The sequence below is a fragment of the Salvia splendens genome, chromosome 18 (assembly GCF_004379255.2).
Source record: "Salvia splendens isolate huo1 chromosome 18, SspV2, whole genome shotgun sequence".
Lineage (NCBI taxonomy): Eukaryota > Viridiplantae > Streptophyta > Magnoliopsida > Lamiales > Lamiaceae > Salvia > Salvia splendens.
In genome coordinates this window covers 5478940-5621283 of record NC_056049.1, presented here as the reverse complement: position 1 = coordinate 5621283, position 142344 = coordinate 5478940, and the positions used below count along the sequence as shown (strand labels likewise).

General features: G+C 37.4%; 15 protein-coding genes, 2 non-coding genes and 2 pseudogenes across 22 annotated transcripts; 10 read left to right on the top strand and 9 right to left on the bottom strand.

Moving 5' to 3' along the window:
- The first annotated feature begins 23673 nt into the window (after positions 1 to 23673).
- On the top strand, positions 23674 to 24387 carry LOC121776115 (phytosulfokines 3-like). Its single transcript, XM_042173258.1, has 2 exons — positions 23674 to 23961; positions 24043 to 24387. Exons 1-2 carry the CDS (start codon positions 23854 to 23856, stop codon positions 24163 to 24165), a joined length of 231 nt encoding a protein of 76 aa, XP_042029192.1. The 5' UTR covers positions 23674 to 23853; the 3' UTR covers positions 24166 to 24387.
- Positions 24388 to 29323: 4936 nt separating this feature from the next.
- LOC121776634 (protein PHLOEM PROTEIN 2-LIKE A10-like) lies at positions 29324 to 30481 on the bottom strand. The gene has a single exon (XM_042173824.1). The coding sequence runs from the start codon at positions 30479 to 30481 to the stop codon at positions 29324 to 29326; it is 1158 nt and encodes a 385-aa protein (XP_042029758.1).
- Positions 30482 to 33676: 3195 nt separating this feature from the next.
- LOC121776161 (ACT domain-containing protein ACR1-like) lies at positions 33677 to 36857 on the top strand. Of its 2 annotated transcripts, none has more exons than XM_042173304.1 (9): positions 33677 to 33791; positions 33996 to 34076; positions 34310 to 34389; positions 34488 to 34533; positions 35023 to 35137; positions 35263 to 35330; positions 35415 to 36047; positions 36146 to 36247; positions 36390 to 36857. In XM_042173304.1, the coding sequence occupies exons 3-9, from the start codon at positions 34316 to 34318 to the stop codon at positions 36747 to 36749; spliced, it is 1398 nt and encodes a 465-aa protein (XP_042029238.1). In that variant the 5' UTR covers positions 33677 to 33791; positions 33996 to 34076; positions 34310 to 34315; the 3' UTR covers positions 36750 to 36857. The 2 variants fall into 2 exon arrangements, with proteins under 2 accessions (XP_042029238.1, XP_042029237.1); XM_042173303.1 differs by having other exon boundaries at positions 34296 to 34389.
- Positions 36858 to 40383: 3526 nt separating this feature from the next.
- Positions 40384 to 44566, top strand: LOC121777645. Its single transcript, XM_042174963.1, has 3 exons — positions 40384 to 41079; positions 42234 to 42421; positions 43782 to 44566. Exons 1-3 carry the CDS (start codon positions 40509 to 40511, stop codon positions 44403 to 44405), a joined length of 1383 nt encoding a protein of 460 aa, XP_042030897.1. The 5' UTR covers positions 40384 to 40508; the 3' UTR covers positions 44406 to 44566.
- Positions 44567 to 46021: 1455 nt separating this feature from the next.
- Positions 46022 to 47051, bottom strand: LOC121776633 (VQ motif-containing protein 29-like). The gene is made up of 2 exons (XM_042173823.1): positions 46727 to 47051; positions 46022 to 46035 (listed from the first exon to the last, which is right to left on the bottom strand). Exons 1-2 carry the CDS (start codon positions 47049 to 47051, stop codon positions 46022 to 46024), a joined length of 339 nt encoding a protein of 112 aa, XP_042029757.1.
- Positions 47052 to 66761: 19710 nt separating this feature from the next.
- LOC121777765 (glycosyltransferase 6-like) lies at positions 66762 to 68442 on the bottom strand. Its single transcript, XM_042175119.1, has one exon. The coding sequence runs from the start codon at positions 68315 to 68317 to the stop codon at positions 66932 to 66934; it is 1386 nt and encodes a 461-aa protein (XP_042031053.1). The 5' UTR covers positions 68318 to 68442; the 3' UTR covers positions 66762 to 66931.
- Positions 68443 to 69061: 619 nt separating this feature from the next.
- On the top strand, positions 69062 to 69135 carry TRNAT-AGU. The gene has a single exon. It is a non-coding gene; the product is annotated as a tRNA-Thr (tRNA).
- Positions 69136 to 72044: 2909 nt separating this feature from the next.
- Positions 72045 to 75933, bottom strand: LOC121776632 (heptahelical transmembrane protein 4-like). Its single transcript, XM_042173822.1, has 3 exons — positions 75680 to 75933; positions 74303 to 74615; positions 72045 to 72698 (listed from the first exon to the last, which is right to left on the bottom strand). Exons 1-3 carry the CDS (start codon positions 75931 to 75933, stop codon positions 72045 to 72047), a joined length of 1221 nt encoding a protein of 406 aa, XP_042029756.1.
- Positions 75934 to 79213: 3280 nt separating this feature from the next.
- On the top strand, positions 79214 to 84166 carry LOC121777608. 2 transcript variants are annotated; one of them, XM_042174916.1, is made up of 10 exons: positions 79214 to 79588; positions 80149 to 80365; positions 80916 to 81073; positions 81611 to 81756; positions 81915 to 81977; positions 82057 to 82149; positions 82950 to 83111; positions 83210 to 83313; positions 83403 to 83509; positions 83592 to 84166. In XM_042174916.1, exons 1-10 carry the CDS (start codon positions 79498 to 79500, stop codon positions 83840 to 83842), a joined length of 1392 nt encoding a protein of 463 aa, XP_042030850.1. In that variant the 5' UTR covers positions 79214 to 79497; the 3' UTR covers positions 83843 to 84166. The 2 variants fall into 2 exon arrangements, with proteins under 2 accessions (XP_042030850.1, XP_042030848.1); XM_042174914.1 differs by having other exon boundaries at positions 79226 to 79588; positions 83391 to 83509.
- Positions 84167 to 89333: 5167 nt separating this feature from the next.
- On the bottom strand, positions 89334 to 92302 carry LOC121777539 (NADH dehydrogenase [ubiquinone] iron-sulfur protein 4, mitochondrial-like). Of its 3 annotated transcripts, none has more exons than XR_006045517.1 (5): positions 91886 to 92148; positions 91674 to 91762; positions 90948 to 91075; positions 90311 to 90340; positions 89334 to 89620 (listed from the first exon to the last, which is right to left on the bottom strand). XR_006045517.1 is itself a non-coding variant. In XM_042174828.1 (5 exons), the coding sequence occupies exons 1-5, from the start codon at positions 92153 to 92155 to the stop codon at positions 89561 to 89563; spliced, it is 456 nt and encodes a 151-aa protein (XP_042030762.1). In that variant the 5' UTR covers positions 92156 to 92302; the 3' UTR covers positions 89334 to 89560. The 3 variants fall into 3 exon arrangements, 1 of the variants encoding a protein (XP_042030762.1); XM_042174828.1 differs by having other exon boundaries at positions 90948 to 91072; positions 91672 to 91762; positions 92006 to 92302; XR_006045516.1 differs by lacking the exons at positions 91674 to 91762; positions 91886 to 92148 and adding an exon at positions 91222 to 91655 and having other exon boundaries at positions 90311 to 91075.
- A 2881-nt stretch (positions 92303 to 95183) lies between these two features.
- TRNAF-GAA lies at positions 95184 to 95255 on the bottom strand. The gene has a single exon. It is a non-coding gene; the product is annotated as a tRNA-Phe (tRNA).
- Positions 95256 to 97827: 2572 nt separating this feature from the next.
- LOC121777622 (telomere repeat-binding factor 2-like) lies at positions 97828 to 102742 on the top strand. Of its 2 annotated transcripts, none has more exons than XM_042174936.1 (7): positions 97828 to 97980; positions 99091 to 99276; positions 99354 to 99568; positions 100322 to 100406; positions 100747 to 100830; positions 102039 to 102389; positions 102494 to 102742. In XM_042174936.1, the coding sequence occupies exons 2-7, from the start codon at positions 99127 to 99129 to the stop codon at positions 102500 to 102502; spliced, it is 894 nt and encodes a 297-aa protein (XP_042030870.1). In that variant the 5' UTR covers positions 97828 to 97980; positions 99091 to 99126; the 3' UTR covers positions 102503 to 102742. The 2 variants fall into 2 exon arrangements, with proteins under 2 accessions (XP_042030870.1, XP_042030871.1); XM_042174937.1 differs by lacking the exon at positions 97828 to 97980 and adding an exon at positions 98013 to 98165.
- Positions 102743 to 103574: 832 nt separating this feature from the next.
- LOC121777623 (50S ribosomal protein L7/L12-like) lies at positions 103575 to 104422 on the bottom strand. The gene has a single exon (XM_042174938.1). It carries the CDS (start codon positions 104355 to 104357, stop codon positions 103872 to 103874), a length of 486 nt encoding a protein of 161 aa, XP_042030872.1. The 5' UTR covers positions 104358 to 104422; the 3' UTR covers positions 103575 to 103871.
- Positions 104423 to 107214: 2792 nt separating this feature from the next.
- Positions 107215 to 111544, top strand: LOC121776084 (annotated as a pseudogene).
- A 505-nt stretch (positions 111545 to 112049) lies between these two features.
- LOC121777545 (ADP-ribosylation factor-like protein 8a) lies at positions 112050 to 114550 on the bottom strand. Its single transcript, XM_042174834.1, has 7 exons — positions 114434 to 114550; positions 114256 to 114380; positions 113363 to 113444; positions 113224 to 113256; positions 113018 to 113139; positions 112444 to 112605; positions 112050 to 112372 (listed from the first exon to the last, which is right to left on the bottom strand). The coding sequence occupies exons 2-7, from the start codon at positions 114291 to 114293 to the stop codon at positions 112255 to 112257; spliced, it is 555 nt and encodes a 184-aa protein (XP_042030768.1). The 5' UTR covers positions 114294 to 114380; positions 114434 to 114550; the 3' UTR covers positions 112050 to 112254.
- Positions 114551 to 126281: 11731 nt separating this feature from the next.
- Positions 126282 to 126926, top strand: LOC121775903 (60S ribosomal protein L26-1-like). Its single transcript, XM_042172989.1, has one exon. The coding sequence runs from the start codon at positions 126348 to 126350 to the stop codon at positions 126786 to 126788; it is 441 nt and encodes a 146-aa protein (XP_042028923.1). The 5' UTR covers positions 126282 to 126347; the 3' UTR covers positions 126789 to 126926.
- A 1373-nt stretch (positions 126927 to 128299) lies between these two features.
- Positions 128300 to 130977, bottom strand: LOC121777692 (mitochondrial outer membrane protein porin 2-like). The gene is made up of 6 exons (XM_042175032.1): positions 130813 to 130977; positions 130643 to 130710; positions 129481 to 129591; positions 129301 to 129387; positions 129007 to 129215; positions 128300 to 128899 (listed from the first exon to the last, which is right to left on the bottom strand). Exons 1-6 carry the CDS (start codon positions 130859 to 130861, stop codon positions 128593 to 128595), a joined length of 831 nt encoding a protein of 276 aa, XP_042030966.1. The 5' UTR covers positions 130862 to 130977; the 3' UTR covers positions 128300 to 128592.
- Positions 130978 to 133290: 2313 nt separating this feature from the next.
- LOC121776327 (calcium-transporting ATPase 2, plasma membrane-type-like) lies at positions 133291 to 136899 on the top strand. The gene is made up of 6 exons (XM_042173503.1): positions 133291 to 133464; positions 133583 to 133637; positions 133725 to 135841; positions 135908 to 136079; positions 136155 to 136456; positions 136527 to 136899. The coding sequence occupies exons 1-6, from the start codon at positions 133291 to 133293 to the stop codon at positions 136773 to 136775; spliced, it is 3069 nt and encodes a 1022-aa protein (XP_042029437.1). The 3' UTR covers positions 136776 to 136899.
- Positions 136779 to 142344, top strand: part of LOC121776631 — a 6436-nt pseudogene continuing 870 nt past the window's right edge.

Here is a 142344-nt window from a genome sequence, read left to right as displayed (position 1 = left end):
TATACATCCGGGTACGTGGCACCCGAGTTTGTTGTTCGTTCCAAGCTTGAATAGCGGTTTGGTAGCGTTCAACTTCGTTGTTGATTTCTTCTTGGATTGCTGGTAGCGCCTCTGCTAACACCTGGGACATTTGATCTTCGAATATTCTTTGACGATGAGGCATTTTTTCAAATTATAGGAAGAGATTTGAAGTTGAATGTGAAGTTGAACGTGTATGAAAATGGAGTAGTATTTATAAAAAAAATCGAATTTAAAAAATAAAAAATAAAAATCGGTTGCGGCCCGGCCCGAACACAAATAACCTTGGGTCGTGCCGCGTTGCGTCACGTCCCGAGCCACGTAACCCCGTCCCAGGCTGGGCCGCGGGACGGTCACCAGGCCGGGAACGCGGCCCCGCGACCGCCCAGGCCGTGCCGCTCGTCCGTCTAACGCGTGGGACGGGCCGGGACTCGCGATGTGCGGCCCGGCCCGTAGCGTTATTCATGCTCTGAGCATTCACACACTTGACCAATACGGTTTTCAGAACTTACTGTTTTCCTGCTTTTAAGTACTGTCCATTGATTATTACAGTATTTCCCCTATCTCATTCCAAATAAAATGGTTCTTTTTCATATAAATTAAATTTTAAATATTTACTAAATTACGTAAAATGAAAATTATATAGGAGGGAGGGAGAATATGACAAATAACTGAAAAAATAACGTAAATAAAATAAATAATTATGAAGGGGTTATTAGTGTTTAATTAGAAGCTAGTTATTTCCATTAAGCAATTATTGAATTGTTTATTATAATGTAGACATAATACGCAATTAAATTTGGGGAGAAAAACTTAAGAAATTGAGATAACATATGATTTTGGAAGAGTGGAGAAGAATAGTCTAAGATAAAAATAAGAAGAATGTGAAGAATATATAAGAAAATACTATTCCCTAAAAAATTATTATTTTAAGGTATGAATGAAATAAGGATAATTTTGGTGTATTTATAGAAGTGAGATTAATGTTAAGTTGATAAAAAATAAATTCAATTTTTTACATTTAAAACAAGAACAATATATAAATAAGTAATACTGTAAAATATAAACATTCAAACGACCCCAAACAATTTAAATGAGTTAAATAAGCTTTCAGACTCAGTTTTGCAAAATTTTTTGCCTTTTTCTTATTGTAACACTACTCTTCACAATTTGCATCTTTAGCAAGCCATATTCGTTCTATTTAATTTTTTTTGTTGAACATAAACCGAACTATTTTTTTTTGTAGAACATAAACCTAACATTATGAGTGCAATAAACTTCCGTTTTTTTTTTTGAGATTTCCGAAGAGCTGAAATTTTTAGTTAGCCACTATTTTACTTATTTTTTTCACACTTCGAAATTTTTAGTTAACCATGTTCGTTTGTATTTAATACTCATATTTTTCAAGATGAAAGTGTTGCTAGGCGACGCCAACACTGTCATCAAAAAACAACCTACAACTATTAACAATGGCTTAATTAAACCCTCTAGTATCGAAATCGTTGCTCTATATCACTGACCAAATATACACGCCCTTTCATGGATTTGCGTTGCTCAAATATATGGGCACATTAAGAATAAGTGGGAATATAAAATTATAAATACAATCACTGTTTTGTATAAATATAATTATATTCTTGTTTTGTATAAATATTTTTAGTTGCGCACGGACTGTATTATATGTGTAATACAATAGTATTACATGGATAGTGAGCTTAAAAATAGAGCTTAATATATCATTAACCCATCTAATTAAATAGATGCCACTCATTTCATTAGTTTGACTTTAATTATCAGATATTTTATGCATCCCAACATGAAAAAGAATTGACTATACCGTTGGCTTTAATTAATTGTTTAACATACTAAATGTGAGTTATGCTCCTACAAACTCAATCAAGCTCAAACTGAAAGAGCCGTTGGAGCTCGGGTGAAAGATCAAGAAATGAAGAGTTGGAAGTAGCCGTTGGGAGGCAACGGTTGTAACTGATTTTTGCTTTTGTGAAATTAGTTGGGTTTCCCATTCTTGTAATCACACAGCACATATAAAAGGCTTGTGAGCTTGAATATGTAGAGCAGAGGGAACACACACATACACACACATTTGATAGTAGAAGTCTTGCTTGAGATTAGTCATTGGCTTTTCAATTGTAGAGTGTGTGAGTCTTGTATTTGTGAGCTACATCAATAAACTCCGATCATCTTCTCCGTGGATGTAGGCAACCTTTGCCGAACCGCGTAAACCCTTCGTATGCTTTATTTTCTTATTCATCGATGGTGTGCGAGATCGGCGGTGCAACCACAACACTAAATAATACTACTATTGTTTTAATTATTAAAGTATTTTATAAAGAAACAATTTTACCAAATAGTAATTGAAACTAATAATGCGCCTATACTTCTACAGTTCTATGCTACCCATATGGCCATATTTATCCTTCACAACTCCTTACTTTTTTCTTCACATAAGCATCTTTTCACTTGGACCAGTACATATACACATGTGCATATATTTCCAAATTAAACCTCTTTACTTAGATAATAATTGAAACGTAAAACACTTACTCCAACTAATAAGTTAGGATTCGATTTAGCAAATAAGTAGATTGAAAAATATTATTACTTCATCTTTTAAATCAGTATAAAAAATATAGCTAACAGTTGTGAATAAATAGAACTAGAAAATAAAAATTGAAGTTTAGTAAAATTTAGATATGGAGTAACAAATATCAAAATATAAAGTAAACAAATAAAATAGAGGAGCATTATAGAGCATGAGAATAAATAAAGATTATGTGGGACACATAATATATTTGATGAAAAGGAAGGTGAAATAGACTTTGGATAGCCGCCCAACTTATTCCAACCATCGCTTCTTACAATCACATGGTCCACTCCGACGACTCCTCTCTATATTCCTCTAACGAATAAACAGAAAACGTCTATATTCACAAAATAACTACTGTCCTAAACTTTTTACGTATCATTTTCGAACATATCATATTTTATACTTTGTTGAAGATGTAGCTGTAACATTTTGCAAGACGTATGTGAAGATTGCAAAACCATCACTACTCTGTCGGGCTCGAATGTGGATTAATTAAAAAGGTGGGGCTAGAGGAAGCTTTCCCTAGTTAATGTTTTAAACATCATTTTCTAAAATCCCGTATTCAAAATAAATGTCTCATTTATAGTGAGATAGAGGAAATATTAATATTTAATGTGAAAAACAATTCCACAGTTGTGTTGATCGAAAAGAACAAACAAATAGCAACAAGCCAAGAAGAGGAACGCAAGCAATTACGTGGTTCGGCGTAAGCCTACATCCACGGGCAGAATCTGGTGTGTTTCTTTATTGATCACTCAAGAACTTACAATTACAAGAACACTCAATGCTCTCAAGAATTACAAGATGAGAAACTCTCAACTCGCCCGAAAACTTCTTGCTTCGAGAGCGAACAACGCACAGCTGAGATATATCACTCTCTCTCTCTCGAATTCTCTTTTAATCGCTCTTGATTTCTGATGGTGATTTGTCGTGAAGTCATCGCAGCTCTATTTGTACCGTCGAGCTCAATCAATTGAGCTCGAAGAACCGCCAACAAGCTTCTTCCAAAATCAGTTATAACTGTCCCCAACGGCTAGTTCCGGTTTTAGCTTCCAACGGCTATTTTCAAATTTGTACTTTCATGATCTTAATCTGGTCTTGATGAGCTCAAACACTAACAAATCCTCCACCTTGAGCGATTCAAGATCGACCACATCCAGTTCCACTTTTCTCCCGTACTCACAAATTTCGAACAACCCCAACCAAATCCAAGCAATGTCGAAACTTGGATCTTGGTAAGGCTTTAGTAAGTGCATCAGCTGCATTGTGCTCAGTGCTCACCTTTTCAATTCTGACTGCCCCCTTTTCAACTTCATCTCGAATAAAATGCAACCTCACGTCGATATGTTTGCTGCGTTCGTGATAAGTTTGATGCTTCGAGAGACAAATTGCGCTATTACTGTCACACTTAATCACAACACTTTCTTGCTTTACTCCAAAATCACCAACCATACCCTTAAGCCAGAAGCTTTCCTTCACCGCTTCAGCGAGTGCTATATACTCTGCTTCCGTCGTCGACAGAGCCACCACGGATTGGAGATTGGATTTCCAGCTCACCGCAGAGCCGAACAAGGTAAATATGTATCCAGATTGTGAGCGTCTATTATCAAGATTAGCTGCATAATCTGAATCACAAAACCCAACAATGCTATCCTTATTTCCTTCGTTTTCTGACTTGAACATTATTCCCAGATCACTACTTCCCTTGAGATACTTGAGAATCCCTTTCAAAGCCAACCAATGCTCTCTTCCTGGACAAGACATGTACCTGCTGACTACACTCACCGCATGAGAGATATCAGGCCTTGTGCATATCATCATATACATCACACTGCCAACTATGTTGGAGTAAGGTATCTGGCTCATCTCTTTCTCTTCTTGCTGATTTCTGGGACATTGTGATTTGGATAGCTTTGTCTGCTGTGATAATGGAGTTGATGTTGTTCTGCTTTTATCAATCTGATATTTTTGTAATACTTTCTGAATATACCCTCCTTGTGACAGCCATAACACCCTCTTATCATCATTTCTGCATATATCCATTCCCAAAATTCTGCTAGCACTTCCCAGATCTTTGATCTCAAATCCTTCTTTCAATAAGCTCTTTACTCTGTCCAACTCTTGTCTATCTGGCCCAGCAAGTAGTATGTCATCTACATACAATAGTAAATACACAGCTGGTCCCTCAGAGTTTGATTTAAAGTAGACACAACTGTCATACCTGGAACTTATGAATCCCATATTCTGCACATGCTCATCAAACTTAATGTGCCATTGTCTACTTGCTTGCTTCAAACCGTATAGGCTCCTTTTTAGTAAACAAACCTTATCCTCACTTCCATGCATCACAAATCCCTCTGGTTGATTCATGTATATGGTCTCCTCAAGATCTCCATGAAGAAAGGCAGTCTTCACATCAAGTTGGTCCAAAAACCAATTTCTTTGAGCAACTATAGCTAGCAAAATTCTGATTGAGGCATGCTTTACCACTGGAGAAAACACTTCATTATAGTCTATTCCCTCCTCTTGTGTGAAGCCCCGAGCCACCAGCCTAGCCTTGAACCTAATCTTGTTCCCAACCTCCACCTTTTTCTTGTATATCCATTTACAGCTCACTGGTTTCTGTGTGGTAGGTCTTTTCACAAGCACCCAGGTTTTGTTCTTGAGTAGAGATTGTATCTCCTCTATCATAGCTTCCATCCATTGTTTGCTTTCCTTAGATCTCATGGCTTCCTTGAAGGTTGCAGGCTCTGCATATTCTATGTTTTCTGCAACACATAATGCATATAACAAGTACTCTTCTTCACTGTATCTAGTTGATGGCTTAGGGGCTCTTCTGACTCTGTCTCTAGCCAGCATATACTCACTTAAGTCCTGCTGATCTCCCTCAGTATCCAAACCACCACCATCTGCTCCTTCTGGTTCATCAAGATTTTCTACCTGCTGATCTGATTCAGTCGCTCTACTGGCCCCAGAAACCTCCACCCGAACTGATCCCTCAGTCTCTTCAGGCTCTGAAATTTCTACTTCCATGAATCTCTCAGATTCTGGCTCCTTTCCAGACTGAGATGACCTATCTTGAGCCTTCTCCAGAAATGGCATTCTACTTTCTTCAAATTGCACATCTCTAGAAATCATGACCTTTTGATTGCCTGGCTCTATGCACCACAGCCGGTAGCCCTTCACTCCCTTTTGGTACCCAATCATCACACATCTCAAGGCTCTTGGCTCTAATTTACTTTGCCTGATGTGTGCATATGACATGCAGCCAAATATCCTCATATTCGAATAATCCATTACTCTCCCATGCCATCTCTGATCAGGAGTATCAAAACCTATAGCTGAAGAAGGACTTCTATTGATGAGAACTGCTGCCATACTCACAGCCTCACCCCAGAATCTTTTAGGCATTCCAGAGCTGAAAAGCATGCATCTAACACGCTCTAGGATGGTCCTATTCATACGTTCAACAACCCCATTTTGTTGGGGATTACATGGAGCTGTTCTATGCCTCTTCACACCTCTCTGCTTGCAAAAAGAATCAAACTCACCACTCAAGAATTCCAGCCCGTTATCTGTTCTTAAACATTTCAAAGAACACCCTTTCTCCACTTCCACTTCTCTACACCACTCCTTGAATTTCATGAACGTCTCAGATTTTTCTTTCAAGATAAACACCCACAACTTCCTAGAAAAATCATCAATAATGGATAGGAAATACCTTCCCCCACCCAATGTAGTTGGTGTAGCTGGCCCCCACAAGTCACTGTGGGCATAGTCTAGTGGTGAAGTTGAGCTGTGGATTCCTCTTCCATAGGGGAGCTTCTTACTCTTGCCGAGCACACACTGTTCACACAACCCCAACTGCTCATTGGGATTTTCCAGTTTAATCAGCCTCTCTTGGCCAATTCTTTGACTCCCACCTCTCCTAGGTGTCCAAGCCTGAGATGCCATGTTCTCAGATTCAGCACTTGTACCAAGTTTATTGATCCAGCAACCACACTAGCCTTTAGGTAATATAGGCTTCTTCTTCTCTCAGCTATCATGACAACATCACCATTCTTGACAATATTCATCACTCCACCAGATAATATGCAGCTGTATCCAGCAGCATCCAAGACTCCAATAGAGATTAGATTCCTCTTGATCTCTGGAATGAACCTCACACCAGTGAGTAGTCTGACAGATCCATCATGAAGCTTGAGTCTTATGGTCCCTATCCCTCTGATTCTACATATCTGATCATTTCCTAACAAAACTGATCCAGTAGCCTCTCTGATCTCATCAAAATGGCCTTTGGTTGGGCACATGTGGAAGCTGCACCCTGAATCCATGATCCATGGAAGCTCCTCCACATTCTCAGCCACACACAAAGCCTCTGGGACTGCCAACTCTTCTGCAATATCAGCATTATTCTTGACATTCTCTTCCTCGGTCTGCTTCTTCTTCCAGGACCAACAATTTTTCTTTATGTGCCCCGGTTTCTTGCAGTAGTGGCATGACCTGCTCTCCTTCCATTCACCTGTCTTGTTCTTCCACGGCTTCTTTTGTGATCTCTTCTTTACATTCTTCTTATGATCAGTGACATTCAGACTCTCAGACACCATTTCAGTGGATTTAAGATTGGTTTTCTGGATCTCCTTGAGTCTCAAAGCAGAATATACCTCTTCATATCCAATCTTGGACTCCCTACCAAGAAGTATAGCATCCTTGAAGTGTTCATAGCTGGGAGGCAGAGAATTTAGCAACATCAGCGCCTTATCTTCATCTTTAATTTCTTCATCAATGTTCTCAAGATCATCGATGCACTTCCCAAATTCTTCAAGTTGTTCCAACACACCCTTTCCATCACCAATCTTGAATGTGAGAAGTTTCTGTTTCAGATGCAGCCGATTTGTCAAGGACTTGGCCATGTACAATGACTCCAACTTGGACCAAACTCCAGCCGCTGTCTCTTCCTTCGAAACTTCTCTGAGGACTCTGTCATTGAGGTTGAGTATCAAGGTGCTATATGCCTTGTACTCTCTGTCTTGAGCCTTCGCCTTTTCTTTCTCATCAGGTTCAGGCTTCTTCTCCTCAGTACTACCTCCACCATTTAGGATTTCCCACAAACCCTGTTGCATCAAGATTGCTTTCATCTTTAGCCTCCATAGGCCAAAATCATTTCGGCCTGTGAACTTCTCCACATCGAACCTTGCTGCAGCCATCATTCAAACTGATTGAACTCTTTCTTGAATCGCGAAGCACCAAGAAAAGAATTTTCCCAAACCTCACGCTTTCTCGATCAATTTCCAGAAGTAGTTCCCACAGACGGCGCCACGTTGTGAAAAACAATTCCACAGTTGTGTTGATCGAAAAGAACAAACAAATAGCAACAAGCCAAGAAGAGGAACACAAGCAATTACGTGGTTCGGCGTAAGCCTACATCCACGGGCAGAATCTGGTGTGTTTCTTTATTGATCACTCAAGAACTTACAATTACAAGAACACTCAATGCTCTCAAGAATTACAAGATGAGAAACTCTCAACTCGCCCGAAAACTTCTTGCTTCGAGAGCGAACAACGCACAGCTGAGATATATCACTCTCTCTCTCTCGAATTCTCTTTTAATCGCTCTTGATTTCTGATGGTGATTTGTCGTGAAGTCATCGCAGCTCTATTTGTACCGTCGAGCTCAATCAATTGAGCTCGAAGAACCGCCAACAAGCTTCTTCCAAAATCAGTTATAACTGTCCCCAACGGCTAGTTCCGGTTTTAGCTTCCAACGGCTATTTTCAAATTTGTACTTTCATGATCTTAATCTGGTCTTGATGAGCTCAAACACTAACATTTAATATAATGAGATCTTTCAAAAGTAGAAATTGATTAATTTTGTTAGACGAACCAAAAAGATAAAAAGAAATTATTTTTTTAGAACATACAAGAGTATTTAATATAGAGTTAATTGCTTTTAAAGTCACAAAATTTAATCGAATTCCAATTTATTTCATATCTTTCAAAATTTGATGACAAATCATGAGATTTTAAAAATTATCAACTATACCATTTAATCAAATTTCTTCTAATAGTTTTAGTTTCTTAAGCTTAAGATCACAGTCGTTTTTAGTCATTTATATTGTCACATTAATATACATTCACGTCACTATTCCTTGACAGCGCCAAAATTGCACACCTGTACATAAAATTTAGCATCGAATTTGTAAGTTTTTTTCTTTCTACTTTTTTTCTCTCTCCAAGACGAAAGAAAATAAGTTGTAGGATCTCTTTCTGCATAATTGATTTATCGAGAATCCATAATTAGGTGGAACAAATTTAATTAGCATGTCACAGGTCTTAATTAAAAGAGAAAGTAACCCTAAACTTTATAATTGTCGAATATGAAATGGTTAGCATGAGGCCGACAATCCAAACATATCTTAACATAATAACACATGCCTCTTCTTCGTGCTATCTTTTTTTCCTCTTGCCTTTACCTTTTTTATTTCTCTAATTAGCTAAAAGAAATAATAAGCAATTAAAAAAATAGTCCTCCTCTTCCCAGATGTCGGGATTCGATTTATACCAATTTTTTCGTTGAGATGTGATAATATCATGAATTATTAACACGTATAGTGATTAGATTCCAAAAACAGAGCATCTAAATTGATTGAGTGATAGATGATGATGATTTGTCTGCCCGAAAATCAACACTGGAATATTCGGTCATACTAAACCTAACTCTCACCTTTTCAAACCTTTGATAATTAACTCAGCCGATAAATATCCTGGCAACTTTGATGAGAAATCACATTCAAATACTTGGGTTTTTCTTTTAAGCTAAGGTGAACTTTAATCACTATTCATAAGATGTTGTGAAATTTACTTTTACTTTTCTAAGATTATCAGCTCAGCCAACTAAATCAAGTAAGAACACTAGTCATTCCTAAAAAAATTACTTTAGGAGTTGATAAAATAGTGTTATCGAGCACTTGCTGAACACCGCAAGTGCTAGGTATCAGAGTCAGTTGCTAACTTACCAGACACTTATCGAGCAATAACTAAAATAGTTAACGAGCAGTCAATGAATGCTCGAAAATAAACGATCACATCCCGACAACAAAAAAAAGACATGTTACCAAGCACAACTACACACGAGTTCTGTAAATATGTGAAATTAATAATTAAATACGATAAAAAATTCTTTAAATAAAATATTATTCTCTTGTTCTATTCAATACGTTTTTTCCTTTTATGTTTGTTTCAACTAATATATATCTTCATTATTTTTTAGAATAAAACATATCTCTTCTTTTTCATTATTAAAATATTTAGTTATATTTTTCTTCCTACTTCAATATAGTTAACGACTTTAACTAAAATGATGTGTCTTTAGAATATGCTCATCGTCTATCCTGCTCCAGGAATCTATCGTCTTTTCAATAGTTTCTCAACAACCTCTACCCCTAATTACTTGGGTTTGACGATAAAGTACAGTTCAATTGATATTAAAACGTTTCTCCTTCCTTCAATAAGTCAGGATTTGAGTCATCACAACAAATAGAGAACCAACCATTATTAATCCTTTTTAATAATGTATCTTATGGCCTCTTATCAACAATTATAAGTAAAAAATGAATGGATCGAATGGGGGCACAGTCAAGAAAGTTTGCTAGACATATTGTAGTGTACTCATATTTGATTTGAAAATTAACGTAACCAAAACGTGGAATTGACTGTATCCATATAAATTTATATATGGCTGGTCACGAATATTAAAGGCATTTTGAGTCATTCATGTACACTAACTTCAAGCCCGAATTAAGGTCTTCGTGAGATCAATTAATTTGATTACTCAAACTCATAGATATTTCAAGAGTAGGAACTATATTAGGCCTTCATCACATGCTATTCTATATTTAAATTAGAAAGAAAATAAGTTAAACCAGGTGGATATAGCGTGGCATGGATATATAGTTTGCATGGTTAATAAGTAAAACATTAGTAGAATTTTATAATGATATCAAGCACACAAAATTCTCTACTTCCGATATTCTTGTATACAAAATCTCCAAGTATAAACAAGTTCTCAGAAAAAGAAAAGTAACTAAACAATATATTCGCAGTAGTAGAACCAAACTGAAAGATAATGACTGCGCAAGCGACAAAATCATCAACCTTTATTATTGAGGATATCAATTTTTATTTTTTTTTTATAAGTAGATGATGCTGTCAATTGATTGGTACAACGAATAATCAGGTAAAAGTAAAACTATGTTATCATCTACATAGAGGATCTTGTTTCAGAAAAGAATAGAATCTATTAATCCTCTTTAACAAAAGATTTTGAAACCAAATTTTATTGCTTTGATTTGTTTTAAATGAAAATAAAACCCCAATTAAGAAAAATACAAAGAAAAACAATTGCAGGTTATATGGTTCCCCCATTCTGTTTTTTTGCCGTGGAGCTTTGTTTTGTCTTGCTTTCGTTTGCATTTTCTGTTTGCCATTTGTCTTCTTGTCTCCATATTCTTACTATATGGGGTGCATTTTGCAGCACTAATTAGAGTAGTTTTCCGAGTTTTGCTGTATGATTGGAGTTGCTCTTAATTGTAACTCTTGCTCACTTTTGTTTATGGTTTGCATATTTTTATGACACAAAAAGTGGCACTCCTATGCGTGCCTCGCACAACGTATTTGGGTCAAATTGGCCCGGACTCGAGTTTGACCAGACCAAATTAGGTCTAATTTATTATTTTATTATTATTATTATTATTGCTGCTGCTATTACTAATTTTATTATTATTGTAGGAGTAACTTTTATATATTAACAATTTTTACTTTTATCTATAAAAATAATAATTTTTTTTGTAATAAGAATACAAACATATTTATCATAAAAATCATCATATAGATTTTTTATTTACAACAACAATCACTTGAAGTTCCTGATTCGAGAAACTTCAGTCATTTGATGAACCAGATGAAAGAAGACTATTAATATAAAGACTTTTACTAGCATCAAATAGTACTTCATGCCGTCATGTTTGAACATAAAAAAATTATGGATCGATTTTTCCAAAAAGTAGTTATATTAATCGTTGAACAACAAAATACTAGTAGTACCAAATTAGGAACATGGGCGGCACAAACAAATCAGTATGTTCGGACCACATTTCTCACATGGAAAAGAACACTTCACCTTTTCTCCCTTTTTCTCGCCTTACTTTAAAAAAAGCTCCCAATTGAAAAAAAAATTCAGAATTAAGAAATAACTTTACAAAATTTCTCAAGTTGCAGATTGATCATGTTAGATTTTTCCTACTTCATTTATAGAATATATATTAACCTATGAAGTTATCGAATAATTGACTAAATTAAATAAACAACATGATATTTATAATTATATCAAGAGGCATAGTTGTTAATCATAATTTATTGTTACCAAATTTAGAAAGGGTTGAACTTTCACTTGACGTCTATGCCGGAGAAGTGACGTCATCGGCGGCGATCAATGGCGGAGAGTCGTCGAAATCATCTTTGGTGGCAATATTGATGCAAGAGCACCGCTCCAAGGAGGCAAAGAATGCAGCCGTGAAGCCGCCCAAAAACCACGCCGCCACCCCGTCGAATTTCTTGTGCACCGCCGCGCGAGTGGTGGTTGGCGATGGTTTCGCGGCGGAGTCCGCCTCGATCCAACGGTCCCTGCAGTAGCAAGATTTCATGTTGCAAGTTGTAGCGATTGTGGTTTCTGCCATATATTGATAATTGATGTTCAAGGAAAGAAACAATAAAAATTTCGATTATCCTAGGAAAGAACGTTGGGGTTTTGTTCTTTTTCTTGTTTCTAACTAAGCTGATTTATTCTTGTATTTGTATTCTTGAATCCTCATTATAGTTGGCATGCCATGATAATTATAATTAATGAATAATAATTTCTTGCGGAGAAAACGTAATGATGCATATATGCATGCTAGGTTCTTGCAGAATAATGATGTGTTTGTCTATCAGTCTATGTGTATATATTTCAAGGCTTTTTAAGGAAATAAGGTACTCCATGTAAGTCATGAGGAGTGGTTTTTTATTTGGTTTTTTGCACAAATCGAAAACACAAAAATTTGTTAAAATTAAAAGCAAATCAAACTGAATCCGGAAAGTTTGAAATCCAAACTACAATAGACGATCTGAACCGGAAAGCCCAAATTGTACTCCTAATACATCGAACATATCCAAAAAACCAAAATTAAAACTATAAAAATTAAATCCAAAAATCAAATTTGGACAAATATATCCCAAAAAACAAAAATAATAAATTAAATTCTATAACTAACATAATAATATAGTACTCGTATCAACCAATTAACATATTCAAACAAATAATTACTACAATCTTTATAAAATCTAAGTATCATATATTAATTAATATAAATCCATACAAATAGAGTTTATTTTGGGTATAATAGTACTATTATAGTACTATTATATTCCAAAATTCTTTTAAGTTGCCTTATGTATAAAAATAATAGTAATGCCTAAAAGTTACATGTGAGACCCTTTTAACTTACAGGGACTCATGAAAAATACATATCTAATTAATCCCTGAATTTGAAAATTAAAGTGACTTTAATTTAATTTAATTTGAAACGTGTTACGTGTAACTCTATAAGCATGTTTATAATCAATTAAGCACATCAGTATACCGTCTTTTGAAGCTGCAAATGCTATTTTATTCCGTTGGCAAAAAATTATTTTACCCTTCTAAACTTAATAACTCATATATTGATTTGTTGAAATATATTCTTTCTATATTTCCTCTTTTCTCAATCCTCTCCGCCCACTACCCGATTTCTCTATTTCATGCATTGTGCGAATCACCATATATATACACTTTAACTTGGTAGTGATGCCAAAAGTGGAAAATAAAGATATGTATTTGGCAAGAATAAGGATATTATAGTTGCTTGGTAAAAGAGCAAAGAATTAATAAAATAAGGTAAGAAGCCTAGAAGAAGGAAGGACTAGTGTTAATTAGTAGTAGGTAATTAAATTAGGTTTAGGTGTCAATGGGATCCAAGAAGATATATATCAACCGACAACTGATCCTTTACCTAAAAACTAATCAAGGAATAAGGATGCTTACTTATCACACATCCCTAATACTATTCATTTTATAGCATTTTTATACATGTGATATTGCTTATTTTGGTGACCTACTTGCTTATGTAATCCTATACTGTGAACTATAGCAATTATAATTCAAATTTACAATTTTGTACCATATTATACTCTTTTTTTAGCATATTAATTTTGGAGCTCAGATTTGGATACTCATATATGAATATGAATATGATGTTAAAATTTCAAAATTGATCGACAGCTATTCAGACTGACTATGATGTTTTTTGTTTTTTTTTTGAACAAACTATATCTCAAAAGGAGTTAAATACATGTTGGATAACATTCGATCACTAAACTTGAAATCTCATAAAGAGAGGCCCACTTTATATGGGCCATGATATAATCAGCCTCAAATTCGTGGAACACGTAAAGAAATGTATCAATTTTTGGTTATCAGTATCACATCAGTAAATAGGTCCTTATAATAGTTGATTTGATTGAGAAGGAAATTAATATTGATACATACTTATATGTTTCTCAAGTTATTAATCCATATTGTTCACATTTTTCTAATAGCCTTTCCGACCTAAATGCTTTTAAAGTTACCAATTGCAAATTGAATTCATGATTTAATGTTGACATGCTAAATTTATGCCTAAATAATTGAAAAATACAAATTTTCCTTAAAATTTAAAAATTATACTACAATGAAAATATAGAATTATTAATAAAATAAAAAATTACATGATTAACATAAAAAACAAAACTACAGTAGAACTAAGCTTAAGAGATACACAACTTTTCAATAGATTTTTCATTTGCAATGTAGGAGTATTTCCTATTGATCCGAGTTCATTATTGTAGACTTTGAATAAAGAATTTCACAACACACCATCAATCGCTATTTCATGAGGACATGAAGTGTTGTTTGACACTACCTATAGCCATATTAGGTTGACAAGTATCTTAAATTGATAAGTATCTTAAATTGATAACTGATAATTATATTAACAATCTAAATTAGATATCAACACAGCGGACACTTGTATGTCAACTAAATGTAGTTCAAATACCTATGTTTTTGTTGACATCAAATTTATATGTCAATCGAAGATATATGTATGTCAATTATATTTAATTAACATATACATGTCTTTGTGTTGACATCCATAACATAGGTTGTTGACACAGTTATCAGTTAACAATTTAAGATAGTTATCAATTGTCTATATCCCTATAGACCCTATCTAATTTAATTCTACATTTTACAATTACACCTAAAATTGCAAGTGTGAAGTGTCTATAGTTAATAAATTCAACCCAAAGTATTTTTCTATTCTGCACAAAGATTTTATTCACCATTTTCTTAAAACAGAAAATAAAAAGAAAGTGGACGATGCCCTTAATTATTATGAGCCTCAATCTTGGACGTCGATTTTTTGTGAGATTCTTCAATTAATCAAATCTATAATACATTTCACACATAATGGCCACTTTATGTCGTGCTTTCTTTTCAAAGACTAAAAAAATTCAACAAATAATGATCTAACAAGTGTAAAATCTGATCAATTAATCTCTCTATTTGATAAGCTTCAATCATTCAAAGATTATGATTGTAAATCTGTTTGTTGTTTTAGGTACTGCTCCACAAATTGAGATCACCACCACTAAGTTCTAGTACATAAATTGGAATCAATTTCAATGATTACTATTCCAATTCGGATTTAATATTCAAAACAATTACCCCACCATCAGTCCATCACCATGTACTCTTTAACTAATAAATCAATTTACCCCATTTAAAAAGAAAGAAAAGACTTTTTTAGGAACAAGATAAGTATACATATTTTTTCTTGATGGGTCCTGAGAGATAGATGCATTAATTAACTGTATCTATATTTATCATTGAGTATCTAGTGTTACACAGTGTAGGAAAGAATTTTAGTAGATTGTAGAAATTTGTGGCATATACTTTTTTTTAAAAGATGTTGATATCCTGAATAATTATTACACAGAGGTACCAAAGTCAAATAATCTGAATAGAGATGTTGTATTTCTAGATTGCTTGGACTCATATTTGCTACAGAAATTATTGGATAAATGCTACAGAAATTAATTAAGTAGGAAACGTCATACTCATATCTGCAATTCTAGATGTTAGGACCGAGTAAAATTAATCAAAACCTATACATATATTTAATTTTCAAAGACGGCGCTGAATGGAATTTATGACAATTGTTTGAAGAATGAAATATTAGCATTAGTCACCTTTAGTAATGCGGCCACACTTTAGTTTCATAAAGTTTAATCACATGCATAACAATTCGTTCTTGAATGTATTTAAATGTCGTCATGCCCATAATTTGTTAGAAGTTGATGAATCTCATGAAAATTTGAATTATGTGTGATAGAGCAAAATCTCAACTTTGTGAAATTGTCCATGATATTTTTTATTTACTTTTAGTTTGACCACAAGTATACCAAACTCGCCTACGACGGAATCCGACTAATCCTGCTCGATCGGGTTTACATATTAAGACCGAAATTGTCCATGATATAACCATACTGCAAAGCAAGAAATTTTGAAATAAAAGTTGATAATCAACAAATATAATATTGAGGTTGGGACATAATCGAAAAACGAACTAACATATTCATGGTTGGCACAAAAGTGACATTTTTTTTTGTTTGACCACAGGTGTTCCGAGTCCGCCTTCGGCGGAATCGGATTAATCCTGTTCGACCGGGATTGCGGATTAAGACCGAAAGTCTCCCAGCGGGTGGTGGAGTTTGAACCCGTGACTTCAAGGTCGCCACAGCTCCGCGCTGCCAACTGCGCTACAACCCGTTGCTACAAAAGTGACATTCTTGATTGTTTGTCCGTGTCATGTGTTGTGTTATATGTGTTTTAGTTTTTGTTAGTAAACATAAGTAGGGATGTCAATTTAGCCCGCAACCCGTGGGCTGGCCCGAATAGCCCGCCAAATTTATAGGGTTAGGGTTGAAAATTTCCAGCCCGATAAAATTACAGCCCGATTAGCCCGCACCCGATTAACCCTCAACCCGTTAGGGCCAGACCCAAAAACCCGATGGGCTGGCCCGGAAACCCGATAAAATTTCTATTGTTTTATTTGTTTGACTCTAATTCGACACTTCATTAATTATTTTATAATATAGATTACTGAAAAAATAACTTTCCATTTTATATATTAAATATATAAATTATATATATTAAGTTTTATGAATATAACAATAGATAAATGGATTAGAAACTTCAAATTCACTAAAAAATATATTTAAATTTCTAAAACATGCTTTAAAATTTCTTAATGTTTATGTTTTATTTTGCATAAATCTCAAATATTAGTATTTGATCATGTTTATGTTTGAGTTTAAACATATATCTCAAATTTATCATAATTAAATATTTTACATTTTATAAATATAACTAATTTTAATAATTATTTATTAGATTGATCGCATGTTAATTTTATCGGTAGCAACCCGATTAACCCGATGGGCTAGCCCGAAACCCGAGCTTTTAGGGTTAGGGTTGAACTTTTATAACCCGGAAAAATCACAGCCCGACTAGCCCGCACCCGATTGACCCGAAACCCGAATAGGGTTGGCCCGAAACCCGGTGGGCTGGCCCGATTGACATCCCTAAACATAAGCTACTAATTTTTAAACAATAGTGTGAATTTTAATACATATGTATTGAAAATGAACAATCAACGCAATTTTCTCTTGTCTTGAATTTAAAGGCAATAATAATTTCACACTGAGCTAGTCATGCCATGAATTCGTTATGTGACTAAAACTTTAACTTTATGACTATCTATCATATTTTTTTTTATCTTTCATGCATTCGATTTGTAACACGGCGCGGTATTTTAATTTATTTTTTTATTTCTTCTTTGACCTATTTTTATAAAGATATAAAATCCAAATTCGAATTAAATATAAATAAAATATTGTAAAAAAGACATTTTTTAATGAGAAACAAAACTTTAAGAATAGTTTTTCATAATTTAAACTTTAATGTGTACTGTACTTCTTTAGAATAAATAAGATTTTCACACATATTATTTTTAAATAAAACTTTATAGGAATTTCATTATTATAAAAATGCTATTTTAAAAACCAAGTAAAACTTGTTGTAAATGAGATTTTAATAAAATGTAAATTAAATTTTTATAAAAGCAATAAACTTGTTTTAAAAGCAAATGAGACTTTAAGCAAAATCTTATACTATTATCTAAATAAAAATTGTTATTTGATTTTATAAATTAAATGTATTTTGAATATATTCTAAATTGTGAACATAAAAAAATTTATTTTTGTAAAAAATCACACTTTTTTGTAAATAAAAATCTCATTTCATTTGATAAAAATATAATATAAAACTAAAATCATAAATTAAGAAAAAGATGATTCATTTCTGAAGAGTGGACTTCATTTTTTTACTATGACCAAATACATTGAGATCACAAAAAACTGGTTTCTTTAATCAGAGAGATCGTTATTTCTCGCTTTTGAAGCCGAAAGGATTATTTGCAGATCTCTTCTTTTGACTCCATGCAAATCCAATGCCTTTTCTTGACTACAAAAGATCCTATTTCGTAAGTTTTATTTAAATATTTAAATTTATACAATCAAACATGGCTATTATATTCATCATGCTGGTTGTTATATGTGTTATGTTTATTTTATTAAGAAATGCACGGTGATCAATGGGTCTTAGTCAACTTATCTGATTTATTAAAGTTCGTATTGCAACTAATAGTAAGTACTAATCCATTCATTGTATTTGGGCTCTATTGCACATTTTCGCATGCGTTTTATTGTTTTTGTTTACCTTTTATGTTTATGGATAGATTTGTTTGTTTAATTAGAATAGTCGTTGACTTGTCATCTTATGCCGACGTATATGGATGTAGCCAAATGGAAAAAGTGTTGCATGCTTGGAGCTAATTAGAGCATCTCCAATGCCGGCGTCAAAATCACGACGCCGATTTTTCGCCGACGCCGGTTCTGACGCCGAACCATTGGAACCGGCGTCGGCGAAATCGGCGTCAAAATCGGCGTGGCCATGCCGATTCGCGCGATGACGCCGGTTCCGACGCCGATCCTCACGGCGCCATTGTGGGTCCCGGATCGGCGTCAAACCGGTGTCAGATTTTATTTTTTATTTTTTTTTTCTTTTGAAAACACTATATATACGCGCTTTGAACGTCATTTTCATTCGCACCACTTGTTTTAACGAGTACTCTCTCTCTCTACCTTACTTTCTGTACAAGATCAATTTAATAAATGAGTAATGTCGGTGGTAGTGGTGGGGATGCGGATGAGTACGAGCGTATGATGAACGAAGAGCTAGATGCTTATACGAGCCGTGAGGTTGATCGATGGATGCAGAGTTATATGCAGCCGGCGGCACCTCGCCCACGACCAGTTGTCCACCGTCGATAAGTGGTTGATCGTGATCATGAAGCTGCAATGTGGATAGGTAGTGTGAAGGCTATGTGAGGGCTATTTGATGTCCAGTTGATGTGGCAAGCTGATGTGGCAGGAGAATTGTAGTGCTGATGATGTGACAGTGTGAAGGCTATGTGAGGGCTATTTGACGTCCAGTCTTACTGGAGATGCTCTTATGGAGTATTATTTTTAGGCAATAGTAAATTTGTAGTCTGCATTAATACAATCTTTCGAATGTTACATTTGACAGCCTGTCAGCCCATGTCATTTATTCTTTTAATTAACATGTACCAATATATAACAATAAAAATTAAAGTGATAGATCTAGGAGAAAGAAATACTAGTGTTTTGTACGGTAATAGGAGGAATTAGTTTTTGAAGATGAAATGGTGACTCAACTAGTCGAATGATTCTTTATATAATACTACTAGATTAAATGTTTGAATCAATAGTGAGTAGATGGTGAACAATTATTGGCCATTTACAAAAAAAATTATAATAATATCCACATCACACGGGACATTTTGGTAATAGTCGACATCTAAAAAAGAGTTCTTAAAAATGCAACTTAATCTCGGAAATAAGGGTTACACATGTTCCCACTAGAAGTTTATGAATGTACAGTTAGTAAGTACGATTTAATATTGGAACAAAAATAAACAAAAATAAATACTAGTATGTGATTAGATATGTTATAAATGGCCTGAGTTGATATTTACCAAACAATAACATATAAAACCAAGACTAACACAATCTAGTTATTAAGTTTTTTGTAATCTTTCTCGCTTATCTTGGGTTTATTTTAACAACACTACCAAACAAACCTTTACCTTTGACATTTTATTAGTGAAAAATTATGATTATTTTCTATTCATTGCAATTATGACTAACGGTAATCACAATAATCCTAACATATAATTAATGCTTGCATCATTAAAAATTTAGCCATGACGACCAGTTTAATTAATCTGAGTTTATACCTAACCAATAAGTAGTGGACAAACAGAAAAGATATAGGAGAATTATATATACCATTTTGTCACATGCCAAAAAAATTGTCGACTTCCTAACAACCCACTATTTTCTTCTCAATTTTGGTCATTAAGCATTTTGCTTGACTGGCGCCATACTATCCAAATTCAACTGATAAAAAGTTGAGACACCATAAAAATTCCTATATATATCCATAACTGAAATTATGTCAAAAATCAAAGCAAATCACAGTCATTGGATCTTGTGATATAACTATTAGATTAATGTCACGTGTCATCTAATAATGTAGATCGGCTAATAATGTAGACTGTGTAGTCTAATAATGTATCTCGGCTAATAATGTAACGCTTTTAGTGTAATAATGTAGTTCGGATATTATTATCACAGTCATCCAATCTAAGAATCCAAGGGCTGAAATTTGATTTGATTTTTTACATGATTTCACTTATGGACCATAGTGCACCCCTATATATATCCATTTGACTTTATAATATAACTAGTTTAGTTATTGATCAATTATTATTAATCTCTGTAATGTTATTCACGTTGTTGTCATCAAGTTGTTAAGCGATCAAATAGTGACCAAGTTGATTAAATATTTGTCATTTGAGTATAAATGTTGTACTATGAACAGTTGACCTTTGAACATTCCTTTTTTTTAATTTATTGAAATTTTTAATCTCCAAGTGGATTAAATTCCGTTTATAAAAGGTCAACACGTCTTCCCAAAATTCTTCAATTAAAACGGCTAATATGTATCACTTATAAATCATCATCACACTCTATATGCTCACATTCTATTTTCATTATCTAAATCTTAACCATATACTAATTCCCAACAGCTAGCTTAACGTCAAAGCACTTCTAGAATGCTCTACCCATATTTTTTTTGTGCTCTATTTAACGTATAATTTTACTCTCAACCGTCTCAAAAATTTTACAGAGCCTATATTTGGATAAATAAATTGATAGTACAGATATCGAGTTGCAAGCAAAATTTTTCTCTACGCACAGCAATGAGTCGCCTGAAATTGGAGTCATATTATAATAATAATAATAATAATAATAATAATAATAATAATAATAATAATAATAATAATAATAATAATAATAATAGTAATAAAAACTAAATATCACAAGTATGGAGTAATTCATATGCATTGGAAACGAACTGGAAACTCTAGAAAAAAAATACGCACTTAGAGCATCAGCAATGGGGCGCCTTAAGGCACGCCCTAAAGCCTGCCCTATGCACCTTCACGTTAGCATTTTATCATCCAGCCCTTCCACCTGCAGTGGGGCGCCCTAAGCATTTTAACTGTTTTGTTAATTAATTTAACTGTTTTCAAATATATAAATACAAACTTATTAAAAAACACAACGATTAACTAAGAACGGCAAAAAATTCATTGATTATAAAAACAAAGTTACAGGAGTTAGAAATAAAAAAGAGACTATCCTACAAAAGCCCCAACTTCCGGCTCAACTCATCGCTCAACCTCTGAGGCGCTCAGCTTGGGCCGGATCTGTACATCTCATAAGGGCGTTGTGTGTATCCAACAACGTCCTCGCCATCGAGGCAGTTGCCAAATCCGCGTAGGCAACTGTCGCCGGGGCAGGGGTCGGGGCCGGGATCGGCGATGGGGGCGGCGGCCGAGGAGGATGTCGCCTTCCCCTTCCCCTTGTTCTTCGCAGCCTTGACGCCTATGGGACGCCGCCTAGAGGACATCGGTGTGCCGGAACTCTCTTCCTCCGTGCACGTCTGGCTGAGGCCACCGGACGAGTTCCGCTTTCGCTGGTCGTGTAACCACCAGTTTCGGTGGTCTTCGTCCTCTTCGTCGCACTGGTGTGCAGAATCCCGCCTTGGAACTACTGTTTGTCCCTCAAGAGCGCTCAGATGTTGAAATGCTTGAAGTCACCGAACATGGACTAGTACGACAGCAGAGCTCTTTCGCGCACGTCGCTCAAGCTCTCTCTGCTTCCCTGATCCCTCGAGCACTTCTCGTAGTCCGTCGCGAACAGGTTGACTTGCTTCTTCACCTGATCCCAGTGCTTGCGAAGCTGCTTCCGTTGGCGCTTGTACGCGCTCGGCGACTTCGCCTCATTGTAGCGCTCGGCGATGCGCTCCCAGTACGCGAGCTGCCTTTGGTTGTTAGCGAATATCGGGTCCTCCGATATATCCACCCAACACCTCGCCAAGACGAGAGTTTCATCCGACTGGTAGTTCGTACGGCCGGGGGCGTACTCTTCGTTCGTTGCCGGAGGTGGCAACTTCCTCGCGACGTGCTTGGCCCGCTTCTTTCTGGCGGAAGCGGGGGCGGCCGTGCGACGTGAAGCGGGGGCATGGCGAGTTGGCGACGGCTCCATGTCGGAGAGACCGTACGAATCCATTCTGAAGTCCGGATCGTACGTCTGGTTGGTGTCGAACCACTGATATTCGCCAGGTTGTGTACCAGGCCACCGTGCGACATCTCCAAACGCCGGGCTATTAGGACTTGAGTATCCACCGGAATCCATTGTATAGCATAATTTTAGAGTTGAAAAGTGAATCGAAAAGTTACAAATGAAAAGTGAAGCCAGGGTATATATATAAACAAAATTTTCAAATTTTAAAATTAAAAAAAAAAAAAAACTAAAACGCGTTGCATCGTCTGCGCTTCGTCCGCGGACTAAGCGTCGGGCGCGGACGACGCATCATCCGTCGTCCGCGGTGCCACAATGGCGGACGATAGCGCGCCCGACGCATCGGGCGCGCTATCGTCCGCCCCATTGCTGATGCTCTTATCTAGCGCCATAGATCATAAATTAAAAGCGTGTGTTCGAATTTCACTATCCCAACAGCGTCCATCACCGACGACTTGAGCAACATTAGAAGTTGAACCAAAGAGTAAAGTGCTTGATTGCTTTGATCTAATATGTTAACTTTGGAGTGATGCTGCTCCTATCTTTTAGATATTTGTGTTTATTTTGTTGTTTTTTTTTTAGTTTTTAATTTATGTGCTAGATCTAACTGTTTTTTATTTTATTTTTACTGTTTTTATATTGGACATTTTGTCATGAAGATGTTACTTATGACTTTCACTCACTAGTCACCAAGGTGGTGGTTTGCTACATTTTAATTATAGAAAAGATAATAAAATGTAAAGTAAGTGTAAACCTAGCTTTTGTGCTTAATAAAAAAGATAGACATTACTTCTGGTTTGTACAAATTCGAAAATGAAATTAATAGTAGTCCTATTAATTAACTCATCGTCAACGCTGTGTTTTTCACTCCCAGTACTTTTTGCTGCCCAAGAGAAAGTCAGAAATACATTAAATATATCATATGTATGTCGCAATAATTGTGTATATTCAACCGAAACCTATAGTTGGAGGTATTGGACCTTTCTCCTGTGGTCACCATAAACACTACCATAAATTCCACATTTAATATTTAATTTTTAAATTCTTCAAAATTTTTATTTAAAGATGTGAATCTTTCTAGTTTCTCCACACCAATCAATCAGATATAAAGTCTCCATTTTATCTTCTCTGAGTTCACACTCAATTTCCTCTAAATCTTGTATATATAAATAGCACACCATTTCATTATTATCTTCATCTCCATCTCCATCTCACTCACAACTGCATACACCAGCAACCAAACAGAGCCTTATACAGAAATGGCTAGAGCCAGTACGTTTTTCGTTGTGCTCCTCCTCCTCTTCTCTCTCTCCTCTGCTGCTCGCCGAACTCCCACCGCTAACGAGAGCGTGGATGCCGCAGATAAGGTCTGTCGTTAGCAATAATTTTCTCCTTCTTTGTTGTATATATTCTGTGAAATTATTTTATTTATTTATTTTGTTGAACAGGCTGTGACAGAGGGAACACAGGTGGAAGATAGCTGCAATGGAATCACTCAAGATGAGTGTTTGATGAGAAGAACCCTCAACGCCCATACCGATTATATCTATACTCAGCAACATAATCCCTAATAAAAAATATTTAGCACTTTCATTTATCTTTTTCTTGTCATTTATTAAGTTATATGTAAGCTTGTGATTATATGTTCAGAACATGATAGAAACTTCTGAGAGTGTGTTTGATGCTTAACCGATGAACTTATATTACCACTCCATGTGTCCATCCTATGTAGATCATAACTTAGGGTTTTATTTTTTTTAATTTACTATTTATATGAAGTAAATCCTTATTTATGCTCTTGTTTATTGTATTTATTTTTAGTACATAGCTCGATTTTGACATACAGAAAATAACTTTTTAATTCTATAAATATATGTAAACTGAAATAGTATAAATTAATACGTGACAGATTAAATAAGTAGCGATAGTTTTGAGAAATTCATAACCATACATCGGTAATCAGCTCTTCGAGCCCATCAATAACTCCACCTCTTTGCTTTTCTCTTTTCCAAGGCAAATATAGTAGTAGGAGTGGTGAAATATGAAAATACATTAATACTAACATAACAAAGATAAGAGAAGGATATAAATGCAAAAACTTTTGGGAATGAAGACATATTTATGATTTAAAAGGTATATATTAAAAAAATAAGTACTATACTAACTTTTAGCATATTTTCATAAATTGAGAAAGAAAATATTTTGTAGTCACCCATAATATTACATTTCATTAGAGAAATGTATCGAGACCCCATATATTAATTGATTAGGTCTCAAAAATTGCCATGCAACCACATGAAAAATTAGTATATTAAGATGAGTTGTGGGCGACAACAGTAATGTATACTTATTATACTTGCGTAGGTGAAATTTATGTGACGAAATATTATGTTTTTGACGTTAGAAACTTGACCAAGATATGTCCCTACACATTCGATTCATATCAAATTATCAATGATTCCCTATCTAATATGCCCTCAATGGCAAGACATGCGTAATAAATAATTATTAAATCATTTATTTTATTAGTGATAATGTATAATTATGATGTAATGTAGTAGTAATTAAAAAGTTTCTCCATGGAAAAAGTAGAGTGTGTATTAAATTAGGGCAAAGGAAAACTGTAAAATGAATTACTATGAAAAATAGGAATTGGATTGAGCTTTGAAGAGGGCAGTTGGCAGTTGAGGTTTCATTATTATTTGTTGTGGAGTAATGGCTTTGCAATGAGAATTCAACACCTATCATATTTCTGCATTTTCGGCCACATCTAATTACCTCATTTCTTCCTTTGGCATGGCCCAAAGCGTTACACATCTCTAAATACTTCTTTCCATCAATTTTCATTCTTAAATACCTTTAACATTAAATACTAGTATGATTTTCCATTCTTGAGTATGTAACGTCTTCACTTTTTGAAATGAATTGGGAGATAAAGTAGAAGATTCTCGTTGAATCACTTATTATAATCAAAATGGGACCAATAAATTAGTAACAAATAATATCTAGGTGAATTTTCTTGGCATAATGTAATATCAACATCATCGAAGTAGTCCTCGTAAACCAGCTCACCAAATTCCAACAAAGTGTTTGGAAAATGTCACTACCATAAAACTGTACTACATGAATATGTGGTGAGTGATTATTTTAATTAAAAGATTGTATGTTGAGAAATAGTTTCTGATATATTGAAGTCCTATGGCTCACTAAAATTATACTTACATTAATTTGTCTAAAAGAAATATTTGATTCTACACATTAAATGTGTTATTTTTTGATCAAACAGTATATTTTGATTCATATAATTAACGGTTCTGTAAAAAATTAAAGATTTATTGCGCTTTGACCTGATTAGCTGCTCAGAATACAAGAATATTAATAGACACAATAACTTTTTTGATGTGTATTATGTTGGGGACTAAAATGTTACCTAGACATTATGCAATTTGTAGTGGCCAAGAATAAATAGAATATTCAAGGCTGGTTAATGAATGATTATTAAGGAAGACAAAGAGTGTGAAAATGCCTCCACCAACTAGATTCTGGTCAATTTGTATATTAAAACTGCATTAGTCTTGTTTACTTAAACATAATGAATAAGTGTGTAATACTGTGGTGTTGAAACGGGTCAAAAATCGTTACATGTTTTTCAAGTGTCTTCTTTTATTTGTCGTTTCGTGCGGTGGGTGTAGAAAAATGAGTTGTTGCTTCATGTGATCGGTTTGGTAGCTAATGAATCATTGTCCTTTATAAGGTTTTTCCATTTATTTTCTATTTATATTTTGACTATTAATAGTTAAATTTGGTATGATATAGGGGCATCAATAGCTATAGCAAAATAAATATTACTACTACAATTTGAATATTTATAAACTCAAAATAAATAACTAAAGTTCTCATAATTAAATTCCCACTGAGGAATTATTCTAATTGCATATTTGTAATGGTATGTTATTGAATTAGTATATCACATATATGATATATGTGTTTTAAATTGATGATAAAATTGAGTTATGTGCTAAATATGTTGTGAAAATGATAAAAGTTAGGGATATTGACTCCTAATATTATGGGACTTTCAAAAGGTTGGTTTTCCTACGAACTTTAAAATTAACAAATAATATCACGAACTATACTCAAGTTGGTTATTTCCCACCGGCAAAAAAGTTATGACAAATAATATCATGATACGGATTTTTTCCCCTAACTTCTCGACAACAACTTCTAGAGCTTCAAGTTTTTCAATATTTGAGGATACTTTTTCTTGAAGTACACCCTTTAAAATTGTTCTTCAATCCATTAATATAGCCAGATTTTTTCGTTGGAGGGAAATAACAAATTCGGATACAGTTAGTGATATTATTTTCCAATTTCAAAATTCATGGAAAAAATCCAACTTTTTAAAAGTTTCATGATATTAGGGGCAATATCCCTCAAATTTACCCGTAAACTTGTCTATATAGAATCTTTTTGACATCTTTCACCCAAATTATATAACGATATTTTCGAACCACAGAGCCTAAGCCCGTTTAAATAGTGCTGGTTTTGTTTGGGCTTTTTTCAGTTTAGAAAGCCCAATAAAAAGCTCGTTCGTGAGATCGCGAAAAACTGAAAATGGGAGTCGAGACGATGAATACGCATTAACACTAGGGTTCAAGCGTTCCTGATAATTGAAACAAAATCCCATAGAAAATGTTCCGAAGAAGGTTTCTCTCATTTCCTCTGGTTATTGGTGCTGCCGTGTAAGCTTATTTTTACTTTCTCTTTCCTTTTTATTTTTTTTATTTTTCTATATTCGTCCTCGCCATTGATTTATTGTTATTCGCTTGTTTCTGTTTGAAGTTGATCGTACTCTGTTTAAATTATCATAGCATATCTTGCAATGGCGGTAGGATAGGTTTTCTATTTTTCTCAACCATGTCGAATTTCCTCGAGTTTCTGGATATTGACTTTATTGTTCTATATGTATCACTAATTGATAAGGCAACTGTAAATTGATTGTTGAGATTAATATGAATCAAATTGTTACCCACTGGCTGTTTTGTTATTTTGGTGAGACTAGTCATGAATTCGCTTGAGTTCTTGTCTTAAGCCCCAATTGTAAGGTGATATCTGTTGATTGATCACACAATAATTCCAAAGAGGTCATCATGTCATGTTTTTCCTAGAAGCTAGATCTTTCACTTATATATGTTGAAAAGTTTAATCAATGTACAAGATATCCCTAGTTCACAAACCATGAAAGTTGATTAATGATAATAATGAAGTACTTTGTTCAAGCTTCAACTTTCAAATAATCTGCTAGAGTTTTTTCCTAAAAAATTAAAGTACTTTTCTATCCAGTGTCTGTTTCGACAGTATTGGATGCATATGGTAGTTCATAGTTGTGACTTGTGAGCGAGCATTGTAGTATAATAGTCTAAATGAGTCCTTCCTCTTTACTAAAGGGCATTAGTTTAGGGGTGGTAACTTATGACGTCGTTCGGTTGCTATAACTCATTATTATATGATTATCCAACCAAGATTAAGTTGTGAGATTAGTTTAGTTGGAGGGGGTGGCTATGACTCATTATCATATGATTATCTATCTAGGATTAAGTTGAGATATTCAATCTTATGAACCAAAAATCTTGCAAACCGGACAACCCTTTGTACATAAACATAAAATTGGTTAATCCACTATATACTTCGATGGATTCAATTATCTTGTACTTGTTTGATTATGTAATCCTGATTGTTAAAAATATAATTATAAACCAGTGTGGACACCTTGCGTGGTGGACAACGTGCTGCATATTCTTTCAATGCACATGCTATTGTCTGAATCGAGTTTAAAAAGAAAGCATACAAAGGATACTGAGGCTCTTCTTTTCTTTATCTATAACTTTCTATCTATTTTGAGGCTAGGTGTCTTAAAGATCTAAGCTTTTAGAAAAATGTGATTGTATAATATATGTGATGCAGCAATATTTGAAGGAAAGATGATTGTGAATAAGTTCATTTCTAGTTGTGGAACTCAATTACTTTTACTGTGTTGCATATGAAGCATGACTACCACATCCTAAAATATGCATTAGCATTATCTGATGAGACGATTTATCAAGATTACTTTTTGTTAAATGTTTTCCCTTGCAATTTACAGGATTGGAGTTGTGTCTGGGAAAGCCATATTTGGGCCACCTCTTGAAGAGTACTGGAAAAAGAAACTGGAGGAAGAAGCAGCAGCAAAAGAGAAAGAAGCCAGCTCTGGTTAAATGTTTTAAGAAGCTAGGAAGAGTCATTTAATACCCGCCTTGATCCACCAAGTAAGGAATGCCTGCACATTTTCAGGTGGTGATTGCTTGTTTATGTAACTGAACGCAGTCGAATCGTTCACTAAAGGGTACACGATGCGGTATTTTTGTTAACTGCATGAAATTATATTCATTTGTTCAATGTTATTTGGAACCATCCAAATTACTCCACATCTCTGTTGTCTGAGGATGAGGTGTTGCTGTATGCAAATAAAAGTTGGCCAATTTGATATGCCCCTTTTTACTTCATATGATTATTGTTGTTATCTGTGATTAATTTGTCCAAGAATTGTAGAATGAAGTCATTCCCCATGGAAAAATCCAGACAGAGGATAGGTGAAAAAATGAATCACTTTCCTAATCAATTAAAGCACTATATAGGGATGGATTCTTACAATAAATACGAAGCTACAGAACAAATTTTGGCAATGATTAATCATGTGTAAGGCGTCAAAATCCAAGGGCTGTTCACGATGTTGAAGCACAAGGTAAGACATAGAGCAGTCACTGCAGAGGATCTCCCACTCGCATACCTGATCGCTTCCACTCCCTTCTCCACCACCTCCTGCTGAGCAATGTCCACGCTCGTCTTCACACCCTCCGCCACCTTCTCCAACACGACCTCCAGAAACGACCTCACCCCCTCAAACGTTGCCACCCCCTTTACATCAAGAACAAGCCTCCTATTACCAGGTACCTGCATTGCCCTCATCCATCCACTCTCCCTATTCCTCTCCGCTGCTCTCCTCACCTGCTTCGCTCTTACTCCACCCTTCTCGTCTCCACCAAAACCATCGAAATGCACCTTGGAAGCAGCACTAGAGTTTGCTCTCCACGCGTGGTAAGATGTCCGGACACAGGTATCTACCGCATTACTACAAAGGTACCCTAGCATCTCTTTCACTCTGGCTTCGTGCATAGGGTTAGTCAAGCCCGCGAAGAACTCCTCGTACACATTTACATCCATCGTCTTTTCTAGGTAAACGGTCAAGCCCGTGCTCACAAATTGCTGGATCATGTCACCGACTAGCGCCCTGCATTTTTCCTCGCATACTAGCTCGATCCACCACGGAATAGAGGAGGCACCGTCATCACATCCTCGTTGCCATTCCGAGTATAGAGCCATCACTGTGTTTCTGGCGAAGCTTCCAGCCACTGCAGACGCGAAACCGGCCCCTGCATCGGAGAATAACTTGTCCATAACCCTGTCTATGAAGCCATGATCATCGCCGCCGCCTTTATCTGTCGACTGGTGGCTATAGGCACTCAAGATTCCGACAGCCGAGGCCCTTGTCATCCTAGTTACTGTGTCGGAGACTTCATTAGATTTAGCTATTTTTGAGAGCTGCTTCAAGCTCTGAGGGATTTGATCAGAATCCGAGGCGACAAACTGCTTGAGATCCTTTGACAGAATCCCAATTGCGTCGGCGGAATCAGAGACCATTTCAGCTAAGGAAATGAATGCTGCCAAGAATTTGGACAGACTTTGCCTTCTCTTGTAGAGGTTGTAGGCGCCGTAGCACGTGAGTCCGGTAAGAAATACCCATTTTCTCCTCTTCTTTGCATAGTCTATTATGCCTTTCTCTAAATCCATTAGCTCTAAAAGAGTAGAGATTGAAGTATAATCAAATTATGTAGAGATTGACTGAAATTAGGATTGGCAAGCTATGGAGATTCAACGGTGGAATGAAGAGAGGGTGAAAATGGATATGGATGATTGGAAATTATGAATGCTTATTCAGTTATCGGGTTGTTGGGATAGGAAAGGAGGAGATATGAATGAAGGTCTCTGCATTAGCATGGCGGCGGGCCCACTACTCTACTCTACTTCCAAACTTCTTGAATTGTCAAGCTCATTGCTCAACTTACTTTTTACTGTAAATAATTACCCCCATCGTCCACGAAAAATAGAGCACGTTTGTTATTTTTTGTTATCCACGAAAAATAGAGTACATTTAAAAAAGGAAAGTTTTCAACAACTTGTCTCATGGAGTACATTTTTTCCCTTCTCTCTTACTAATAACATGGACCTCTACATTCCACTAGCACTACTTCTCTCTTACTTTTTTTTCTCTTCTTTCTTACTAATAATATGGACTCCACATTCCACTAACACTACTTTTCTCTTACTTTTTTCCCTTTTTCTCTTACTTTACTAATTTCACATTAAAACTTTTATCATTCACAATGTGTCCTATTTTTCGTAGACGGATGGAGTATATCATATTCCATCCGTCTGCCGTTAACTTAGTCGCACTTTATCACGATACGAATTTTAAAAATGTATTAATAAAAATAAATAGTAAATTGAAAAAATTAGTAAAATATAATTACTGGTTTTATATATTTTAGTTTTATAAATAAATTGTGAGAAGAATAGTTAGTGGATATATTTTAGTTTTATAAATAAATTGTGAAGAGAATGAGTTACTGGAATCTGAGATCCTATCAAAAGTAATACTCTCCCGTCCCATTTAGAGTGTCCACAATGGTGGCTCTCTGGGGCCACCAAAGTTGGCCCAGCCACCAAATGTGGCTCTCCATGGCCCTCCACAATGGTAATAAAACCCAAAGACAACAAGGGCCACGAAATGTGGCCCTCTCCAAAATAAAAATTAATATATTTGTTTTGTTTAATGAAATTTTTTAATTTAACTACAATAAATTTAATTAGACTAATAATTTGGAAAATAAACATAATTTAATACAAAAGCGAATTAGAGACAAATTTTCGTCGTATTATAGATAGAGGAAAATTATACAACCTAAATTTTTTAAAAACACTAAAAAAAAGACGCCACCGCTTCCTACTCGGTGGCGTCATCGGAATCCGGCACATCTTCTTCACCACCTTTGTTGCCGCCGCCACCGCCCCCACTGCCGCTAGCTTCGCCCGTCTCCGACCCTTCGGCCCACCCCAACTTCACCATCTCAACCTTGCATTTTTTGATAGGATTAAAATTAGGGTTTTGAAGTGTAAAAATGGAGTGGGAAGAAATGGAAATGGAAGTGTAATATTTATAAAAGAATTTTCGAAAATTAAAAAAATATATATCAAATTTTGCCGGCCGGGCCGCAAATCTCGGCTCTTTGCAGTGGTTGGCCGCGGCTCTCTCTCGGCCTTCGGCTCCCAGCCGTACTTCGTGGCTCTCTGCAGTGGGGGCCGCGCACCCGAGCCACCATCCGCGGCTCCCCCACTGTGGACACTCTTAAGATGTCAACCTTTCATTTTTAGTTTATCTCGTTTAAGATGTTCACTTTCTATATTTAGAATTAAATCCCTCTCTCCTTTTTCCTCATTAAAATATTCAACTACTTTTTTCCCTTTTTACTTATTCCACCTAACAACTCCTCCTAAAATCTCGTGTCAATCAAAAATGTGTACATTTTCGTGCCTTACTCTTTCAACTCTAAGTTTCCTTCGCACTCCCCGATTCGCCTTCGCTACATCCCAAAAGTTTTTTTTTTAATTTGAAACAAAGTACTAGTATTTAATGTCTATTTGTATATATGCACAGTTGTAATATCATAATAATGAGAAAATTTAAAATATTAAAATTATAGTTTGAACTTTGAAAAATAATCATAAGAAGTATTAGTATATGTTAATTTTAATACTTCATCCGCCTCTAAAAAATATGCACTTTGAGTTCGGCACATGTTTTAATGCAAAATTGGTAAAGTAAAAGAGGTAGAGAGAAAAAGTAAATAAAGTATTGTTAGTGGAGAGTGGATACCACCTCATTAGAGAGAAAATAGTTCCAAAATTAGAAATTGTATATTCTTGTGGGACGGACTAAAAATGAAATAATACATATTTTTAGGGGACGTCGGGAGTAATTCATATCCTCTTCACAATATAATTTATATAAATAGGATAAATCTGAAATATAATAATTTTGGATCGCGAGTATCCAATTAGTCGATTATTAGGATATATAAACTCACATGTGAATCGGGTATCGAATATGATATTTTTAAAAATTTTAGGATATCTAAACTTAGATGTGAGTCGGGTATCAGATATATATTTTTTGAAATTTTGAGTTCGGATACTCAATTTTTAGATACGTATACTGGAATTCGCCGGCCTAATTCGTATATATATTTTGGTTATAAGATCTACAAAAGGATGGCACCGAATGAGGCGTCAAACAAAAGCAAATACTCGAAATCGAAAATGTTCTCAAACAAACATAATTAGATCCAGAGATTAACCAAAGCCAATGGATAAGTTTTTAAATACCAAGATATTAGCATCACCCGTTTCTTTATTATTATCCATGTGGATTGACGTGGATCCGTTACATACATATTTGTCCCTCTATAATATTTATATTTGATGGGTACATACATATTTTTCTATTATTGTCGTTGTCTTCAACAATCATTTGCTTTACCATCAATTCATAGAACCTCCATAGAAAATTATTGAAAAATTATTCAATCAAGGAGCCATAACCAAGGAAAAGAATCAACAATAGACTTTTTCTTTGTTGTATAATAACAATGTATAGACTTATTTTAGTAATTAATTATTTCCTAATCTACCTTTTTGAAGGTGACGTCAATCTTACAAGAGTCTTCTAGAGTTGGACAATTATAGCCTTGCAACCCAAATTCGAGGCGCCGCTTTTGTGGTGGGCAGATCCACGCGCCACGTCATCCACCGTTGCTACGTGGCGCGTTCCAGCTCTGATTCCTCTGTACCCATCTCCACCTTCGTTGACTCTACTAAATTTAACACCCCCTTCTCTTCTACCCTATTTCTCCCTCTCCTAATTTCAAATCACAACCCTCTCTATCTCTCTCCCTCCCTCCCTCACACACACACACACACACACAAAATTAATTGATCCGAAAACTCTTAATAGTTGCAGAGTTTTCACGGCGACGGCCGGCTTGTAAGTCAATTTGTGGTTCATTATTCTTGTTGAGTGAATCACTTCCCTTCCTTTATTTGGATATTACTTGTTTCTCATGCATTGATGATACGGAATCTTGGTGTCAAGATTTCAACAATGTATATCTCATTAGTCAGATTTATCCCTTATTTTCCTTTTCGATAGATTTTGCAATGTGACTCACTTAGTTTCTTTTATTGCAAGAATACCAAGAATTCAGTGCATCCCAAATTTGGTGATCCGGGCTTTGGAATCCTAGTCAAATTGGAATAAAATTTCAAGTTGGTAATTTTCCTTCTTTTTCAAGAAACCTAATATTTTCCATGATAGTTTAACGTGTATATGTTGCTTTCTTGTATAATAGACTTGATTAACAAGGAGCACACCATATCTCCTTTATCTTCACCCACCCACACACATATGTATATATATACATATAACGTTCTTGACATTGAAAGTTGGTGGCTTTGAGAGTTAATTGTGAATTGGAATTAATTGGTGCAGTTTCATTAGTGCAGCATCGAATGATGGATGTCACATACACGCCCTACATTGATCCAGACTTTGAATTTCTTTTAGAAAGAATCCATCCTCCAAGGTTGGTTTGTGTAGGATTTAGTATTACATAATTAAATTTTTTTAATATGCTTCATTAGTTTGCTCTAACTTCGTCTGATTATGTATTGGGGTTTTCAGGGTTTCTGTTGACAATGACATCTATCCAGATTGCAGTCTCATCATGGTTAGTAAATGTAGTTTTAGAATAGACCTCAACTTCATTACTACTACTATTTGACAAATACTATTAGTTGTATTCTTCTTCACTAATTGTGATTTGGAAAGATGAAATCAAAGAATTGGGTACATCTTAACATTCCCTAATTTGCTGCATATTTTTCAGAAAGTGATCCTTTTGAATTCTTATGCAATTTATGGAACTTAAAATTCTTTCATCTAATCTAGATGAAGTTATGGAGATGTGTTTGCATTTTGTTTCATACTTGTATTGTGTTTAAGAATACAATATCCTAGTACTGCCTTGAGCCAATAGTTATGATACTAAGCAACAAAGTTTGTAGTTTCATTTTCTAAGTTATTTTAATCTGTGGTAAAGATACTGATTCGAAGGAAGAATATTACTCCTCATTTTCAAATCTCACACATTCATATTCATTGTGTTTATTTTTTATGTTAATTAATGATGTAAATTTTTTTTTTTTGGTGAGTGCAGGTTGATAGTGCTAATAAGCACGGGGTGCTGCTGGAGATGGTCCAAGTTCTTACAGATCTTGACCTCCTCATTTCCAAATCTTACATCTCCTCCGATGGTGGTTGGTTGATGGATGGTGAGGTCACCCCAGTATTAACATATTCATTTTCTTAGTATATTTTAGTATATCTTGCAATTCACCAACTCAAATTTGGTGTTTTTTATATTCATTCTAAGCTGTTTTCATTGCATGGATTCCAGTCTTCCACGTCACAGATCAACAAGGCTACAAACTCACTGATCAAAACCTTATCCATCAAATCCAAGAGGTTCCTTTTTTTTACTTCTACCATTCACTATTGTTACAATTTCATTACACAGAGTCATAAACTCAAATTTATTTAATTTTATAGGCCATCTGCACAAGTAGGCTGCCAAACAAGGAGGCCAGGCCTAGAGGCCTGTCGGCAGACCACGTGGCGTTCGAGATGACGGGGCTGGACAGGCCTGGCCTCATGTCAGAGATGTCGGCCATCCTCGCTGAGATGGACTGCCACATCTCTGCCGCCGTGGCATGGACCCACAAGGGCCGGGCGGCATGCATCATCTATGTCGGGGCCGGGGGGATGACCGACCCTGCCCAGGCAGCCCAAGTGCGGTCCCACCTCGAGAATGTGGTGGAGGCGCACCACCACGAGGACGAGAGGCATAGTGTGACTCTGGCTGCCCCTTCCCCCCACACGGAGAGGCGCCTCCACCAGCTGATGGCCGCGGACAGAGACTACGACCAATGCTGCTCGTGCTGCAACGGAAACAGCGAATGGGACGGCATCAATGTGTATGGCGGATGCCGGAAGGAGCAGAGGAAGGGGCAGATTGGGACACACGTGAAGATACAGAGGTGCAAGGAAACCGGATACTCGATTGTTACCGTGAGGAGCAGAGATCGGCCTAAGCTGCTGTTCGACACGGTCTGTGCTCTCACCGACTTGAACTATGTGGTTCACCATGCGGCCATTGGCTCTCAAGGCTCTACTGCATTTCAGGTATACTCATCCAAACTTTTTATTCAGAATCCAATTTATTAGTTTCAAGTATATATCCTCTCCTCTTATATAAGGTATTTATCGAAAAATTATCGTAGGAATATTATGTAACGGACAAGAACGGGACGTTAGAGACCGATAGCGAGAAGCACCGTGTTACCAAATGTTTGATTGCTGCCACAGAAAGGAGAGTATCTCATGTATGTTTTTGTAAATTTGATCAATGTTCATAGTATTACTTTAATTAATTAAACAATTTTGAACTCTGTATTAATCCCTAATTAATAGGTACATCAATTAGTGCAATATGTTACCTAATACCTGCTTGAATGATATATGCAGGGATTGAGTCTAAAAATTTGCACTAAGAACAGGACGGGACTGCTATCGGACGTTACACGTGTTCTTCGGGAGAACGGGCTATCGATAACAGGGGCGGAGATTGGGATTCGTGGCGAAAACGCAGTGGGGACGTTCTACCTGAAAGACGCAACAGGGGAAGATGTGAGTCCGGAAACGATGGAGGTGGTGAGACGAGAAATCGGAGGGCGGACCGTTTTTGAAAACGTATCCCCGGGGACATCTCCGGAGGCTACACCTTCTAGAACAAGCAGCGGAGAGGAAGAGGGAATGAAGTTCTCGCTGCGAGGCTTGATCTGGTCGCAGCTGGAGTGGCTCTCTGGTAACTTCAAACCTACCTAATCTTGGTTATATTTGCAACATATGTAAATGTTAACTTCTTCTTTTATCCAATGTAAATGAATTATCATATGTCAATAGTTGTAAATAAGATCTCTTGCTCTTTCATCACTCCTTTTGTTGGTTATATTCTGTTACGTTCAGTGTCTCACATCGGTTGTGAGATCAATTGACGTGGAGTTCGAAGATTTACTATATAAAATGTTGGTTCCAGTTCAATATACATAACCATGTGCAGTGGTACAATCATACAAATAAAAGACCATTTAATTACAATTGCAAATACATTTACATAGAATGGACATAACTCTAATCAAAATTGGAATCATATCCTCACCCAATCATCCAAGCAATGATCGACGATAATTCAACACAACGGGAAGAGCTGAGGGCGGAGCAGCAGCAGAGTCCGGCAATACGCCTCGAGAAGCCGCCCGTTCGCCGCTAGCTCCGCCACCAATTTCTTTAACAAGCGGAAGGGCCGCACAATCACCGCCCATTGCACCACCGGCCGGATGGCGAGGAGGAACCCTCTCCGCCGGTTCCCCAACCGTACCGAGCCCCCCTTCCACCTCCGCCGTCGCCTCCGCAACCGGCACCAACAAAGTTCCACGGCGGAGCTGGGTGGTGCGGTGGTGGTGAAGCCTCTTCTTAGCATAGTATGGTTGCACAGATATTGTTCTTATATTGAAACTTAGCATAATGTGTGGTTTATATAGAGTTAGTTTGAGTTTAAAGTTGGGTTAAATTATTTCTTGTACATGATTAGATTCTATAAAGGTTTATTTAGTAGCAATTCTCTTTTTAATTTTGAAAGTCCGTTTAGAGTTTATATAGAGTGTGATCAATAGTGCAGTGTGGTAATCATGAAGGTCATTATGGTGATAGCACTTTTTAATTGTTGTGCTTATTTTATTAATACTTAAGCTAAATAAAGTATCATTTCAACAAAAAAGTAAAGGGTATAGCATATTTTCATAATCTTTAAAAGTCCATAGTGTCATGATTACGTGATATGGGCTTCTCATAAAAAGAATTATGAGTCTAATTTTAAATTTAATAATCAAGTTGGTTGGTGCAGTAGAATTAGTTAAATTTAAATACTTGAATGGAGATTAAAATGTAGGTCAAAGCCTATAAGACTACATCCTAAACAATTTTTCTTCATTTTCCAATTTAGTTTTTTTGGAATAAGAATATTTAAGTTATCTTGGACTAAAAAGAGATAAAAGTGGCGTTTAGTTCTCAAGATAAAATAATATCAAAATATAATTTTAGATTGAGTTGGGATTATTTTAGTTCTAGGGGTTAGCTATGACTAATTATCCTATTATTATTCATCTAAAATTGAATTATGGGATTGAATCTCATGAACCAAACACACTACATATTTAATCCCGGGATACAATCTTGCAAACCGACACCAAAATAGAGTACTTTTTATTCTTATCACCTTTTCTTGAAATACCGCTCAAAACTTTTAACACCAATAAACATTCTCTTACACTCTATAACAAACTAACAAAAAAAAATCTCCTTAAAAATACCGGAGTTCTCTTTATCAAATCTTATTCAGAACAAGTCTAAAACCCTAGCTACATTAGTGTCGCTTCTTGAGTCATCTGCAACGCTGTCTCTTATCCGTCTCTTAACCGTCTCTTAAATTACTATTCATGGGTCTCACTGCACTTTTTTACTCCATCTCTTAACTAAGGGATGGAACTTGCAACCCTCCATCTCTTATCCGTCCCTTAACCGTATCTTAAATTACTATTCATTCAATTTAATTTTTTATTTTTATTTCCAACCAAATTCAATTAATAAAAACACACTTCATTAAATAAAATAAAATTACAACATAAAATAAAAATACAACTTAAAATTCAAAAAAATACAAAAACACATAATTAAAATCATAAAAAATAAAAATTACATAATTTAAAATACAATTTTATAGAAAATAAAAAAAACTACTCCGTCGGCGAATCATCCCCCGAAGGCGGTGGAGGTGCACTGAAGCCACCTGGAGGCGGAATACCAAGTTGTCTTGCCATAAACTCAATTCCGGCAAGATAGGCTTGGTATTGGGGAGGCGTCATGCGGGAAGTGTCCGCCATTGTGGCGGTCTTGTACATGGGCATTAGGGAGTTCGAGGGTGCCCCCTAGCCTCAGCCCGAGCCCGAGTCCGCCTGGCTTGATTCGGCTCGGCCCCTCCTCCCTCTAGCCGCCTTCGCCGCATTTCTCCCTTGCGGCCGACGGCGCCCACGGGAGGATCCCCCGGCATCGTCTGCCGTGCCCTCAACCTCCTGCGAGGCAAACTCTTGTGCGGCGCTGCCCGAACCGCCCTCACTAGACGAGTATTGGCCACCCGCCGTGTACTTCGTGGGCTTCGAGGTCGAGCCCGAGCTGGACCGGACACCGCCGGCCCACCTTTCTTCGTCTTTGACGACCTCTCAAACATCGACATGTTTGAATTGTTTGGCGGTGTCGTCGAAGTACACTCGCAAAGCCGACCTCAGAATGTCGGCTCCCGTGGCTCCGCTTTGGTAATGAGCCGCTTCACTATTGTAGATGGCGCATAATTTTTTGACCTCTTTATCGACTCGGTCAAAGTGAGCGCAAAACATCTTAAATGTGCGGCGGCGGGACCCCTTCGGCTTAATCTCGTGGTAGGCCTCAGTGACCTTTTCCCAGAAGAACTTCCGGGATTGTTGATTCCCGAAGATGGGATCGTACAAGACGCTGATCCAGGCATTGTACACAGCCAGCGTTTCCTTGGGGCTGTACGGATGCCGGCCTAGATCCTCCTCCTCCTCGTCCGCCTCCGCCTCCACCCTGGAGCATCCACCGCCTCGGCCTCCTTCCGGAGTGGGTTCAACCGAATAATCCTCCCGAATCTGAGATAATCCCTGTGAATACCTCGGGGTGGAGGGACGGGCGTATGCATCCACATCAAAATGGGGTGGTTGGTACCCCCGGCGTCGACGAACCGGAACCACCACCCAGGACATTGTACATGCCCCCGCAGTCGCCGAACGCGTTGATGTCAAACCCGCCGGAGCCGCCACCGCCAGAGTTTCCGTCGCCGGACATTTTGTGATGAGAGGTTAGATGAAAATTGGAGAGGAAATGGAGATGATTTGGGAAGAATAGATGTGTATTTGTGTGTGAAATGAGGAAGAATTAAGAGTATTTATAGAGTAAAAAAATAAAAAATAATTAAAAAAAAGGAAAAACTGTCGAAAAAACGGTAATTTTACCCGTTTTTCAATTTTTTTATTTTTTTATTTTTTTAAAATTCGAATTTAAAATAAATGATTTATTGCGTCAGCGTGACGATGCCCACTCGCGGGCCGGCGAGTGGGCGTCACGCATGGCGCCGGAGCGCGCAACGTTGCGCGGGCGCGTGGCGAGACGGCTCGCCATCTGTCTCGGCGAGCTGGGGACGAGACGGGACGCTGCAACGCGCTCGTCGCCGTCTCATCCCGGCGTGACGGCTTACGAGCCACCCGCGTGACTCGTTGCGGGTGGCCTAACATGGTGCTGCGGCGGATGGAGAAATACTCCATTATCTTGGTTTGAATGTAAAAAGCTGATATCTGAGGGGTCTAATAGCAAAATAGGCAAAAATGAATATGCTCTTGTGCTGAAAACAACAGACCAACCTCTTCAGTAGAATCCACTTCTCAATCCCCCAATCCCCAATTGTACGGAACACAGATCGCCGGCAACCGGCCCGATTTACTTTCCTTTATTCACATAATGTCATGGCTGGCCCGATCCATCGCAAACTCTCTCAACTTCGACGACCACGGTGGTGACGGTGACGGTGACGATGCTGCGCAGCCCGAAGCTAAGCTACCCGATAACTCTGGATCCGACGACGACGAGGTGTCCTCGCCTACGACGCCGTCTCGCGGCGTCAAAGAGGATCTCTCGGAGATCAGTAAAACCCTAACCCGCCAGTTTTGGGGCGTAGCTTCATTCCTGGCCCCTCCTCCGCAAGCTGAGGTGAAGACCGGCGACGATTTGCCGGATTCGGAGCAGGATCCGATGTTGAAGATCCGAGATGAGTTCGCGGAGATTGGGGACAAGTTCAAGAGCGGGATTTCGCGGCTGTCTAACAATATCAATGTCTCTGAAATCACTAAATTGGCTTCGAATTTCCTGCAATTGGATGATGACAGAGAGAAGCAGGATGACATCGATTCCTTGGGGGATGGAGCTGCTGTTGGTGTTACTGAGGAAGTGGTGACTTTCGCGCGTGACGTCGCTATGCATCCGGAGACTTGGATGGATTTCCCATTGCCTCCAGATGATGAAGATGACGACGGTACTTTGAATGGAATTTCTATTATAGATGCAGTTGATGTTTACTTCACAAACAAAGACTCTTTTTGGCCCTCTTCTGCTTTTATGAATGGAATTTCGGTTGCTCATTAGACAATGCTACGAGTGTTTATCTGTGATTGAGAGTTCTTGGTACTTTATTACTGGCTGATTGCTTATCTTAAGTTCTTAACTAAGGAGTGATTGGGGAATTCCTGTGCCAGTATGAATAAGTTGGAAAAGGCGTAACTAATAACTTGGATACTCTATGAAATTTTGGACTACGATGCATTAATTGACAACAATTTATCAAACTTCAAAGCTATTTATGTCTGATTTGAGATTAATGTGAAAATGATATTTAAGGATCTGAACTTTGCTTAGTTGTTGAGTTTTGGCTAGCTCAAACTCAAATAGTTCTGGCCTTGGTAAGCTCAAACTTGACAGTTAGTTATGTTCAACTGGACACTATTCTGAACTTGGTAGTATAACAATGAGATGTGATTTAAATGTAAAAATAATTGCTAAAATCTTGTCCACTATAGTTCCACTAATTAATGTCCTTCATCATCTTAATGAGCTAGTTTAGTTCCCCTTCCTAGGTCTTCTAACAAGATTCTACTATCAATTGGTTGAATGAAAAAGCATGACTATGTAAGACATAGTCTTATCCATAATCAAGATTAGCCAATCTATGGAAGGTTACAGTTAGCCCAAATATCATTGCTCACATTTAATTAGGCTTTGCTTAGACTAAGTGCTGGAAATCAAGCTTTTGGAATACCTGGCTTAATTGCGATCTTTGCTGGACCTTGCAGATTTCTTATTGTGAATAATTTTTCATCTAATTCAATTATTACTTACCTTTGTTACGGAAAAATTATTATAGATTTCTCTACTCTCTAGCAAGGTAGTCACTTGGCATATCAGAATTTGTGAATGAATTTCTTGAAGTATGAAATATTCTAGTTTTTAATTGTTATATAGTGGCATGCTAATGCAATATTAATATAATATTTGGGCCTAAACTATGAAATCCTTGCAGTTTTTTCTTATATGGTGAATTGGTGATTGGTGGCATGAAATTTCAATAATCTTTGGGTAGTTAGATTTGCATGTGAGATTTGTTTGACTCGCTATTTTTCTTTTATCTGCCAGATTTTGATTTGTCGGATGCCCAACAAGAACATGCTTTGGCAGTTGAACGACTTGCCCCAAGATTAGCTGCACTAAGGATTGAGCTCTGCCCTGGATACATGACTGAAAGCTGCTTTTGGAAGATTTACTTTGTGCTTGTTCACCCTAGACTGGATAAGAATGATGCTGTACTTCTGTCAACACCACAGGTTCTTTTTTATCATTACTGCAATCTTCTATCTGACCCTTCATTCTTGTTCTTTATACTTTTAAACATTTCACGTCACGAAACCAAAGAGCAAGTAGTTTATTTTCTATGCATACATGATAAGTTTAGTTAAAATGAAACTGGATGGATAGTTTTGTAAGAAGGAAACTGTCAATTTTTTGCTGATATGTACTTAAGTTAATGTGCTTCTGTTATTACTTTAAAGTTATTGCACTATACACCTGTCACCCATCAAGGTGCAGGCAAAATCCACCCAATAGAGACATTTACAAGTCAGTGGTGCACAAGGAAATACTGTAATGTATTTGTGTGTTATCCATGATAATTGGGCATACTATTATCTTGCAGACTTTTGAGTTGTGAAGTTGACTTGTTTAGTCATGTCCACACATTCCACCATATGGTTGTTTCAGCTCATTCAGTTCACTGCATGCTGAGAAAGAATATTTGGTGGGACAGGGTGGGGGTATACTAGGGCTTGCGCAGCATATGATAATGATAAATAAATGAGTAAAGGTTGAATTTCATCAGAATCTAAGTCCTTGTGCCCTTGGTTATTTTGTAGATCTTACAGCCAAATTTCATTAAGTAGGTAACTGATAGTTTTTCAAACAGCATAAAAACTAAAGATAATGGCAAAAGAGCCTACTTGGTGTATTACCTCTGTTCTTCCTACACTTGGTTGCCACTGGACTAGAATATGTGCATTGCTAATGTTTGTAAACCCAATTAACATGGTTTAGTGATATTGTTTCCCTCCTAATTCAACCTGATTTTGTAGTTTACTCATTTTATATTACTCGTTTCTAGCTCTTTGTTTTCCTACATCCAGCTTCTGCTCGTTTCTAGCTCTTTGTTTTCAACTTCTTGTGATTATAACTTATTCTCAGCCTCATATTGGTTAGTTATGTACATATGCTTGGTAGTGCAAATTCAAGATATATACTGTTATTATTCATAATAGTATTATTATTTTTTGACTAATCCACAGATGTCTAAAAGTTTCCTGCAAGGCAAGTTTGAATTTATTAAACTCTAATGTGTGTGTCTCTGCATGATAGAAGTCCATTGATTGAGATCTGTCTCAAATTCTCGATAACCTTCTGTTCTTAATTCTTTTGTTTTCACTGTAACACACCACTTCTGTTTCTGTCACTGAATTAGCTGGACTTGTGTAGTGTATTATAATGTTTAGATACATGCATAGAGTTGGACTAAAACAGGTTTTTGAAGTTATTGGAATGTATATGACCCTGTTACCAAATGCATTACCCTGCTGTACTTATAAATTCACTGTCTAAGCTTCAAATATATCCAACTCCATTACCACCACCATGCAGATTCTGGAAGCCAGGGCCCTATTGACACATGAATTGAAGAAGCGAAATTCAACTAATACTGAAAACTTGCCTGGGAAAATTTCCTTGAAGCCAGAGGAGACTGATTCTTCTCACCATGAAGAGCCCCTTTTGGCGCCATTGCCTGAAACTTTATCTGAAAAGGCATCTATAGTGAACACGGGGACTTCAACAGCTCTAGATGCTAAAACAGTTGCATCCTCAGCTGACAAGACTCAAATCCAAATTGTTGACAAGACTGTCACTGAAGAAAAGCATGACGAACAAGGTAAAGATCAGCATTCGGGATCTAGCTCTTTGGATGTCTCCGGAGACAAGGATGAAGATGATGCAGATGACTGGTTAAAGGAAGAAACAGAAACTGGTGATACTGTGGGAAAGACTATTCCCATCGAGAATGATGACGACGTATCATTTAGTGATCTTGAAGATGACGATGCAGATGTCCCTACAAGTTACAGAAAGTCAAATGGCAGTTCTGATAAAGATTCAAGAGATTGGGTTCAGTTGGGAAAGAGCTCGTCCAAGGATGTTGATGCAAAGCACAACGACAAGGACAAGGAATCGAATGACTGGCTCGATGTTGATGACATTATTGTCTCTTGATTGATCATGTAATCCTGTATTATTGTGCTGTGAATAGATTCATCGTCATGTTTTCATGCATTAAGGTTTTATAACGATAATGCTTTGTACATGAGGCTTCTAAGTGAAGCTTGGCTTCTCCACCAAATTATTTCTCTTAACGGAAAAATGCTTTATACTAATTTGTACTTCGCCGTTATGTTTGCATTCATAGGTTTTGTTGTTGATATTGGGACTAAACTAGGGTGCAGTTGATTGTCATTTTCTTCCTTAACGAAAAAGGGTCCTGCAAAATATTTTTAGATGATCACAGGAAAGGTTACAATAGTTCATAGGTGGAGCAATAGGCATTCAAATTATGAAGGTTGATCAAATTTTTGATCAATCTCATTAGATTTGAAAATGAAGTACTAAAAGTGTAGTTCTTAGAGCATTAGCAGTGGTGCGGATGTCCCTGTGGACATCCCAAAAACACATCATGCCACGTCATACGGACATCCCACTGCGGATGCCACGTCATACGGATATCCCACTGCACAGTGGCGGACATCCCGACGGACTTCCCATAATAAAAAAAATTAATGCAATAATCGGGACGTCCGCGCGGACGTCTGTGGGAGTCAACGTAATGGCAGACGTCGCGACGGATATCCGCGGAACGCCGCGGAACTCCGGTGTCCGCAGCGGATGTCCGTATCCGTGCCTCCCTTGCACAATGACGGACGTCCCGCGTGGACTTCCGGCATGCCGGTCGGAATTCTGCCGGGACGGGCGCCATTGCTGATGCTCTTAAGTGGCATATCAGCTTGAGATAGGAGAGCGAGACTAGCCTAGTCTCAACAATATGTCTATGCTCTCTACTAGGCTTTTTGATTTGGAGTGTGAAGGTAAGACACACAATGTTGAGTCCCATTTTCGTGAAAAAAAAAACTAGAGGCCTTGAAATTCACCTCCACCCCAATCACCCTGCAATACTGATTTAGGAGAATAGGGGGTTTTCAACCATGGTTTTGAAATGTTTAAAAACAATGTAGACACCACTTTTGAGTTTAGAAAAAGGTCTCATAATAAGAAAAACCATTTCTGGATATAGATGGGTCCCATGAGGCATTGTGAATTAGTTCGAGACTCGAGAGGGCGATAGTAAGAAGTGCTAAGTGTAAGGCAGTCTGTGAGCTTTTGAGACACAACATGGAGTCATGGATTATAACTGGATGTGAAGACGAGGCTTCTCTTTTAAATTGAGAAGGATATGGTTGTAGCTATGACTGTAGTTTCAATGTGACAATATGTCCGGACAACTGAATTTCACTTATAAGTACTTAGTAAGGAGAGGATTTTGAGAGTGAGAAAAGAAAAAAAAATTGTAACAATACAGTTGTGTAACATTACTATATTTAATATTTTTAGTAACGCAAAATTAATCAAAATAAATCCAGATCGAAAGGGGATAATATAGGGATTTGGATCCCCTGCTGTGCTGTGCACACAGGGGGTAATAAAAAATATTTTTTTTTATTATTAAAAAATTGTTTTGTGAGTATGCACAGCAGTGCTGTGCACCGCAGGGGATCCACCCCCATAATATAGTTGCACAAAAGTATTATGCATGCAATCTAATCAAGCTCTGTTTGGTATCATGGAACTGGGTCTGCAGAATAGGAATTGAAGCTTTCAATCTAATCAAACTCCGTTAGGTATCACAAAATTTTTGGATTTGGAATTGAATTGCAATTCTAATTCCTCCCAATTTCACAATTTGAATTACATACCAAAAGTAGATAATTAGAATTCTGAATAGTTATAAAATTAGGCATCATCACATATTACACACAAATACACACACTACACAAAAATTGCACTTCACACACACTACACACTACAAGCACACACAAACTACAAGCACACACTTCACCTTCACACCCACACACTACACACAAACACACACACTATACACTGCATGCATATGTGACACACACACACGCATACATTACACACAAATGAATGCACACATTTGAATTATAATTCAATTCTTTTGTTTAGGAATTAAAATATAGTAATTCATTTATTTCAAATTCAATTCTATAGAATATTAATTCTAATCCAATTCCAATTTCAATTTCAATTCTTGTACCAAACTTACTCTCATTCTTAAACCAAATCCAAATTAAAATGAAAGGAAGTACACATGAAAAACATGGACGCTTTCAAATCATGCATCCTCGTAAGTTATAATTAGACAGTACAAAAACAATTTATTCATATAGTATTAAAAAAATATAAAGAAGTGTTTTCTCTAATGAGAAAAGAGTTCCATCCAAGGCCCGAAGGGGATGACAAACTCAACCCCGGGGCCGTTAAGCCGCCATCAAACATAAGCGGCGGCGGCGGCGCCACCTTCTGGAACTCCGGCGCCGCCGTGAGACTCTGAACAACATCCCTGAAATCGACGGGCTCCACCTTGTAGATTTTGGGAGGGGTTGCCGGCATCGGCGCAATAGGCTTTTTCTTGATCGCCGGAAGTCTGCGAACGGAATGGAGAGCGGAAAGATACGGCGGCGGCGGCTGGGTGTTCCTTTCTTTGCGAGAAGTGAAGTGAGTTGAAGTGTTAGATGAATTGGAATAAGAAGATGGAGATGAAGTTAGAGAGTATGAATATGTATCCATTTATGGAAAATTGGAAATGTGTATTTTAAGGTAAGTTTCTGTTTCGGATATAGTAAAATCAATGTGAAAAGCAGTAGAGTTGCGGAGGTGTATATATAGTGAAATAATGCCAACATAAAAAATTGAGGAATTGTGATTCCAAATAGGAGGGAAAATTGAAATAGACCTACAATAAATTGAGAATGCAAATGTAAATTTGGTTTGTGGTGAGTGTCGGCGTTACATCACGGGTGGTCAAGTTTGACCAAATTAAAAAAATGGCCTCCATTATTGTAGCATTGATTCTTGAAATGTTGTAAACACGGTGCATTTATTTCAGAATTTGCAAATGTGAATAACGAGTGTAATGGTTGAGTTTTTCTGGACATGCCGCCGGGGCCTTTCTATTTGTTTGATGAAAAAAGATTTGTTTTTTAGGTCATAATAAAAATGGTTTGAGTCAACGGAAAATGTTGGCCAAAAACAATTCAACTCGATTATAATATAAATATTTGTTATTATGGGTTTCAATTAAGTTTCATCTTTTATGTGATTGATCTCTTCTCTCAATGCTAATATAATAAATCAACATATAATACTACCAAATTAGTGCCAAATATTATTTAAAAACCTGAAAAGTTCAACTCCAAACATCGATCGATCTTGAACTAAACATTTAAACTGTTGCTTGGTAAACATGTTACTTCGATTCTCTTATCAATTTATCATGATAATTTTGGTGACATTTTGTGAGCATTATAATACTATTGTTTATGAATATTTTTTTGGGTGGCGGCGCTGCCAGGACCTCCTACGATTTGGCCGAGTAGCCTCCTCAAACTAATTCAGTATTAACTTTGTCAATAAACAATAATTAAGGTCGTAATTAAGAGGCTAAACCGGTTTTAGAATTGATATATGTTTACGTAAGCATTTTTAATTTCTAGTTTAAGATCCGATATTTCATGAAGAGAGTTGTTGATACTTGATAGCTTGATGAGCCTTTGACCCAATGAACAAATTAACGTGTCAAAAATCCTTTGGACGTGTAAATTGCTGGTAGAATAATGATCGTTATTTAATCAAAATTTTGTAGGGCATCTTTAAATCTGGACCTGTAGCTAAAAACTTCTAATTTGATTGTTCTATTATTGATGGTCCCTCTATGGTTGGTTGGTTGCTTCAAGTGTGAACCAGCCATATTATGTAAGCACCCACGTAATGTATACATATGTTGCGTGAGCGCCCGCAGGGGTGTAGCACAGTTGGCAACGGAGGGGCAGATCTTGCTGCAATGTCGCGTGGGCTTCTTGGATATCAGTACAATTTATAAGTACTCCCTCTAAATAGAATGGCCCGGGCGGCTTGTCCAGAAAAACACACCTAATTTATTCCATCTCTTAATTTATACGCCGACCCATTAAATACTATCCCGTCTAATTTTTCTATTTTAGAAAGTAGACCTAGAATCCACTAATACTATTTCTATTACTTTTTCTCTTCATTTCTCTTACTTTACCAATTGTGTATTAAAACCCCGTATCATTTCAAATATTTTTATTTTTCAAAGATGGATGCAGTATTAAACATTTGTTTTACGGCACGAGATTTTATATAGTGTTGTTTTAAGAGTTAATGAATAGAGAATAAAGTAAAAGGGATGAAAATACTTGAGATGGTGATATTTTCATTTTTAATGGAACAACTAAAAAATAAAAATATTTCATTTTTAATGGAACCGATAATAAAAGTATTTTTATCTACTCAACTTCAGACATGAATGATATTTTCGGTCATCTCTAAATCCAATTTTTTTCACTATAAGTATTATCACAAGCTAAGTAGGAGTAATAATTATTAGAAATGAACTATCGGGGTATTCAAATTAATCCGTAAATTTAGATTTAAATAGGCATCCCTATTTAATTTGTTGAATGAAAATTTTGCAGTGCGCATATTTCCTAATACAAATATATAAAAATTGACTAAAAATAAATGGATGAGAATTGCAACATAACCGATTTATAACGAGTAGTCTAGAAGCATTCCCTGCCGCAAGAATTCAAATCATGACATTGTAACCAAGTTCAGATTGAATTTGTGAGTCAGAAACTAATTCAACAATTTCTTGTGAGATACTTATGTCGTTAAATTACTTATTTCTTTATGACCACCAGTTTTTTATTTTTACTTTTCAATCTTGTGTTTATTTTCTTGTTTGTTTAGAGCATCCACAACCGTGCTCTTGCCAGCGGCACGGTTATGGGCCCGGGCGGTACTATTCATGCCTGCTCTCTGGCAAGAGCACAACACCCACAACTGTGCTCTTCCGCAAGGACGAGCACAATTAATATAAAATTCAATTACACAAAAACATTTTCATAATACTAAAATTCATTAAAAAAACCACAATAAAAATAACAAATTACAAATAAAATAAAAAGACATAATTAAAATCCTAAAAATTAAAAATTACATAATTAAAATACTAAAAATTAAAAATTACATAATTAAACTCCTAAAAATTAAAAATTACATAATTATTGGCTAATATAACCCGAGGAAGACTACGCATCCGGCGGCACCAACCCCAATTGTTTTTGGAGACCCAATATCATGGACTCGTGCGTTTGAAGTTGCGTGGGGGTCATAGTTGACCTATCGGCCATATTGAGTTGGGCCAAAAGGGCCCACAACGAGTTGTTCGGGGGTGGAGGTGGAACATAGGGTGCGGGTTCGGGAGCAGGGGCAAATGGAGTCGCGGCGCGACGTCGTTCGGCCGCCGCCTTCTTCCTACCTTGCGGTCGGCGTCGGGAACCGCTTGGTTGGGCATCGGGGCTACCCAAGTTAGCTTCGGCGAGTTGGCTAGCCACTTCTTCGCCGGCGTCGGATAGGGATGCCGACCGTGAGCGTTTGGAGGAGCCGCTAGAGGAGGATGTTATGCCTCCCTTATACTTCGGGTGCGTCCACGTCTCCCGCCAAACGTTAAGATATTTGAACGACTTACCGTTCATGGATTGGTAGGTGCTCAGCGAGGCGGTGATGATGTCGACCTCGCTTCGGCCGCTCCCGGCATTCCGGGACTCCTGGATGAAATAGCCGTTGAACTTGCCAATTTCTTCGTTGGCTCGGCCGATGCAGTTGCGCACCATACTCTCGTTGCGCTCGATCGTTCCCGGCGGCCGGTGTGCATTGTACCGGCTAGAGACGCGCCACCAAAAGTGATCGCCGGATTGGTTCGTTCCAACCACCGCATCTTCGGAGATTTCCAAGTACGCCTTGAACAATCTTTCCATCTCCGCCGGTGAGTACGGTGTGCGGACACCGGCGCGAGATGGAGGATTCGGCATTTGGGAAGGGGCGCGAGGCCTAGGCTCCGGTGTCCACCCGTAGCGCCCATCGGAGGCACCTTGATCGTCGATTGGGTATGGCCGGTAGCCACTCGGAACGCCCGAATCTTGGGTGAGAGGAGGGGCCGAATATTCCGTTTCCGGACTATGAAACGGTTGCGAACCGAACCATTCGGGGTTCCAACCGTGAGAGCCGCTTGGGTTGTCGTCGTTACCGGACATAGTGGTGTTGTAGGGTGTGAGAGGAAGATGAAAATGGATATGAGAGATTGATGATGAGAATTGTGTAGTGAAAGTGTGAATTTTTTGGAGTGAAATTGGGGGTATTTATAGATGAAAGTGTGTATTTTTGGGGTAAAAAAAATAAAAAAAAAATTAAAAAGTGGGGAAAAACGGTTATAAACGGATATAATTTTTTGGGGAAGTGAAATTTTTTTTTTTATTTTTATCGATTTTTTTTAATAAAAATCCGATTTTTTTAAAAAAAAAAATAAAAAAATGTTTGAAACCAACGGCTATGCCGTTGGCGAATGGGAGACCGCCACGTGTGCGTCCGCTGGCACGGACGTGCTCGATACATCGAGCAGCGCCGTGCCAGCGGCGCGGTTGCAGCGGTGGCGGTCCTTCGCCTTGCCGCTGGCACGGACGGCGGTGGCGCCAACCGCCACCGCTGCGGATGCTCTTACGTTCGTTGTCAATTTTTTGTAGTACAATAATGAAGTTCCTGCAAAATTTGTTGCTTTAATTTCAATAGTTGCACACAGCACACCTGCGGTTTTATTGTGACCCGGAAGATCTTATTTGACATTAACATTAGAGATATCAGCATGGGCGGATCCAGCTTGCAAGGTACTGGGGCAATTGCCCCTCCTCACCCCTACCTCACTCTTATACATTTACATATAAATTTCCAATTATATATTCTAATTATACTAATTGCTCCTTCTTAAATACATAAATTTTTTCTATATACAAAATTTTGCCCCTTCTCAAATGAAATCTTAGCTACGCCCCTGGATATCAGTGCAGTTCATAAACTATAGAAAAAAATAATGATATCAATTAATAAGGAACAAATAAAAAAGAAATTTGTGTCAATTAATAGGAGATAAAAGGAGTATATGTTAGATGTGTCATGTCTACCTTACCTAAAGCTAGAAAGAGCCTATTGTGTCCATGTGTACTTGCCCCCCATTTTTGCTTGGGGCGGCAGGGTGACATGGCAGCATATGGGGTTGGATTTATTTAGCTTAGAATTGTTTTTATTTACTACTATTTTTGTGATATACGTGTGACCATCCCTCCATAGTTACCTATGATGGAGGTGGTTTACGAGTTCTCATTTGACTCTTGATATATGTTTTGCACTGGTCTTTAGAAATGTAAAGAAGAATCGGAGATCATTGAACATCTATTCTTTGGATGTGGGCCTTCTAGCTGCCTATGTAACTACCCTATTACTATTGTAAGTGATAGGGTATCCCTCTATGCCGACGCAAAGAGCCAATAACATGGTTTTTTTTATCATGGTGTAATACTCTCTTTAGAGGATTTGATAAGAAAATTTAGATTTTCATGTTTACGTTGTCTTGTGGGCTATCTGGGGCATACAGAACAAGATTGTGTTCCAAGATGTCGAACCTAATTGGGTGTTTGAGGAAAAAAAATATTTTGGCACCTTGGATTTTGGGCGAAAGGATGGTGCCAAACTTCGCATTCTCGTCGGGCTATATGTTTGGTGATTTGGGTGAAATCAGGGATTGGACGAGTGCAAGAAATAATCAGAAAATAAGGTGCAAAGCATGGCTTCTGGTATGGTGTGTTTTTTGCTTGATTTTTGGGTATCTACTTATAGTCATATGTGCATGTGAATGTTAGCTTTCTGCTCTGTCTCTGGTTGCTTGTGATGAGTCACTGTTCTTTGATTCTTCTTGGTGTTTTGCTTTCATGATAGGGGATGCTCCAGTTTTTTTTTTCTTTTAGATTAGTTTAGCTTTTTGGTGGAGTTCTTTTGGCTTGTTTCTACTTGTAATCTCTGTATTTTGGACTTTTCGCTTGTTAGCTTTGAATGCGTGGCCTATTTGCTTAGGGCTCGTTTGGTTCGGTCTTTACCGTTTCTCAAGAAAAGGGTGGAGGTTGGTTTGCAAAGTTCTTTTCTTGAGTAATCGTTTCTTGTACAATTGTTTGGTATGTATGTTTATTTACGGCAGAATCTATTTCAATGTGTTTGGTTTAACTAGTTTGGCACAAGGAAATAAAGGTATTTTTATTATTTCCAACTTTATCCCCAGGTAACCCTAGCCGCCTCAAGCAGCAGCTCTTGTAAATAGAAAAAGGTGAAAGTAACAGCCTCAATCAAAAGCTCTATGGTACAGAAGATGCTAATTGCATTAATTCATAACAATTGAGGAATTACAATCAAGGAATACATCTTATATAGCTAAGACTATGGATAACAACTCTAATCTCAGATCTAACAAACTCTCACCCACGCTATACGCCATGTGATGATTTAATCCTACTCATTTTCCACGTGTGCATGCATCCATGCACAAGTTTATTTACTCTTCACCTTCGTGTGCTTATTCTTCTAGCTTTTCATGTATCAAATATCCCCCGCCCAACCTTGACCTCAAGGTTTGAAATGAGGGAAGCGGCCTTGAATGTCATGGAGAAACTCCCACGTTGCATCTTCAGGGAAAGAATTCGCCCAATAGATGAGAACTTGAGTTGCCGGCCTATTACCCCACCTGACAAGCCGGCGGTCCAGGATCTGAACTGGCTCAAGGAAGGTTGAGTTGCCCACCGTCGGCAAGGTTCCATGCAACTGAGATATAGGTCTCATCTTCTTCTTCAACTGGGACATATGAAAGATGGGGTGAATCTTGCAATCAGTCGGTAATAGCAGTTTATAGGCGACCTCCCCGAACTTATCCACCACCTTAAACGGACCAAAATACCGAGGACTGAGCTTCTGGAACTGTCGATCACGAAGAGTATTATGGCGGTATGGCCGGAGCTTCAAATATACCCAATCGCCAATGTTAAATTTCCTCTCCGACCGGTGCTTATTGTGTTGCTGCTTTATGCGATGCTGAGTCCTTCCCAGATGATGTTTAAGGACCTCCATCATACCATCCCTTGCCATCAAACTTTCATTGACATCATGAACTGCCGAATCACCCTTAAAGTAAGGAATATGGAGCGGAGCCGGGTAACCATACAGAGCCTCAAATGGGGTAGTCTCAATAGCTGAATGAAAAGAGGTATTGTACCAAAACTCCGCAAGGCTCAACCATTTGCTCCAGTTGGTAGGCTGATCCCCATACATACATTGCAAGTAAGTTTCCAAATAACGGTTAACCACCTCGTTTTGGCCGTCAGATTAAGGGTGATAAGCCGTGGACATGTGAAGTTCAACTCCTTGGAGTTTGAAGAAATAGGACTAGAAAGCGCTGAGGAACACTTTATCTCTATCACTGATGAGAATAGTAGGTAAACCATGGAGCTTAAAAACATAATCCAAGAAGGCTTGAGCAACTGTCAAGGTCGTGTAAGGATGAGATAAATTCATGAAGTGAGCATACTTAGTGAGGCGATCGACCACCACCAAAATAGTTGATTTTCCATAAGATAATGGAAGACCTTCAATAAAATCCATGCTGACCTGCGTCCATGCCTCTTCAGGAATAGGTAAAGGCTGCAAGAGCCCAGGATAAGCATTGTGGTCATACTTGTACCCTGGCATACATCTCTCTTTAATATAATTTATGATTTGCTTCTCCATGTTGGGCCAGTAGAAGAGTGAAGAAAGCCGCCTGTAGGTAACTAGTATACCTGAATGCCCCCTGCACTAGAATCATGAAAGAGCTGAATGATTCTCAGCCTCAAGGCCTGATCATCACCCACCACCAATCTACCTTTTCTCCTCAGTTGATCTCCAATCGAAGAAAATTTGGAGTTTGAGTGAGGATTTTGCTTGAACTCCTCAATCATCGCCTTCAATAGAGGGTCAGAATCACATGTATCCTTGATCAGAGGATAGAGATCAGTTGATGCTGAAGTAATAGCCATACAAAACACATCAGAAGAGTGCACTTGAGACAGAGCATCAGCCACAACATTTTCTACTCCCTTCTTATAAGTGATCTCAAAATCGAAGGCCATCAGTTTGGATAACCAATTGAGTTGCCAGGAGTGGTCAACTTCTGTTTCATCAGATGGCTCAAGTTTTTATGATCAGATCTGACCTCAAATGGTTCGATGCTCAAATAATGCTCCCAATGAGTAACAACGAAAACAATAGCAAGCAATTCTTTATCATAAACAGAAAGGCTTTTATGTTTTAGAGAAAGAGACATACTTATAAAAGGGAAGAGGATGGCCATCTTGCATTAACATAGATCCAATGCCAAAGCTTGATGCATCAGTTTTAACAACAAAAGGCATAGCAAAATCTGGTAGAGCTAACACTGGAGACATCATAGCTTGTTTAAGGTCCAGAAATGCTTGATCAGCTGCAGCATTCCACTAAAAAGCATCTTTTTCAGTAAGTCAGTGAGAGTTTGCATATAATCCCATAATTCCTTATAAATTTCTTGTAATAGCCAGTAAGCCCTAAGAATCCCCTGAGCTTAGTCACATCTGTAGGAGTTGGCCAATCTTGCATGGCCTTTAGCTTCTTAGGATCAGTGGAGACTCCTTTCTCGGAGATAATATGGCCTAAGTACTCCAACTTGTTCTTAGCAAATTCACACTTACTCTACTTAGCAAAGAGTGAATGCTCTTTCAATTTCTCAAAGACCAGCTACAAGTGAGCCACATGAGCATCCAACCCACCGTAAACTAGGATATCATAAAAAAAAACCAGTACGAACTTCATTAAGAAGGGACTAAATACATCATTCATCAAGCTTTGAAAAGTTGCAGGTGCATTGGTGAGCCCAAAAGACATCACTGCAAACTCATAGTGGCCATCATGTGTTCTAAAGGCAGTGTTTGGTATGTTCTCTTCATCCATTCGAATTTGATGGTAGCTTGCCCAAGTCAATCTTAGAGAAGACAGAGGCTTTGTCACGCCCGCATTTTCTAAGGATAGAAAACACGGTTGATCGCGACTAGAGGAGGATTAAAGAAGCGGAGAAGAAAGGGGAAAACAACAAAACTCGACCATAGCTCGAAACAAATGGGAATAGCTCGAATAAAATCAGAGTATACCAACAATCAACAACTCATAAAGGAATATTATCTCAACGATACAAGAACTCAAAAGAAAGACAACTACTCAGCGGAAACATTTGAGAGAAGGAATATGCCACGTGTGAAGACATGACACATTCTAACACTTAAATCTCTTCAATGGTCTTGCTCAACATCCACCGCACCTGTCACGCTCAACCTGCAAATTTTTAAAAAGAAATGCAGGGCTGAGTACTTGATGTACCCAGTGAACACTTGCCAAAATAATTTTCATAAAATATTGTGTCAGCATTTAAAAGTGAACTCGGGGTTTTATAAAAGACCAAGTCACCCAAAACATTTTCTCGCTCAAAAGTATGGTTGCAACCCATTTTTCTCTCTCCTCGTACCATATCTGAACCTCCTATATGAAACGAGAACGTGGCCACATTCTCGATCACCGGACCGGCCAACTCGAAAGCTAGCGCACGATCCCCTCTGTGTACACTAGCTTGAATAGGGACTCGCTCCCTAGACAAACCCGAATTCGATTAAACTCATAACTTCTAGTAGGGACTCGCTCCCCACTAGGTGATCAGATAGGCACATCCTCAAAAACAAAATATGGCATTACACAATATATTTAACATAAAAAATATACTTAGGGCATTGCCCTTATTTAAAAAGAAAGCCCACAAAATACTTAGTTAGAAAGCCCACAACATACTTAGTTAGAAAGCCCACCTCAAGTTCTTAATCTGAAATTATTTCCTTTCTCTTAATATCATGTCTCGCTCGCAAGGAATCACCTTTAGCATTTAAATAACGCATAAATCAACACAACAAATCAAGCCAAAAATAAGATGCATGCATTTTAAGGCTTCGATTATTTTTATTGATAGGATTAGATTTTTCTCCAATTAGAAGCTTATGTATTTCGATTAATTCCGGGCGTTCACGTCCCCAACAATTTGGCAAAAAGATATCTCAATCCATGATGATGTAATTAACTCCATAACCCAAAACAAAACATCCGTTCTAATTAGGCCGAAGATCAAATTCCATAATCAAATTCCAAAGATATTAAAAAGGATTTCATAAGAATACAAACAATACTCCCAATTTTCATCATACTACACGTTTATTTCCTCAACTCGATTTTAAATCGAGCTCTAAATATTAAAGCAATAAAGAAATCAAATATATCTCTAAATACTACACGTGATATCCCAAATATGTTTCATTATTATGCCTAAAACAAATTAATGCCACGAATAAATTCGCGGCTGTCGGAGGATCTATTATCTTCGAATATATATATAAATACACGTGTTCCTAGTATATGTACATAAATAAGCAATAGTTTGTTTAGGAATTTAGATATGAGCACTACTTACAATATGTTAATTTATAAACACATGTATAATTAGTTTTACTAACTATGAAATATACATATAGAAGTTGTATGCATGGGTACGTGTAAGATTTTAGCAACTCTCAGCATGATTTATTCGTCGGTTCCCTTTCTCCCTCAACTCTCTCTCTCTCTCTACTGTAAATCTCAAACAATGAACACACCCAAAAATTCCAAAACTAAAATCAGAGAAACTCAAATTCCTTCCTACCTCTCTCACACAATTTGCGTCGCCGCTGCCTCGTGTAATTCTCCGTCATCATAGCTGTTGTCCGTCATGAGCAGCCGCAACAGCCGCTGCTACGGTCCGCCGTTGTTCGGCACATCTCTATCGCCCCGTTCTGAACCACACCGTCGTCCTCGCTGCGTTGCCAGCCAATTCCAGAATCCTCTGCGCTGAATGTGGCGGGGAATGATCCTCGTTTTCATGTTGTCCCTCGCTGCTGGAACTTCTGTCGTCTCTCTCTCTCCCTCGCGTTTTGTTTCGTGGAATTTTTAGAGAATGATTTAAATTGTGGAATTGATTGGATATATATATAGGTATAACTGATAGATATTGATAGATTTGGTGGTTGGAGAGATTTTAGGGAAGAAGATATGGGGAAATCGTTTATTGATGGGTTTGGAGAAATATATTTGACCAAGTCAACTATGAAAAGATTTAATTAGATTACTTTGATTTTTATTATTTAAAATTTTTTTTCCCTCTCCTTTATTTTTCGGGGTGTTACAACATAGGCTCCTTTCAGTTCCTCCAGTATCTCTTCAATCAATGGAATACAACTTATATAGCTAAGACTATGGCTAACAACTCTATTCTCAGATCTAACAAACTCTCACTCACGCTATACGCCATGTGATGATTTAATCCTACTCATTTTTCACGTGTGCATGCATCCATGCAAACGTTTATTTACTCTTCACCTTCGTGCGCTTATTCTTCTAGCGTTTCATGTATCACTCTAGCAGCTCTTGTATGTGGAGAAATCAAAGAGTCAGGAATAAACACAATCAATGGGCATTTAGATAAAGAGTTGGAGGGCCAGGGTGACGGAAGCCAAGGCAGCCGGTAAGAAAGCTTCGGCGTCGTGCGACGACGACGGTTGCAGGCCTCCTGCTCTGTTTTATTGCTACTTAATTATAATTGACGGTAGGTTCTTAGGAAGCTAGTACTAGTTTTAGCAATATGTTTGTTTGTGTGAGTGTAAGCATCCTTGCATGCTGGCTAGCTAATTCTACACATATCGACTCTCTATAATTCTATTTGTGTAGTTGGAACTTCACCGACCATGTCTTGCATTATTATGTAATTGTCAACTGTGAAACAATAGGCATATAACAAATTTACAATAGGACAGAGTGTATTTGTTGGTCACCAAATATAAAGATGATGGGAGAAGAAGAACTTGTCAAAAGAATTATTCTAATCCTTACCACCTTTTAAATCAAGCAGATATATGTTATCTTAGCGCAGAAGTGCAAATTTAATGTAATAGTGGAAATACTTATATTGCCCATCACTATGAGTCGTGACATTAACTAAATTTATATTCGATCAAAGAAGTATGATACAAAGATACACTAATGGGACGGGTTCAATGACTCCTAATTATTACTAGTAGTATTAACGTTTTATTTCTTTTCAATTGAATCAGCCACTCGGGGTTCAGCTAAACTATGCTTCGAATTTTTTTTTTTCGAAATTGTTAGTATGAGAAAGTGACCTGATTCAGTTTTATAATTTGTAGAAAGCGGTTTTGGAATGGTAACAATCATGTTATCTATGTAAGGAGTTTATTATATCCAATTAACAATTCTTTAGGAATGGTAAAAGGGTACGTTTGTTTGTTAAGAAAGTGAGTAATTATTATATATTCAGGAATGAGGATTATGGCTCTTTATTATATGAATCCTAGAAATATGATTTTTGATAGATTACTTTTTCATTATTTTAAAATATTAAGGAAAGTGTTTAGGATTCTGAACTTATATTAATCAATTAATTTAATTGACTAATTAACATAGTAGTTTATAAGAGATTTTCAAATTACATTTCCAATGGATGAATTATTTATGTTTAGAACTATTATATAATCTATAATTTAAAATTACATTAAGATTCGCATAATAAGTAATTATTCAAGATCATAATAATAATCACTATAATATTATTTTGATTCATAATTTTAATAATTACATCAATATTTTCTTACAAATTTATTAATTATTACAATTACATTAATAATTATTTATTAATTATTGTTATTATTGAATATGATTTTAAAATTATATTTAAATAAGTATATTATAATTTTGTTAAGGTATTAATTGATAATATAATAATAATAATAATAATAATAGTATTAGTAATAATTATTATTATTAGACCATCAGCAGTGGGCCGCCCTAAGGCGCGCCATAGGGCGCGCCACGTCAGCATTTTTATCCTCATCCTTCTCCACCTGCAGTGGGGCGCGCCCTATGACGCGTCACATCATCATTTTGTTGTTTTGTTTAATTAATTTAACTGTTTTCAAATAACACGTAACAAGTAAAAAAAATGACTAAATAACAAGCGGCGAAGTTTTAATAAAAAAAATTACACCATTCAACTAAAAAAAGAAAAAAACTAAGTCGGGCCAATTCCCAACTTCCTACGCAACTCATCGAGTAATGCACGGAGATACTCGGCTTGTTCGGGGTCGGTGCACTTCTTGAGGGCCTTGTGCGTCTGCAACATCGTCCTTGCCATCGACGCTGTAGCTAACGACGCAAACGCGATGGACGTCTGCGCCGGGAGCTCATCCGGGTCCGGATCAGGGGTTGCACAGTCGACGATGACGTCGCGGTTGCCTTCCCCTTGGCCTTCGCAGCCTTGATGCCGGGAGGACGCCGGGAGGACACCGGTGTGCCGGAACTCCCTTCATCCACGTACGTCCGGTTGAGGTCAACCGGGTTAGTGCCGCTGCCGCTGCTCGTGTAGTCACCAGCTTCGGTGACCTTCGTCCTCTTCGGCGCACCAGTGTGCAGAATTCCACCTTGGAACTTCTGCTTCTCCCTCAAGAGCGCCCAGATGGCCTCGTGCTTGAACTCGGCGAACATCGACCGGTACGACAACATCGCTTTAGAGCGCACGTCGTGCACGCTCTCGCCGCTCCCCTGTGACCGCGTGCACTTCTCGAACTCCGCCGAGTACAAGTTCACTTGCTTCTTGATTTGATCCCAGTGCTTGCGGAGTTGCTCACGCTTGCGCTTGTGCGCGGTCGGCGGCTTGACCGAATTGTAGAGGTCCGCGAGGCGCTCCCAGTACGCGGTCTGTCTCTGGTTGTTGGCGAATATCGGATCTTCTGATATATCTACCCAACACAGGGCCAAAGTGAGAGTTTCGTCGCCGATGTAGTTCGTACGGCCGGGGGCGTACTCATCTCTGTCTCCGGAAGGCGGCAACTTCTGCGCCCGCTGCCGGTTCCGCTTCGCCTTCCCCTTGGCGGCACCGGTCGCTGCGGGGGCGGGATCGGCCGATGCGGTTGGGCGGTGCGGCGACGGCTCCATATCAGACAACCCATACGATTCCGTACTGAAATCGGGATCGTAATGGGTGTTGTCGCCGAACGAACGATAATCGCCGGGTTCTGTACCCGGCCAATGCGCCTCTCCGCTAAACGTAGGGCTATTGGGGCTTGAATCCATTTCGTAGTAATTATGTAAATGTAAGTTTCAAAGATGAAATCGTGTGAAATGAAATATTACAAATGAACGCTATTTATAAAAAAATGAAACCGCGTGCCATCGTCCGAGTGCCATCATCCACGGCCTTCACAATGGGGCGGACGATGTCGCGGACGATGGCCATCGTCCGCGACCATCGTCCGCGACGTCCGCAATGGAGCGGACGATGGCCATCGTCCGCGGTTTAAGTCGCGCCCGAAGCATAGGCCGCGACTATCGTCCGCGGCCTATACCACACACCCACAGTGGGGGCGGACGATGAATGGCGCGGACGATGCGCGCCATCGGGCATGCCATCGTCCGCCCATTGCAGATGGGGATGGCGCGCCACGTCAGCATTTTTATCCTCCTCCTTCTCCACCTGCAGTGGGGCGCCCTAAGGCGCGCCACATCATCATTTTGTTGTTTTGTTTAATTAATTTAACTGTTTTCAAATAACACGTAACGAGTAAAAAAAATGACTAAATAACAAGCGGTGAAGTTTTAATAAAAAAAAAATTACACCATTCAACTAAAAAAAGAAAAAAAACTAAGTCGGGCCAATTCCTAACTTCCTACGCAACTCATCGAGTAATTTGCGTGCCATCGTCCGCGGCCTTCACAATGGGGCGGACGATGTCGCGGATGATGGCCATCGTCCGCGACTATCGTCCGCCACGTCCGCAATGGAGCGGACGATGGCGCGGACGATGGCCATCGTCCGCGGTTTAAGTCGCGCCCGAAGCATAGGCCGCGACTATCGTCCGCGGCCTATGCCACACACCCACAGTGGGGGCGGACGATGAATGGCGTGGACGATGCGCGCCATCGGGCATGCCATCGTCCGCCCATTGCGGATGGTCTTAGTTATTTGCTATAATTATAATAAAGAGACATTAATAAAAATAGAGAGACATTATTATAGTACTACTTTTGTTCCATATTTTCACAGCAAGAAGCCCATGGGCCGGAATCGTGAAGGGAAAAAAGCCCACAACTCCTTATGAATCTTTGCACTTGGCATAAGAAGCAGACAAAGGAATAAAATGAACCACCATTGATAATCTCATTGACTGCAACAATAGGTAAGAAAATAACATTTATTTCTTATATCCAAAAAAAATAGAAATGGACATACGCCAAATTTTCATTAAAAGAACGTTCTCTTCATTGCAAAATTTCGCTTTAAATCAAAGTTTTATGGTTTTGCTTGATAGATTTAAAAAATGGGACCTTGTCTTCACCAAAACAGTGTGTGAACTTGGAGATGGATCACACTCTTGACGCTTGAGAATTGGTTCTGCAGCTAAGGGTTAGTATGTGGTGTGATATAATCTGCTTAATTTTGTTTAGATCATACAAAAGTACATTGATATTTGATTTCCCAATTGTTGCACTTTGGAAATAGCTACCTTTGTCAAAGTTAGTAACATATGGTAATATGTTCCGTTAGTCCAGACTATTGAATTTTTACTTTAATACTTCCTTTGTTTGTGAATAAATGTCACATACAGACAGGCTCGGTTTTTTAAGAAATTGTTGGACTTTGTGAAAAAAAGTAGATAGAAAAAGTTAGTAGAAGATGAATCTTACTCTTATATATTGTATTAGTTTTATAATAAAATATAAGTGGAATGAGTTAACGGAACGTGAGTACACTTACAAAATATAATAAAAGTGAAATAAGACATTTATTTGACAGAAATAACAAAAGGAAAAATTGAACTTTTAAAAAGTGGCGAACAAACGGAGTTTTAGACTTGGATTCTCTCTTATGTGCCAAAGAGCACAAGAGAATATTCTTCGGTTACAATAAGAATGAAATGCAATTTTATATATTTTCATACATGTCGTTTCCTTTTCTTTACATTTTTAAGAAATCTTTTGAAAACTATAAAATTTAATTGCAATAATATTAATATAATGATGATTATTCATAAAATAAGTACCTAAAAATAGCTAAAACTGTGAGTCCTAAAATATAATTAAAAGACCGTAAATTTAAATTATAATAATATTAATCTTGATTATCGTTGCCATTATATAAGTAAAATTAGGGGTGTAAAATTAGGCATTATGAATCATATTTGTAAAATATTAGTATTAGCTAGAGTTAGCTCATAAAATATAATAACCTAAAATTAGCAAACGCTTATCTGAAAAATGTCCAATTGCGAGAGAATACGGATTTAGCTCGAGTGGTTCTTAACTGATTACGGGTGTTTTTGATAAATCATCTGAATCTTGAGCTTAAACCATTGTACAAAACGCATTTTATTTTATTGAACATAGTCTTGGTCAATCAAAATCAAGGAATTAAGAAGAATCAAACACAGAAGGGAAGTATTAAATAAATTAATTGCTAGTTATTTGTATATACCATAAATACTATAGGAATCATTCAAATAAATAATTTTAATGTAATAGAATAAAATTATTCAAGTCTAATTCTTGAGATGATATCAGTATTTATTTAACATTGCTATTGTATTTTGTATCCCACATTGTGACCCACCATCACTACCCTATACTACAATTCATTTTATTTTGAAAGTGGGAATTATTGAGTGATAGTAGAATTATTGAGTGCGCTACTTTAACAGAAATAACAAAGTAATGGACAGAAAAAGAGAGTGCAGTGCGGTTGATTAAAAAGTCGTGAGATTCGTGTTTGAATATCCGCTGCGCTAATCATGCGGTTTGATTAAATTTGTTAGCATACAAGAACAAAATTTATTTAAGTATACACTCATTAATTTCAGCTTTAATTTGGGATGCACAATTGAAAGGTACAGATTGAAGAAAACAACATACATAATATAATCATCATGAAACCTTGGTTGGTTCACGTGCTTTACACGATCGGTAAAACAACTCTTTGCATTGCATATCATACTGAATTTCGTATCTAAGCCATCTTCCCTACCATCAAAAAATCGAAAATGGGGTAAGTAATAGTAGCTTCAATGTTATCTCAAAATTCATTCTATTTTAAATTTTTGAGAAGAGGGTCGTTTTTAGATTTGTAATATTACAAATCAAATTTTGATTTATTACTTTATAACTCAAATTATTTTCACAATGGGGAAGGGTGCAAGAGAAATAAAGTAAGTTATATTGAATTAGATTTGATCAATTACTTGATTTATTTTAATACTTATGTCATCTATTTAATTTTTCGCGTTTACTTGATGTATAATAGTTAAAGTAATATTAATAATTAAAAATATACATGAAATATATTACTCTCTTTTTCTTGTTAATAGAGATATTTCTTTTTAGTACCTAGTTTAAGAATATTGTGGTACGGCATCCTCATCCATGCTCTTGCCAAAGAGCATGGAAGTGGGTCCGGACCCACTTTTATTTATTTTTTACTCCCTGCTATTTGGCAAGAAAGAGCACAACACTCACATCCATGATCTTCCGTAAGGACATGCTCAAAGGTCTCATCATTCTATTATTCAATTTAAATAAAAATATTTGCACAATATTAAAATGCATTAAAAATACCCAAAATACTATTACTAATTACTACAAAATTAAAAATTACATACTTAAAATCCTAAAAATTAAAAATATCATAATTAAAGTCCTAAAAATTAAAAATTACATAATTTATATCCTAAAAATTAAAAATTATATAATTAAATTCATAAAATTAAAAAACCCCACTACTCGTGGCCTAATTTCACCTAAATGTGTTTGATTAGGTCTTCTTGTAGCTCAATGTGGGTTTTGGTATCACGCATTGTGTGTCTTATTTTGATCCTCTCGCGCACCGTCGTATGCACACCTCGGCGTGGGGGAGACCTCGCGGTTGAGCTTCCGTCTTCATCTTCATCGTAAAAGTTAGCCGCCCTCGGTCCTTCATCAGCTATAATCATGTTGTGCAAGATAATACACGTGTACATGATATCGGCAATATTCTTAAAGTACCACAACCGAAACGGGCCTTTCACAATGTTGAATCGGCCTTGAAGAACCCCAAAAGCTCTTTCGACGTCTTTCCGAGCAGACTTTTGACATGCGAAAACGGCGTCGGAAGTAATCTTCCGGAGACTGCGGCGGGTCGGAAAAATAGTCGGCAACGAGCCTTTCGTGGGCTCCCTCCCGGTCATGAGGGATGTAGCGGCGATTTGATCTAGTTGGTCAAGAAGGAAGGGCGGGGGGCTTCATAGGCGGCACGATATTGTTCATAGTATTCTTGTTCTTCGCGCTCCGTTTTCGCAATGGCATCGTTGATATCCATTTTTGAATTTAGAGAGGGTTTGAGTGAGAGAGGAAGATGTAGATGAGTTGTATGAACAAATATGAATGAGAGATAATTTGATGTGAAAATGGATGATGAATGTGTGTATTTATAGATGATTTTGAGATTAAATTTTGAAAAAAAAATTCAAAGAAAATTCCAAAAAACGGTAATAAAACGACTATATTTTTGGGAATCCGAAAATATTTTTTTATGTTTTGTATTATTTTCGATTTTAAAAAAATAGAAAATGCCAACGGCTAAGCCGTTGGCGAATAGAAACACGCCACGTCTCCCTGCTCAGCCGTCGGCAAGAGCACAGAGGCGGGCAGGGGGTGCCGCTCTGACGGCACGGACGACGTCCTTCCCCACAATCACCGATGCGGATGCTCTTAAGGGATGGTGGATAAAGTAAGATAGATGAAGGAAGAATAAAGTCCTATGAGTGAGAGAATTGTTTTTGCCAAAAATAGAAATGACTCAATTATGTTGAAACTTCCCAAAATAGAAAAATGAATCAATTTAACATGGAACGGAGGGAGTACTAAAACTTGTCTATTTTTGGTTGACGGAGTTAGTATAGGTATAATTGAAAAAGGTAAAAAAGTGAGTAGATAATGTTCTTGTGAATTTGAATTTGATGTAAATGGTTGGAATAAAATCATTTATTAATGTGATATTTACTGGAAAATGAATTTGAAGATGATGTAATGATTGGAGATGGCATAGTGAAATTCACTTCTTCACTAGAAAAATAATGCTCTCTTCGTCTCAAGATGTATTATTTTTATGGAACAGACGGAGTACTAGTAATAACTTATGCAAGTGGTTACTTAGACTTTATCCACATCCCTTAAATCGTCTATTTCATTCACTATTTATGGACATGCCGACGTTTACATGAACGACGTCGTTTTGAGAACCTCGTGATAACGCCGTTTTTGCCCAAAATTTATGAACGGGTTGAGATACTACTAGTACTACTATTTAACTTCTCGATATGAACCTTTAGAGTCCATATAATGCATGGGTTGAGAATTAAGATGTGGTACGAATGTAAGCCGTGGTCCACATTTACAAAACATGGAATTAATCGAGCAGGAGATGGGGGCGCACCACCAACATATCACATGTAACTGTTACCTAATAAATACGGACGACATAATTCCTCATAAATATTGATTAATCACTGCTCATTATATATGGGGCACCCGCCTCTATTTATGGTTCCACCACTCATTCACGCCTCCATCAACTCTTCCATACAAATTCTTAACCAACACTGGAAATTAAAATTCAATAAATTTATACAAAGGCACATTATCTTAAATTCTTAACCAACACTAGAAATCAATACAATTCATATTGAAAATATTAATATAGAAATAAAAACACCTAGTTTACGGTATGAAAGAAGGCAGAAAGATTTGTGTGTGTTTTAACTACTATTACTAAGTCATTTTATGTACACAAAATGCGTAAATCAAAACTAAAATGATGATTTTGAAAATATAAGCCGCCAAATAAGAAAAAAAAATGGGTTTATTGGGTAGTAAAATGATTTTTCTAATGGTTATGAATTATTTGGAGATGTATACATCGCCTACGCGCGCGTGTGTGTGTGTCTGCATAAAAAAACAGGTACGTCAATAAGCACAAGACCAATTGCATAAAGTTTGGAGAAGTTGGGAAACATAGAACAATCTTCTCAATCGAATTGCCATCACCAATAGTTCTTCCTCCAAATAAATTCCAATTTCCATTTAGATATTTAAAATTGTTACACCACATCAATTTTATTTCGAGAAAGTATATAATAAAGCACATCATTTAATGAAATAACTACTTATTCCATTAAATGGTGGAAACTGTTTCAATTTTAGCTTTAAGTACTTATATACGTCTCACAAAATATACACTCCATATAACCATTAGTACATTTTTCTACGTAGTAAAGGTTGATAAAGTTAAAAAGAAGAAAAATGGGTGGGAAAAAACTTTAATCAAGCGGGGGATAATCAAAAGGAAGCGGCTTGACAGTGGAGGGATCCTCTAAATCCGGGTGCACGAACCCATAATTCCTGAGCACCTGATTATCTGCAAACGTAAGCGCCCTCGTAATCGCATCAAAGCAGCTCTCGCCGGAATACATCTGGTTGTGGGCCCCGCTGCACGGCTGGCACCCCGTGAAGTGCGTGACGAACGGCCTCCTCCAGCTCCCCTTCCCGTACCCCGCCCCCTTCAGCTGCTCCTCCCACACCCTAGCGTAACCCTCGCTCACCTTCTCCGCGTGCCTCCGCCGCAGCGCCGCCACATTCCTCTCAATCTTATCATACCTCGCCGTGATATTGTCGAAATTCCCTACAATTTCGAGCCAGTACCCTTCGAAATAGTACTCCCCCTCCACGTAGATTTTATTACCCCATTTTTCCTTTTCTTTTAAATATAGATAGATTAAACCGGATTGGTCGTCGGATTCAGGGAAGATCTTGTCTTTGAAGACGGAGCTGAGGATTTTCCCCCATTTATCGTAGTCGGGGGACTGTGGGCCCATGCTGGCCCACACGTCGAGAAAGTCGAGCGCCCACTGGCAATTCCGGATGAGGAAGACGCCGGCGTTGATGCCCGTCCACGTGTGCCTCTGCTGGAGGAGGAGAGGCCAGCCGTGGACGACCATGTTGAAGTCGTGGTAGCGGGGGAGCGGCGGGAGGAAGTCCATGTCGGTGAAGGCGGCGTCGGAGTCGACCCACCAGATCCACTCGGCCTCCGGGTGGGCCAGCATGGAGGCGCGGACGGCGGCTGTCTTGGCCCAGAAGGAGAACATTTTCGAGTGGAGGAGGGCGTTGTTGTAGAAGATGTCGATGCCGTGGCGCCGGCAGTAGTCCACCTTGTTCTTGAACAGCTTCAGGAGGAGGTGGTCGCCCCTCGGATTCTTGCACGGCTCCGACTGCGACCCGGTCACCATCACGATCCGGGTCGCCGACCCGGCTACGAAGCTCGGGTGCTGTCGGAGCCACTCCCGCCGCTTCTCGTCCCATTTCCTCACCGGCGCCGACCCGATTGCGTAGCTCAGCTTAGGGTCGTCGTAGAAGTTTTTCTCCGGTGAGGCGTAAGCTAGGTCGGGGGCGGCGGAATCAGCGGCGGCGGGAACGGTGAGGGCGGGGGTTGGGGGTGGGGATGGGGGGAAGGAGGACCAGATAGTCCAGAAGACCATGAAGGCGACGAGAGAGGCGCCGGCGAGACGGTAGGAGTCGGAGAGGAACGACGCCGTTTTGGGCCGCTTCGGCATAACGAAGTTGGATTGGTCCATTTTTGGGAGGAGTGGTAGTTGAAGACTTGAAGGTGGTTTTATGGTTGTGGGAAGGGAAGAAGGAAAGGTGGTCATAAAAGTACGGGTAAATGGGGCCGGGTATTCGGGTCTGCGCCTGACACGTTAGCTTGGAGCACCGACAAGCGTCGTGATTTACTCTCAAATTTCATTCTTCCTTTTTCACCGCTAGTAGAGTAGAGTAGTAGGAATACCTTTTATGATCAAATCTTCATTAATATAGATGTACGAATTGATTTTATTCTTCCGTAAATCGGCGACTTATCAACATTCTTGTTGCAACTAATTGACTGCGAGATGCCCTATGTCTCCATTTAGGATAATTTTTGTAAAATTAGAAGTTGAGTAAAATTTTATTGGTCGCTAGCAACTTCAAAAGTTGATGGAACAATTATGAGATTCAAGTATTCGACATTGGTATGCACACATATGAGAAGGGTAACGGCAGAAATATGTATATTTGTATATTATCTTGATAATGAAATTGCATAAAAGAGGAGATGGTAAAACTGAAATTTGGCGTGGGGTTGGTGATGATATTACTCGAAACGATAATTGAATAATTAATTATAGAACGCTGCCAAAATTTACATGGGAGATAATAATACCATTGAGAGGGAAAGATGGAAATATTGGTAGAGAGCAATTAATTTAGAGATGAGAGCGAAAGAACTTTATACGATAGGTAACTCAAAATAGGTCACCCCAAATTATCACGGGAATCGAGGTATGAAAATGACGACGCATTGCGCTCATACTATTATCGGCTAAATAAATAAACGTTGAAGACTATTTCAACAAGCTCTCGTAGCTCAGTTGGTTAGAGCACCCGTTTAGTAAGCGGGAGGTCTTGAGTTCAACTCTCAACGAGAGCATTTTATGATATGTAATTTTTAATTTTGTTTTTAAATGATAATTTTTTTAATTAACATATTAATTTAATATCTTAATTAAATTGCATATTTAAGTTAATTAGAATAGGATAAAAGTAAATTGGAAATGGATTACTCCCTCCGTCTCAAGATATTAGACTAATTTCATTTGGCATAAGAATTTAGGAAATGTTGTTTAGTGGGGTAAGTGAGGTTGGTAATAAAGTAAATTTTTACCATAAATAGAAATTACTCAAGTATGTTAGGACACACTAAAGTGGTATACGAGTCTAATATCTTGGGACGGAGGGAGTATAAAAATTGATGGAATTAATTTCTGACATGACACTATTACGGTTGAATTTTTGACCGAAGTAGGATCCATTGTTTTGTCATCAAGCAGCAACCCATGATCTAGTGTCCAAAATTGTGATTTTGGGTTCACTTTTTACTCTCTGTTTTTCTTTAACATTTTTTGAATGCTTTAACCCAATAAAGTTTTTGTTTTATATTGCTCGTAATTATAAATCAGTTGTTTATTATTATTAATTCATGTAACTATACAATAATTATATCTTTTCGATTTTTCACTTAAATTTTTAAGTTACTAGTATTTTTTTTTTCTGAGACTGTTTTTTCACGCATTCTTTTTTTTTTCAATATTATAGGAGCATCTTTTTTAGCAAATCATGTTTGAATTTGCAATTACTTTTAATGTGACAAAACTGTGGGCAGTTATATATCACTAGTATCACACCTATGCTATACAAAGATGATGATATTTCAAAATATTAATTTCTAATTATAAAGGAATTAAACAAAATTAGATAAAATATTATTATATTAAAATTGCAAACAAAAAATATACTATGTTATAACAATGAAAAAAATAAGTAGCATAACTTTAGTTAATATGAGAATTAAAAATATATACAATAATACAAATCAACATTGAAACATTAGAAATTTGAAATAAATTACATAATACAATGTCTGACGTTAAATAGTGGAGGAGAAGATAAAAATCTATAACAATAATAAACTAAACAATATTGTGATTATTCCTAATTATTAAAAAACTTATTTATACATTACATTAATTTTAAAATTAGGAAAACCATCAACTTAACCATTACGAACTAAAACCTTCAATATTACAATGTTGTCAAATTTTTGACTGAACACATGCTGAGAAAACACTACAGCTAAAATTAACAGTAATTTACAACCATTTGCATATTACACTCTTAATCTCAATCGTAGAACAAATGCAATCCACAATTTACCAAACTAGTAATAATATAAATACCGAAAAAATTAAACAAAGAAATGCAAATTGACATGAGTATGCCGGCGGTAAATTGATGCTACGCAGAAATCCCACCACATCATCGGTGGTCGTCCACGACCCCTCTACCTCATTCTCTAATACAATTTGCCTTTAAGAAACGCGGAAAAAAGAAGAAAAACATAGAGCCTCGCCGAAAAGATAATCCCACAACTGATGAACATGTATTTATAGACAAAAACTAAAGGTAACATCAATTTCTAAATTATTCAAATTCCATCGTACATCACAAAAACTAAATGCCTCATTTATCTAGCTAATCAATAACAATTAAAACAAATACTACTAATTTATGATTTAATTAGTAACGATAAACGGCTAAATCTATCATTTCAATTGACTAATCATTAATTATTAAATTTAGAGAAATTAGCTGGTAGTTTTTTTTTAAATGCCTGTGATGGTTTTTGTAAAAACACTCTACATGCCATTCACGGCTTATGCACTCATACCATAATTAAATTCCCATCATTCTTAAAATATATAAATTCCATTATTATTCTGCATCAAAATTCATGTGGCGGTTTCAATTCTAAATGAAACGGCTCAAACAATCAAGTAAAAAAGAAGAAGAGTGGAACGGCAAATGGATCAAATAATAATTGCATATTACCGCTCTTAATTTATAATGTATGTATAATTATATAATACCACTAATTTATAATGCCGTTAATTACATAACTGCTCGGTGAACATATCTAATATTTGAAATAATTAATGAGCTCAAATATTTAATCCAATGTCAATTGCTTATAACTGAAAATGTCAATGTCAATTGCTTATATCTACAAATATTTAAAAGGTCCATTACTAACAAATATTCAAAATTTTACCCAGAATTTATAAATATTCTAAATGATGTCAAAACTCGCCTTTTATATATAGATAGATAGATAGATTTTATCATTATGCTACCACCACAAATCATATTGTTTATTAAACAAATTACAAATTTTTGGTAATAATAATAGCATTAAAACTATAATTGAAGACAGATAAGTTGATTGCTAAGTTAATTAATAATTATAATTATTACTAAAATTATTTTCCGAAAACAGAAAACTGATCGATTTCATTAATTTTGATTTATTTGTTTTTTCTTTAATAACATGGCCTGGTACTAGCCTACTTGGAAATTTGAGCTATAAATTATGGAAATACAAGAAAAAAAATGCCAACGTTAATGCGCTTAACTATTTACATACTCCTATTTTAATTGCTCTTTTTTTTCGATATCAGAAGAAAATTAGTTAAATGCAAGTTGCCATTTGCCAACCCATTTACTTTGGTGGGACAAATTAAACCTCGACCTTATCCACCTTATTTTATACCTACGTATAGTGTTATATATGTGCATAAAAAAATCTTAGATCATATATGTGTATTGCACGTCACTTAAAAAACATTAACACGAAATGGGATTTAATACTACAGTGCAGTAGTAATACTAGTTTCTTGTTGAAGCATTTAAGTACAATTATTTTGTGCACAACATCACAAGGATGGCAATATAAGCTACCACTGAATGGAAATATTTACCACCTAAACTTACTTTTAACAATTCTCAGCATCCTTGCAGGTCTCTCCACCTAAGATACACAAGTCCGGCGCGATAATGCGTATAAGCTCCGGCCACGACTAGAACATGGAAGAGCTGGTGACTGTGCCCGGCAAGGTCAAACTTCCCTGGCATCCATCTCTCCGGTATTCTCATTGCATACACCAGTGCTCCTACGCCATAAAACAGCCCCATCAAAACTTCGTATCCCGTTGTGTGGAGCGCCTCTGGCTGGTGCCAGAACAGGATTAGCTTGTGTAAGATGGGGGCTGCACCGGAGAAACCCATCCCGAAGAAGAGGGATGCTCGGAAGGTGCGGTACTCAGGGGTTTGGAACACTGGGAGAAGGGATGTCAGGACTGTCCCAATTCCTAGTAAAGTAATGAACCCCATGTAGAGATTGCAGAAGAAAGGATAGCACATGAAGGAGTAGTAGACGGGCGGGTAGAAGGATGTCGAGATGAGGGCAGCGATCCCTGCATAGTCCAGCCGAAGCATGAAGTATGCAAAGAGTTCAGAGTGACAGGAGAGCAAATGGCATGTGCTGCGGGCTAGCAAGCAGAACATAGCCCCACCCAAGAAAGCAAAGAACGGCCAACGCGTGATTGGCCTCACCAACAATGGAGCTATTATGTTCGCCACATCCTCTTTCATGTTATGCTGAAAATAAGCGAATAAACCCATCAACCCAAACGTTATAAATATGTTTCTCTTGATATGTTTATGCACAAATATGTCATAAGAATCAGACAGATTTGCAACTTATCAAGGCTATATCTCAGATTTGCAGAAATAGCATCTCATCAAAAATCATATTGGTGAGGCCAGGGACGAAGCCAGGAATTTTATATTGGGGGGCCCAAGTTTTAGGTATCGGTACAGTCGAAACTTGTTGCAGCATCGGCAATGGAGAGTTGTAAGAGATATAAATGAATAATGAGAGGAAATAAATTAATGAATGCATACTAAGAAACTATATATAGATATGTTAGTCATGCTTAGAAAATAAAGTGCAAGTAAATAAGAAAATAAGACTAAAAATCAGATATTATGTAAATAAATTGCAGTCCGATTAAACCTCTTAAACATAAGAGTGTAAGAATAAAATGAAGACTCAAATGTAATTTCATATAGAAATCAATCGGAAGGATCTAATTAATTGCAAAGATTGCTAAAGTTGTAATGATCCTAAAGATTAGGTATTAAACTGCAAAGGACAAATTAATGATGGGCATACAAATGCATTCATATTTTAAATTTTAAAACTATTGGACATAAAACAATGAATAGAAAAAAAATCAAAGAAGCAGACATAACAATTGGACATAAAAACAGTGAAAACAAATAACTTGCGGGCAGGAGGAATCAAACTTGAGTCAATAGGTGTACTGCCTTGGGGCCAAACCGTCTGCACTACTCGATTGCAATATAAATTGATAGGATATACATAGTAATAATTACATATGCTGGGGGGCCTAGTGGCCCCCCAGGCCCCATAGTGGCTTCGTCACTGGGTGAGGCCAAGACTAGTATGTGAATTGTGGAGTCAAGCTAAGGTACTAAGGCAAATTTCTCATTATAAAGTGTTAGAATGATACTCGTCTCAAACTAAAGAATTCAGATTACGAGTTATTTAACATGATATCAGAGGCCAAGCCAAATGAATAATATCTCAGTTCCACCCTTTTAAAGCACTTTCTATGTGTAAGGCTTAAGAAAAAGTAACCTGCTTGCACATACGAGGGTGTGGTGATGATCATACATTACATGTCAGGGGTCCTGTTTGGTTGACAACTATCTTAAAATGATAAACGGGCAACTATGTCAACAATCTACGTTATAGATGTCAACATGAAGGCATACGTATGTCAACTATATTTAGTTGACATGCATGGTCTTCGTGTTGAAATCCATAACGTAGGTTGTTGACATAGTTGTCACTTATCAATTTAAGATAGTATCAACTGATCATATCCCTTGCATGTCAGAGTATACAATCTACTTAAGCTTATGGTTGAATCGTTCGCTCTAGTTGCTGACCAAGCGAGGATATAAAGATATGGTTTACTAAGCACCTCAAGTAAAATAAAAACCACCAAATAAATGCATGGATAGCATCTTGCGACAACTCGAAATTTGTAGACTATGAAACCATATAATGAATTCTCAACTAGTTACCCATGAAGCGTCAAATATACAGGTCAAGGATAAGGAAAAAGAGTAAGCAACTAAGAAAACACAACCATAGAGGGGAGGTGGAGTACCAGAACACAAGTATCAATGTGGTTGCTGTAAGTCAGATTCTCAGGTAAACAGTTAGAGAGGAGATCCATAATGTGCCAGTTGGATAAGTATGGTGACAAGTTCATTGAAGGCAATGAAGTTTTCAATTCCTCTCGAAGTTTGTGAAGATCGGGCATATGTAGCAAGGATGGGAGACAAGTAATGAGATCTGCATGCAATTTCTGAAAATCAGCATTTCTGAGCGCACTCGGCAAATTCAGGTCCACGACATTTGGAACCTTCATAGCAGTGTAAATGGTTAGAGAGAGGAAAAGGAAGAAGCCAAGTAAATGCCTGCACAGAGAAGACAGATTGAATGAATGATGGGGAAGATTCCTAAAAATGTAATCATACCAAGGAAGTAAAAAAGGCATCAACATCACTGTAGCATAAGTCTAAAGTGCAGGATAACAAAAGAGATATCCAGAAAATAGTTAAAATGATGTCTTTCCAACATCTTTTACAAAATGATATCATGGTCTTTACTCTACACCAGCATTTAATATGGAGATTGAAGGCATGCCTTAAAAATAAATATTAGTCCAACTAACCAACAAAATCAACGTAGAAAGATGGTAGATGCACAGTAAAGGCTACCTTCCAGCAGGCTAAGCTTAATACATCAACTCCTTTAGTCCTTTAACGGTTAAAGCAATTCTGTTATATATTTGCTTTACAGCTTCTATTTCACTAACTATCTTGCGGGGCAGGAGAAACATGAGGATGAGGTTACATGATATAGAAATAATTGACTCCATTAAGGTAAACAACTTACTGCATAGTTTGGTAGACACAACTAGGAGCACGCATGGAAACAAACAGATAACCCAGAATACGATAAATGAGAACTGAACTTAACACTAACAGCCTATTCCGGTATACCTTGCCTTAGATTTCCACATAATAAACCTGAACGCTGTATTTTTACTACTGAACTCAAGCTCTGGACCTAATAGCTACATATTTCTCCATGATCAATGAGCCAATACCATATGGCACTAGATTAGCTACATCCACAATCTCAGGGATCACAAGATCATCCTCGCACCTATAACCATCTTTGGAATTTGGTGTAATGGCAATGCTAGACACAGACACCTTCAAATATTCAGCGTGCTCCAATTAGTTTGTTCACAACTCCTTTTTCTTTATAGTAAATATTAGTAGTATTTAAAATGAAATGCATCCCTATGTGATATGCTGCTCATGCAGAAGAAAGAATTATGACATTTCTCAAGACAATTATCATGAGCGTCATGTAAAAATTGCATCCATTAAACACCATGCTACAAACCAAAGCCATTGAAACTACACTGATAGTAACAAACTAAAAAGCATGGCTGGAATAAAAGTCTTACGTCCAGACGTTGAGGGTCTCATTGTGAATGGAGAAAATGCTGAGAAAGGCCTGCTTCAAAGGCCATTCAGCTCTGTAATGAGCAAGGATATACTCATTATCCTTCAAATATCCAGGCAGCGCATGGTACTCCACCAGCTGGTATTTCACCTTCTTCCACAATTTATTTCCTTTCCCTTCTCCTGGCGATACCAAATTCTCATCAGATGCATCGCACGATTTCACCGCTCTGCGATTCGCTTCATTCTTACCCATTCTCTGCCACCAAACACGAAATGAGCTCAAACCATTCAAATACCTATAAAAGTATGGATAACCATCCCCTTATAAGGCCTTTTAAGGTGTGAGTGACCCATTTCTAATATGGTATCAGAGCGTGCTCAAGTCGATGATAGATTCTATCTCTTTATCTCTTCTCTTGCCTACCCACGTGATGGAAGTCCGATGTGTCATTCTGGAAGTCCGATGTGTCATTCCGACCCACACATGAGAGTGCTCTTCTCTTGCCTACCCACGTGATGGAAGTCCGATGTGTCATTCTGGAAGTCCGATGTGTCATTCTGGCCCACACATGAGAGTGCGTAAGTCGATGATAGATTTTATCTCTTTATCTCTTCTCTTGCCTACCCACGTGATGGAAGTCCGATGTGTCATTCTGGAAGTCCGATGTGTCATTCCGGCCCACACATGAGAGTGCTCTTCTCTTGCCTACCCACGTGATGGAAGTTCGATGTGTCATTCTGGAAGTCCGATGTGTCATTCTGCCCCACACATGAGAGTGCGTAAGTCGATGATAGATTTTATCTCTTTATCTCTTCTCTTGCCTACCCACGTGATGGAAGTCCGATGTGTCATTCCGGCCCACACATGAGAGTGCGTGTTAAAATTCTTAATATCTTGTCCCACATCGACTTGGTAACGATCCGCCCCACACGTGAGGGGGCGTGTTAAAATTCTTAATATCTTGTCTCACATCATCTCTTGCCTATCCACGTGATGGAAGTCCGATGTGTCATTCCGGCCCACACATGAGGGGGAGTGTTAAAATTCTTAATATCTTGTCCCACATCGACTTGGTAACGATCCGGCCCACACGTGAGGGGGCTTGTTAAAATTCTTAATATCTTGTCTCACATCGACTTGGTAACGATCCTAGCTCACCTATAAAAATATGGATAACCCTTCCCCTTATAAGCCCTTTTAATGGGTGAGTGACCCATTTCTAATAACTCAGATGCTTGAAATGGATCGTCTCCCACTTATAATAAGCCCTTTTAATTGGGGAGTGACCCATTTCTAATAACTCAGATGCTTGAAATGGATCGTCTCCCCCTTATAAGGTATTTTAAGGGGTGGGTGATGCATTTCTAATAACTTAGATGCTTGAAATGGATCATCTCCCCTTTATAAGGCCTTTTAAGGGGTGAGTGACCCAACTTGAAATGGATCGTTGCTGCGAAAACTTATAGTAAAAGAGAAGAAATATTTGAAAGTAGGGGAATTATTTTTAGTTGGATTGAAGTTTGAAAATTCAGCTCTGTTATAAGTACATGTTTGGTAATTGGGTAGAAACCTGCAATAAACAGAAATGAAAGGAAAGATTTATCTTGTTTAATTCAGTAGATCACCGTCCCTCTGTTAATCATTTGTTCCTTCAAATTTCACAACACATATAGAGTTCCAGTGGCGAGTAACACACTGTCCAGCTTTTTGACGAGCTGAGCTTGCTTAAATTAAGTGAACTCCCTTCGAGCTTGAGTCGTTAGCCCATCAACCTCATCCCATATATTTTTATACCAAATCCCCACGGTTCACCTCTACAGATATATTGATCAATTGTAGGTATTATTCTCTGCAGTTTCCATTGGGCTATTAATCAAGAACTTTTTGGTTGTCTTCATTTTTACATTTTGATGTCTTATCTAACCTTGAGGCCTTGAATTTTGGAAACTTAATAGAATATGAAGGGAATCGCAACAATGGCGGATTTAAGCTTGGGCATCCTCATAGACATTGTGGATGAAGAATGGATGAGAGATACTCTTCCTGATGATGGTACTTCATTTTATTTAGTATTTTTTTGGCTGTTTCTTTTTTGTGTCATTTAAAATTGCACTTCCCCTGATTATGTTAATACTTGTCTTTCATTGCAACTACTAGGGTTTTGATGTAGTGTTATGTGTTTCTATCAGATCTTCCATTACCGCCTCTAATTGATTCTAGGACCGATGACGCCGAAGATTCAAGTATGTCCTCTTTCGAATTTCCTTTTTTCTACTACATGCGTTGTTTGGATGATGGACATTAACTACTTGTGTGTTAAAAAATTAGTTGGTGGTACTGTGTCAAATGATGTAAAGCTATTTAAAGTAATTGCCTTTTATATTCCCCATAGTATTATTGTAAGGAATGTTCAGTTATGAACCGAAGGGGATTAAACAAACTATCAAACATGATGCTAGCCTGCAGTTGACTCTCAACTCAATGGTCTCTTCTAAATAATGTCTGACTGACATGAGGCATCTGCATAGGACTTCATTGCCTCGGGAGTCACTGGAGTTCCTGCGTAGTTGTTCTCCATTGCTCGTTATTGATCTTGTACAGAAAGAAAGATAAAGAGAGTACTCGTTAAAACAAGTGGTGCGAATGAAAATGACGTTCAAAGCGCGTATATATAGTGTTTTTGAAAAAAAAATTAAAAATTAAATTCTGACGCCGGTCTGACGCTGATCCGGGGCCTACAATGGCGCCGTGAGGATCGGCGTTAGAACCGGCGTCACCACACGAATCGGCATGGGTACGCCGAAATTGACGCCGATTTCGCCGACGCCGGTCGCAATGGTTCGGCGTCAGAACCGGCGTCGGCGAAAAATCGGCGTCGCGGTTTTGACGCCTCCATTGCTGATGCTCTAACAACTACTTGTTGTAATGTTGCTTCTGTAGATTATGATTCATGTCTCACCACATTGTTTGGCTTTCAGTAACTTCAGTCCAAAAAATGTACTTACTGATAGGAGTTTTAGTGTATATGCTATTGCGATGGTGTTGTTATGCTCCTAGACCTCTCATGTTGCTCGTTATTGAGAATCAATTTGTTAGGAGTATGATATGATGAATATGTTTTTTTGTTTTCAGACCAGGAAAGCCAACCAGTTGAGGCTGATGCTTGGCATGATCTTGCACTGGGTAACCAATGAGACCTCCAAGATGCTCTACACCGCCATTTTCAACATTTCATGTCAGCTATTTCTGCTGCTTTTACACAATATATTCAGAAAATATTGGAATCAAAGAGGTTTTGCATATGCCTATTCATTTCCTTGCGTAGTTTACAACAATGGAGAATGAGAATTATCCTGCATTGCAGTGAGCTTCGTGTAACTTTTCATCTCCTTTTTAACACATCAATCGAATCGTCGCGAATCTTAATCAATTGGTATATTACTTTAGTTAATATTCATATTACTAATTTAATCGTTAATTTAGCTTCATCAATAATGAACTAATTACCTAATAATTTGCTATATAAGATAAGCATACATTTTCTCAAAAGAGTACCTCACTTATTTTTATCAAACAACAAAAATGTACTCCTCATTTATCTTCTTCTTCTTCTTACTCAAGGCAAACAGACCCTTAGCATCTAAGATATACTGTCTGGGCCAATCTTGTGCTAGGAAAAAAAGATGGTGGGGACCACTTTGTACAACGGAATAAAAAAAACAATTCAAAGTTACAAACACAACATTTCTTGGCTACAAATTTGCTTTTCTCAAACAAAACCGCCTAATTCTTCTGCATTTCTGTATTCGATGAGCCATGCCTACTCTAACAACACTGTTTCTATGCTTTATTACACTCTCGCTTTTGGCGTTTCTCTCCGCGGGAGCTGATTCTGAACTCTCCTTAGGTAAACACTCTTCACAATTAGGTTAATTATATATTCAGGATTATTCATTATCTGACAGAACAAAACGAAAAGCTCGTAGCTTTGAGTGCCAGTGGTGAGGGTTTATGCCTGAAATCAATCCTTTACACTCACTAGTGAGCAGTTACTGTCATGGAATTTTGGATTCTTCTAATTTGCTTTCCCGGGTTTGATTATCGTGGTTGGATTTCGATTCTATTTCTGTAAATAGTTTTACATGCTACTAAAATTTTTTAAAAATGTTAAATACGTTTGAGCGGGAATGAATTCTGCTACCTTTGGATTCTTTTGATTTTTGGCCCCTTGCAATCGGAACAAGACTCTTTCAACGACCATACGACACATTATACATGTCACTGTTATTAGGAGATTTAAGAGCCTTCAGAAATCCGATGCTGATGCACAATTGCTTATCTAAATTCTTGTGAATGTACTTACGTTTGCATATTAATCTGTGATTAGATGTTTACCTTTGGATAGAGCTATGCTTGTTTGATAATTATCTGTATTTTAGCTTACGGCGTATGTATTGTTTGTTGCAGCTGCTAATGGGCCTGCAACATTGCAGCTATCTCCAACCTTGATAGTGGAAAATTCTCCAGGTTCCAAGCCTGGAGCTAAAATTAAATGTGGGAGAGTTCTAATTCATGGTTTGCATAGGATCAAACATTTAAAGAAGTTTGCTAATTCAATGAAGGTAAAAGTTTCGCATGCAACCTCAAGTGGCCGTCCACCAAATATATACGTCTGCTTCCACAGGTAAGTTGGTTTGATGAGACTATATTGCTCAAGTGATGGAAAACTTAATTGCTTTGGTGATTTTGGCTCTTGCTGTGTATTCTAGCAATACTCTGTCAGAGTAAGTTTAGTTGATTACTATTGTATGGTTAACACTTAAAATTTAATTCTGGAAGCTACTGCATATCTTTTCTTGGAAACATATAGCCAACTAAAAGCTTGATCTATTTGCTTATCATGCTACTACTACGTTTGCGAAAGCATTTTTTGATTTTTTTGTCCTGATTGAATCTTGAAACACCATAGTTTTCATGAGATATTAAAGGCATTGAATCTCCTCATGAATATATCTTAGCCGACGTATGTTTACGGTTTTGATATGATAATAAGAACATATTTCATCTTCATCTCCATTAAAACTATTGCTTGGTAAGGTGCTAACATATTTTTCCATGGACAACATTTTTTATTGTTTATTTTTTCCATGTACTAACATGCACCCTTACACAGGTAAATATATTTGGAAATGTTTATTGGTTTAGGTACTTAATAACATGCTTAGTGACTGCAGGAATGTAACTCTTGAGACAGGAATGTGCCCACACGACCAGTGGGAAAGACTTTCAGATGGGTTATGGATTAAACCAATGTCTCCTTTTGATCACAAAGTCATAGACATAAGGATGGGGGCTTCTTATTCTGAAAATATTCAAGTCTCTCTTGATGAAGGTTTATCATCCATGGTCACATACTATTATATTATTGTTGTCTGTATTTTATTTTCTTTTTGTAATTTGTTTTTGCTTGCTAGTTAATGGTTAATATGATTCTTAGCTTTGTTTGTACCTTGCACAAGCGTTTGCAAAAGAACTTATAAAAGCTGTAAATATGATTTAGCTTGTGCTTAGCAATTTTGAGTGCTTTCCAATTCAAACTCAAGTTATGCTTGCATAATGCCATAAATAGCTGAAATTCTAAATGTACCACGGGGGTGTTTTTTTTAATGCTTCTAACAAACTTTTAGCATTCTCTGATTTTTGCCATAAACTCATCTGCACATTTTAAAAACATGAAGACAGAATCATCATTTCTCATGTATTTATGATTTTTTACCCAATTATTGATACTGCATTTGGTATTACACTATTACTTGAAAACACTACTTGCCTTTACCATGAAACAGTTACTACTATCTACATGCATAATCACTTTCCTGACAGGAATTTGTTTTTGCAAACACTCACTACAGTTGATTTCCTTTTGCAGAGTTCTTTTTGTATAGGATACTATTCCTTATTTCTGGAATTGTGTTGATGAGTTTAGCTTCTGTGCTCAGCAAGTCCTTAGTCTTTTATTACAGTGGTGCCATGGCTGCAGGGGCTTTACTTGTGATATTAATGGTCCTTTTCCAGGTAAGTAAATAAGTTTTCTTCTCTCAGATTTTCTAATTTGAGTACTAGTATTATAGGTCACCATTAACAAATGAAAAGGCCTCTGTCCTATGATTTAAGAAAGGACAGTAAAGATTTCCTGGATATTCGTCTACTAATCATCTTATGCTTTGGCACAGGGGATGAAGCTACTTCCAACTGGTCGAAAAGGCTCATTTGGAATAGTTTTGTACTCCTCCTTTGTATGTAAATATACACACCACCCCATCTAATTGGCTATATTTATTTGCTATTATAACTTTATCTGTTCATTCGGTTCAGGTTGGCGTGGGAACCTTTCTACTTGGCTATGTGCCAAGATTGCTACGTTCACTATTGGTCGAGATTGGACTTTCAGAAGATATGTATTATCCTGTATGTAAGTTTCTTTTATCCAATTCTTTTAGTTACTATTTCCCGATGGAAAAATTAGAATATAATAATCACAAAGATTCAAATTCCCATCTATAGTGCTGGTATTAGTCTCATTTTTATTGTGCTTTTATAAAGATCACTCTTAAATTCTTAATGCCGCTACAGTACATAAGAAATCTGATTTCATATCCATTTCAAGGTTTGACAATACAAACCATCTACAAGTTATTTGAGATTTGATTTTTAGAGTAAAAACACAACCACTTACTCTCTCCGTCCCACAAAGATTGTCTCACTTTGACCGGGCACGGGTTTTAAAAAATGTAATGAAAAGTGAGTTGAAAAAGTTAGTGGAATGTGGGTCCTATTTTTATATATTAGTTTTATAATAAAATGTGAGTAGGAATGAGTTAGTGGAATATGGGGTCCACTACCAAAAATGGTAAAAAGTGAAATGGGACAAACTTTGTGGGACAGACGGAAATAGAAAAATGGGACAATCTTTGTGGGACGGAGGGAGTACATGCTACTGAGTACTGATATGTTTATCTTGTAGTATGATTTATCAATAAAACTTACTAGAAAAAAATGAAAAATGTAATCTAGTTTTTAGATAAGAATAACCTGTGGCTCTTGATGTCTGATATTGCTATGTAATGTCTCGGATCAAACTTGTTGTGTAGCCTATGCACTAATTAGGTATTGTATGTGAACTTCTTGCCATAAACTGGGTTGACTTCCAATTTCTGAATTGATGGTATGTTCCAATTGTGCTAATGCATGCTATTTATGTCTTGCAGCTGTTAGTTTTTCTGATTATTTTCCTTCTAATTGCTGGATCTTGGTTGGGTTTTTGGGCTGTACGCAAGCTTGTAATCACGGATGATGGATATATTGATGATGGTGTATCTCAATTTTCCACTTGGTCAATTCGTATTATTTCCTCTGTCTTGATCCTTCAGGTTTCCTGATTCTTCATACTATTAATGTATCCTGATCACCCCCAATTTCACAAGTATTTTTATATGTCGCGTAAAATGATCATGGGTTTCTTTTTCAGAGCTCTATAGATCCTTTATTGGCAATAGATGCATTGATTGGTGGAATTTTATTCTCTTTGGGGTTAAGGTCCATCCAACCAAAGCTTGTTCGCCGTGTTTACAAGTGAGTCAATGACATGTGTCTTTGAGTGCATCGTGCTTTTATTTTCTTTCCATTATAAATCATGAAATAACCTGCAGAAAGTTAAGTAGGCCGACCAAGAGCAATGTAGGAGAACCTGTTTATCCATATGGATCGCCAGTTGCCAATTCTTCTGCCTCCAGGCCTTCAATCAGAGCTGCATATACTCCTGTTCAAGGTGGCTTCCTTCAATTTAAATGTTATGAATTTTAGTCTGTCATTAAATTCCTTGCTAACATTTAGCTATCCTTTCCTTTCAGGTCAAACTAGTAAGTCACCAATAACAGATTCGGAGACTTTCTATTCTTCATTCCACAATGCTCCTTATCAAAGAAAATTTGCAAAGGACGAATTGGAAGCATTCACAAAGGAGTCCACGCGCAAAGCCTTGGAAGAGCTGGTTGCTTCACCAGATTTCAACAGATGGGCCGTCTCCCATGCCGATAGGATAACCCTAGCTCCTAAGAAAGAGGATGCATATAAGCAGAGGAGATGGTTTCAGTGGTTTTAAAGATTCATTCCCACCTCTGTTTGTTGAGTCACCACTGTAAACCTTCTCAAGAATCTAAACTAACCAAGTTTAGTTGACCAACTGCTCTCACCAATTTGTTATAAGTAGCTATAACAGTAACTGGGAATTGATTGTGACCGATGTAAATCTAAATATCTTTGACGATTATTGCTAGATGAGCATTATGCATGTTTCAGCTGCGTAGCTTTTGATAGGAGTCCAGTGCATGGTAAGAAAAGTTTGATCCTTATTCTTTAAGGAATATGTGAATCAGTATCAAGAATTATCTGCTATCATAGTTGACGCTTCTATCTTTCTCATGTATTTCTTTCGTGATGGAAATTTATACTGCAGTGTTCTACCAACAGGTTATCTTCGAATATGTTAAAGTCTGAGTGATTTCACTTTCAGCAAATATGTTCGTCTTTTGTTACACAGGTGCAAGAATTCTAACATGTCACTTTTCCTGGACAGGAAATCAACTTGGAGATGGTACGTTATTTATTTTATATGGTCATAATTTTGCAATATATACATATCTCTGTTGTATATATTTGTTACACAGTTCTGCATATAGATGAAGAGATTTGGATGATGCAGGTAAACTGAGTCTCTGAGTCTAGACAGATAACAGATCTCCCCCTTCAATTGTACTCCTCCGTTCCATATTAATAGAGGCGTTTCATTTTTTGTTGAATTGTTGCAATAGTGAATTCGTGCATATGGGTATGATTGCTCTTGTTATGGATTTTGTTAATTTTTACGTATCAATTACAAAATACTCATTTTACATCGTATATCTCAGTTTCTTCAAATCTCCAAATCGGAAACACATGAAATTAACAAACTTAAAGAGGATATAGAGTGTGTATGCAGAGTTGTAGACGAATCAATGTGTGCTTATGGTAACGATTATCTAAGCAATCGAATGTATTTTACAATTAACAAAGGTCATCTCCAACCATACACCCAATCCCATTTTTAGTGTAAAAAACATCTCCAACCATACCCTAAACCCAAACTCATTTTTGATGAAACAACACCAAATTTAGAGTAGAACACCAAATTTGGGTATCTACTGCAAAAAAAAAATTTAAATTTGCAAATCACTCCATTACGTTTACTATAATATGAAGAAAAAAAAACGTTTTCTTTCTTTGCAGCAATGGAAAGCATGCTACTGGAATCTTATTTCTTTGGTTTGGCAGTAATGCTGCAATGGAATGCATACGTTATCTCAACATTTAGATATAGCTGAATATTTATTTGGCTTGGCATTCATTGTTTGAAATTATTTAAGTAGTCAAGTGAGATTCATTCAATATTTAAAATTAAGAACATTTCAAATTAGTGTAAGTTTTTTTAATATAAAGTATAGGGTAGTGATCTATGGCAAACACCTCTTAACCAAATAACTAGAGAACAAATCATAGCCACAAGATCAAAAAAATCAATGGCTAGTATTAATTTTCGAATTTAATGAGATCTTAGCTCCCTCAATCACAAATTTACTCAATAATAACAAGGCAGGGGTATTATGGTCTTTGCACATACAAAATTAAGTTACTTCATTGGCAAATTCAATTCATTAGAAAAAGAAACATTGTTCTCCTTCGTCTACGCCGCTGTTGTCGGTTTTCCTCCAGGATTCCGCCTCCTCCTTCGTCTACGCCGCTTTCGGATTGCTCTCAGCCGCTGAATTCATGCTCTGGATTCGCCGGAGACTCATCGAGGAGGATGCTGCCGCTGTTGTCGGTTTTCCTCCAGGATTCCGCCTCCTCCTTCGTCTACGCCGCTTTCGGATTGCTCTCAGCCGCTGAATTCATGCTTTGGATTCGCCGGAGACTCATCGAGGAGGATGCTGCCGCTGAGCGTTAGATTCGTAGATGGCGGATACTCCGTTTCTTCAACACTGTCTATGGAGATTTGGGGGGCAAAGGATATTGCCGAGATTGCCAGTTTGAACGTGTATGGCAGTAGAAACAGATTTTGTTGTTTTTTTTAGTATATAACTCTTACGTTCTGATTAAATAAATATTCCACTGAATTTTATTTTATTTTCTTGTAAGTCTTACTACTATAGTTAATGATGTGTTGTGTACTCCATTTTATCTTGTAAATCATGCTAAGAGTGATGTGTTTTGTAAACAAGAGTGAAGTAAAATCAGAATAAGAGTGATTGTTTTGTGAACAACAGTGAAGTAAAATCAAAGTAAGAGTGATGTGTTCTGTGAATAAGAGTGAAGTAAAATCAGAATAAGAGTGATGTGTTCTGTGAACAAGAGTGAAGTAAAATCAGAATAAGAGTGATGTGTTCTGTGAACAAGAGTGAAGTAAAATCAGAATAAGAAGAGTGATGTGTTTTGTGAACAAGAGTGAAGTAAAATCAGAATAAGAGTGATGTGTTTTGTAAACGAGAGTGAAGTAAAATAATGCTTTTGTGGGGCAGAAAAATGAATTTAAAAAAATGAAAAATGAGTAAACGACAACAGCTTTTCATCAAAACGGCATCTTCGCCAATTCCTCCACATCATTTCCGAGTACACTTCACTCTTGTTCAGAAAACACTTCACTCTTGTTCACAAAACACATCACTCTTATTCTGATTTTACTTCACTCTTGTTCACAAAACACATCACTCTTATTCTGATTTTACTTCACTCTTGTTCACAAAACACATCACTCTTATTCTGATTTTACTTTACTCTTGTTCACAAAACACTTCACTCTTGTTCAGAAAACACTTCACTCTTGTTCACAAAACACATCACTCTTATTCTGATTTTACTTCACTCTTGTTCACAAGACACATCACTCTTATTCTGATTTTACTTCACTCTTGTTCAGAAAACACTTCACTCTTGTTCACAAAACACATCACTCTTATTCTGATTTTACTTCACTCTTGTTCACAAAACACACCACTCTTATTCTGATTTTACTTCACTCTTGTTCACAAAACACATCACTCTTATTCTGATTTTACTTCACTCTTGTTCACAAAACACTTCACTCTTGTTCAGAAAACACTTCACTCTTGTTCACAAAACACATCACTCTTATTCTGATTTTACTTCACTCTTGTTCACAAAACACATCACTCTTATTCTGATTTTACTTCACTCTTGTTCACAAAACACATCACTCTTATTCTGATTTTACTTCACTCTTGTTCAGAAAACGCTTCACCCTTGTTCACAAAACACATCACTCTTATTCTGATTTTACTTCACTCTTGTTCACAAAACACATCACTCTTATTCTGATTTTACTTCACTCTTGTTCACAAAACGCTTCACTCTTGTTCACAAAACACACCACTCTTATTTTTTGAAAATCTCTTCAAACTAAACAATTTACATTTCATAAAATGAATAATTGATCAAGCTTCGGACCAAGGGCCACCTACCAATATACATACATGATACATCCCCTTTCATCACCACATTCTGATACCACAAACCTTACTTCCAACAATGCCATCCAAAAAACACAAGCCCAAGAAATCATCCATCACTAACACACCGCAGCTGCTGCCGTATCACTCTCAACAACAGTGTCCTTGGATGGAGTTTCTCTCAACTAACATCACCGCCGCACACAATCCGTGGCGCACCAACGCAGCTCCGCTCCCGCTGTCACCAAATCACGGCTACCACCACCAACATCAACACGATGCGACGCCCATCACAACCAACCGCCCCAACTCTGCCACGTCGCCAGTGCCTGCATCAGCGCCGCCCCAAATCGAAGGAGATTTGATCGCAGATTTGGAAGGAGAAAGAAAGGAAATCACGTAAATTTGAATTTGATAATGTAATTTCCAAAAATACCCTTGGCCTATTTTATATTATTAAAATAAATAATATTTGTTCCATTAAGATGTGTGGCTGAGATTTGTTCTCTAGTTATACACTTAAGATTAGTTATATCTTGATCACTCCCCATAAAGTATATTACATAAATATATTAATAAGAAAATTAATTTAATTTTTTAATATCAATAAATTATTGAAAAAATGTTTTGGGTTTCATGTATAATTTAAATAAGTATGTACATATAATTTAAAAAGTATAAAAAGTAGGAGAATATAGAATATTCTTTTGAGTTTAAGTTATTTGTAAATGATTAGAGTAAAATTACTTTTGATGTTATCCATACTCAAAAATGGGTTTGAGTTTGGTGTAAATGATTGGAGATGGCGTATTCATTAATGCAGTTTTATGAAATTTAACTATCTTTATCGAGAATGCAAAAATAAAGTAAAATATATATAAATGTAGTGAGTTTTCATGACCATACAGAACGGCTAATTAGTGATATTGTATTAATTGTATAAAAATCAAAAGCCACATATTGTTTTCTTTCATTTTAGACTTAAAGTAGGTGATGCTTATTTTTTTTCTTTTCGTGAATTCATCCAAACATAATTAAAGTGAGACTTCGAAAAAATAATGAATTCGCCTTTTCTTAGGGAAATTATTATTTCATGCAAATCACGGTTAGGGATGTCAATCGGGCCAGCCCACCGGGTTTCGGGCCAACCCTATTCGGGTTGCGGGTCAATCGGGTGCGGGCTAATCGGGTTGTTATTTTTTCGGGTTATAAAAGTTCAGCCCTAACCCTAAAAGCTCGGGTTTCGGGCTAGCCCATCGGGTTAATCGGGTTGCTACCGATAAAATTAACATTCGATCAATCCAATAAATAATGGTGAAAATTAGTTATATTTATAAAATGTAAAATATTTAATTATGATAAATTTGAGATATATGCGTAAACTCAAATATTAACATGATCAAATACTAATATTTGAGATTTATGCAACATAAAACATAAACATCAAGAAATTTTAAAGCATGTTTAGAAATTTAAATATATTTTTTTAGTGAATTTGAAGTTTCTAATTCATTTATCTATTATTATATTAATAAAAACTTAATATATAATTTATATATTTAATATATAAAATGGAAAGTTATTTTTTCAGTAATCTGTATTATAAAATAATCAATGAAGTGTCGAATTAGAGTCAAACAAATAGAACAATATAAATTTTATCGGGTTTCCGGGCCAGCCCATCGGGTTTTCGGGTCTGGCCCTAACGGGTTGCGGGTTAATCGGGTGCGGGCTAATCGGGCTGTAATTTTATCGGGCTGGAAATTTTCAGCCCTAACCCTATAAATTTGGCGGGCTATTCGGGTCAGCCCACGGGTTGCGGGCTAAATTGACATCCCTAATCACGGTGAACTTTTGAGTAAATTTACCGCACCCCTTTTATATTTATCTTTATTATTAAATCCACGTTGGGCAATGGTGCATGTGTTACATACCTTTATCAATAATTAGCAAAAGAAATATTTAACCAAGTAGAAAAAGTAGATATTTCTCCCTTAAGCTCCATTCGACTATATTGGACAATTGAGCTTAGTAAAAAATCTAACAAGATGGTTGTGTTTGACACATTAAAGATACCCATCTAAAAAAAAGAAATTAAAACAAACAAGTCTTTTCTCTCTAAAAGTTGGATATAATTCTGTAATACACAAGTATCTTGTCTTACAACAAAGTGCAAAGTGTATCGAAACTCTCTGCACGAACAAATCAAGCATGAAGGCACCCAAATGTTGTGTGATTTATTCACTCAAGGATAACACAGAATACTCATCCTTGTGCCTTCCTGAGCTAAAATCCCCAAGCAAATTATTACACTTGAAAAATTAGCTCGCCTCAGACTTAGGAGGGCCCTTCCATTTGAAGTTGTCTGCATATGCCTTCACCTGCAAACGAAACCCAGTAGGAAGACTACCATGAGTCTTGAGAGACCTCAAAATATCATTTTGTAGTCATCTTTGTAGGAATTTTAATGGAGGAGGGGAGGGGCATGTGCACATAGAACAAAAGAAAGAATCTCTAACAACAATAATAGATCAAGTAAGCCATCATCAAACGTATGTCAGTCTCATCACAAAAGGTAATGGTCTCAAAATCACCACTCACCTAATGTATAGTAGTATAACTATCAAAATGTTAAATAGAAGGCCAGTCAAAGTATGTAACAGGCCACTACTACAAAAGCAATTTAGTTTTCCAAAGCTTGTTTAAGTAATTCTGTCAAAAAATGCTAGGAAAGGAAGTAATCCATAAGAACTTCCATCCAAAACACAAGACGTTCCTCTTACCATCTACCAATAAACCATGAAAATTAATAGTGTATAGTGTGCTATACATGAAGGCGTGCGATTTGGTTTCAGAGTACTATTTTGCTAAAACAGCTAGTGCTATATGAACCAAACTATACCAAACATGAAATCACCACAAGTGAAAAGAAAACATAGATCATAAACTTTTGACATGTTTAGTACAAGTAAAAGTATAAATGGAAAAGGAGTTCAAGTTGCTTAACAGGCTGTTGCTAAATCACCTCAAGCATTAACAAGCACTAAATTTTAAAAATAAGGATATCTAACCTTCAATAATGGGGTGTGGTGCTTCTTGACCTGTGAATAAGAAGCAGTATGAAAACATAAGAAACTTTCATAGTCGAAGATATTAGACCAGCACTGTGGTGGAGTCTTGACACGGTGCCAAAATTGTAGATAAATGACTAATACATGCCAAACGATTCAACGGCACTAGAATTCACTCTTGAGTCTTGACACAGCGCCAAATTTTAGATTAAGTGACTAATACATGCCAGACGATTCAATAGCACCAGAATTCACTCGAGTCTTGACACAGTGCCATGTTGAACCAATCTCAAAATAGACAAAATACTGATATCAAAATCTGTTTAGTTAATAATTTAATGGCTGTGTCAAGATGGCCAGTTCCATTAAATACAGGACGACCAAAAAAATGCCAAACCAGATTCTTTAAGAGAACAAAAACAAACCTATGCTAATTCGCTTCTATTTTATTTAATGACACTACGAATAACTCAACTTTTATAGCATAGTCCATTCTCATGGAATTTCAAGATTCCAGCTGACAAATAAAGAACGTTTTATGGTCTAATATATAACCCTTGCAAAAAGAGATTCCAGCTGACAAATTTTAAACTTGGAAAATTTGTTCTGTCGGGATCTCAGACCAAGGAGACCATACAGTGTATTCCCAACCATATCTCTCAGCAAATGATACTGCAGCTTCTTGACTGTCAAAGCGTGCAGAATCCCCAACATTGGCATATGGGTCTCCAGTGGATGTCCAACCCATAAGTGGATTCCTCCCATCTGAAAATCAGAAACAATATATGCATATTCAACAACCATATTGATAAAAACAATCAGTGAATAATTGATCACATTCTTATGACTATTGACATCATCTTTAATTGTTAGAAAATCTAGAAATCCATTCATTAATTCCTTAAGCATACCAAGCACTAGAACCATTATGGACTCCTTTCTCATCTTCATTCCATTCACATTTTCATCTCATTCCTTTATGATTCTATTCCTGCGTGCCTTTGTCTCCTCCTTATCGGCCACATATTTTCCTTGCCATAAACATCTCAACTTTACTTTATCGTTACCGGTGAAATGTTTCCGGTAAAAAGTTTTCGATAAAGTGTTAAGACATGTATTTGAGCTGAAGAACATTGATCATCAGCCTATGATTCTCATGGATATAATAATTCAACACACTGGGAGCACTGACTCAACAAAGGCAATCGAATTGATAATACTGGAATCAAAGAACGAACTTGGTCGAATCGAATGATAACTTGCTAGCTCCAATGTTTCTTAAGGGTGGATGACAAATTGATCAAAGATAAAAGCTGATTGAGCCAAAGAAAAAATGCAAGCAATCAAGAGATGATAGACATACTTTTGTGTGGACAAGAAATTGATTTTCCATCTACCGACCTTCCCAGCTCCTTGCTGAGTAGCAGTTCTGGCAGGTGAGAATATCATAACCTATCCAACACCAAAACAAGTTCAGAGAAAAATACTCCTTACATCATGGATCTTTCAAATTACCTATTAACTTTTTACCTAATCCAAATACATAAATACATATAAACAGATACAGCCACTAACCCTAAAAGTTAAAAGAATAATATGCATCAATAGCGAATCGAGAAGGAGATACGAGGAGAGGAAACCAATCCATCTTATGCTTGAACGAATTCAAAGCAAACCGCCAAAATGCAAGTAGACCTTTCGGCGGAGGTGCTCTTGGGGGATGCCCGAAACCGTGCCGATCTCGCCGGGTTTTGTTTCGACCAATGCGCTTTCCGTGGAGAATGCTCTTGCCGATCGAGAAATGTTAATGGAATCACTCGCCAGCCGCCGAAGAGAGCTCGCCATTTAGAGATTGCTGGAATCACTGCACGGAAATGGATTCCTGCTGCTTATTTGAACAATTGTTGCTGCACTGAAAATATTTCAACACATAGGGAAGTTTCAATATTTTCTTTTAGGAAAGAGAAGGATAAGTTTTTAGGTGAATATAAATTCAGGTATTTTAATCTAAACTATTATTCTACATTTGTATTTTATTTTACTACTCATCATGTATTAGTTAATGATTTGTGAATCATATTTAAAGTGTCATGTGTTAATCACATGTTAATCTTAATCTTGTGTAACTAATTAGTCGAGTATAAGAAGCAAGTTAATATTTGTGTTGATCTAATAATAGAGTGCTTAATACTTAGTCCAAATATCTCATATTCAAGTCCATTATCAATAAAAAATAAATAAAAAAGCAAGTCAATCGTGTCCATGTATTAGCTTAATTATAAAGTGATTAATCTTGAAACCCAAAGTCTCGGCTTCGATTCTGATAGTAGAATTAAAGTTTAATTATTAATACATTTTCTACTTAGATTTTGGTTCTCATCCTTACAATTATTTTTATCAATATCTCATTCGCCTTTTCTCCTAGTTGATTGAATAAGATTTGTACAATCTCTAAAATCGTCGTCTCCTCCTCCCCTCATTCTCTTGCAAGAATTTCCTCGAAGAGTGCTCGTCACCGCAGACTATAGGTCCCTATAGTGCATACCTAAGACTATATCTATTTTATTAAATCAATAAATTAAGATATTTTGGTCCATAAGAGCATCTCCAGTAGTTCTGGACATGCAATAGCCCTCTCATAGCCTTGTCACTGTCACATCATCAGCATCAAAATCCTCCTGCCACATCATCTGCACATGCAACTGGACAAGCAACTGGACATGCAATAGCACAGCCACATCACTCAATTATGAAAAACAAATAATTAACAATCACACAAAATACGGAATTAAATATTCGATCAACCTCACGGCTCATATAGGTATCTAGCTCTTCGTTCATCATATGCTCGTACTCATCAGCATCCCCACCACTGCCACCACCACTGCCACCGGCATTACTCATTTCTCGTTGTTGATCTTGTACAGAAATTAAGATAGAGAGAGTACTCGTTAAAACAAGTGGTGCGAATGAAAATGACGTTCAAAGCGCGTATGTATAGTGTTTCGAAAAATTAAAAAAAAAATTAAAAATCTGACGCCGGTATGACGCCGATCCGGGGCCTACAATGGCGCCGTGCGGATCAGCGTCAGCCCAAGAATCGCCGATTTCGCCGACACCGGCTGCAATGGTTCGGCGTCAGCACCGGCGTCCGCAAAAAATCGGCGTGCCGGTGCCGACGCCGCCATTGGAGATGCTCTAAAATCAATAAATTTTCAAAAATTATGCTATTTCCTATAAACTATAAAAATGGCATGAAAAATCATAAAGTTTGTGTTTGGTTGTTTTTCCTCCTGATGGGTTAGAAGGTGGATCCTACTGCATTACGTGACATTTTTAACTCTAGATGTCGCTACTTATCTTCGCATACAGTACCATGTGTCAAATGGTTGTGCCATTGTTGTGTCGTGGGTTTCAACGGGATTCGAATGTTGCATTGTTAGTTGCGTCGTTATTTTCTTGCAGAAATGGTTGTGTCGTATAGAGTCATTGTAGCTTTTATTTAGGATTGAAATTAGTTTTGTATTTGGGAAATGAAAGAACGTAGTAAGATTTTTTTTTTGGTAGGTCATACACTTTATAATTGTCTATGTAGAGTGTATTTTGCCAAAAAAATTTAAAATAGATTCCACCAAAGTGGATTTTTTATACCACTTTTATAATTTATGGGAAAAGTAGCATATTTTTGACAAAAATAATGATATTACAGACCAAAATCCCATAAATTAACCGGTTAGATTAAATATCTCATACGGAGTACTATAACTTTGAAGGAGATTTAGGTCATTACAAGGATATATTAGTCATGATGATTTTTTATTAATTAATTCAATTAAGAAAAACAGAAAATTAAGGATTAAAATAAGAATGTGTTGATTATTTTTTAAAAAATATACTACTGTTTTAAATCTCGCCTAGTTCATAACGTGTAGAGTGAGTTATTACAAAATATAAATCGGATCATTATGATACTCCAGTAAGATCATTACAAATCAAAATTTTTGGTTCTCGTTCTCGCCTAGTTCTCATTTTCCCAATAACATATTTTACCCCTATTTCAAATATTAACTTATTAGAATTAAGTATTATAGTGTAAAATTTGATTGTTTTAAGCTCTTAAATGTTTTTTTTAGGTTTGGTATACTGAAAAGCATGTTTCGAGCAAGTTCCCGCGAATATAATCTTGCTTGTATACGGAAAACTCTACAATCGACTTTTAACCCGATTCAGTATTATTCGAGCAGTATCGCACGGAGGATTGTGGCGTGAGTTTGATAGAAATGGCGGTGGAGATTTTTTTAGAGAGATTGGAGGAAGAGTAAATCAATGGAAGCACCAATTGATAGGGTTTAAGTTCCCTATCGAGAGGTTTGTAGAGCAAACGAAGATTGAACAGAGCGAAAGAGATAATTCCCTAGTTAAAGTTCTAGGGTTTTTGGAACAAGAATGAGAATATAAGTTTATTTCATATTTCTCAATGATTTGAAATAAGATAGAATTCTATATAATAGAATTCTAAACCCTAACACATGTCTTGCAAATCAAGAAACATAACTAAAATAAAAGATTACAAAAGATATGAAAAATAAATAAAGACAACTAACTAAAATAAAAGATACGCTAAAATAATGGAGATGATCTTCGACGAGATTTGCTAGATCGAGGACCCTATCATGTAAAAAATAGTTATTGTATAAACTTTACCGCAATTACTATTTTTAGTTACTTATGTAAGCTGCGATATAAAGTAGCAAGGAAAAAAGGGGAAAGTATCAAAAAATTGATACTGAAATACTTATGTAAGCTGCGAAATAAAGTAAATAAGGGGAAAGTATCAAAAAATTGATACTGAAATAGTAAAAAATTCAAAAAATGCGGTGAACGTGGATCGACACGTGACCTTCAGATCTTCAGTCTGACGCTCTCCCAACTGAGCTATCCCCGCAATTGATATTAATATACTTCGTTTATATTATATTATAGTTGTTGTGGCAGAAAATGAACTAAGCCAAACATAACAATATTCTAGACTAGTGAATCCCATTTCCCACTTTAGATTTCACGAAAACCAGCTCAGTATTAATATTTCCCCTGTCCGCTGCTAGGAGATCCATTTGAGTTCGGCACGAATTTTAAGAAATATGAAAAAAATAGGTGAAAAAGGTAGTGGAATGTGAGACTTATTTTTATATACTATTAGTTTTATTATAAAATTTGAGTAGAATGAGTTAGTGATGTGCGATCTACCTACTATTTATAATAAAAATGAACTGAGACTCCTGATGGCGGATGAAGAGAGTATTTTGTTACTACGTTCATTTGTCCCATAATTCATAAACTTTTAGGTTGTGTGGCCATTCTTCCTCCATCCACTTGAAGTGCGAATACAAATTGAGGTGGTTGTGGTTGAGGCATGGTCCAGACGTCGAACTAGGGTTTGATGTGCATGCAAACAACCCAATGCTCAAAGAAGTCATCGTGGAGTGGGTTGGGTCATTCTTCCCCAAACCACTTGAAGCGTCAGTATTGATTCAGATGGTTGCGGTGGATATGTGCCCCAAACTTCAGAGCATCCACAACCGTGCTCTTGCCAACGAGCACGGTTGTGGGTCCGGCTCCACTTTTTCTGCCTGCTCTTAGGCAAGAGCACAACACCCACAACCATGCTCTTCCGCAAAAACCAGCACAAGGGTCCCACCATTCCATTATTCAATTTAAATAAAAATATTTCCACAAAATTAAAATACATTAAACATACTCGGAATAATATTACAAAATACATAAAAAATAAAAAATTACATAATTACAATCCTAAAAATTAAAAATTACATAATTAAAATCCTAAAAATTAAAATTTTCATAATTAAACTCCTAAAAATTAAAAATTACATAATTAAATTCGTAAAATTAAAAAAATCCACTACTCGTTGCCGAATTTCGCCCACATGTGTTTGATTAGGTCTTCTTGTAGCTCAAAGTGGATTCAGGTATCGCGCATTGTGTGTCTTGTTTCGATCCTCTCACCCATCGTCGTATGCACACCTCGACGTGGGGGAGACCTCGCGGTTGAGCTTCCGGCTTCATCCTCGTCGTAGAAGCTAGCCCCCCTCGGTCCTTCGTCGGCTATAATCATGTTGTGTAAGATAATACACGTGTACATGATGTCGACGATATTATTCACGTACCACAGCCGAGCCGGGCCCTTCACAATGTTGAATCGGGCTTTAAGGACCCCAAAGGCTCTTTCGACGTCTTTCCGCGCGGACTCTTGACGCTGCGCAAAAAGAACCTGTCTCGGGTCTTGCGGGTTGCTGAGCGTCTTCACGAAAGTCGACCACCTTGGGTAGATACCATCAGTGAGATAGTAACTCATGTGGTATGTATTTCTGTTGACGGTGAAGTCGATCGCCGATGCTACACCATTCAACACATCATTGAAGAGGGGTGAAGAATAGAGCACGTTCAAGTCGTTGTTGGATCCGACAACGCCGAAATATGCATGCCAAATCCATAGGCAGTAGTCTGCGACCGCTTCAAGGATAAGTGTTGGGCCACCGCCTTTGTGGCCGCTTAAGTGTTGGCAAAATAGTCGCAACGAGCCTTTCGTGGGCTCCCTCCCGATCACAATGAATGTAGCGGCGAGTTGATCTAGTTGGTTGAGGAGGAGGGGCGGGGGTATTCGCTGCGACATATGCTTCATAAGCGGCACGATGTTGTTCGTAGTATTCTTGTTCTTCGCGCTCCGCTTCCGTAATAAGATGGGTGAAATCCATTTGAGGTTTTGAGTGAGAGATGAAGGTGTAGATAAGTTGTATGAAAAATATGAAAGAGAGATGAATGAGAGATGATTTGATGTGAAAAATGGATGATGAATGTGTATTTATAGATGTTTTTGGGGAAAATAAAAAATAAAAAACAAAAATAATACAGAAAAACGGGAAAAACGGTCATTTTTTTGGGATTGGGAATTTTTTTTTTGATATTATTTTCAATTTTTTTTTTAAAATAAAAAATAATAATTTTCCAACGGAAAAGCCGTTGGCTAATCAGACGCTGCCACGTCGCCAGCTCGCCGACACGGACGTGCTCGATGCATCGAGCAGCGCCGTGCCAGCGACGCGAGCGCAGCGGCGGAGAGCGTCTCCGTGCCGCTGACACGGACGGACGGACGCGGCGGTGCTCACCGTTGCAGATGCTCTTATAGCGTTGCATTGTCGGGTAGGGTTGACTCCCACCACTCTAAAACATCATCGCGGGTAGGGTTGCATTGTCGGACACGCCTCTTGCTGGGAATATAATAAAGATTCCTGTTCCTGAAGATCTTGTTGGATAATTTCCGAAAATTCTTCAATTAAACCTGCGATATTAATATCGAAACTACAATGCAAGTTGATCGACAATACATTAAATAAGATCCGATTATAGAATACCTTATTTATAGTCGATTGTCTTATTGTAAACGAGGGTCTACTACTCCCGTCAATCACCCAATTGGATTTAACCTTGAATATTGTATGGACAATAAACTAGAGAAACTCCAAATCTACTATAGAAAAAGTAAAATTAAAACCAGTTAAAAAAGTTGAGTCAGTGTAAATCAAAATTGTGACTGGAGTCATGGTCTCAGACTCTCATGGACATGCTTGGGAAATGAATTGATCCCATACAAGGTAAAGCTACCAAATGAAATTATTACTACAAAATTGAGTGCTGTTTATTGCTCACACCTACAGTAGAGTGTATGCATAGCTGGATGATTCTTCCAAATTTCCGACTTTATGTCAATTAGGGTTTCAATTGCATAAATCAGACTTCTCCTTTAACATTTTTTAGGAATCACTCGCCTCTACTCCGGGTATGGCTAATCTATTCATAGCTCTCAGCTTTACCTTTGAAGGGTCTTTGCTTGCCCTCTTTTTTTTTTCAATTTTTAAACACGAAATTGAGTCTGCCCTTTTCATGTGATCGAATGATGTAGCTTGAATAAGATGGTAGTGGGCAGAATCATCTCGACTTAATGCGTGATTCACCTCAAAAGGGTTTCTTTTTATGTTGCATATGATTTTCATGAAAAGGAGCTGGGTCTCTTTACTTTATTGGATAGCTGTGTGTATTAGTTGGGAATTTTGACTTTCATATCGGTTTTGTTATAACTTAGAAAATTAAGGTTCAGTGTTTTTTGGTAACGGTTAATGTTCACATGAATTTAAGTATATCGATCGGTAGGGGTAACTGGTGTGCTGCATTTCTTTGCATCACTGTTTTCCAGAACATTGTTGGAGTTTGTTTTGAGTTCTTGAAACTTGTTTCTATATACTTCTTGTTCTTGTGGCTTGTGATTAGTTGCAAATGCTGCATTCTGTATTGTTGATCAGTTTATCTAAAGCACGTGTCGTATCCAATTTATTATAGCCTCAGACTGGAGTTTTGATTGCAGTGTTTTGATTATAGTGTATGTTTCTTGCATGTCTAAATTTGATATGCAAAGTACAGCAGGTGAAACGTTGTTGCTTTAGGGTATTATCTACCTATTTAGGATGTGCCATAATCTTTTGGTTGATTATTGTATTCGTCGTATTCGGGATTTGGTTAGGAGTCATTAAATACCGAGATACTCATCTTTTAAAAAACATAAAGGAGTTTCTGTGCAAATTTGGTAACTATATACGGAAAATACACCGTTTCGTTACTTTCTTTTATTAGTTATTACTTCATTCTATTATTCTAGGTGTTACTATTGTATCTATTCTCTAATTGTTCAATGTCTCTGCATTTGGCAGGTTTAACAAAAACTAGCATTACTCACTAGGTCTGCGATGGGTGCCCCTAAGCAGAAGTGGACATCGGAAGAAGAAGCTGCTCTTAAAGCTGGCATTCAAAAATATGGAATGGGAAAATGGAGTACTATTCTTAAAGATCCAGAGTTCACCACAGTCTTGCGGTCACGTTCTAATGTGGACCTTAAGGTATTGATTAGTAGATCTTTATCGTATCCTTTGCATTGCATAAATTAATATATTTCAGAGGACTTCTTCTGGTTTAGGATAAGTGGAGAAATTTGAATTGCATGGCAAATGGTCTTGGATCCCGCCATAGGGCTAGGGTTTCAATTAAAAGCAGTCAGCTTACCCCCAAGCAAGAGGAGGACACTACGGCTAGTAGCATGGTGGTGGATAAGGGTGAAGTTCTTGGCATAACTTCTATTGCAGTATCCAATGAAATATCCCAGGATGTAAAATTCAAGAAAAGCATATCAAGGTTGGAATACATAACCTTGTGAAGTGCCAAATTTAAATTTGTAAATTACTAACCAGCTTCTTCATAACCCACTTTCCTCCTAAATTTTTTTCCTTTTTATCTTTTTAGAACTCGTCCAATCATTTAATGGAGGTAGTACATGCTTAGTTCTCTCGTGTTGCAACTGCTGTAATCGTGTAGAAAAACACCTTTCTTTCAATAATTTATTTTCAGAGGTGCGGCTCAGGCGCTTCGGAAGGTTAATTTGGAATTTTCCATGGGTTGTTATATGTGTATGCATGTTTGGGAATCATAAGCAATGTTTTTAGAAGTCATATGACTCTGTTATAGATGCTCCTATTGAGTCATTTGATGCCTTCCGACTGTAAAGATAGTCTGGCCTGTTTTAAGCATACAGGAAAATCACATCCCTTCAATAATTTATTTTCAAACATCTGTCCTAGTTGCTTCATAAGATGAACTTGCAACTTTGACAGTTTCTCTAGTGTGTGCATGTTTACGGATAAACTTTCTACCTGGTAGGAGGAGGAAGGGATTTGTTTTGTTGCTTAATGTTCTTGAACTATGGCTACACACTGGTCCATTGCTTGATTTAGTTATAAGAACAAGCTCCATAAGATGCGTTGCTCCTGTTCTAAATGCGTTAAACTCAAATTACATTTGAAAATCATTATATTTCTATAATTCATACAGAATGAATTTGTTCTAAATGCTCTTAAATACATCGTTTGAGGCTTTTGGTTGTGAATGCAGGATGGATGATGTTATTCTGGAGGCTATAACAAAGTTAAAGGAACCTCGAGGATCTAGTCGGCCTGCAATTATGCAATATGTAGAGGTACTTCTTTTCTGTCTTTCGATGTACATGGATTTTTATACGTCTAAATAAAATTGACTAAAAAGTGAATCTGCTGAAAATTGAGAAAATGCTGGTGTTCAATAGTAATATTTTGTGATTGCTAGAGTTTTGAAGGTACATAATTTACATTTTGATAAACTCATGTCCTGCAAAAAGAAACTTTTGATTCTCCACTCATTTCTGCTATAATTTTCATATGGGAACAGCCACTGTACGATTTGGTTAAGCATAGCTTCACGAATAGCAAGTCTTAAAGTTTTCTTATATCTTCTATGAGCATGAGTTTCTGAATCTGACATGATATATGGTATATGTGTAGGAAAATTACTCGGCCCCTCCAGAACTTGAGAGGACTTTGGCTGCAAATTTGAAGATTTTGACAGAAAATGGACGATTAATTAAGGTATATCACTTTAGAAAATAGTTCCTGTTTCTTTCCGGGGGAAATCTCAAATTTACATGTTTTAGTGCTGTAATTTGCTGATTATTAGATAGTAAGTACCTAATGTCTACTAGCCTTTATCAAATATATTCATTTTTCATGCATGCTGCATCATTCATGTCCTTGCAATGTAAACATGCCATCACAGGGGATCCAAATTATGCAATTCTTAATACATAGTAATCTAATCATTTAATTAGTTTAGCAGATAATTGGGAGGGTGGAATTTATTTCCGGGTATATATGTGGTGGGCGAGGGTGAACCAACAACCCTGGCTGAGATGTTTTGAATATACACTTATTTGGCATTGGCATGGGTTAGAGGAATTGGCTATGTTTCTTACTCCCTCGTCCCCTAAAAATAGAAACTCTTTCCTTTTTGGGCTGTCCCCTAAATAGAAACTTTCTATTTTTTTTAGGAAACTTCTTTCTCTCTAATGAGGTGGGACCCATTTTCTACTAACACACTTTCTTTCTACCTCTCAGTCCTCTCTCTTACTTTACCAGTTTTGCATTAAAACCTGTGCCGTTTCAAATGTTCCTATTTTTAGGGAATGGAGGGAGTATATTTTATTGTACACCTAGGGGCTTAGACTTAGGTCACTAGTTAGGATTGCTTGAAGACTAGGGCTTTTGGCAGCAGTAGTTTGCTTGGCAGCTTCATTTTCAATGGGGACCATTCCCTGTTGCTCTTTTATTTGCATCTTTCTTGAATATGAGTTCTTCTACTTCGCCATTTTGTTCGAAAATTTGTTAAAATTTGGGTCTTATGACAGCGGTGATTCTTCTACGAACGTCTACCAGAGATTTCTATGTGAGAGTATTAGATATTTGACTCCTTTCCAGTTGGGTGATTAATTTGACATGTTTCATAATTAATTGGACATGTTTCATAATTAATTGGACATGTTTCATAAACTGTGTAGTTATTGTTATACGATGAACAGGAGATATCTGAGAGGCCGGGGAAAAGAGGGTACTTTTGGTTCTATGATTGTGTCGAGAGTGAAAAAGATTTATGAGCTTTTGTTGTCGTATCAAACCTTTGAGCTTCGGTTATGGAGTCATATGTATACATATGGAGTCATAGATGGAAAAAGGAAGTAAAAAATTAAGAGGTCGAGTCATTATGGTCTTCAACTTGATAATTTGTAGTGTCTGGTTAACAGGTGAAGAATCAATACCGAATTGCACCAAAGTTGATCTCTTTTAGTGCTGGGGAAGAACCAAAGTTGCTGCTTGAAAATGGAGCTAAGAAGAATTATTTTCAAGCGGAGGGAAGCAGCGTTGTACTTCTTAGTAAAGCCGAGATTGATGCTGAACTAGAGCAAATGAGGAGCATGAGCCCGGAGGAGGCTGCTGCAGCTGCTGCAATAGCAGTTGTGGAGGCTGAAGCTGCGATAGCAGAAGCTGAGGCGGCAGCAAGGGAAGCGGAGGAAGCCGAGGCTGAAGCAGAAGCTGCACAGTGTTTTGCTGATGCTGCTCAGAAGGCATTGAATCATCAAGCTATGCGGTGTCTGGTATAGTTGAAGCCTCTATGTATATTATATTTCTGCTTGCTTGAACGATTGTCCCAGATTTCGACTTCTGTATCTGATTGCCTCGTTCGGTTGTTTCTGTGCAGAACATTTGATAACATGGAAGGCCATCCTGTGGGGAGCTCATCTTTTGCAAGCTTGTGTCTATATATATTGTAGATAAGTTGCAGAATTGTGACTCTGAATTTTGCCAGTTTCATCGGCTGGTTGTTTGTGTCCCAAACTCACATATTTTCTTGCAAAACTCCTATGACAATAGAATTGCATTATGCAGTGGTTTATTGAATTTCATTTTAAAGTTGATGGAAAAAGAAAATCAAAACCTTAATGCATCATTTAGCAATCTTCTGTAAGCCTGAGATTGTGGCTTTCTTGTTCGATTCAGTTATAACAGCAATCAAACTACAAAATCCTACATTTCTGTCTCTCTACAAGTGATTCATGAAGAAAATAACACCAAGTGAAACGAAATACAACTCAAATTTTGCGACACCCCAAATCAAATGTCAAACAAGCCATATATATAGGCTGCTAAGGAACTCAGGTTTAATCCTATACGGAAAATTAACTCAAAGAATAAGAACAAAAAGATCATAAATAAAATTAAATTAACTATTTAATCTCATCTCAAATAAAAAACTCTACCCTGTTGTTCAACATTATGGAAAGTAAACATACCAACACATCCCTTCTAGGAGGAAAGCTGGCTGTGACAAATGTAAACTCTTACAGTAAATCGACTGCCCAGTCCTAATTCACCTGATTCTAGAAACTTCATGGTTTTGAAACAGAAAACAAGAAACGCAAGATATGGAGATTACCTGACTTAAACAGCTAAGTAAGCATCAACAAGAACAGAACTTCAACAAGAAGAAATATGATCACTCTGAAGCTTTTCAGAATTCAGAATTGGAAAATGTCCCTTTATTTTTCTGCATTAAGGCCACTCTGCACACAGAAACTTAGCAAAACCATATTTTTGAACATTCTTTGCTGGAGAAATAAACTATTTCAGGACAACACAGAGGCTCGAACGATAATCAGACCAAAATGCCTGAGCTAGATTTATATGGACTCACTGAATTCTCTAGTTATTCATGTTCCCACCACAATAAGGAAAAAAGAAACACGGCAATATCGAGAAAGCTCTGTTATGCAACACCAAGCAAATTGAAAATGCATTTATTCATAGATAGTGAACAGTAATAGCAATGACATGATTCTCAGTAATGCGAATATTCATTCACACTGAAGATATGATCTCGTCCAAAATTCCATCTTTTATAACTAAGATGAACTTGATAGAATTTATATGCTATTGCTTCGAATAACTGAGAAATCATTGAAGCAATGTTTCATTTCTATTCACGAATCAGAATGATCTAAATCAAAATTACTCATGTAACAAACTAACAATACGAAAATTGCTGCCAAGGAAAACTACCGAAATATTCAAATCTGGCCTCATTCCAACACCACAGTGGCGCCAATTTCCTTGAGCTTCGCCACGATTTTCTCCGCCTCCTCCTTGGTAACCCCTTTCTTCACCACAGCCGGTGTTTTCTCCACCAAATCTTTCGCCTCCTTCAACCCCAAATCAGTGAAAGATCTGATCTCCTTAATCACCTTAAGCTTAGCCGAAGCCTCGAATTTCTCCAATTTCACATCGAAAGCGGTCTTCTCTTTGGCGGCAGCAGCAGGGGCAGATGATCCGGGTGATGAAGGCGATTGCGCGGCGGGTGAGGCGGCGGCGCCGAACCGATTCAAGCCCATTTTGTGACGAAAGAGAATGACGTAATCATGGCGCTCGATCTTGTTGAGGCCAATCAGGTCCTCGGCAATTCGCTCGAGCTTTTGGGTTCGAGTCTCGACGGCGGTGCAGAGAGCCCGGTGGTAGAGCGACCTAGCGAGGGACATGGAGGGGATTTTTGAAACTATCGAGGACATCATGGGTAGGGCAAAATTTGGGGGTTTCACAGAGGCATTGACTCTCACAAGTCACAAGTAGGGTGAGGACGAAGCTGTGAGCCACCATAGGGTTAGGGTGTCCACTATAAGGTGGACACGCCCAATAGCCTCGCCCCAGTTTTTTGTCCATAGCCCCAATTTTTTGTCCATAGCCCCAAAATTTTATTTCCGCCACTATAATTGACAACTCCAATAGCCCCAAAATTTTATAATCAATTTTCATTTTTAAATATTTTTTTGTTTCAATCAAGTGTAATTTAAATAATCGCAGTGTAAATAACTAGAATACGAGGTAATTAGGCCGAATATTCGTTGTATTGCATACCGGTAAAATTATACAACGAATAATGAAAATAAAATACAACAACAAAACTCCGGCACCGTCTACTCGGTGTCGGAGTCGGCTTCCTCTTCTTCTTCTTCTTCTTCTTCTTCTTCTTCTTCTCCTCATCCTCCTCTCTCGCTGCTGCCGGTCGCGGTATCCCCAGGCGCATTATCAACCAACCCCAGTCGACTCTCAAGCCGATTGATGAGCCTCTTGTAGACGTTCTTGACGTACGGGTCAGTTTCCCCTGCGTATGACCTGCATACGTCTTGCAGTTGTTGCATCAACGTTACGTCTATGCTATTGGCCAATACCTCGTGGGGTTGCACCGTGGGCTGTGGGATTGGGGCAGACTGGGGGATGCGCGATCCGGATGCGGCCGCCGTTTGGCGGGAAGCACTTCTACCTCCTCTGGCTCTGCGGATAGAGGCCTGTTGTCCCATGGGCCGTCGTCGCCTAATGTGAGTCGCGGCTGGCTCTTCGACTTGCTCGTCGGACTGCTCGAACTCGTGCGAGCCGCTCCCACTGCTGTATTCCCCGGCAAGGTTGTGCCTTGTGCGCTTCGGGCCACCGGCTGTTTCCACCTCGTTCGCCACGATCGACCTGAATTTCGGACAATCCGGGAGGACAAGATACTCCTCCCACAAGGTGAACTTCGGCTGGCCCGTCTTGCGGTATTGGCCCTCCGACAGGGTCTTCACATCTTCTGCGCTTCTGCCACTCTCGGCGTGGCGAAGGTTGTTCTCGTATATGGACGCGAACAGCTTGGTAGCCCGCAGTATCCTACCGAACTTTTTTCGGATCTGTTCTGGGTCGCGCTTCTCGGCTCCGTCGGGCTTCAATTCCTCGTATGCCATCATGACGCGCCTCCAAAAGCTCCCCGACTCCTGATCGGTACCCACCACGGGGTCCGAAGTGATAGCATCCCACGCCTTCGCCACGGCAATGCTCTCGTCTTTGCTGTATGGCTTGCCGCGGCTGGACCCCTCGGGCTGATCACCGCTACCGCCGGGGCCACTGCCCTCGCTACTTGCAATGCCGGGGGAGCTGCCCGAGTGTCCACCGACGTTGCCGGTGCCACGACTGCCGCCTCCGCCCCTAGGGCCTCTGCCCCTACCGCCACCAAAGCCCCGGCTGCCGCCACCTCCTCGGGTCGGAACGGGTGTTTCCACCCGCGCTACCGGCGTATCTGGGATGCCGGTACTGAGCAGACCCAGCATAATATCAAATGCGTCTTGATCTGCTTCGGTGATCGGAGATTGGCTGGCTTGAAAAGGGGAACCCGGCCGCGCCAGGTGAAGCGCGTCTAGGTTGGGTCGGTAATCTCCAAAAGCGGAACGACTCAGATTCCGTTGTAAAGCGGGCGGCGTTGGTGAGGATCTCCACGACTGAGATGGAGGAAGGGGTGGACTCGATGCCCACGGTGGTGGAGATTGATTCCAACTCCAAGACTGTGACGGAACCGCATATCCGCCAAAACCCGATGCCGGCGAATGATGGGCCGACGGCTGAGATGGATTGCTGTCATATCCCGATTCCTCAGTGTCGGGTGATTCGTCGTCTCCTCGGTGCATTTTGTAGAGAGTGTTTTTGTAGAAAGTGGGTGTATGGATGTTGTGAAAATGGGAGTGGGGGAGGAGGGAGAGTGGTATTTATAGATATGAAAAACGAAAAAAAAAATATCGAACAATGCGGCTATAGCCGCGGCGGATTTCCGCCACTATAATAGCCGCGGCTATAGCCGCGCCTATACACTACACGCCGCGTCCTCGCCCCACTCGCGGCGAAGCCTCGTCCGCCGCCCTCCACCCCACCCCCCGCTTCCACCCTCGCGGCGGACACCCCATCCACTATAATCGCCGCGCCTTCCGCCCCGCCATCGCCCCGCTCGCGGCGACCGCCGCGTCCACCTTATAGTGGACGCTTTTAGGGTTCTAAGCTGGAATTATTATTATTATTATTATTTCCGATATTTTCTAGTGCTACATTTTTTTTGCTCATAAATAGGTTATCTTGTTCGTTAATTTTATTAATCAAACTAAATTGCTGATACTCCGACAATTTAAACTATACTACTCTAATTATAATCATTAATTTAAATGTCAGATTTTATTTATACTTTTATATAAATGATCACCTGTTTTGTAAAAAATCGACGTGTATTTGGAGATTGAAAATAAATTTTTGAATAAAACAAGTTATAATCAAATATAAAAGAAATAGACAAAATTAATTTACTGTTTTTAGTAAAAAATGTGACTTAAATTATTAAAAGTAAGACTTGTTAAAGTTAAGAGGATTGGAAATTTGTAATATCATTTTATATAAATGATCATTGGTTTATAGCAAGTTGATGTGAGTTCGAAGATTGGAAATAAATTCTTGAACAAAACAAGTTTTAATACTTACTACTTATAAATTAATAAATTGTAAAATAAATAGACAGTAAGATTTGTTAGAGGATAAAAAAGAAATATTAAAACTAAAATAAAGAATTTGGATGAATATGAATAACGAAAAGAAAATTCAACTCAAATGTCATAACTGGATTGAAGAATAGATTTTAGCGAGCTGTGAGTTGTGGCGTGATGATCTCCCAGTTCTTCGTTCTTTCGCAGAGAGGCGATAACATCGTCTTCCGAGACTGTATGTTCTTCTCTCTCTATTCGAAAATCGCACAGATTGTCTTGTTTCCATTTTGGTTAACGCGTTCAATGTAGGGTCCTATACACTTCAGCTCTCCGATTATTAGTATATTTAGTATCAGTATTCTCATCTGGCAATTGCTTTGAACTTTTTGCATTACATTCGGATTCATCTTACTCTTGATGTTCGTTTGATTTTTGAATTCAATATTTTCTAAAATTTTATGATCTGTTACTTGGACTGGAATCCGGATGGTATCCTAGTTAATAGGTGTAGATGAGGAGGATTTTTATTTGTATGACAATATTTCTTTGGAGTTTCATTGAGCTTCTAAAAATGTCTTGGTGTTGATTACTCTAATATATTTGGGCCGAATTATTGGTATGATCTTCTTCTCGCACCTGATGGAAGCTAGTTGTAAGTATGATCAGTCCATCTGATTGACCATGACTTTTTTGGGGGTCATAAACTGTGTCATATTTCATTAACCTTCCTAATGTTTTCTGTTTTGTTTTATATTTTGGATTTTTTTCTTCTTTTTTTCACCTGATTATAACGTTGCAAATATGCAGACCGTCGTGATGTACAGAAAGGAAGTGCAGATATTTTCTTCCGCAAAGTGAAGTTCTGGAAAGAGGATGGCAAAGAGGAAGCACCACCTGTCTTTGTGGGTATTTTTACTTTTTAGTGACACTTTGATATCTGTTTTTGATTAACAGAAGATTGATAGATTTCAATGAATAATAACACGAATGAGTTGTTTTTATCTATTTTGACATAGTGTGATTGAAGTGTGAAAGTTCATATCTTGATTTGGTTGTGTTTTGTTCAGCTTTATGTATTACGCCACATATGAAAGTAAAGCTAGAGTTCCACTACTAATTTTAATTTTGTTTCACACATTCATGAACAGAATCTGGATGGCATAAACTATTTCCACGTGAAGGTCGTTGGCCTGCTCTTTGTCGCAACCACAAGGACCAACTTGTCCCCTTCCTTAGCTTTAGAGCTTCTACAGAGGATAGCGCGTGCCATCAAAGATTACCTTGGAGTTCTTAGTGAAGAGTCTATGCGGAAAATTTTTGTGCTTGTCTATGAGCTGCTTGATGAAGTTATTGTAAGTACTATAAGCTAAAATACATGTTACTGTAGTTTTATGTTGCATGTTGCTGTTGCCCTAAGAATAATAAGACATGGACATTTTTATCCTTGTTATTTGATGTATTTTTGGGGGATCAATTTAATATTACCAAACTTCAACATTGAATTAAGACTTAAGAGGGAGGTAGAGGGATGCTTTTGTGACATCCCAGTGAATTTTCCTGATATTTGATAGGTCTTTTTATGTATAACCATTATATTTTTCTTGTTCATTTTTAAAATCCCTACAAATTTATATTTCTGGTTATGTACCAGTGCATATCTTCTGATGACAGGATTTTGGATATGTTCAAACGACATCTACTGAGGTATTGAAGTCTTATGTCTTCAATGAACCAATTGTAGTTGATGCTGCACGCTTGCCGAATCTGGGCCCTGCAGCCTTATTTATGGTATTATGTTTTATGATAAATGTGTAAGCAATTCAAAATATATATTTTCTTACAAATGCTTCAATGCTTCAGCTGAGTATGGCCTGGTTTAAGTATTCATGATCCTGATGGAAACTGTTTTGTTTATGCAGCAAGGAAATAAACGAATGCCTGGTACAGCTGTCACAAAATCAGTTGTGGCAAATGAACCGGGGGGTAGAAAAAGGGAGGAAATCTTTGTTGATATCATTGAGAAAATAAGTGTTACCTTTAGCTCCAGTGTAAGTGGCAGTTTATCCTGTGAACTTGCCTCTATACAGAAAAGATTCTCTTGATTGAAGCTACAAAGGATGAAACAGTAGAGGCTTAATCTTGTAATACTTCTTTATTGGTCAACATTTGGTATATTGTATCTTACTGTCTTGTTCTTGGGTTTTTATCATCTCTTGCTCAATGTGGAAGTCTTTAATATGTTATGTCACTTAAGTACTGACCTATACATGATCAAATGATGGTTAACAGGGATATGTATTGACTTCTGAAATTGATGGTACTATTCAAATGAAGAGTTATCTAACAGGAAACCCAGAAATCAGATTAGCTCTCAATGATGACCTACACATTGGAAGAGGCAGCGTACCCAGTTTTGGTAATCGCTTTGTTAATCTTTTTGGAATACCAGTCTTGATTCTATAATATTTGAAGGCACTTTATTAGCCATATCTAATGTCATCTGATTCGTTAAGACCATAATTCTGTTTTGACAGTCAGCTTTTGTATTTTGTAAGTCATAACCTTCATCTGCTGTGATAGTCTGTGACATCAGAGCATAGTACTTTTTTTATGCATAGGGTACAGTGGCTCTTCAGGGACAGGAGCAGTTATTCTGGATGATTGCAATTTTCACGAATCTGGTCATATGGATAATTTCGATGTAGACAGAACACTGAGTCTGGTGAGTGCTGTAGTTTGGCTTACAAGATTCTACTGTTATACATTAGTCTTTTGAGTTTATTCTCCCTAAAGAAACATTGTTTCGAATGTCTGATGTTACTTAGGTACCACCGGATGGGGAGTTTCCTGTCATGAATTATCGCATTACTCAGGAATTTAAGCCCCCCTTCACAATTAACACCTTAATTGAAGAAGCAGGATCATTTAAGGTATAGTTGATTAAAACTGCATTGAGTTGAAATTAAATCATTATTCATGTGTTTATTTAGATCTGTTATTTTTGGAATAGCAATCTTATGTATAGTGACAAGTGTTCAACCATTTGAAAATGGGAAGTTTTAATATATTTGTAAGTGGCGGTAGCTTCTTAAATTTTATTTTCTCTTGTTAGGCTGAGGTGATTCTGAAGATCCGTGCTGAGTTTCCTTTAAGCATCACTGCTAACACAATATTAATAGAGATGCCATTACCAACATATACAACGAGGTAAAATTCTGCATAGTACTACTTCTATGATAGAGTTGTTCATCACTGATACTATGATTTTGGTTGTTGCTTATCTTTTGGTTATCCACTCTCCCCTTTCACATGATTCATAGAGTGCTCAGTTTATGATTATAAGTATCCAGATGCATCAGTTAGTATTAGATTCTATAGACCTGGTTGTTGGATCTTTCCTTGACGAACATCTGTAGAATAAAATACTAAACAACACCTGTTGCTTTCCTACAGATTCAGTTCTACTTTTGCTCGTGAAATACTAAACAGCATATTTTTTGTGTATTGCATTTAGAGTCAATTTTGACTTGGAAGTTGGAACGCGGTATAGTTGGTCAGAATGCTGATTTCAAAGAATCGCAAAAGAAACTTGAATGGAATATTAAGAAGGTTACATCTCCTGCTACTGAATGATTCGTGCTTGAATTGTGTTTTGGTATTTATATTAATAGTAATCACATCTTTCAAAGTTGCTGCTAATAAGTGCTCATGTTCAACAGATTGTAGGGGGATCAGAACACACTCTAAAAGCAAAGCTAAACTTTTCACAGGAATTGCTTGGTATGTTTGTATAGCTTGTAAATTTATGCCTGATTTGATTACATGATCATGTATTGTCTTGCCTTTGGTTTCACAGGAAATATCACTAAAGAAGCCTGGCCTGTGAGCTTGACCTTCACAATACCTATGTACAACCCCTCAAGACTACAGGTAACGAAGGCACCCATTCCACTTCCTTCCTCTAGTTGTAGTAGGACTACTCTTCACAACTGTTTCATGCTATGCAATCGGTCCACACACAGATGAATAAATAAAATAAAGCCCAAATGGATTTACTAAAGTACGCAGTCATGTAATCGTTGTTAGTCACCATTTTTAGAGTCGTTTCTGAGTTCAAGCATTTTGGCTGCTGTGCTTTGATTAGATGATGCAAAGATGGTGAAGATAATAGTTTGTTGGTGAGTGTAACCAAGTGATGTGTGTGAGTACAGGTGAAATACTTGCAGATAGCAAAGAAGAGCAAAACTGCGAACCAGTATAGGTGGGTGACATACTACAGTGAGATCGATTTTATTAGACAATTCCCCTTCCTCTCTCTTTTTACTTTGTCACATTGAGGTGCATTTAGATCTTCGTATAAGAAAGTGGAGATTTTAACAATATTTTGTTTCTGGTAGTTATTAATATATCTCTTCTATACTTTTTCTTATTAATTTATTTGCAAATTTTGCGGAACAATTTTCACTTCATTTCTCTTTTATTCTCTCTCTTCGGAGTATTATTTATGTGAGACAATTTCTTAAATGAAATGACACTTTTATTTGCAAGTGATAAAATAAATTTAATTATTGATCATATAATTAAATTCGTGGATGAGCCTTATTTTATTTGTAAATGAAACTTCACCAAAGTAGAAAAAATGAAATGAATTCTTATTCGTACACAAAATTCTGCTTAAATGAAAATGATACTTATACTTCACGCGTAATAAAATGAATCAACCACAATTTTCTAGTAACAGCGAATTGACTTGCTATAATTTAAAATTGCTGATCAATTATTAGGTTAATGATATTTTTATTAAAAGCATAAAATGAACTATGGTTGGCTGGACTCTGGAGTGTCATCACCAATGTTTTGTGCAATTATATTTTTTTCACAGCACAAAACAAGAAGGTAGAGAGGAATAGATTGGCATCAAAGGCCAAAGAAAGAGAGTGACATAAGTTAGAGAATATAAAGCAAATGTGAGTTAACATATAATACACGGATAATTCAAATAGAAGAAGCAGACGCAGGCAACAGCAACCCATCGGCCACAAATAAATTGGTGCACTCAACAACAATAGCAAACTCCCACACAAAAAAATCTATAACACAACATAATGCACTTGCAGTTGCAGTAGGCACCTCAATCTTGTGCTCAGCTCTTTGACTTTGAATGCTTCACCAGCCAGTCAATCACTTGGTCGATGTTCATTGAGTTCTTGCAAGAGATCATGAAGCAGCACACTTCTCTGTCTGTGATCGACTTCAAACCCCTGCACCACCACCCACAGATTATAACACAATTCAACTAAATGGATGTCGATTCATCTCATGTTGCACGTACATTTGATCAGTCAATGCTTGTTTTGACAGGGCAGCAGCCTTGTCGATCTTGTTCCCCAAAACCAGCAATGGAATCCCGCTTAGAGATGGTTTGCTCAACAAATCGTGAAGTTCGCTTTTGGAGATACTGATATTATCAGGATCAGCAGCATCAACAACATAACTGCACCAAAATGCATGATATTAGTGACAAAATTAACATTTCTACAAGAAATCATAATGCATGAATGTTAAATTTTTGTTGCTAGCCTCTGACTTCCAAGAAGTTAAGAGGACTAGGGTGACAATCTCGGCTAAACTCAAACTAAGCAAACACAAGTAACTTGATTCACCGTCAGTCCAAACAGCAAGGTTTGGTTCTACGGCATGATAAATCAGAATTATACCTTTGATAACAGAACATTGGGGTTTTACGAATAAATTTGAGGATGTGCACAACTGAAGGAGCATAGACTGAACTTTAGCATCCAAAAGTTTTTTTCTAACTAAAATGCACAATTAGCAAAGGGATGAAATCATAATCAATGCTGCTGATAGGAAATTAGCGATGTAGACAAAAGTTACTGGTAGCATACACAATTGCAGAAACTGCACGGCAATATCGCTCCCACATACTCCTGAATCTGGGTTGGCCTCCAAGATCCCACAGCTTTATTGTGACATTCCCTTTAGTGACTTTCCGCATATTAAATCCTACCTGAAGCACCACGACAGAATTCCATAAGTAAATATGAACGTTTTAGGTGTAGCTGTTAAAAAATCAAGAAGGAAATAAACTTACCGTAGGGATCATATCTTCACTGTATCCACCAGTCTAGACACACAAAGGAAAAATAAATCAACAAGGATTGACCAAATAAAGAATTATCAATGAGAGCCACAAAGATTCATCCCAAAGAAAGGGTACAATATATACTTACAGCAACAACATTTACAAGCGAAGTTTTACCAGCATTCTGAAGACCTATAAGAGACAGTTCCATTTCTTGCTTGAAGAAAAGGCTGCATCACATGATTATTTGTGAGTCAACATCCTTAATGCAAGAGATAATTCTGAATTTCAAGATACTCTATACAACACCTTTGTGGATATTTCTACACTACTAGTGGTAGTTAATTATATCTCTGTTGGACCAGCACACATGGCTGAAAAGAGCATCAATTTATTGTGCAAACAAGATGTTTGTAGTGATTTTACAAGAAAACACTCCCAAAATAGCATGTGTAACAAGAATTTGTCAAACCACCATGCTTAAAGTTTGGAAACTAATGCTCCAAGGGTGAGTTATGGAACATGGCATTAGAAAACTCAATAATTGCCTTTATTTAGAGATTGTACAAAGCAACAGTCTCGGTTAATTCAAAGGATAGCTTTAAAAGATTAATCTTTTTGTATAAGAAGCATCGTTTTGGCACTTCAATGAATATTAGAAACATCAAAAGATTGAATGTCCTCTTACTCAAGAAGGGATTGAACTCCAGAGAAATAAATAAACATAATTATATCTCTACTGCGATCAAAATGTCTTTAATCTTGACAAAAAAAACAAAAAGGTTAGAGACTAAAAAGCCAAAAGGCCACAAAACAGAGCAACAACCAATGCAAAAACTGAAGCCAATGGATAAAATTTCCAAGCTAAAGATTAAAAAAAACATTCTTTTTCAGGAAAAAGGGAACACACACAACACAAGCACAACCCACCGATCAAATTCATCCAAAATCATCCACACACACCAAAAAAAATTCATTCATGATTCACAACATATTCTTTCTACATCTGGAAAATGTTAAAAAAATGGACAATGAGAAAACCTTCTAAGCCAATTGAGAAAAGCTTCCCAGAGACCCATTGGTACGATTGATGGATCGCGAGGACTCGAAAACGAAACAGATCTTTAATCTGTCTTCTCCCAATTGACCACTCCCCAAATAGTTCCCTTTCCTTTTTTCCTGTATCCTTTCCTAACCTAAAACCAGAGCAATTTTCCGCCTTCACAGCAACGATTTATGGGATTCCTGTGTACCACAAATAGTAGAACCCAATAACAACATAATTTATTCGAGCAAAGCTCAACGCCCCTCAATTTCCCATGAATTATACTTGTGCCCCGCGGAGTTTTGGGGCGGGCAGCTCTTTTTCGCTGTGTGATTGATTAACGGTGGACCAATCATGAGAATGGGGTGGCAAAAGGCCATCCTCCAGTTTCACTCGCTAGATTAGCGCGTGTGGATACGTGCTCAATTGTTTGGAGATGTGAGTACCACGCGCTCTTGGTCGTGGCTGCACGTTGATTGCGTTACCTTGGCTGCTTCTCATTGGCTATAGCGTTATTTTAATGGAAGGGTGGCCCACAGCTTTCTACTCACTTTGATATTTGGGGTTTGATTTTATCTGGTTTCAAATATCCGAATTTTATATTCATGGGGTATGCATGGCCACTCCACGTATGATGGATGACAAGGAAATTCTAGTTTCAAATTCATTTGGTATTCATTGGCACTCCACCAAGAGCATCCGCAATGGCGGACGTCGACACGAAATTCCCACGGATTTGACGGAATTTTGTGGCGGACGTCCGCCATTAGGCCACACACGCGCGGATACGGAATTCGCATGAGGACGTCGCAGGTCCGCGCCCTTCCGCGGAATTCCGTCCTGAAGTCCGCCATTGCGTGGACTGTCACGGAATTCGGCAAGGAATTCCGATTTTTGCATTTAATTATTTTTTTATTTTCTATAAATACGTCTCGTTGAACTTCATTTCATCAGCACCACTTGTTTTAACGAGTATCTATCTCTCTAAATACATTTCTTTTGAATCATCAATGGAGCACCACGATAGCGATTCTTCTCCCACCTCGGGCGATACACCGGCGCCGCATTTTCCCATCGGCAGGAGTACGCACTTTTCCCAGTCGATGTCCCAAATGCCGGGGATGCTGCCCTGACTCAACTTATTTTAACACAAGAAATTCCCGCAAGTGTACGGGGCTAGTGTAGCACAAAGTAAGCAAGAGTATCGTATCCCACAGAGACAAATTGTGTAAACTCAAGTACCACGAACCGATTTCAACTACTATTTAGACAAAGCAAATGTTTGGTTTTGATATTTAACTATTAAACATAAACAAAGTAAAACAAAAGACAAAAGATAAAGTTCCAAATAAGAGAACGAGGTGGAGCTTTGGATCCGACTACAATACCCACAATGTAAACAACTCAACAACTTTGATTACCCGTTGAAGTCTCTAGGATTAGTAGGACAATCGCTATTCTAGGCTAAGCCCCCTCTCGAGTGCACTCAACCCGTTGATTAACTATTAATATTGAAGTCTCCTTCTAATACTTCACAATTAACTCCTATACACAAAAGATTCAAGCCCTCACTTTAGAATTCCTTCTCTCGAATGCAAATTATCTAGGTGTTGTTCATTCTTTTATCAATCCTAATTAGGTATCTCTCGATTACTCAAAACTAGGTCAAAATATCCAATTGTTAGCTAGGCAATTGAATTGAAAGGCACAAGAATGAAGCAAAATAATCACAAGAGCATAGGTAATCAAAAGCTATTGAATTAATCACAAGTGTTCATTGTAGTCCTCACCAAAACTCTACAAATGATTTAGCTACTCATATTCAACTCAAAAACATAAGAATAAACCATAGTCATTGAATAAAACATGAAAACCAATGAAAATACTCCCAAGGGTGGATTGAACGGAAATTCGTCTTCGTCTTCAATCTTGTTGAGGATCGGGACGCCTTTCCTCTCAATTCCACTCTCCAAACCTTCAAAAGCTGCTATGGGGCGTGTATGATGTGTTGAGGTCGAAAACCTAGGTCTCCTTTTATACCCAGGGCAGAAATAATAGCAATTTCAATCTCGCAGAACACATCGCCCGACCGGGCGATTTTAAGTCGCCAAAACGCCCGGTCGGGCGAACTTTCTGGAGTTCGCGACCAAAACGCCCGGTTGGGCGTTTTCCCCTTAAAAATCACCCGGTCGGGCGTTTTCCCCTTAAAATTGCCCGGTTGGGCGTTTTCTCTGGAATCCTCTAAAAGCATTGTCTTCGTCTTCGAAAGGGCTTCGCATGAGTATCTTGCACGCCCTCATCGGAGTCCGGATGAGAGAGTTATGGCTATTATACGAAAGTCGGGCATTGAAGCGCGCCCGGTCAGGCGATTCTTCCTTCAAGCTCGTTTTCAAGTCATTTTCACCTGTTTTAGCTCCAAACACTCGACAAACTTGTCAAAACACTTATGTAGTGGATAATGGATGTAAACTCAAGTAGTATGCTACAAAAACACTGAAATGTTCACGTTAAACATCCAAAATACATGCTAAACCACGAGTTTATCATGCCCCAATCTCAAATGCCATCGGGCATGATGCCGGGGTACTACAACATGTACCCACAGTGGTATGGGATGATGCCTCAGATGCAGGGGGTGATGCCTCAGATGCCGGGGGTGATGCCCCAGATGCCGGGGATGATACTCCAGATGCCGGGGATGATGCCTCAGATGTCGGGGATGATGCCCCAATCTCAAATGCCATCGGGCATGATGCATGGATCGTCTGGCGCTCCGGGGGGGAGTAGGCCGTCGGTCCCCCAATCGCCGGTGGACAACGTCTATCGGCCCTTTATGGACTTACTGTCGACGGATAACCCGGTGAGTCCTCCTCTTGAGACTCAGTCTCGTTCGAGGAGTTGGAGCTTTCTCCGGCCCGGGAGACTCCGTCGGCGACAAAGAGAGGGGGGAGACCAGGGCGAGGGAGGGGCAGGGGACGGGGCGTCCCTACGTACGCTGCTGACGTGGGGGAGGGATCCAGCCGGCCCAAGCGGACCATCTGGAGCTCAGACAAGTGTGTCGCGCTAGCGAAGGCGTGGATCAGTGTGGTTGGGGATCCATACGTCGGGGCGAACCAACACATCGACCGGATGTGGTGGCGCATTAGCCAGAGCTACATCGAGTTCAAACCAGCGGCGGGGAAGCCCCACAACTCCGAGCAATGCCGGAAACAGTGGGATCGGTTGAAGAAGCCGCTCAGCCGATTTGCCGGCATTTACGCAAACAACCTCCACTTGGCAACCAGCGGCATGTCCGCCGAGGATGTGAAGCTGCTGTCTCACCAGTAGTTCCCCGACTCTGAAAAGGGCTTCGGAGCATTCAATTATTGGGATGTGTATCTCGCGGTTCATGATTCGCCCAAGTTCAGTGCGGGTGTGGAATTTGGCTGGCCGAAGCGGACGAGGATCAGCGCATCCGGAGATTACAGCAGCAATGATGGTTCCACTGAACTCCCCCCCGGCCGATTCAGAGTTCCCCACTCCCACATCCTCCGCCACGCCGTCGTCGCCCCTGTTGGGCAAAGGGCTGCGGCGCGTTTGTCGAGCCACCCAGAATGAGCCGGATCCCGACAACCCCTCATATGCCCGCATCGCCGCACACGACGCCTTGTTACGTGTGATGTAGGAATGGCGCTCGGCGACCAACCCCCACTACAAGCGGCAGCTTAGACCCGTCATCAACAGTATGCGCCGCGACTTGGGGTTCGGCGGCGGCAAGTGACGGCGAGGGAACCGGCGGTGATGGATCCGAGGAGTGACAGGCCGGTTTTTATTTTAAAAATAATGTACTTTTTTTAAATTAATTATATATTTTTTTTAATTAAGTATGTTTTTTTAAAATAAAGTGTGGTCGTTTTCTCCGTATTCGCGTCGAAATTTTAATTCCGTAAATTATTTACTTCCGGAAATTGGTTAATTTGTGAATTTGTGAATTTTTTAATGTGGGAATTCCGTCGGGAATTCCGCATGAGAATTTCACCACTGTGCAGTGGGAAGTCCTTATGACGTGGCAGAGCAGTGGGAAGTCCTTATGACGTGGCAGTGGGAATTCCGCGGGGAAGGGCACCGGGACATCCGCACCACTGCGGATGCCCTAATTGGTCTTAATTTACTTTGTTGTACATATTTGTTTGTCAAAATTTATCTGGAGAATTAATTAATTAGTGTTTAAGTTTTGGTGATAAATTTCTAAAGAGAGAACGTCATTTTTGGTCAACGAACTTTGCCAAAGTATCATTTTAGGTCCGTGAACTTTGAAAATATCATTTTAGGTCCGTGAACTTTGAGTTAGTATCATTTGAGGTACTTTTTACTATTTTCAAGTTTCTTTGGACGAAAAAACCCTCAATACCTTAAAATGTATATATTTTTAATAAATTTATCATATACTCATATTTTTTTATAAATATTTTTACAATATATTTTTGACAAATTTTCAAAATATAATTTGACCTTAAATATTATCACTTAATTTTGTGACATGCAAGTAAAATTGCTTCTTCAATTTTGTATATTATTTTAAAAAAAAATTGAATAAAGAACTTTCTTTAATAATAAAAAATTGAATAAAGATCTTTTTATAAATATCTTTACAATATATTTTTGACAAATTTTCTAAATATAATTTGACCTTCAATATTATCATTTAATTTTGTGACAAGAAAAGATCTTTATTCAATTTTTTATTATTAAAGAAAAGTTCTTTATTCAATTTTTTAAAAAATTAATATAAAAAATTGAAGAAGCAATTTTACTTGCATGTCACAAAATTAAGTGATACATAATATTTAAGGTCAAATTATTCAGAAAATTTGTCAAAAATATATTGTAAAGATATTTATAAAAAATTATGAGTATATATGATAAATTTATTAAAAATATATACACTTTAAGGTATTGAGGGTATTTTCGTCCAAAAAAACTTGGAAATAGTAAAAAGTACATCAAATGATACTAACTCAAAGTTCACGGACCTAAAATGATATTTTCAAAGTTCACGGACCTAAAATGATACTTTGGCAAAGTTTGTGTACCAAAAATGATGTTCCCTCATTTCTAAATTAGAAAAAAAAAACAGTAATCAAAATCCTAAAAATAAAATAGTGCAATTTTATAGGATTCCGATTTCCTAGGTTTTTTAGGTATTTTATTTTTCCCAATTTTAGAATTCTTATATATTAAATTTATTTTTATTTTATCATTTTATACACCTATAATAATAATAATTAATACTATTATTATGTTATAAAGTAATAATTAATTAAATAAATCTTACTGTAAGTTTAAAACTGTGAACCGTACTCCTACTAAATAATAGTAATAAAACAACATATTATTATTATTATTATTATTATTATTATTATTATTATTATTATACCTATTAGTGTTATTATTGTTAGTTTATTGAACATGCAATATTGTAAAACAGATAAATGCTATTGAATAGCACTCTTAGACTATCCACATGACATTTTTAATCTTATAAGTTTCAATCTATGGATTGCATCTAAATCATAGTTATAAAAACATCAGATAAAGTACAATTATTATATAGGTACACAAAAGTAACATATGTATAATTAGGGGTGCATTATAATGATAACCCCAATTTCTGTAATAATCCTATAACTAAATCTGGATCACACATTTTTAAAATCACGTGGTCTAGATTCAAACTTAGATTTACTTCATAAAAAAAAGCGCGGGGGGTCATTTCGCTCATGATAAAATTTACGTATCCAAATTTCGCTCATTTTATCAGTCAGTCAAAAGTATCATTTTATCAACTCAGAGTATCATTCTATCCGGCAAAACTATCATTCTATGCAATAAACCTAACATATATCATTTTATCATTTTATCAGTCAGTCAAAAGTATCATTTTATCAACTCAGAGTATCATTCTATCCGGCAAAACTATCATTCTATGAAATAAACCTATCATTTTATCACAAAGCAGTAAACGTATCATTTTATCAATTTAGAGTATCATTTTTATAAGGTTACTGTCATTTTATCCGCTTAGATTATCATTTTATAAGGTAAAAGTATCATTTTATTAAACAAAAATGTCATTTTATACACAAAAATACCTATCATTCTATCGGCTGAAAGTATCATTCTACCTGGCAAAACTATCATTCTATCGGCTGGAAGTATCATTCTATCCGGCAAAACTATCATTTTATCGGTTTTATGTCATTTTGTCACGTTAAAGTATCATTTTATCAGCTTATATGCAATTTCTTCAGCTAAACTATCATTTTTATAAGGTTACTGTCATTTTATCCGCTTAGAATATCATTTTATCAGGTAAAAATATCATTTTATTAAACAAAAATGTCATTTTATACACCAAAAATACATATCATTCTATCGGCAGAAAGTATCATTCTACACGGCAAAACTATCATTCTATCGGCTGAAAATATCATTCTATTCGGCAAAACTATCATTTTATTAGTTTTATGTCATTTTCTCATGTTAAAGTATCATTTTATCAGTTTATATGCAATTTCTTCAGCTAAACTATCATTTTTATAAGCTAACTGTCATTTTATCCGCTTAGATTATCATTTTATCAGGTAAAAGTATCATTTTATTAAACAAAAATGTCATTTTATACACCAAAAATACATATCATTCTATCGGCTGAAAGTGTCATTCTACCCGGCAAAACTATCATTCTATCGGCTGAAAGTATCATTCTATCCGGTAAAACTATCATTTTATCAGTTTCATGTCATTTTGTCACGTTAAAGTATCATTTTATCAGCTTATATGCAATTTCTTCAACTAAACAATCATTTTTATAAGCTAACTGTCATTTTATCCGCTTAGATTATCATTTTATCAGGTAAAAGTATCATTTTATTAAACAAAAATGTCATTTTATAGACGAAAAAATACCTATCATTCTATCGGCTGAAAGTATCATTATACCAGGCAAAACTATCATTCTATCGGCTGAAAGTATCATTCTATCCAGCAAAACTATCATTTTATCAGTTTTATGTCATTTTGTCACGTTAAAGTATCATCTTAACACAAAAACGGCAATACATAATTTAATTAAATAAGAATTTCAGTACATCAGAAACATACACCAATCGACAGCTAATATTCATCAAAAATCAAATTCAATACATGAAGCAAAACAATCAATAAAATAAAATATGAACACAATCAATAAGCTAAATAATAGATCATGATTGTTACCTTCGTTATTTGCTACGTTCTCCATCGAAGCAAATTCTGACAACTATTGAACAGATAATCAATGAAAATCTGGAGATTATGGAATAATGAACCAAATCGGAAGGAAATCTGGATTCTATTGAAATAACCGGAAGGAAATCTCTATGGAAATAATCGGAAGGAAATCTGGAGTCTATGGAAATAATCGGAAGGAAATCTGGAGATTATGGAAATCTGAAACCAAATCGCGGAGAATAAGAAAGAATCGAACTGAGAAAGAGAGAAAGAATGGAGCGAAATTCAAAAATTTAAATGAGCGAAATGACATATTTACCCCCGCGTCTTTTTTTTATGAAGTAAATCTAAGTTTGAATCTCAACCGCATGATTAGAAATATGTGTGGTCCAGATTTGGTTATATTGTTATTACGATATTTAGGGGTTATCATATGATCACAACTCTCTCTCTCTCTCTCTATATATATATATATATATATAGGGGTGCATTATAATGATAACCCCAATTTCCGTAATAACCCTATAACTAAATCTGGACCACACATTTTTAAAATCACGTGGTCTAGATTCAAACTTAGATTTACTTCATAAAAAAAAGCGCGGGGGTAAATATGCCATTTCGCTCATGATAAAAATTTACGTATCCAAATTTCGCTCATTTAATTTCTGAATTTCACTCATTTTATCATTTTATCAGTCAGTCAAAAGTATCATTTTATCAACTCAGAGTATCATTCTATCCGGCAAAACTATCATTCTATGCAATAAACCTAACATATATCATTTTATCATTTTATTAGTCAGTCAAAAGTATCATTTTATCAACTCAGAGTATAATTCTATCTGGCAAAACTATCATTCTATGAAATAAACCTATCATTTTATCACAAAGCAGTAAACGTATCATTTTATCAACTCAGAATATCATTTTTATAAGGTTACTGTCATTTTATCCGCTTAGATTATCATTTTATCAGGTAAAAGTATCATTTTATTAAACAAAAATGTCATTTTATACACCAAAAATACCTATCATTCTATCGGCTGAAAGTATCATTCTACCCGGCAAAACTATCATTCTATCGGCTGAAAGTATCATTCTATCCGGCAAAACTATCATTTTATCAGCTTTATGTCATTTTGTCACGTTAAAGTATCATTTTATCAGCTTATATGTAATTTCTTCAGCTAAACTATCATTTTTATAAGCTAACTGTCATTTTATCCGCTTAGATTATCATTTTATCAGGTAAAAGTATCATTTTATTAAACAAAAATGTCATTTTATACACCAAAAATACCTATCATTCTATCGGCTGAAAGTATCATTCTACCTGGCAAAACTATCATTCTATCGGCTGAAAGTATCATTCTATCTGGCAAAACTATCATTTTATCAGTTTTATGTCATTTTGTCACGTTAAAGTATCATTTTATCAGCTTATATGCAATTTCTTATGCTAAACTATCATTTTTATAAGCTAACTGTCATTTTATCCGCTTAGATTATCATTTTATCAGGTAAAAGTATCATTTTATTAAACAAAAATGTCATTTTATACACCAAAAATACCTATCATTCTATCGGCTGAAAGTATCATTCTACCCGGCAAAACTATCATTATATCGGCTGAAAGTATCATTCTATCCGGCAAAACTATCATTCTATGCAATAAACCTAATATAATCGGCACAATACATAATATACAAACCTACAAAGCAGTAAACGTATCATTTTATCAACTCAGAGTATCATTTTTATAAGGTCACTGTCATTTTTTCCGCTTAGATTATCATTTTATCTTGTAAAAGTATCATTTTATTAAACAAAAATGTCATTTTATACACCAAAAATACATATCATTCTATCGGCTGAAAGTATCATTCTACCCGGCAAAACTATCATTCTATCGGCTGAAAGTATCATTCTATCCGACAAAACTATCATTTTATGCAGTAAACCTAACATTTATAAGCTAAAAGTATCATTTTATCAACTCAGAGTATCATTATATCCGGAAAAACTATCATTCTATGCAATAAACCTAACATATATCATTTTATCAGTCAGTCAAAAGTATCATTTTATCAACTCAGAGTATCATTCTATCCGGTAAAACTATCATTGCATGCAATAAACCTAACATATATCATTTTATCATTTTATCAGTCAGTCAAAAGTATCATTTTATCAACTCAGAGTATCATTCTATCCGGCAAAACTATCATTCTATGCAATAAACCTATCATTTTATCATTTTATTATTTTACGTGATATTTGGCGAAATTCAGAAATTAAATGAGGGAAATGACAGTTTTACCCCGCGCCTTTTTTTTATGAAGTAAATCTAAGTTTGAATCTCAACCGCATGATTAGAAATATGTGTGGTCCAGATTTGGTTATAGGGTTATTACGATATTTAGGGGTTATCATATGATCACGACTCTATATATATTAATTTTCATAAAATTAAATCATTGTCTGAGAAATAAGATATACAATGAACTTTACTAGTAATTCTGAAAATTAGTTACACACGACTACTATGAAAATTCTAAATAAAAAATTGTAAGGGTGAACAGATTTTCCTATGAATGACTGATGAGTGATGACTGTTCTTCAATCTTGCTTTTGCTATTGAAATACTACCAAGTTTTCTATATGTTTCCGATTCTCCTAAAATATGATATGAATACATAATTTAGATAAGCTATCTACTTTATCAAACTATTTCTTCAAATATAAAATATAATAGTACTATAAAAGATCATTTAATTTGAGTCTATTAGATCGTTTTATAGCGTGAATGAGGTAGAGTTAGATTGGGATTTAAAAATTATATTTATATGTAGTAATAAAATACAATTATAATAAGCTTATTATAACTGCGTCAAATCTTACAATTATAATAAGTTTATTATAACTGCTTCTAATCTGAAAAAGGTATTGCAATTTGATTCGGTGTAACTTTGAAATTATAAATAATAAAATGCAAAACATATTTAGAGGTCCTTATAGCATTTACGTGGAGAGTCTTAATAACTCTCTAAAAAATTCCCCCTATCACATCATCAGACTATCTCATAGCACTATAACAGCCCTTCCATCGTCTCATAGCCCTCCCAACAGTCCTCCAATATAATGCATTTTAATATTGGTGTTTATCAAATTGCTTATTGTTAGTGTTTGTGGAATCGCTATCGTGATTCATTATATTTACAGAGAAAATTTATACTCGGGAGAATGAGAGATGTGAATAAAATGAAGTGCAATGAGTTGTATATATAGAGGTGAAATAAAAAAAATTAAAATCACTGGGCGTCGTTGTCGGCTCTTCCCCTGCAACATGTCGTTGGGGCGCCGTTCGTATGGCAGGGTGACAACGTTCCTATTGTGAATGCTCTTATACTAATACATTTTATTACATTAAGTCTTTCTATAAGTTTTTGGTTCACTAGACCATTGTATTGATATAAGGAAATAAAATGTACTATTAATATAAGGATCCCATATGTCTTTTGTCTTGATAAATCAAGATTTTGAATCCAATAATTGAAATGTGCATTTGATTGAATAGTTATGGTCCACTATTACAATTGGCCCACGAGCAAAAGCTATTTCATTTAATTTTAGATTAAAATATATCTAAGGTATAGTTTGGTAACTATATTATTTTTCAACTAAACATAATATAACTATTGATAAATATCATGATTTTGATTGGTTAATTTATCTTAATTTTATGTTTAGTAGTTAAAGATAATGGTGAGTTATCCTATTTAGACATTTGATACAACAAGTCACAAATAAGGAAAACAGTTATGATAGTCAAATTACCCTCATGAATTTAACTTAATGACTAAACTACCTCATTTACCTTCCCTCCATCTCCCTCAACATTTCACCAAAAATGAGTATTGCCTAAGAATTCTAATTCCATTAGGATCTTTTAAAATAAACAACTCTTGACCAAATATAAATTCTTGAATTGGCCGATAAATCACAGAACTTTGCTCATTTTGGCCAAATTTTTTGTATGCACATTTTATCAAGTACTAAGAGTTTGAGGATCGAACTAACATTGTTTATTTTGTAATCTGAAAAAGGATGTCTTCTAATAACCGTTTTCATCAAGTTGTATGAAATTTACAAGTACTAGAATAAAGTATAATGTAAAGTTCTTGAAAACAATAAATTAACTACTACTACAAAAAAAATTACATGATTTAATAAAAAGAATGACGTCTTTCGATACTACAACATAGAGGTAAAATGAAAATAGCGACAAGTACATAATAGAATTCACATAATAGGATGAGTAGCAACAACATAGCAAGAGAAAAAATTGACATATACAACAAACAAAATAAAAAACTACATTACATAATAGAACTAGGATGAAGGATGTGTGGCAAAAAAAATTAGGTTAACATCAGAAAATGCATCACTTGGAACGGATTACGTTTGATTGGGGTTGAAGAAGCACAAAAATGGCATAAGAATTGGCAGGTTTCTTCATTGGAATTTATTAAGAAGGTACATTTATCTTTTAAAAAAAAAAAAAATCCTTAAGATTCGTTTATAAGGCTCATTTGCTTGATTAAACTCTAGTCAAAACCCATAAACCTAAAAGTCTAAAACATGTTAATCCGATGGAAGCATCCAAATCAAATACATGCCTTACCAAAATTAAAGAGCTCATTTAATAATACGGCCCAACACAAGAGCCCAAAAATGGAGCGACTGTCTATATCTATGTGTGTAAGAATCTCACAAACTGCGAAACCCTAATCCTCAAAAAAAGAAAAATCCGAATTCCCCTCCTGCGGCGAAAATGAAATGCAACCCACGAGTCTCCTCCTCCCGCCGCAAGAGCCGCAAGGCTCACTTCACGGCGCCTTCCAGCGTCCGCCGCGTGCTGATGAGCGCGCCCCTCTCTGGCGACCTCCGCTCCAAGTACAACTCGCGGTCGATGCCGGTGCGCAAGGACGACGAGGTGCAGGTGGTCCGCGGCACCTACAAGGGGCGCGAGGGCAAGGTGGTGCAGGTGTACCGTAAGAAGTGGGTGATCCACATCGAGCGCATCACGCGCGAGAAGGTGAACGGATCCACCGTCAATGTTGGAATCCACCCCTCCAAGGTCGTCATCACCAAGCTCCGTCTCGACAAGGACCGCAAGTCGCTCCTCGATCGGAAGGCTAAGGGACGCGCTGTTGCTGACAAGGATAAGGGCACCAAGTTCACGGCCGAGGACATTATGCAGACCATCGATTGATAGGTTTCTGTTTATTTTAAGCGTTTTGGTTTAATTTTGTTTGTTTTTGTTAAACACAGAGCAGTCGAACTACGGATGGTTGCTTTATTCTCTCATTGCTGTTTTAATACAATGCTCATAGTGTTTCCTGGGTTTTTATTTGGTGATTTCGTTATTCATAAATGGATACGGAAAGGATCCCCTACTCCAAGTCTTAGGATAGGTTTTTATTTGAAGAGATGATGGCGACCTTTGTTTGTTTAAAATTGGGTAATGTGAGTTTTGTTTGTGTAAAATTGGGTGATCGTCTTGATTCTTTTCTACTATGTTTACAACTTGATAATGTTCGGAATCCTCAAACTGCAAACAAATTTGAACACAAATTTCACTTCTACTTTTCTACTAGACACACAATTAGCAACCCCTATTTGATTTGGAGTAAAGTATTGTAGTTATTTCACTTGTTTATATTTTAGGAAATGCCTTTTACTCTTGAAAAGATAGAACAGTAATTTGTTATACTATTTCTGGTGTTTTTAAATAAAAATGTGACATAAAATTTGGACATAATCTTTACATTTTCATATTCCACTCCGTCATGTATCTTGATGTCTTCTGTCTCACATGCCTTGTGGTTACTGTTTTATGGACATTACATAACGCATCTCAAAATTGCTACCGTTTGTCATTTTGATACCTGCAAATATGAGTATTAGTCTTAGTTCATTATTACTATAAATGGTAAGACTTCACGTTTTACTAACTCATTTCATTCATGTATCATTTAAAACTAATACTCCATATACAAGTGAGATATATATTCCTAACTTTTTTCTATCCACTTTTCTTAATATTTCTTCAAATTTGTGTTGAAAAAAAATAAGACTCTTATTGGTTGGAGGGAGTAGGCTCCTGTTGGTGGACAGGAGAGAGTAGTTTCTAATTTACAGAAATGTGAAAGAACGTTAACTTCCACCATATGATATAGTGCATCAAAATAGTAGTACTCCCATGATTTTTACTTCTTGAGAGCTCTAATGTATATCGCCTTCTTTGATAATGGTTCAGTGAAGCCCATACAAGTGAAATTCAACAACGGATCAAAGAAGCAAAACACCGCTTGGTTTTCCTTCCAAACACTCTGTTAAATTTTCATATACGCCTTAATATACCATTCTTATTTCACAGAAGATGAGCAAGTAAATTAGAAAAGCATAACTATAACCTTGCATGATCTAACTATATGGCTATATATGGATCAACTTCAGCTTGAGAGCAAAAACCTTGAAAAAGAGACATTAGGAAAAGTAGATACGTGAACCGTAAAGATTGATGAATGTAAAAATGAAATTGCATTACAGCGTTCTTTCGCAATAAGCATACTCCCATTTTCACCATATATTTTCTCAGTTCTGAATCCTGATATAATAAAAGAAGTTTCAGAATGAAAGTAACACAACCACACAGAAAAATAGATGATGAAAGCATCGTAGTTGCCACAACCTCTCCAGATGGTGGACACATAAAGAGAATAGTACTCAAAACCATGAAACCAAGCTTCATTCTCTCTTCGTAAAACGAGCAAAAATAGTTAAATTTAAAGAATGTTTTCTCATGTCAAAAAGCCTAAATAGAGAGAGACACGGTAGGTGGTTCAAGCCCACAAAACATCATAGAATTTCCCCGGGCATCAATGCACGATGATATGTCAACTGCAGGGAACAATAAATTTCTGATACTAGTACTTATTCGGAAACCTATTTGGAAACTTTTTCCGATGCAACAGGAACGGCATTCAAATGCAAGATGCTTAATCTAGGAGCTTTCAAGGCTTCAGAGCGAGCGATACGCCAAATTTGGGAGTCTTGTCCAAGGACTTAGTGTCAAATTCGCTGGATATAGTCACGAGAGATTTGCGAACGACCTGATGCTGCAAAGTAGCAGCTAGTGTACCGTGATTATTAAGCTTCACTTTCACTTGTGTCAGGCTGTCAACAGCGCAAGATCCTCCCACTGTAAATGTGTTCTGATTTGTGGAGAATTTTCGGGTGATTTCTCCCACAGCAGCACTCCTCTTCAATTCATCAAGGTAGTGTATGTATGACGCCTTTATGGTATCTCCTTTATCACCCCTACATGGACAAGAGAAAGGGACACTTTTAAGCTTCAAGAGAAAAGGCACAAACTATGTGATTATCAAGTAGGGTTGTTATAGACATCAATGCATGTAACAGCTTACAGAATTACTGAAGCGGATGAATCTGGCTTTGTCACGGTAATTCCAGCAGTGTATTTTGTCAACTTTCCAGAAGTGGTTTCATAACCTGCCTCTGCACCCAAAGCAAAGGTGGGAGTACCAAGGGTGACTGAGAAATCAAGTGGAGGAGTTTGGTTCAGACCAACAGCTGCAGTGAGGGATGCATGAGGATGGAAGTACTGAAATTCTAGCTGCGGAAGAAAATAGAGAATATATAAATACAAAGAGATCCGAAAGTTAATTACTCAGAAAATTCAAAAATGGGGACTGCAGCACCTTTCCGGACTCATAATTTGGATATTTCAGGTTTGCAATGGTCTTTGATGAAGGAATAATATCAGCAACAGTGAAAGTGGCTGAGATCTACAGAAAGTAAATGAGAGATAAGAGCAACTTGCAATGAAGTAGGAATATATATATACATATATGTGAATGTAATAAATTAATGTCACATACATTTGAATCAGTATCAACTTTCAGATCAGTAGAAGTATTCTTATATGCGTACTGAGCTGCCACATCACCAGATGAATAACCTCCCTTTTTCACGGTGGATGTTGTGAGGGCCTGAATTGAGGAAGTATAATAGAAATTACATTTTTCACATATGAAACAGAGGATTCACATGAGAGTAAATGACAATGTAATGCACAACAAGCTAAAAAAAACATCTTGACAGTTGAGTATGGCCATATCAACAAACAGAGTGCAACAAACACCAAATAACAATTGGAAAGCTGCATAATCAGACCAAGAGACATAAATAGTAACAAACTACTAATAATTCATATGTTGTTAAAACTGTCACAAGAAAAGACAAAACCAATACAAGTAGGCATCCATAAGGTGAAAACATCTAGGGGCATTCAGGAGGGGTTAACAATATATAATAACAATAAAATGACTATGTGAGCTTCAGCAATTCTCAATTGGAAGCTCAATTATCTGCTCTCATATATCTAGGTCCCAAGCCAAACTATAGACATCTCGAATAAGCATTAGTGGGAAACATATTGAAAATATACAATACAAAATGCACCTGATAGTAAATGCAAGAGTTTCAGCTGGATAAACATACAATACTATTGGAGTCAATTAACAAAAAGAGTTTCAAATCCAGAGGGGCGTCATACGAAAATATAAAGTTCAGAAATCATATTACAACATACTATCTTTAATCGTTTATGAAGCAAAAGTTAGAAATGAAGAGGAAAGATGGCTACTCATAAATAATGAAACCTAATGTGTAATAAACAATGCCGGGGCAAGTTATATTTTAAACGAAATGGTGCAGTGCAGCCTCGTTCAAGCTCCCAAGTCAGATATAGATAGAAATAGAAGAGACTTATGTAAACTTAGTGAGCTCGATGTCTAATAAAATATCCACAGTAATCTATTTAGAATGATTTTAGCACAGATACAACATATCACCAGTTCATCGTGAACGATAATCTTAAATCCAGCACCAAATAAGCCTAGAATGCAAATATTGGAGAGGAGACCACTAACAGCAGAACCAATCCGGTTATCAAAATTGAAACCCTAAAATAGAAACAGGCCATTGAAAATTCCTAAATCAACCGAATCAAACAAAAACAAAGGCAGTATGAAATCGTACCACTCCAGATTCACTGTAGGTGGAGACGGAGAATTTGTGATCAGATAGATAATCTCTAGTCAGCAGATCTACAAATATAAAATAAAAAAATATCACATAACTATTTTGAAGGAAAAATAAGTAATCGAGTATGAAAATAAGGCAAAATGACGGATCCACGATGAATTGACCTTTGGCTTTCTTGCCGATATCTGTAAAGAGTCCCGGTCCCTTGCTCATTTTCAGTTCTCAAATTATTCCACAGATTAGAAGTGACTGCGAAAAGGAGAACAGAAGATGGGGGGAGAGAGAAGTGAGAGATTTGGAGTCGGAGGGCTTTTTCGTGGTGAAAAGGGAGTGTCGAGCAATTTTTCGAAATGATTTTCATGGGACAATCCGCACCGTTGATTAAAATGTTGACAATTGAAGGGCCTTGATCTCGTCACAGGGAGGTTGGATATATTTAACGTACCATTATTCTCTAATCATTTTAATATCAGTCTCAATTCAATCATATTAATTCCAGTTAAGATCTAATTAATGTAAACGTTTGTAAATTGTAACGCACTAATATTTTAATTTTTTAAGCTCAAATCTTATAATTTTCTTATTTTTCATTCTTAAGAGTGGTTTGGGCCTCAATATAGACATTCCAGCTCTGTCATTGTAAATATAGAAACGATTGTGCATCGGCTTCGGTGACTTCATACCTAAGTTCGTAGAAAATCTATATCGAGACACAAGGGATAATTGATAGATTGAACTACAAAAATGGTTCCTGACTATGGGTTTATCTCGCCCATGTCCTTGGACTTTAAAAATATCGCCAGACAACCCTGGACAAAGGGTTTATCTCAAAATTGGTCATTTTGCCATTTTTTGATACGAAAATACCTTTTTGAGGGTTTGGGCAATTTGGTCTTTTTACACTTTTAACATTTTAAATATGATATTATTTCAGTGATGTATTAAATATGATATTATTTCAAAATTATCATTCTTCTTCCCTTTTGTCATCCTTTACTTTGTTTTATTATTTCAATATTAGATTTAATTTTATAAAATTAAAGTTTAAATTTTGATTTTAAATATCAATAAATTTTTATTAATTAAAATTATTAATTCCTGGACACTATAAATATTGATTAAAACCATTAATTTTTGTTATTTAATATAATATTCAGTCGAATCGAAGAAGTATAGAAAAATAATATTAATCATAATAGAAAAATAAGAGCTATTCTAATTAGCATTTGTTCGGTTGTTATAATTGCTTGTGATTATATAGTATGAAGTTGACTACAAATTTTATATAGGAGTATTTTGTTTAAATTTTCTAGTTAATTTTGATTATTTTTAAATAAATAAACGAAAATTATATTAGTATTACATTAGATGCATATTTATTTCAGAATAATCGTGTTATATGATCTATTTATGATTAAAACTATTAAAAATTGATTAAAACTAAGTTGGCGTCGGCATACCTTATTGATTAAAACTATTATTTCTTGTTATTTAATAATTTTAATAATTAATAAAATTTTATTGATATTTAAAAATCTAAATTTAAAATTTTATTTTATAAAATTAAATCTAATATTGAAATAAAGAAACAAAGTGAAGGATGACAAAAGGGAAGAAGAATGATAATTTTGAAATAATATCGGATTTAATACATCACTGAAATAATATCAGATTTAAAATGTTAAAAATGTAAAAATACCAAATTACACAAACCATCAAAAGGGTATTTTCATATCAAAAAATGGCAAAATGACCAATTTCGAGATAAACCCTTAGTCCATGGTTGTCTGGCGATATTTTTAAAGTCCAGAGATTATGAGCGAGATAAACCCATAGTCCATAGACCATTTTTGCAGTTCACTCTAATTTATAAGAAAAAGGCAAAAAAAATAAAAATAAAATTGTAGTAGAAAAAAAGGAGAATGTAAAAGTGGGGAAAATGAAGTGAGAATTGGAGTATTTATATATGAAAATTAAAATAAAAAAGTGATAGTTTAATAAACTAGCTATTGGGCTGTTATTTATTAAATATATTGTGTCACTTTTATATTGGACGACTAAACTCAATTATAAGCACGTTGCACGTATAGGCGTCCAAACACTGCACGCTCATCACTATGGAACGTCGTATTGTTGTGTTGAGCACACTGCTACGCATGCTCTAAACATGAGTTTGTAGAAGAAAACTAGAATTGGAAAAAAGTTAGCGGCAGTAGTAGTAATTTTGAAAGTAGTCAAATAAAAATACATCGCTATTAAACAATCAAATGAATCGAATATCTTCACTAGACTCGTGGGATCTCGGCTTTTAGTTTGTTCTTATTGTTGGTGTGATATACACATAACATAATAATGAAACTTTAGTTTGCCACAACTGATATTCAGTCACAACAAAAAATTACTAGAATTTTAAAGTTTGTAATAATACACATATGTGACTATTAGTATAAGATAATAAATGTGGAAATAGCGCATTCTACGTTCAAACCTTCCTAGAAAAGAGGCTGCAAAAAGAGCGTAGTCCCATTAATAGAATGGTAATCACGATCACCAATTCAAGCATGGCCTAAACATAGTTAGGATCAAATATTTGGAGCAATGCCCAAAGCAGTTAATTGTTATTCCGTGAGAAGCAAAATCTGATGGAGAGTTTATTGAGAGAGCAATGGGAGGTGCAGCACAAGCATGCGCCGGAGGAGGTGCTGCAGCGGTGGAGGGGCCTCTGCGGCGTCGTCAAGAACCACAAGCGCCGCTTCCGATTCACCGCCAACCTCTCCAAACGCTACGAGGCCGCCGCCATGCGCAAAACCAATCACGTATTCCATGTTCATCCTCTTTTTCATTCATATTTATTAGGATTTTCGACTCTATATTAGTTTTGTCTCTGAGTTTGCAACCCATCCATCTTGATGTTGTATCTTGGTTTGATTTCAGGAGAAGTTCAGAGTGGCACTCCTCGTATCAAAAGCTGCATTTCACTTCATACAAGGTTAGAATTGTTGACTGCACATTAGTTTGACTTTCTATTTATTTTAAGATCATTGCCAAAATGCCTCAAACTAATTGACGTTTTCAGGCATGCAGCTGAGCGACGACGACTACACCGTCCCCAAAGAAGTCAAAGACGCCGGTTTCCAGATCTGTGCAGAGGAGCTCGAGTCCATCGTGGAGGGCCATGATCTGAAGAAACTCAAGCAACACGGCGACGTCACAGGCGTCGCCGACAAGCTCGCCACAGACTCCACCACCGGCATCCCCAGCGAGGACAGCGACTCCCTCGACCGCCGCCGCAGCGTGTACGGCACCAACACCTTCCAAGAGTGCGAGCCCCAGAGCTTCTGGATGTTCGTCTACGAGGCTCTCCACGACATGACGCTGATGATCCTCGGCGCCTGCGCCATTCTCTCCCTCATCGTCGGCATACCAACCGAAGGATGGCCTAAAGGCGCCCATGACGGCATCGGCATCGCCACCAGCATATTACTCGTTGTGTTCGTCACTGCCACCAGTGACTACCAGCAGTCCCTGCAGTTTAAAGATTTGGATAAAGAAAAGAAGAAGGTCTCTGTTCAAGTCACCAGAAATGGCTACAGGGAGAAGATGTCAATTTACAGCCTCCTTGCTGGAGATATCGTGCATCTCTCCATTGGTGATCAAGTCCCTGCTGATGGCCTCTTTCTCTCTGGATTCTCCCTCTTGATAGACGAGTCTAGTCTAACAGGAGAGAGCGAGCCGGTCGTGATCAACCTCGAACGCCCTTTTCTCCTCTCCGGGACCAAGGTTCAAGACGGGTCGTGTAAGATGTTAGTGACAACAGTTGGGATGAGGACTCAGTGGGGTAAGCTGATGGCGACGTTGAGTGAAGGAGGGGACGATGAGACACCGCTGCAGGTGAAGCTGAATGGAGTGGCAACCATTATTGGGAAGGTGGGGCTGTTGTTTGCTGTGGTGACATTTGCTGTTCTGGTGCAGAAGATGATCAGTCATAAATGGGGAGAGCACACGGCGTCAAGATGGACGGTAGACGATGCTCTTGAGCTGCTGGATTACTTTGCCATTGCTGTCACTATTGTTGTTGTGGCAGTCCCTGAAGGCCTGCCTCTGGCTGTCACGTTGAGCCTTGCCTTCGCGATGAAGAAGATGATGAACGACAAGGCGCTGGTGCGCCATCTTGCTGCTTGTGAGACCATGGGATCAGCCACCAATATCTGCAGTGATAAAACTGGTACACTTACAACGAACCGTATGACTGTGGTGAAGTGTTGCTTCTCAATGGCTGTCAAGGATTTGAGCAGAGAAGGAAGTGTTTCAGAAATGAAGTCTAAGCTCCCAGAATCCGTGTTGAAGACTCTGCTTCAATCAATCTTTAACAATACAGGTGGAGAAGTGGTGGTGAGCAGGGACGGGAAGCAGAAGATTCTTGGAACGCCGACAGAGGCAGCTATTCTCGAGTTAGGCCTGTCGTTGGGAGGGGATTTTCAGGTAGAGAGGCAAGCATACAAAGTAGTGAAGCTTGAGCCATTCAACTCCACAAAGAAGCGAATGGGGGTGGTGTTGGAACTCCCAGAAGGAGGTCTCAGAGCTCACACGAAAGGTGCCTCGGAGATAGTCTTGGCTGCTTGCAACAAGGCCTTAAACTCAGATGGTGAAGTTGTACCATTGGATGAGATGTCTATCAATCGTTTGAAGACTGCTATCGATGAGTTTGCAAACGAAGCTCTGAGGACTTTGTGCCTCGCCTATATGGAGCTTGAAAATGGATTCTCTGCTACTGATGACATTCCTGCCTCAGGATACACATGCATAGGGATCGTGGGGATCAAAGATCCCGTGCGCCCTGGAGTCCCTGAGTCGGTTGCATTGTGTCGTTCAGCTGGAATATTTGTAAGGATGGTTACCGGAGATAATATCAATACTGCCAAAGCTATTGCTAGAGAATGTGGGATACTAACCGATGATGGTATCGCGATAGAAGGTCCAGTTTTTCGCGAACTGAGTTTGGAGGAGTTGCACCAACTCGTACCCAAGATCCAGGTGATGGCTCGTTCTTCGCCAATGGACAAACATACATTGGTCAAACACCTGAGAACTACGTTTAATGAAGTTGTGGCTGTCACTGGTGATGGAACGAACGATGCTCCTGCACTTCACGAAGCAGATATTGGACTTGCAATGGGCATTGCTGGGACTGAGGTAGTATGAATGCCACCTTTTCTGAACTCCAATCATTATTTGAGTCTAACAGGTGAATGATTTCAGGTAGCTAAAGAGAGTGCTGATGTTATAATTCTGGATGATAATTTCTCCACGATCGTGACAGTAGCCAAATGGGGGCGCTCGGTTTATGTAAATATTCAAAAGTTCGTGCAGTTCCAGCTCACTGTTAATGTCGTTGCACTGGCCGTCAACTTCTATTCAGCTTGCAAGACCGGTGAATTACACAACACATCTTTATACATAGTCTCTCAAAGATAATTCTTCATCACTCAAATTATGCAAATTTCAGGAAGTGCTCCTCTAACAGCTGTTCAGCTCCTATGGGTGAATATGATAATGGACACACTTGGTGCACTTGCACTTGCAACCGAGCCTCCTAACGACGAACTGATGAAGAGGCCTCCTGTCGGGAGGAAGGGAAACTTCATTAGTAACATCATGTGGAGGAACATCTTAGGCCAATCAATTTATCAGTTCCTTATCATCTGGTTCCTTCAGAAGCATGGAAAGACATTCTTCTTCCTCCATAAGCACGATGACTCGGACTTGGTACTAAACACGATTATCTTCAACACGTTCGTCTTCTGCCAGGTAGTTATCTATCTGTTTGATGCTTGTTCCATCTTGCATTAGCTGCTTCCAACTTGTGTTCATGTTGCAGTTGTTCAATGAGGTGAACTCAAGAGAAATGGAGAAAGTAGACGTGCTCCGAGGCATACTGGACAACTATGTCTTCGTGATAGTGTTAGGCTCCACCGTCTTCTTCCAGATCATTATCATCGAATGCCTCGGGACATTTGCAAGCACGACACCTCTCTCAATCATGCAATGGTTCTTCAGCATTTTTATGGGATTCTTGGGAATGCCTATTGCTGTTCTTTTGAAGAAACATTTTCCTGTCCAACCTTAGTAAATGGTACATGTAAAGATCCTCCACACAGAAGCAGCCAATTGCTTAAGCAAAACAATTAGGTAGGCAAACATAGAATATAATATGTACTCAATTTGCATTCAGATTAGCAAATAGTAGAAATTACTCTACAAGTTTATAATCCACACTTGTATACTGTACAACTAGATATCAGTTCATCATGCCATAACTAAAGGCCTTTTTTCACCTTTCAGAAACAACAGTGTTCCACATTTTGTACATTGCAGTTATGACATTACACCTAATGGTTTTGGGCTTCACTCTCCATATGTGAATGAACTCTTTAAAATCATCTTCTGCGACTCATCCATGATTGTTAACAATTACAAAATCATTTCTAGATAAAAAGGCTACGTAGCACAAATTCAAGGGCCTAAAAAGTATCAGGTCAATAAAAAAGGCTATGAAGCATTATTTCAAAGTAAACAAGATATACTTAAAATGGAAAAGCTTAATCAAATTTAAATGAGCAAATATGGATTTTATTGTGTCAAGCATTGTGCATTAGTATATAAAATTAGAGGTTAGAGGTAATTACATCGAAGTGATCCACGATCCAATTGATTTTCTATTTGCAGAAACTATAAATTCACATTTATGAAATGAGAAACAATATCATTATATCAATTTCTAAACTTACAAATGTGTACAATATATAACAATTCATTATACTAATAAAAACTCATGAAATCAAATAAATTTCAAAACCGAAAATTGAACACGAAACAAATGTCAATTAGAACACTTTTTTATCTCTACACAAAAAGATCAGCCACTAACACATGCCTATTACAATTAAATATTGAATGAAAGAAAAACGAGGGGCATGATTTACGTGTGCAATCCAACTTAGGATATCCTAAATTACATGATTGTTTCAGTTTGTTTGCATAAATATTAGTAGCTCATTATCGCCTAAATACATGTTTCAGTTTATTTGCTTAAATATTAGTACTAGCTCATTATCGCCGTATCAAGACACATATTTTGCTATCTTTAATTTTTACGTTCATGAAATTATACCAATTTATAAATACAAATAAATGAACAGAAGGAGAAACTGATGGCTTAACCTAAAGTTTATTTCAAAACGAACTTTCTATTTTTCATATCTGCGCGTCCTATGAATTGGATCATGCATAAATCGATTTAATTAGATAATGGTTTTATTAAATTACTGATTTAAATGTGAAACACAACTTCAAAACTTATGGTCTTTGTGCTTGAAATTCAAATTGTATCCAATATGCTTTAATTTCGTTTTAGTTATCCACCATTTTTATTTAGCAAAGTATTTTGCTTTTGTAACGCACATTTGTTGGACAGTGCATTAATTTTTTTTGTGCAATCTCATATAAATGTTGACTATTTTGGTCTAAGTTGAAATCAAATTCAACAAAATTTAGGAATGAAATAAAAAAGAATATAATTATGGAAAAATATTGAATATTCGATTGTAAATGGATAAAAAAGGAACGAAGACCATCATACATCAACAAGATTATGAAAGCTTACTCCTTGTTTTGACTTCATAATTAAATCCTAACATATACACGTGTACTCAACCGGAGTATATATATATGATGGAGTACGGACTAAACAAGCCCAACAGCAGTGACGGCCCATCAGCCCAAAGCCCAAGGAAGAGTATCAGATCGGCATTACCAAAGAGTTCGGCCCCAGCCTACAGCTCGGTAAAAGCCAACCAATCAGTTCGGCATTACCAAAGAGTTCGGCCCCAGCCTACAGCTCGGTAAAAGCCGACCAATCAAGCTCTACTCTCAGACCGGCAAAAGCTGCTCGGCAATAGTTCAGCAGTTCGGTCTCAGTATTTGACCGAACTGGGAGATAGTCAACTCATGTCAGAACCTCCACGATCTCCACTACACCCACGATCTATTTAGTGGTGTCAAGCAGTCATTAACTCATGCAGGATAGTGGGCCCATGCAGGATCGCATGACCTCCACGACATCCACAACCATCATTAGTGGTGATGCAAGCCACGATCTTAGTTCAATGTATAAATAGAACTTAGATCAGATAGATTAAGGGGACTCTTTCTCTCGCTCTCTAGAGATAAAATATCAAATAGCAAGTTTGTATTTGTAAGCTGTAGAAAACAGGTCAAGCAATACAACTCTGCCCTCTTTTCTTCCCGTGGACGTAGATTTACTTCAGTAAATCGAACCACGTAAATTCTTTGTGTCGTGATCTGTATTTTCCTGCATTCACTAACATCAGAAATTCGCGGATTCATCATTGGCGCCGTCTGTGGGAAACAGAGAACCAAATTTGTGATAAAGCGAGTTTTTGATCCTCTTCTACCAAAAAAATGCTTACCAGATCACATAACACCCGTGCCTCCGTCCGTGATAACCATGAGGAAGCTAATCCAGCAGCCCATAGGCCTGGAAAGCAGCCTCGTGAAAAATCTACTTCCAGTTCTCACGGAGAAGGAACAAGCCGCTCAAAAGGTCCACACACCGAGTCTTCCCAGCAGCCTGATTTGAATGAGGCTGTCAAGCTGTTCTTGGCTGAGAAGCAGGATGAGTTCTTAGCCTTCCTGCAAAAGAGCCAAGAGCCGAAGACGAAAAGGGTGGATTCTCCTTCCTCCTCCAGACATGAAAGTCACTACCGCAGTAGTGCCGTGTCTTCCGGAAAGAAGAATCCTCAACCCCGACATGTTCCTGCTCCTCCTCGGTACCGGAACCACAGGAGAACTCCATCTCCTCCGTACCGAAGAGATGTCAGTTCGTCTAAAACGAGCTGTAATAAGCCAACGATTGTGAGTCAAAGCTTCTACAGAAGATACAAGACCACAATTCAGCTTAAACAAGCAGTTCGTCTAAAACGAGCTGTAATAAGCCAACGATTGTGAGTCAAAGCTTCTACAGAAGATACAAGACCACAATTCAGCTTAAACAAGCAGTTCGTCTAAAACGAGCTGTAATAAGCCAACGATTGTGAGTCAAAGCTTCTACAGAAGATACAAGACCACAATTCAGCTTAAACAAGCAGTTCGTCTGAAACGAACTGCAATAAGCCAACGATTGTGAAGTCCAAGCTTCTAAAGAGGATACAAGACCACAATTCAGCTTAAAAATCAAGCACTTCGTCTGAAACGAACTGCAACAAAAGTCCGATTCACGCGATAAAACTTGCCTGAATTAGGACAAGGGAAAGTCCGATCCACGCGATAAAACTCGCCGAATTAGGACAAGGGAAAGTCCGATCCCCGAATTAGGACAAGGGAAAGTCCGATCCAAGCGATAAAACTCGCCAAATTAGGACACAAGCTTAGCCCGGTCAAAGATGTTTATTTCATCAGACCAACGACGAGTCCGGTCAAAGATGTTTATTTCATCAGACCAAAGACGAGTCCGGTCAAAGATGTTTATTTCATCAGACCAAAGACGAGTCCGGTCAAAGATGTTTATTTCATCAGACCAAAGACGAGTCCGGTCAAAGATGTTTATTTCATCAGACCAAAGACGAGTCCGGTCAAAGATGTTTATTTCATCAGACCAAAGACGAGTCCGGTCAAAGATGTTTATTTCATCAGACCAAAGACGAGTCCGGTCAAAGATGTTTATTTCATCAGACCAAAGACGAGTCCGGTCAAAGATGTTTATTTCATCAGACCAAAGACGAGTCCGGTCAAAGATGTTTATTTCATCAGACCAAAGACGAGTCCGGTCAAAGATGTTTATTTCATCAGACCAAAGACGAGTCCGGTCAAAGATGTTTATTTCATCAGACCAAAGACGAGTCCGGTCAAAGATGTTTATTTCATCCGACCAAAGACGAGTCCGGTCAAAGATGTTTATTTCATCAGACCAAAGACGAGTCCGGTCAAAGATGTTTATTTCATCAGACCAAAGACGAGTCCGGTCAAAGATGTTTATTTCATCAGACCAAAGACGAGTCCGGTCAAAGATGTTTATTTCATCAGACCAAAGACAAACATCAACTTACCCCGTACCTTTATCCAGAATGCCGAAGTGACTCGCTTCGCCGAAGTAATTCACTTCGCTTTTCGGGGGGGGTAGTGATGGAGTACGGACTAAACAAGCCCAACAGCAGTGACGGCCCATCAGCCCAAAGCCCAAGGAAGAGTATCAGATCGGCATTACCAAAGAGTTCGGCCCCAGCCTACAGCTCGGTAAAAGCCAACCAATCAGTTCGGCATTACCAAAGAGTTCGGCCCCAGCCTACAGCTCGGTAAAAGCCGACCAATCAAGCTCTACTCTCAGACCGGCAAAAGCTGCTCGGCAATAGTTCAGCAGTTCGGTCTCAGTATTTGACCGAACTGGGAGATAGTCAACTCATGTCAGAACCTCCACGATCTCCACTACACCCACGATCTATTTAGTGGTGTCAAGCAGTCATTAACTCATGCAGGATAGTGGGCCCATGCAGGATCGCATGACCTCCACGACATCCACAACCATCATTAGTGGTGATGCAAGCCACGATCTTAGTTCAATGTATAAATAGAACTTAGATCAGATAGATTAAGGGGACTCTTTCTCTCGCTCTCTAGAGATAAAATATCAAATAGCAAGTTTGTATTTGTAAGCTGTAGAAAACAGGTCAAGCAATACAACTCTGCCCTCTTTTCTTCCCGTGGACGTAGATTTACTTCAGTAAATCGAACCACGTAAATTCTTTGTGTCGTGATCTGTATTTTCCTGCATTCACTAACATCAGAAATTCGCGGATTCATCAATATACATATTGATCATTCCAGTAAATTAATCATTGAGCATACAATCTAGTATAATAGAGCAAAGTGTATTCGTCTACTACATTCATAAGAAAAAATTACGGCATCTCCTAAATGGTGCATCTGCATATTTTTGTCTCTCTTGTCGTCAATTTCTTCCATTAACGCAGCCACAATCGTGGTTGATCAATCGAAGCGCTGTGGTTTCACAACCGTGCAAGCCGCCATTAATTCCGTTCCTTCCGGAAACACTATCTGGACTACCATTGACATCAAACAAGGCATTTACAGGTTAGTAACAATATTCATTTTTCTTTTTAGTTTGTCCCAACTAAAATATCATATGATGTTGATTTGTTGTAGGGAACAAGTGATTATTCCTGAGGATAAGCCATTCATAATCCTGAAAGGAGCAGGAATTAAAAACACCATCATTTCGTGGAATGGTCATGGCGCCATTGATGTAACCGCTACTTTCAGTTCTGAAGCTAACAACACCATAGCCAAAGACATATCGTTCATGGTAATAAGCACATGCACCACGTGCTAAAATTAATGAAGTTCATTCCGGTTGGATGATTAGGTTAAGTAATTATTTGGCATGTGCAGAATTCTTACAACTCTCCCCCAAAGAGTAATAGAAATCCGATGGATCAAGCAGTGGCAGCGCGGATTAAAGGCGACAAATCAGCCTTCTTCCGTTGCGGATTTTTCGGATTGCAAGACACCTTGTGGGATGTCAAGGCAGACATTACTACAAAGGTTGAACCATTGAAGGTGCTGTAGATTTCATATTTGGTGCTGCCCAATCCTTATACGAG

Excerpts from the sequence above, each read along its gene's own strand:
- LOC121776115 (XM_042173258.1), top strand. The coding sequence starts at position 23,854 with ATGGCTAGAGCCAGTACGTTTTTCGTTGTGCTCCTCCTCCTCTTCTCT. Across the intron at positions 23,962-24,042 it reads GCGTGGATGCCGCAGATAAG|GCTGTGACAGAGGGAACACA; the intron begins GTCTGTCGTTAG and ends TTTGTTGAACAG.
- LOC121776634 (XM_042173824.1), bottom strand. The coding sequence starts at position 30,481 with ATGGATTTAGAGAAAGGCATAATAGACTATGCAAAGAAGAGGAGAAAA.
- LOC121776161 (XM_042173304.1), top strand. The coding sequence starts at position 34,316 with ATGATGGATGTCACATACACGCCCTACATTGATCCAGACTTTGAATTT. Across the intron at positions 34,390-34,487 it reads GAAAGAATCCATCCTCCAAG|GGTTTCTGTTGACAATGACA; the intron begins GTTGGTTTGTGT and ends TGGGGTTTTCAG. Across the intron at positions 35,138-35,262 it reads TGGTGGTTGGTTGATGGATG|TCTTCCACGTCACAGATCAA; the intron begins GTGAGGTCACCC and ends CATGGATTCCAG.
- LOC121777645 (XM_042174963.1), top strand. The coding sequence starts at position 40,509 with ATGTCATGGCTGGCCCGATCCATCGCAAACTCTCTCAACTTCGACGAC. Across the intron at positions 41,080-42,233 it reads AGATGATGAAGATGACGACG|ATTTTGATTTGTCGGATGCC; the intron begins GTACTTTGAATG and ends TTTATCTGCCAG. Across the intron at positions 42,422-43,781 it reads TACTTCTGTCAACACCACAG|ATTCTGGAAGCCAGGGCCCT; the intron begins GTTCTTTTTTAT and ends ACCACCATGCAG.
- LOC121776633 (XM_042173823.1), bottom strand. The coding sequence starts at position 47,051 with ATGGATACATATTCATACTCTCTAACTTCATCTCCATCTTCTTATTCC.
- LOC121777765 (XM_042175119.1), bottom strand. The coding sequence starts at position 68,317 with ATGACCACCTTTCCTTCTTCCCTTCCCACAACCATAAAACCACCTTCA.
- LOC121776632 (XM_042173822.1), bottom strand. The coding sequence starts at position 75,933 with ATGGGTAAGAATGAAGCGAATCGCAGAGCGGTGAAATCGTGCGATGCA. Across the intron at positions 74,616-75,679 it reads GAGACCCTCAACGTCTGGAC|GCATTTACTTGGCTTCTTCC; the intron begins GTAAGACTTTTA and ends TTCTCTGTGCAG. Across the intron at positions 72,699-74,302 it reads ACATTGATACTTGTGTTCTG|CATAACATGAAAGAGGATGT; the intron begins GTACTCCACCTC and ends GCTTATTTTCAG.
- LOC121777608 (XM_042174914.1), top strand. The coding sequence starts at position 79,498 with ATGCCTACTCTAACAACACTGTTTCTATGCTTTATTACACTCTCGCTT. Across the intron at positions 81,074-81,610 it reads TCAAGTCTCTCTTGATGAAG|AGTTCTTTTTGTATAGGATA; the intron begins GTTTATCATCCA and ends TTCCTTTTGCAG. Across the intron at positions 83,112-83,209 it reads CCTCTGTCTTGATCCTTCAG|AGCTCTATAGATCCTTTATT; the intron begins GTTTCCTGATTC and ends TTTCTTTTTCAG.
- LOC121777539 (XM_042174828.1), bottom strand. The coding sequence starts at position 92,155 with ATGGCGAGCTCTCTTCGGCGGCTGGCGAGTGATTCCATTAACATTTCT. Across the intron at positions 91,763-92,005 it reads AAGAGCACCTCCGCCGAAAG|GTTATGATATTCTCACCTGC; the intron begins GTCTACTTGCAT and ends GGTGTTGGATAG. Across the intron at positions 90,341-90,947 it reads GATATGGTTGGGAATACACT|GTCAAGAAGCACCACACCCC; the intron begins GTATGGTCTCCT and ends TCTTATTCACAG.
- LOC121777622 (XM_042174936.1), top strand. The coding sequence starts at position 99,127 with ATGGGTGCCCCTAAGCAGAAGTGGACATCGGAAGAAGAAGCTGCTCTT. Across the intron at positions 100,407-100,746 it reads CAATTATGCAATATGTAGAG|GAAAATTACTCGGCCCCTCC; the intron begins GTACTTCTTTTC and ends GTATATGTGTAG. Across the intron at positions 100,831-102,038 it reads AAAATGGACGATTAATTAAG|GTGAAGAATCAATACCGAAT; the intron begins GTATATCACTTT and ends TCTGGTTAACAG.
- LOC121777623 (XM_042174938.1), bottom strand. The coding sequence starts at position 104,357 with ATGATGTCCTCGATAGTTTCAAAAATCCCCTCCATGTCCCTCGCTAGG.
- LOC121777545 (XM_042174834.1), bottom strand. The coding sequence starts at position 114,293 with ATGGGTCTCTGGGAAGCTTTTCTCAATTGGCTTAGAAG. Across the intron at positions 113,140-113,223 it reads GTGAAGATATGATCCCTACG|GTAGGATTTAATATGCGGAA; the intron begins GTAAGTTTATTT and ends GTGGTGCTTCAG. Across the intron at positions 112,373-112,443 it reads CAAGCATTGACTGATCAAAT|GGGTTTGAAGTCGATCACAG; the intron begins GTACGTGCAACA and ends GTGGTGGTGCAG.
- LOC121775903 (XM_042172989.1), top strand. The coding sequence starts at position 126,348 with ATGAAATGCAACCCACGAGTCTCCTCCTCCCGCCGCAAGAGCCGCAAG.
- LOC121777692 (XM_042175032.1), bottom strand. The coding sequence starts at position 130,861 with ATGAGCAAGGGACCGGGACTCTTTACAGATATCGGCAAGAAAGCCAAA. Across the intron at positions 129,388-129,480 it reads AAGTTGATACTGATTCAAAT|ATCTCAGCCACTTTCACTGT; the intron begins GTATGTGACATT and ends TACTTTCTGTAG. Across the intron at positions 128,900-129,006 it reads TCATCCGCTTCAGTAATTCT|GGGTGATAAAGGAGATACCA; the intron begins GTAAGCTGTTAC and ends TTGTCCATGTAG.
- LOC121776327 (XM_042173503.1), top strand. The coding sequence starts at position 133,291 with ATGGAGAGTTTATTGAGAGAGCAATGGGAGGTGCAGCACAAGCATGCG. Across the intron at positions 135,842-135,907 it reads TGGGCATTGCTGGGACTGAG|GTAGCTAAAGAGAGTGCTGA; the intron begins GTAGTATGAATG and ends GAATGATTTCAG. Across the intron at positions 136,080-136,154 it reads CTATTCAGCTTGCAAGACCG|GAAGTGCTCCTCTAACAGCT; the intron begins GTGAATTACACA and ends TGCAAATTTCAG.